Below are 141,134 nucleotides of genomic sequence, written 5' to 3' on the forward strand. Positions count from 1 at the left end.
ATCGCTTCACTTCATCACACAATATTATCTTCAACACTGCCACTATTAATATTCCACGCAATGGAGAGTGCTCTTTTGAGCTGGTTTTACATTTGACTTTCGTCAAAATAACCCACAATCACGTCCTTTGAACTTCACGGCTAAGCAGCAACTAAACGGTTCCTGCACGCCATGGATCACGGGGCCCGGCAAGGATACTCTTGGCAGTCGCGTAACCAATGGCAGATAACCCCTTTGGCCGTTCGTACTGCGCACACTCGTCAACGCCTACGTCATTGGCAAAACATTCGCAGGAGTATACCTCACGCCCGTTCTGGCAGGCAGCCGGCATCGTGACCTATCGGTATGGCGCATGCCAGAAGGCGCAACAAGTGATTGTGCAGCCAACGTTCGGCAACGGGTCTCTTTTTCTCTGCCGCAGATAAACTCGAAACGAATCCGCATCCCGGGCTCACAAGGATGTTCACCAAACATCAGTAGTCTCCCGCGCTGCCATCTTGGTCACGCCCAGCTTTCGGGGAAGATAACGGGACGGGAATGTTTATTTATTCATGTCATTTCTTCCCACTATCACGGGGGCTAGTGGTGCTGAAATTTGCCAGGAAAAGTAATTCCGATTCTATCCGATGGAAGCCCGGAGGAGGAGGGTTCACTGTACATAGCACAGAAGAATCCAACATGACGCCAACGGAGGCCAACGTACGTCTAGCGAAGGACTTTATGGTGGAAATCATTGCACTCTGTACTGGACTAATGCAATGCGCTTTCGTGCAACGTGGTGGCAACGTGGCCAGTGAAAGGTGAGGCAGTGCGGTTAGTCCGGATTAACCGCAGTACATACATACATACTCGAGGAGCTCGGCCAACGCAAAAAAAAAACCCGACGACGGCCACCCTTTTGCGAAAAAGCGGGCAGCTTTGGGTCCATGTGTGCCGCGAAAGAAACTCGATTCGTACGCTCGTACGCCACACAGTGGCATTGCTCCATTGGATCGTCTTCCTTGGTCTTCCGATCCGAACCCGATTCCATCGGATTGGAACCGTCGCCAGAATGGGAATGCTTTTAGAGATATTTCCCCGAACCCCCGGTACGAAAGGGACCGTCCGTTGGAACGCTGCCGGAGGTTCGAAGGTGGGTAGCGTAAATGGGGTGAGGTGAGTTTTTTTTTAAATATATTTTGTTGTTGTACCTTTCGGTGCTACTGTGGCATGCTAAAACCCTACCGGCGGCGAAGGGATACGTGCGGCGGTTGTAATACGTTTGCAGAATAAAGGGTCGAAAAATGTTCATGTCGGTGGCGTGACTGCGATGTGCGAAGTTTTGGATGATTTTGAAGAGATGCTATTTCTTGTGATGCGACTGTGTGTTGGACCATGCGTTGGGAAATGTTGATGTACTAAGTTTTGAAAGTTTTTTTTTGGTGCACATATTTAGTTTTACTTCCAGCGATTTACTTCTTGCATGGACGTGATGGTAGTGCAACTTTTCAGGAATGTTGCCATAAGATGATCGATGAAAATAATTACACAATTTATGGTGAAATGTGAGTTTTTGGACGTATTTCGAAGATCGTTAGGTTTTTTTAAGCAAATTGTTTGAACTTATACAAATTTCTTCATAAATGCCTTGAAGTAAAAAGCTTTATGAATAAATCTAACTTGAATTTTTAATTGAAGGTCGGAGAGAATCTTTTAATTTTCCAGTTGTTGTTTGTTTTTTTTTGTGATTAACACGATACTCATACAATGACTACAACATGTTGAGACGAATATCTAGAAACGGGATCTTGAGATTCAAGTCGTAATATCTGTTCCTTTAGACTAAAGTAGAAGTAGTCGATTCTAGTGCTGTAACATTTAGACGTGATGCTCAGTATTCATGAGATTTACTCTAAGCTCTGACACATATGATGATGAACAACATAACTTCTTCAATCAGCGTACAATGAAATTGATAGGGAATTCGACCTCCAAGGTCACCAAAACTATTAAGACACTTCTATACTATCGATAATTTCTGCACATGACAGGTAACTTTGTGCTTCTGCATCTGTATGAATAGCTCTTTTCGTTTTAGATCTCTTGTTCTAGTGATACTAGTATAACTAGACCTTCTTTATAGACTTGTTGGACTATAATTTACTAGAAGTAAAGGGAGACGGTATCTTGGTGGAAAATAAGTTATTTATGATAATGAAGTTTAATGTAAGGCTACAAATGGTTAATATTAGTGTAGTGAGTAATAAATCTTCTGTAAAAATTTATTTAATGAAGAAATATTCAAGAGCCCTCAAAGATTTTACCAGATTACATATATTATTTTGAAAGATGATTTATAATATTATAAAGTTCTAACAAGCTTTGCATGGAATGGATCATTTTTGACAAAGAGCCACAATAAAAGTACCATTGAGAAGCATACGGCTCGCGAACCGTAGTATGCCGACCACTGTCGTAGACCAATTGAGCAGTATTTGTTTTACTAAAATCTATTCTCGTTTATCATTCGTAGATGAGGATACAGAAAAAAGATTGAAGATCCATAAATCATTGAGGATTCAAAAATCTTTGAAGACTCATGAATCTTCACAATAAACATTCAGAGTCATTCATTCAGTTCAAAAATTCATTTGGATTGATGAATTTGAATCAAGTTAACCGAAACATAGTTAAAGTAGTTCCATCGTCATATGACTCCTGGCAACTGAACCATCTTCATAATCGAGTGAGTAGAAAACCCCTGAATCAAGATGTAGGGCAATACATTTGTTATTAATATTTGCTGTTATTGAGTTGAGTTTCTCAGGACGATTATCGGTAGCAGTTTAATTTTGGAATTGAAATTTATGAAATATTGACTATATTTCAAAACAATAAATCGCTTGTATGGATTGGGAGTGGATTAAACAAGTGTCATAAATATTTTTTATTTATGCAATGAAATGAAATCGTGAAAACCATTGCTAGATATTCGTATCTATCTCTATTCGTATGCAGCGATCAATCGTATCCGATTAAAAACGAACACCAGCTATCAAGCTTTCCGGTTTTAACGTAATCTGCAATCTGTCTTTTCGTTCCACAGCCGCAATATCCCAAAAAAAAAAAATCTTTCCAGCGACTATCAGCCACCAATAAAATTAGTCTGGCAGAGCGATCACGCGAAAGAGCTGGCGAGCACACAAAATAAAGCTTCAACAGCAAAAAAAAACCCCTGAATCAAAATCAGTCACATAGCAGCTGGAGTGCAAATCGTTGATTTATGATCGAAATATCATCAGACGACGTGACGCGATGTTGTAAATCCGGCGGCACATTCCGATTGCAGACCGGATAGTGTGTCGTGCATTTTTTTTTTTCGGGGACGAGATTGCTGAAATCAGCACATCCGTACTGGCAATCACACCTTCCCAGGTTGGCAAAGCGGATTAAAAGCTTGAAGTGCAGTGTGACAGGGCTTGGCCGTTCATCATGTTGCACCGGTGGTGAATCATGGAAATGAGATTTTATGTTTTTTTTATTTCGCTCTCGCCTGTACATCACGTATCGATTTATCACTAAAATCAACGGTCCACCTTAAGGTGGCAATATATCACGCGGATTTGTGGCTTCGCGCCTGACAGCAAACGGCTTGGCCGCGTAAATATGGCACAATCGGCTTGATTGTTGGCACTGGGCACGTGTGAGGTAAAAACGCATCAGGCAAAAAAAGGAAGAACGCTCCTTACCACAAAACTGCTGGTTGCGGTGATTAAGGATGGACGTTCCATCCGCCATTTGGCTGCAGTTACGATGCACAGAGTGCAGTGTTAAATCAAACAAGGGCAAAGAAAACCTACGGCAGGTTTTGGTCGGCATTGCCGATTGCTAGACGGATTTACAATTGCGGTCCTTTGTGGGGCAAAGATAGTGGAGCCGTTCGTTCTTGGCTTAAGCATTAGGCAACACTAAGCCCTGTCATAAGAATGCAGTTTGAGCGGTAAAGTAGGACAAAGAAACGTTTGAGCTGCATTCACACTGCGAACTGTGCCAATCCGTATTGATCAACGGAAGGAATCGTTGCGTAAAAGGTAGAACTATTTAATGAGTAGTAATCGGCCAGGTCTCTTAAAGAAAAAGAAAAATTATTACGGAGAACTACATCTACTGGACGAACTAATAATTAATTTTAAATCATTTTCAATCAGTAACCGTTCACCGTTCCTTTCCATCAGGCGAGCGAAATTGCCTTTATAATGTTTAATAGAGTGCGTAAATGTCGATACCACGTTTTCCCCCTTGAAGTTTGCAACGTTGCGGCCAAATTGCTATTCAGTGTGGGATTTTCCCATGTAAAGATTCGCAAAAATTCGCGCACTTCTTGTGTGTAAGGATGATGTTGATAAGGATGGGGATTTCTCCCTTTGCCAAAAAAAAACCTTTCCTTTCAATTTTCTTTCCCGACTTCATCCTCCCCCCCAATAGCCGATTGGCGATCCGGGAAAATCATCTATAGTGCTTGCGCGTGCGGGATTCCTCTCGTTCTGGGGAAAAAAGGAATCTTTCCTTCGATAACGCAATCAAAAATCCATCACGTTTGAAAATTGCTCAGAAAGGTGCTGAAGCAGCACCAAACTTACACAAAATAGCCAGTTGTGAGTTTTGCAAAAAAAAGGAATGTAGAACCTTGTATGTGTAATCCACCGTGGGATGAAACAAATATAGGAAGATTGTACCTATATTCTCCGCAAGTGAACGTAACATGATTTTGGCAACTGCAGAGAAAATGACAGAATTTTCCGGTTGAAGCATACGATGGTTGGCATCCAGTGCGGGGGATGCATCCGTTTCGATACACTTGGGATTACAATGAGATACACGCACTGATAGCCAAACAATTGCTACTGAGCGTTTACCTAACTTAGTTCATGGTGTTTAAGTGTAGATGATATTACACATATCCATCCAGGAGGCTGTGCGTTATTGCCTTGGTGTACGTGAAGAGTCTGCAGCATCCTTTGGAAAAATAGTTGTACCGGAATGCGCTTCTAGGAGAACTTCATCCATTCTGAACTATCTTTATTTTACTATATCAGCCTGTAAACAATAAACAATATTGCGAATAAGCAGCAAATTTACTACTATTACATGATAAAAAATGGTACGCTACGAAATTCTTAAGCGTGAGAAGCAAGTGGTGGGATTACTTAAAAATTGGTAATTATGAGCTGTTTCTTTAAAAATCTTGAATATAGATTAGAAGCTGCGTATTAAACTACTTTAACGACCCTGATGATTTAAAGACGTTTAAAAAACGAAATATCAAAAGAAGCAAAATTGAAGCATGTAGTGGGATCAAATTACAGTTGAATATTTTGAGTTGTTTTTAATAAAATTTATGAGAGAATTATTATTCATAGAGGATCTTTTGTGGTTTTTAGTGACTACGACGTTAGGTGTTCACATGAGAGTACTGGACCATTCTCCCGTGTGTAGGACTGACTTTCTTCTTCCTTCTTCCTTTTCTTCTTCTTCTTCTTCTTCTTCTTGGCGTAACGACCTATTAAGGACAGGACTGCAATTTTTGGCATACTAGACTTATTTTACCACGTAGACGGATAGTCAATCCCTGCTACGGAGGATTGGTCCGGATGGGATTTTGGTCCGGTCCGTTCGTGTGAAGATCGACGTCGCTACCGAGCTTACGCCTAGTTCTTATATTATAAGCCTACATTACGTCTTGCTCGAAACTTTTGCTTCAAGCTATCCAAGAGAGAGAAAAAAATCGATCAACTGCATTACGGTAGTGAACAGACGCTACGTTCCCAATGTGCGTCAATTCATACGCCACCCGACCAGAAAGGATATTATGTAAAACTCCTGTTCTGACACAACCCTCGCAACACGATTACCATCCGTTCGATCCTTCCAAATTCTATGCCTCGTTTGGTAGCAGCGGCGCAAAAGGGGGAGAATAACGCACCTATGTCTCTCCGACCTGGGTGTACTTTCCAATTCCGGTATGCTAAGAGGCAGTAACGCGGTGGCGTAAAATCGTGCTACAGCAATGGCATTATGCGATGTCGGTGTCCCGGGAACGCTATTATAAGCGCATTTTCCGCAAACTCTTGCTCCTGGCTTGCATATTTGCTTGCGAAAGATTGTTCTTTTGTTTGGTTTTTGCCGGGACATGGGAAGCATGGGCCGCCTTTTCCTTTCTACACTCTCCGGTGGTTAGGGATTCTTTACATCCTACCCTTCCGTGCTGCATGTTCGGCTTACGTCTGCCGTACCGATTTTCCCGCTTCCCTATTGCGCTTAAGAAGATTATCTTATTATTGTTATTATCATACGGGCGGCGGCGTTGTGCGGACTATTTTCTTCGCGTCCTTCTTCCCCGGTTGCACCCTGTGGCTTTCGCATCACGTTTGAACGCACTTTTGGCATGATTTATTAAACTTACATGAACTGGTGGCGCATAATGGATAATGGACGGTGGTACCATCTCGCTCGAGGTGGATTAGAGCGAAGGATTACGCAACGAAGGACAGACCACTATTGACAGGTCACCATCGTCCTAGAATGGCCTTGGTCACTTGTGAAGAATAAGCAACCTGGGTGTGGATAATTGAAAACAGCGGCACCGATCCGGAAAGAAATAATTTGTGTTTTCGTCCAGCTTAAAACCACACGATCAGCACGCAATCGAAGCACATCCGGCAAAGCAAGTGGCTCATCCGAGCGGCATTGAGCTCCGTCCATTTTCCCATGATTTTTGTTGTGCCGTAGGTGGGTGACGGTAAAAACATCAGGAACTCCGCACCATTCACCGCGCAACGATAATGAAGTGGGCGTAATTTAATCGCGCTGTTTGCATAGTAATTGAAATTTAAGCTAATTTTTATTTCCACCGAACTTTATTATCCGCCCTGGTGGGTGTGGAAAATGGGAGCGAAAATGAAGTTAAACAGCTTGGAACGCAAGAACCAAGATGGTATACAGGATGAAGAATTGGTTTAAAAATTTGCATAAATTTAGGCCAGGTTTTCCGTGTTGGCCAACAACCGGTGGTTAGATTAGGGAAATTGTGCGTGGAGAAATGGACAGATTTGCTGGTAAAATGGTTTATTATGGAACTTTAATTGATAACATGATTCTGAGCGATAAATGAGGTGTATAAATGGGGCACGAAGCTGGAAATTACTTACCTACTTATCAGACCCTACAACCATTTCGTGGTCTTAGCATGCTGCAGAAGTCTTTTAAACTGCCCACGGTCGAGCGCCATTGTCAGTCATTACATTATCTCGGCTTTTCCAGTGGTCCAGTGATAAACGTCACTATTTCATCTAAATTTTTTGACTACTACACCTACCACTGTCCAAGCGAACGACCTAAAAGAACTTTACGAGCTGGGTCGTCCGGTATCATTCTCATGACATGCTCAGCACATCGAATCCTGGAGATTCTATGTCACTGTACTCATATAGTCCTCCATTGCAGTGACTACTCGATCTACCTTTCGTATGCGGTTAAGAAAGTTACGTCAGAATTCCAAGTCCATGTATGGTAATTATCTTGGTAATATGTTTCTGTAGCAAGGTGACTCATATACTGTGCAGCATTATTTCATTAAATGTATAAAGATTCAGTTCTGTTTTCGATTTCCTTCCATAGCTAATTGACTCCATTTAATAAGTAGTCTCGAGTAGCAATGAGTTTAATTGTCTAAATGGACCAATTCCAAGGACTTCAAGGCTCTCAGCTCATCACCCTACCACCCTACCCTCGTCTCACTTGCAACTACTCATCCATAACGGTATGAAATAATTCCACAGCCACCACGTTCATTAGTGACTGTCTCAATTTCCAACAGCATTCCAATTATGAGCCAACAAGTGCCTAATAAAGCAACCTCCAGTACGCTAGCCTCCAAACGGCAACGTCAGCCGTCAGCCAAACGGGATGATGCCAAAGGTCACAAATTTAATAACAATTAATTCCACATTGTTTGCTACCATCAACCATTCAACCTACCTGATTTCCCAGCGTCCTTCCCAGTCTCCCACCAAAGCGGAGAATTTCCATGGCGCACGAACATTGTGCTGTTAATTACGGCAAAACACAAGCGTAAAGTGAAAATTAAATTGCGACAGTAATAACTTCATTTCCATCCATGGCCCAGCAAGCGTTCGGGCGTATTTCAACCCTTCAAAGTCGAGGGTGCGAGATGCTAGCGGCAACACCCGGCACGTGTAGGTAGACAACGACCGAAAAAAGGACATCAGTTTTGGTAAGCGAAACCGGCACACAGGCGTATGTTCGTATGTGGAGCGGAACGGAATGTCCATCAGGGCATATTTTTGGAACACCCGTTTCGTGCTGGTCCCCACCATTGGACACATGCCACGACGTAACGTCGGTGATGATCGATACAGCAGCACAACCACCACCCGGGTACGAGGGAACGCATCCCACCGTGGAATGTTTTTTAGTGAAGAAGTTCCAGCCAGCAATTACTTTCCAAATTCCTGTCACCTCTGCTATCAGTTGTCCAGCGTTCATGATGAAAGAGAATCGTTTGCTGCAAAGAAACATTTAGTAATTATGTTTCTTCACCGCACAACTATGGATGATGCACATGGACCGTTTTTTGTTACACTCGAAACACATCCTTGAATCAGCATGATTGCTGAAGTGTGCTCATTTTAACAATGTGGTCACGCAAACGACGCAAAACCCATACGACCGTGTTAATGGGGATGGTAGAAAAATCTCACAAACGAAACCTCCGCAACTTCATCACCTTTGTTGTTGACTTCTTAAAAAGGGGTTTGGTAAAGTAAACTGAAGCAGGTTAGCGAACAGCATTATTTACGGTATTCCGTTTTGTTTGTTCTGTTCTTGTTTTCATTTTCATATTCCTTAACCGTGTACACCCATTATAGCGTATGTAGAATAGTTTGTTCTGTCTTAATAGTGTCAGTTTCTGGGTAAGATGTCCTTTATTTTGTGCTGAACCTGAAGTCTTCCAGGAAGCATGTTGTACGAGCAAATTTTGACGACTATTTTCGTTTTTGTTTGAAGGACGATTTAATGGCAATTGATTTAATGATTTTTTGGTCTAAACCTTTTTTCCCTTAGATACAAGTTAGACAAGTTAGGCTAGAAGATACTTTGACTTATCATCATTGTTCTGCACTCCAATTCTGGGGGGTATCAGTCAGCCGTATTAATATTTCCGTAGATATACATACGTTGATGTCTATGTCATCTTTTCAGAGACACTGAACTTCTTTTTTGTTTTTTTTTTTTTCGGACAACTCGGTCCAATTTTAGAGATATTTGTTTTAAGATCTTCTGAATTTGATTATATTAACATTTATGGAGGGGTTTAGATAGCATTTAGGATCATCAGTCCATGATCATTCTCGATCTGATCTTGTCTGACAGCTGCATTTTCAAAGTTATGACGTCTTTCAGCCTACTATATTCTCTCGCTCGCGATCATCGCTTATCTGTCAATAAAAGTCAGTTGTTTATCCAATTGTTCAAAGTTTATCGTGTATTTTTAACACATTTTAACCATGTTGTTTAATGCTCAATGTTGCTATCAATGGTTGCTTTCCATTATAGAAAACTAAATCGAAATATCAATTCCTGAAACTGTTCAAATAGAAATTATATCGACATGAAGCATAACTTGGTGCTAGTCTCTCCTGTCGGCAGAATAAACCCATACGCGCCCTTTGTTCGATTTGTTATCACACTGAAATACGATGACATATTTTCAATCAGATTAAGAAATTCTCCTTTCGCCCACGTCTCGTATAAGCGCATGAAGCGCACCTGAAAAATGAAATTCTTCTCTTTGTTTGCTTTACGCCACTCCATATGGGTCCGGTACACGGTACACGACCAGTGGCAGCGTGTCCCCTTGGTGCTGCTGCTGCCTAGATAATCTGCCAACAATAACATCTCAATTAGTTACGACATTCTTGACACGCGTAACGTGCCAGTAAGGAATGTTGTCACACTGGTCGAACATTTTGGTCATCGTGTTGGCAAATCCTCACCAGACGTTGCTGCCGCATCGACTGGGTGTGAAGACGAGTGTATTAACTTTTCACAATTGATTTTCCGCGTTTAGGGTGGGATGGGAAGTGGGGGACGATAGGTGACAGATTTTTTTCTCTCTCTTGAGCTCCTGCTAGTCGTCTAAAATGTCCACTAAGCCACTGGAAGGCAATGTAGGGAGGACATCGGTGCAGACGTCTAAAGATCACCAGTCGCAGACGATGCTTGCGGGGAGTTTCTGTAAATGATTTTGGACTCGTTGTGTTGTTGTGTTGGGGTTCTTGCCCAGGGTATGGCCGGCAAAGATGAAAGGACAATTACATTCACATACCACATCCTGAGAATTTCGTATCATCAAAGTATCTTCGGTCTTACATCACCCCAAGACCCGGGACAGTAATCCCCTCTGTGAGTTCCCATGGCAAAACTTGTAGACACAATTTATTCTCGTCGTGGAACAGCAATCCCCCACTGCGTGTGTCGTTGCGAATGGACTTTTGGTGACATTTGTGGTAAATTCCTGTAAGTCGTCGCACCACAGGGAATTGTAAGCACTTCCATCGAAGGAGGATGGGTTCTTTTGGGCAGGAGGAAATGCGTTTTTTTTCTTTCTTCGCTTTGCTTCAAGCTGCTCGAGTGTGCATTTGATTAAAATCGTTCTAGAAACCCACAGATTAACGCTATTGGAAGCGAGTTGATTAAAAACCCCTCCAGAACGGAGGGAATGAATGGCACACGGAACGAAACGTAATGGAACATTCCACAGGTTCGTCGAACCGCGGTTGATTTGTGAATGGCGAATGAAAATTTATGCCAATCTGTGCGATAATTAGGTGCCGACTTAGCGGATCGTTCATAAGCCATCCACCTCAGGAGATCGTCCATACATTCATCGTTCAGCTCACGCTCCAGCTAGACGCTACAAGGAGGAAGTTTTTGCAGCGCTAGCGATATTCCATTTCTTGCCCACCAACCTTCTTTTTTTGCGAGACTGTGTACGCCCAAGGTGTGCCATAATTAATTACAGCGAAATTGAAACTTTCCACCGATACGGATCGCCGATATGCTCGGACCTTAGATATTACGATCAAACGCATCCGGGGAAAGAATGCGAACAGCGATAATGGTACAGGAAGAAGTTAGAAAACAAAAACAAAGCACACTGCCGGCAGTACCTGGCAGCTGCTGGTTTGCGGAAATAATAAGGAAAACGTTAAGTGGCGCATTAAATGGGGGCGCGCTTGGAGTGTACCGATGTCCTGCTGGGTTCGCTGCGAAAAGCGAGTTCGGCCACCGGTGAGCAACGCCGGTTTTGGGATGGTAAATAACAGGCGGGCAGGCGGGATTTATGGAATTTTTAATAACATTCTAATGGAAGCTGTCGTGTCGTGGTGGCGAGCAAGCAAGCCACGAGAAAAATGGCGCATTTCCGTCGCCAACGACCAACTTTGCAGATCATTAGCAAGGCACTTTAGTGTACTTAATAAGCTGGTAGCGTGGTATTATATTTCCGCCATCGTTTATTGGGTACTATACTGTGTGCGCCAAGGTTTTGTATGATTTTTTTTTCTATTTCAGGTTAGCGAAAATGTGTGTTTCTAGTTCACTCGAAAATCACGAATGCTTGCAAGCTATGCAGAATGTCAAATAAATGGCTTTATTTAGAGGAAATGTTTGCTTAAAGCGTGTTGCTCCCTTTAATCGGGAGAGATTAAAAAAGAACCGACCGTAATAACAAAATTGCTTTCACTGGAACAACTATGGCTTCTTGTGTTTCTAGCGAAGCGTTGGGGTAAGAAGAAGGGGAAAAAATGTCCATCCTGTCACAGCAAAGCCTTAATCCTAGCCGAGCGTTCGATTATCCTTTTGGCATTGTGTAGCTTCACCTACAGCGCGCAGGAAGGAAAGGAAAGCATCAAGACTCCAATCAACCATTGTTCTCGCCTTCAGGAACTACTTTCTACCAGGTTTTCCCTAGCCGTTCCCTGTCATCACCCAGACGGAAAATATTGAAAGAAAAGAGAAAAGTCTTGACTGTTAAGTGAAAATGTTTCGCTAAGGGAAGCACACAACCAGCCTGCGACAATCCGTGGAATGTTGTCTCGATTCTGTGTTTCGATTTGTTACAGGACCTGCTGTAATGTTATCTCCAGAGATGAACAGATTGCGTATCACAAGAGGTCGTCCCACCAAGCGTCGTAGGAATTGTTTTCTTTCAATTCCTCACTGGTAACGAACACGATTGCACTTGACAGCGCGACCGTGGGCTAAATTAGCTACATCTTTCGCCAATATTTAACGAGCTCATTAGCATAATCATTATCAGCGTCGCGATCAATTGACTTTTCCACGAGGCGTATCGATGCTGGACCCCAACCGGGCCAACCATCCGATGCAACAGATTGCAGTTGGATCTCGTGTCTACCAGCAGAAGATGGGATCGATTTACCCACCGATACGGTGTGTCCCTTTCCAATCTGCCGGGGTTTGTTGGGTAAAGCATGTCAAACTCAACGAGGAACGGACGAGTTCAATTTTAAAGTACAAAATAGTCGAGATTTGCTGGTGGAAATATCCTTATGCGCACCCTTATGCCGGTGTGTAATGCAGCCCGCTTCACCCTACGCAGTTTTTCCCGGGCAAAAATTGGAAATTCGTTTACAAAACCCGAGAGGGGAAACGGGATGGGTTTTTAGAAGGCTAATTGAGCGAAAGAATAGGGCACAGCAGCAACGGCTCGTGCGGAAACGTTTGCGTGTGTAAACAAGGGTTGGCGATACGCGGCAGGATGTTGATGTTGCGTTGATGTCGGGTGTTGTTGAAGTGGTGGCCGGGATTTGTTTACAGCTGTAAAGGGTGTTTTACGGTGCTTTAGGAGATGTTGTACAAATCATTCCATAATGGGGGGGTCACGGGTGTCAGCGCTGGTGCGCGTGAATGGGCCGAGGCGTGTGAAATTTACTGTAAAGCGGAACGGACGTGGATGAACTTGTCATACTGTTTTTAACAAGCAATTGTAAGTGTTTCATTTGACCACTTCGATAAAAAGTATTCGATGCGGATCGATTATACACAAAGGTGAATCGTTCTTTCGAAGAAAGGTAAAGAAATACTGGGATTGAGTTATTGAACTTTTGTTTATGAAGGACATTTCCAACATTTTTTTGACATTTGGAGCCAATTTTCAAACGATTCTCAGAAGCGCTACAAGCGACAGAAAGCGAGAAATATAATGGCATTTTGTTACAGATTTCCAAAATTATCTTATTTTACTGTTCTAAGGTGCTTATGAAGGATCCGCTTTGACAGCATGTAAGATAAACATAGAGAGAGTATTTTAGCTCGAGAAGCTGGTACTTCGTCCTGCTGGAATACGTCGTGCTCAGCTCCGAAGCTCCGAAGAATTTTCGGAGACTGGTTTGACCTGAATTTCAATCCTACATTATTACCGACACAGCATAAGTAAATGGGATATACCTATTACCGACACAGCATAAGTAAATGGCCTATAAGTAAATGATGACTATTTCTATACAAAATTTAAGCCCCTAAGGTCTGCGCGATTGTGACAAACTCGAGTATAGTGGAATTCTGAAAAAAAAATCTTCATTTGTAGAAATTTGCTTAACAATAAAATTTCTTAAATGCTGTTTTCAGTTAATTTATTACAAAAAAATGACTCATTAAACAATTTTACTTTATATTGATTCAATTAATATTCGCTTCAGTTCAGCTGTTATAATCAAATAAGGATAGCAAGAACAGAACTCAAATCATATGGGAAAGTAAATAATACACCAATCCCTTATAATTTAAACCAACCACCTGTCAATTAGTACAACAAAACTATAGCTTTCTGTCACATTTCTACACCGTTGCCCAGCAGGCCTACTGTGTCGTGTGGTAAATTGGTTCGCAAAACAGTGGTTAACCGTCGTTGCGCTGATGAATTTAATTAGCCAATACCAGTGGTTAACCTTGCGCTCGCCAAACACGCCAACGCGTATGCAAAAGTATCTCCCAATTTGGTTCCCTGCGAAAGGGACACTCATACCCATGGGTGTGAAAATATCGCTGCACAAAGCCAAACATGAACACTTCATTTAATTTCATTGCACAACACTTGCACCTTGCAAATTCGAGAAACCGGATGTAATTTCTATGATTGCATTCGCAACTGGCAAACGATGGGCGAGCGCGTTCCGGTTTGTAGGGAATGGCGTGCAGAGCAAGCATAAACTTTTCTTCTGGAAATTGGATTGAAGAAATGAAATTAAAGAGCAAAAAGAGCCGGTAAAAAATAAAAAACACACCTGGAGTATATGTGGTAGATTTCCAACGACGTGCACGTGTGAAAAGTAATGAATTTAATGAAACCTTCCACCGCTTTTCACATCCGGCATTGTATGGAAAGGACACTAGGCGGCAGTACTCGGAAGGGAAGAAGTGTGCGAAAGCGGTGAAAATTATTATTTGAAAAATTACATTAAAATCGAGACATTCTTCGCGTCCACATGGTGGTGGGTTTGGGTGCAGCTCTGCACCCACGGAGAAATCAATTTTACATCACGGGCTTAGTGACTGGCGGCGCACAGGAAAGTAAAAAAAAAACCCATACACACATCCGGATTTTCCGTTTGCCGGAATGGAGAAGGAATTGGAATCGAATTACGGGAAGATCTCTTTGATAGCTTAGTGCATCAAACGAAGAGCCCGGCATTGATTCCCGGGAGAAGCATTATGGAGGTTGACGGTAATGGTGCCGAAGATTAAATTTATCCGCAAAATCCACACATCCCACGTAGGCATGCAGGCAGGTGGATGACGCATTGGACCATGTTGCCTGTTGTGATGCCACACCGACGACAATTCTTCACTTGCTACCGCCTGAACGCGGCGCTCACATGCCACCGTGAGTTTCAAAAAAAAATTGGCCAAAGTTGATACCTATTTCGGAAATCGGCTGGAACTCAGTAAATTTAATACTTTCCAGCAAGATTGATGTCGTGTTTTCGCTTTGCTGCCTTCTACCATCCGGGCTAAACAGCCTAGCACGAGCTGGGTCTCGCGGTGCAGAGAAGTATTGCAGCCGTTTGCTAATCCGATCACAAAAGACGTGACATTTCTTCTGGGCGGCTCAGTGGCGTCCAACTTCGCGTGCGTTTCGGGTGACAGAATTCCGCTAACTGGAAACTGCTGCGCTGTGATGGGGGAAAAATAAGAGTAGACATCTCACTAATCCCTGTGCAGCATTCCGTTTCTTTATCGCATTATCAGTGGGTTCGCTTCTGCCTGTTGGATAGAAGTCTCCCGCAGAAGGAGAGAAGAAGGATAGGAAGGTAACGGAAAGGATACACCTTTAACCTTGAATTCCGTAAGCTTTGTCGATCGTGCAATTTCCAGAGCGTGGCGCAATTTCCCGTTGCGAGAGGTGTGCACCGACGGGGGCGTATTTCTTCCCTGAATTATTTCGCACAGAAGTTTTGTTGGTTGGCGCATGCTTTTGACTACCACAAAGTTAATGTGATTGTCATTGTTTCCGCGTTCGATACCGCTTCGGTGGTACATGAAGATTCGGACGTTTGTCTGTACCCGCAGCAGACGAAACGGTTCTGCCACTGGTACGTTCGTTCGTTTGATCGGCCACTGTGCCACGTAAAATTAGAACCGTATTTTCGATGCCTTGTCCTCCTACCTGGTCGTACTCTCCGAAGGGCGACCCTGTGTGGGACGAGTTCAAAGCGAAACGTCAAAGTCGTTTGCAAAGTAAACAAACACCGCCCTCCCTTTCGCGAACGCACCCTAACCCGGTTCGGCCCCCTTCACTTCACTCCGTCCGTTACAGCTGGGCTGCGAAGGGAGCGCATTGCTAGGGGACAGGTAGTGTGGTTAGGGCCACCGAAGATCACCCGTGGCACGCAGGCAGACGGGTTGTCGAAAGCGTAACGTTTTGGCAGGCACAACACTCACACACAGGTGGTTAAACGATCGCACAGGTAGCGGGAAGGTTTCGCCAAGGGTGTTGGGCGCAGGAAGAGGACAGGGAATCGAACGTGCCGGTGGCGGAAACGAGAGACCCATGGTATTTGCTATAAAACTGTCCGCACACTATCATTACCCCTTATTAACATTGCCAGCGTGTCGTCAGTCTGCCATCAAATTTGGCACCAACAAGATCACTCTGTGAACCACGTTCCTGACAGCCAAATTCCTGCGTATATGTTCTCAGTGTTGTCAAATGTTCCGGAGTGCTGCATACTAGCAAGATTAGTAGGCAAGCGTGGCAACACTAAACAAAATCGTGTTACAATACACAATACACCGTGAAACCGTCTGTGAAGGTGTAATCCTCGAGTGAGAAAGTGCGCGACACACCTGACTCGTTTGACAGCCCTGATACTCATTAGCTTACGCATCGTTGTGTGCGTACGATCGTGTTATGATAAGGTGACGCGTGATCAGCTATCCGCATCTGTTTGTAGTCCCGACACCTGGCACCGATCATGTTCCTGGGCGCACTGCTGCTGACGCTGATCCTGCTGCAGTGCGATGGCCGGGCACTGAAGCGCGACAGAACCGTGCCGAACGATGACGGCGGCTACAGCTTCCTGTCGAGGCAAGCGGCCGCGGAGAATGCCTGCGAGCAGCTACCACCACCGGTGCTGACCGAAATACTAGGACCGGCGTTTAATCCACGCTACATGAGCATCGAGGAGCCACCGGTAGCGGAGAGCGGCGGTGATCAATCGAACCCAGCCGGAAAGCGGGATGCGGAACCGTTTCCACCGTTCTACGTCGACGATAAGTACTCGCTCGAGCTGAGCCACAAACCGGCCTGGGAGGTGAAACACGTCGCGGACCCGATCCCGCAGGGGGAGCTTGTTGGCGGTCGGGTGCGGACACGGCGCGACCTCTTCAACGACATCCTGGCCACGCTGGAACAGGGTGCCACATCTGCGGAGCACGACGGCGCACAATCGGCCCGATCGGTCCGATCCTTCGGCGGTAAGGGCCGTACGCGATCATCCAGCACGGGGGGAACGCCGCGACCGTGGGAGTGTGAGGCGAAGATACGGTGGATCGATCTGGGTCCGGAGTACTTTCCCCGGTTTCTGCGGACGGTCGAGTGTACGCGGCAGAACTGCTGGTACGGCCACTACTCCTGCCAGCCGCGCTCGTTCACGGTGAAGATCCTGCGGCGGCGAACGGGCGAATGCGTCCAGAGCGATCGGTTACGGCGCATCGGTGTCGACGGATTGCCGGGCGAGCTGCGGGAGCTGTGGGTGTGGGAGGAGCGGGCGGTCAACTTTTGCTGTGACTGTGCGCCAGCCTTCTGAACCGGGTGCCGCCGTGTTGTTGTGTAGCGTTGTATATTTAAGCGTTTATTTAAATCTTTCGTACTCGTTGACGCACTGGTAAATCTTAATGTTGACATTTGGATAAGTGGCATAAAAAGAGGAGAAGCAGCAGTAGTTAGTAAGTCATGTATAGGCCCTAAATCGTGTACATATTTAGTCATATACATTCGGGAAAACCGTAGGTGTTTAAGGGACTGCAACAGGACAGGACGGTGGTTGGCAGAGCGAATGGTACCGAGGACGATCATTTGCCCCGTTCAGTGTGCGTTGTGCGTTTGTGCGTCGATGCAACTTGAACGTCAGTGTTGTTGGTGTGTGCACGTGCGCACAGTGGGTCTCGTGCGTGCGTGCGTGCGTGCGGCTGTATTTGTGTGTGGGCGTGAAGTAACAAATAAAACTAAAGCTTACCGCTGCCCAGCAGTGGACAGAAGATGAACCCAAGTTTTGAGTTGATTTCGGTTGTTTGAAAAGGATACGAACACCCCCGGAAAGGTGAGCCGTAAGTATGGCAAAATGAGGCGTGAAGGTTTTGCTACCCGCGCGAAGTTGTTGTCGCAATTACCTTACCTCGACGAATTTCTTATTTTTAGGCCAAAACCACCACAAACCATGTCCCGAAAGGGGGAGGGTAGCTATGCTAGCTTAAACCAACATACATACGGTTGGCCGACGGGGCGCTGCATGGCCATCGAATCGAGATCCAGCAGCTCAGTTTAGCCCAGCTTAACAGCATCTTCCGTCGTTAGGTGCGGTGGGAGGGTAATGTGACAAAGTGCTTACCCGGTTGAAGGACTAATTTCAGCGTCCTTATTATGTTTTTGCATAAATATTGAAAATTAGCTTCCAACAAAATTGTTGACGCCTGTCGGCAGCGACATATTGTCGAGGATTCGGATTTACGCCAGCAGCATCGCAGCTATGCTAAAAGGCAATGCATATTCATAAACCGTAACCGTGCGATGTTTAAAAGGGTTCGCTCCTTTCCCTAGGGGGTGGACATGTGGACTAGTTTTTTTTAGATCAACAGTTATTTGATGCATTTATAGAAAGCGTTGGGTGTGGGATTGGGTTTAATTGTGCAAAATCTGTGAGAATCTTAGAAACCTATTACAGAAGTGAAATTTAAGACAATTTTCTGTCCGTCAATTAGACTTTTTTAAATTTTTTTAATATTATCCGTTGAATGTAATATTTATAACGTATAGAAACTCTTTTAAAACTTTCTAAATTCTTTTTTCAATGAGTAAAAGTTACAGAACTGGGTTTGGTATAATAATGGAGAGTTTGTGCTTGTGCAACTGCAAGAGATTTGCACTGAAAAGTTATGAAACAAAACATACCTCTAGAGAACAGTGACTTACTGGGAAAATCCACCCTGTTAGCATATCGTTCCAGGCGCAGCAGGAAACTTTTTCTCGCAAAAAACTACGGGGCATAGGATTTTCCCGCGAGGCTATCACTGAATGCGCCTTACGCTCGAATATCTTTCGAATTCCCTGAGCCCAGTACCCATACCACCGTGTTCCAGCACACTCCCTAGGCCCGCAATCGCAGTGGCCGTTTAGTTGAGCAAATATTTGAACGTATCGATTACACGCTAAATCGGATGTGCAAACCATAACCGAGGGGTTTTGCTCTCCGGATGGATCCTACGTGCTGCTACGTGGGTCGTACGGTCGAACCTGTTCGGTAATTACCATTATCGTGTCCGATTACACAACAGTCGCCGCAATACCTGGCATCTGAAACCGTGGTTGGCCCAAAGGCGCCAAACGAATGCAGAGAATTCGTGTCGTTTGTTTTGCTTGTGGTTTTTTCTTCTGTTGTGAGGATAGACTGCACACTGTAGAAACATTCTGGCCTTCTGGAAGAACCTTCGATACACAGTATCAGTTACAGGAGGTTTCGTTTGCCACAGGTATGTTGGCGTATGGGACAAGGTTTTTTCGGAACGTAAGTTGTTTAAATCGTTTAGTTTATTTGAATCTGATTAGATAAATAAAAGGGCATGCCTAGCTACTAACATTTAAAATTATTACCTATAACCTCAGTGAAGAGAATTTTAATTTCTTGAAATTAAGATCAATTATTGTACAACAGATCAATTGCGTTTTGTTAACATTAAATATATATTTTTCCTCGTGGTTTATCATACGTTATCATACGTGACGTTTTAAACGTCACACAAAGTAGCTTAGATCATTATCGCAGTTTTTGTGGTTTTAGTACGTAGACAGACTCATTATAATATTTGTACACTCCTTTGCCTAGTACTAAGTATCAAGCTATGGATTATTTAATGCAGCTGAGATATTACCCCGAAATTCCGGCCATGCAGTTACAGATACGCATAAGAAGGGATCAATGTGCAGTTTTCCCGAGAGGGACTCTGACTCTGTGCAACAAATTCGCCTTTTATCATGCTTTGCTGGTTAAGGTAGCTGAAGAGGTACGATGCCTTGTTGGACCAGGTCACGAGCATCAGGCACGTCTACGGGGCGGGACAAATAGATTAGCTGGATTTCTAATCAATCTAACGATATCAGAGCAATGAAAGCGAAAAACCAAACCCCCCAAAAATGAAGAAAGGAAAACAACAAACAAAACAGAATGTAATCGGTGATTAGCTGGGCAGGTTATACAATTAATGTTCGAGATAATATTCCGCGGTTAGCTCTGTTATCGCAGTACACAAACGTGCAAGCCACACAGTAAAGACGATAAAACGTCCATGGGGAAGAATGCGATTATGGTAGATGTTCAATGACGCGTAACGCCGGATAATAGATTGTGAAAACATTAAGAAGCTGTATTGATAGTCTATCGAATCGTGCTGTTGCCGTGTGTTTTGTAACGATAAGATAAGTTCGCTATAACCTACAGCAACTGAACATTTGTTATACAGTCACAAAACGGTGGAGCACTGTGCACAACCTACAAGCAGCTGACGAACATCGTCTGTGTGTAGCTAAATACCAAGATTCCAACATCGCAATATCTCAAGAATGATTGGAGTAAGCAAAGTTTTGCTTATTGCTGCCTACCTTCCGGCGCTAATTTACGGCATTGCCGTGAGACCGTGTAAGTATCAGGGGTAGTTCCCTTTTTTGTTTTGGAGATATCCGCATGATCCGCATCCGCTGCTTCAGGTCCGAACAATGCACCCATACCGCAGGATGTCCGCGTCGTCGGATGTACGGCCGAACCGTGCATCGTTCAGATTGGCGGTGTAGTCGACATGGATCTGGACTTTGTGGCGGCCCGCGCTACTAACGGAATGCGTGCCACATTGGACATCTTTCTCGGAGACTTCCGCGTACCGTACGATTTGCCGGTAGCTCAGCAGAATGCGTGCAACTTCTTGGAAGCTGGCAACTGCCCGGTCACGCAGGGAGAGTTTATTAACTATCATCTCAGCACACCAGCGGTAGCACCGTTCGCTGGTATTACCGTCGATCTGCAGCTGCAACTTGCCGATGATAATGGGCAGCCGTTGATCTGCTATCGATCTTCAGCTACAATTGTTGCTGCGTAAAGCGTGTATTTCTTTTGTGACTTTCTACAATAAAGTTAATTGCAATGGAAGCTGTGCGAGTATTGAACTGTATTTAAAATTATTTATTTATTAAATAAATGACTCTGATGAGCGGTAGAATATACATCCCGGAGACTACTCTCCATTCAACACAAGCTAGAACATAGTCATAAAGTCTTAATTATCGAAGACACCACAGACGTAGCACGTGGACAGTGTTAGCACATTGAAATCTGTAGGTCAAGATGTTTGATATTTGGGCATTAAAGGGTCTAAGGTGTTATAGGAATGAAAGCTTAATATAAAAACATATTATTCCTTATAAACTAAAAGTTTATCCAAATAAGTTCATCGAATCTTACGACTATACTTCATCCATCCATTCTACCGCAACAAATAGCTCAGTCATGCGTTATGTATTAGATCAACAGAACATTGAATCATATGTGCTCAACTAGACGCAGCTCAAAGAGCGTCTAATCTTTTTGATCTAACACTTTAATCCCCGATGGCTGACTGGCGTCATCACAAGCCATCGTTTTCGGTTGGGGGTGAACTTGGTGATAAAATGTATCGTTGTAACCCGATAAGATACAAGAAGTATCAGCTGCCACTGTTAAATACACAGCACATAACAACAAACCGAACAGTACAGTACGCATTAAACGTTACCAGCGATCTCGCCCACTTGCCAGTATTCCACGATGAAGACAATTCTGATCGTAGTTGCTTGCCTTCCAGCGCTTGTTTTCGGTCTTGCGGTGCGACCATGTAAGTTCCATTAGATTTGGAATTGGAACAATTCCAGAAGCGTTACAATATCGTGATTCTTTTCCGCAGGTGCCAACAATGCGCCCATTCCCCAGGATGTGCGAGTGATAGGCTGCACGGCCGAACCGTGTGTCATTCCGATCGGCGGTATGGTCGATATGGACTGTGACTTCATCTCGCCACGGGCCACCCAAACCGTACAGGCAACACTGGACATCTTTTTGGGAGATTTCCGCGTACCGTACGATCTGCCGGCTGCGCAACAGAATGCTTGCAACTTCTTCGAAGAGGGCAGCTGTCCGGTGACCGAGGGTGAGTTCATCAACTACCATCTGAACACACCGGCAGCAGCACCGTTCGCGGGTATCACAGTTGACCTGCAGCTCCAGCTTACCGACGATAACGGGCAGCCGCTGTTCTGCTTCCGTTCATCTGCCCAAATCGTAGCTGTGTAAAGCCATGCCCGTGTAGTGGGATGGTCGGCAAAAATACAAATAAAATGGCCCGATGAAGGAGTTTGACGAAAATCCTTTAATCAATGTACTCAGATCAACCGGTGCGACACTTATCTTATCTGATGCTAAGCTCAAAGGTATGCTCTACACCGTGGGCATGGTTTATTACATTAACCTTCACCTAGTGCATGTTCAGTAGACTCCGAAAGGTAGTTGTTACAGCACGTTCGTTAAGGATTTCAAGATGTTCAGGCAACTCGTAGCAGTGGTTCTGTTGTTTTCGGCTGTTGTCCAGGGGTTGGAAATTATCCAATGTGAGTAGTAACGCAAGAACAATGACGTTTTGCAGTAAATGCACAGTGTAACGTGTACGTTTTTTTTCTGGGAAGGTTCCAACAATCGTCCGGCACCACAGGAGGTCATCATACCGGGATGCAGTAGCCTCCCGTGCTCGGTTCCAAACCAGTCGAACTTCAACTTTAGCGTGCGTTTCGCTCCGACCTTCCCCACCAACTCGCTTACCGTGGACGTGCGTGCCTCCCTTTTGGGTCTGTTCCTACCGTACGAGGTGCCCGAGCATCTGCGCAACGGTTGCAACAACATCAACACATCCTGCCCACTAACTGCCGGACAGACCGTAACACTCACGGGTACCGCACCGGTCGAGGCTCCACTCACCGGTGTTACGGTAACGATGGAGTTCGAAATTACCGGTGACGGTGGCCAGGTGGCCGTTTGTTTTGCCGCCACCGTGACACTTACGTGAGAAACTGCGAGTTTGAGCTGAGTTTTAATAAATGCTTTACGGTTTCGCATGAAACTTTATGCGGAGAATATTATGCTTGGAAATTACGTTTGTTTGTTTATGTATTATCATTATTGTTTATTTTATTACCAGCATTCCATTACAACTTGATGGTTTAACGATCTTCTAGGGCCGTATAATTTATTGAATTACTAAAAATACGCATCGACTTATCGCAAGTATAAACATCTGCTGCAATTGCAATATCATGTAACTCACTCATCAAAAAAGCTCTTGACGTCAATACCGTTGGCAGAGGCAAGCATCAAACGAAACAAACAAAAACAAAATTAATCAATTGCAAAAACACAGTAAATAAGAGTCAGTACCTAAAGGCTTCGAATTAAGAGATGGCAAAAGCATCGCCATGTTTCATGTTTGGATATGTGACCGGATTATGGACATTATATAAATACTTAATGTTTGAGTTATTCGTGCTCTAAACTGAAAAATTCCTTTTTTAAATGCGAAATATATCGTATGTTTAGACACATCGTATTCTACATAAGTTTATGCTGGAATGCATTGTTACCAAATCGCTTCAGTGTGTGTACGGTGTGTATGTGTGTGTACTAAGAAATCCCATTTCTTGAAATGTTTCATTGTTGAAATGTTTCATCGTGTACTAAGAATTCTCGCTCCTTTGAATACGGCAAAGGCCGTTATATTGGATTAAGAAATTACATAAAAAATAAAATCTCCCTTTTTGAAATGCTTCACTGTTCACCGGCTATTTTGTTACGCCTTTAATTATAGAGCACCCCTGAATGCATGTGCTAGCCCAAGTTGAATGTGAGCAGATTTATAATTGGGAGAAAACGAACTCAGAGTGGAGGAGGCAAACCGTTCTGTTTCTCAATGAATTACACCGCCAAAGAAAATCGTTTGTTATCGGTGTGTAGATAAGGTTACGTTTCTGCTACGCTCCACGTAACTCGCGAACTCGATACATTTTATGAACTTTAAACTGACTCACATACGGTAGAGGCACTACGAAAAACGTGATTACCGTCGTTGACGCTTATCGAGACGATTGATTAGTCTGCTGCTCAGGTGTTCGTATAATTAGAAAAGTATGGCACCGGGTGCCTTGCAGAAGCCCGGGAGATCTTCCCCATACGATAACTGGGCCAACAACATCTTGCAGGTGTCCCGAACACCTGCACTTCGAGTGGATAAGATTAGTCCTCACATCACAAGGTGATTTGCACCATCGACAGATGTACCGTGGTATAAAAACGTGCGTACCCGATCCTCGGACAGTCAAGTGCAGAGTGCCAGCGAGTAGACCATTCGAGTCTTGCAGAAGAAGCTTACGATCAGCTCACAAGGAAGGCTAAACTTAATCCAACAAATTCGGCAAAGATGTACCGATTCGCTGTTCTGCTAGTGGCCCTCGTTGCCAGCGGTAGCCTTACGGAAGCACTGACGACTCACCCATGCTCTAATGGACGACCCCATGCCCGCAATGTGCAGATCTCAGGATGCACAGCGATGCCCTGTAACCTGGTTCGTGGTAGCGATGTCAGCATGGTTGTAGATTGGACAGCACGTAAGTAAAAGCGAGATGGCTACGAATTGGTAGTGCGGATCAGTGGTTGGAAAGCGTGTTAAATGGTTACCCATCTTTCCTGCAGCACACCCTGCCCAAACGCTGTCGTATCGTGTGGTGGCCACGGCCCTCGGTATCACCGCTCCTTATGAGTTGCCCCCGGACCGTGCTGCCGCCTGCAACTGGTTGACCGGTTCTGCATGTCCCATCAGTCAGGGTGAAGATATCGTCAGCACTCTCAGCATGCCGGTTCTGCCGATCTACCCGTTGGTTTCTCTACGTATTGAAGTGAGCATATTGGACGAGGCGACCCGTACACACGCGTGCTTCGAAGTGGAGGCTCGTGTGGTTGTAGCTTAACGTAATCGTGATATGTAATGTAGCGAAGTAAATTTAAATGTAATAAAATATATGTTTAACGACCAAACCCTGGAGATGTTTCATGTTTCATTATTCGTTTCAATGCTTACTTTTAATGTTATGACCGGAGAATGGATTTGAAGGTTTTTTTTGTTTAATTTTTAACATATTTAATTGATTGATTATTGATTGATCTGTTGCGGAATTGATAATTTTACATCTAAAAACTAAAAAAAATTATAAATTACTGTTTGTTTCCTTTAGGCTACTATAGTAGGTCATATCTGGCATAAGGAGATATTCGTTTCATGACTTTCAGTGCATTAGACGTTGATGTTAGCCCAATAGGGCCATAAGTCCCTGAGATTGAGAAATTTTGAAACATGTAATGCTTTGTTTTGTGGTAAATAATCAAGATTGACCCTTTGATTGGCTCATTACTTTAAGATTACTTTCTATTTTAAATTCTAGAGATAAAACACACTGCAATTAACTAACCCAAAGAGAACAATTAGACTTTCAACGGCCAAAATTAAAGAGTGCTCTTTCTAACCGCTGTTGCTCTCCTGCTTGCTCTCTCGCCGAATCGAAAGCTCGCTCGATGACTGAACGATATTCTCATGCTGTTCGCTTCTTCGGCGTCATGCGCTCTCGCTCGTGCTCATTATTGGATATTGCGCACACACATGTGCAATTTCTTCGTCAAATTCGCCGTGTGAAAGAGTACATTTTTGCACCGGTTTTTGATATGAGGAACTGGATGATTTTGCAAGCGCGCTGATGTTTCGGATGAAAATCCAGCCATAAGTTATATGGCACGATATGTACAAGCATGGTTTAATGTATAATTTTTACTATTTCAAACATTTATGCGTGACACACTAAACGGTGCCCTTATTACAAAGAGGTCATTATGGCAACGAACGGTACCGCCATGTATATCACAAAAGGATCGGTTGCTTCAAATTGAAGGAACTGTATTTTGCATCATCCGAAAAAACAAGACACCACACAAGCAACAGGTGGCTAAATTCCTAAAGGCCCTGGCCGGAATGGCAAGTTCTGAAATGTTGTGTGTTAATGTGTCGTGTACGACGATTCCGCTTTTTCAGTTCCCATCGAAGCGGTTATGTAATTGCCTGAATTGGTAGATCGTCCATGTTCATGTTCAGTCCATGTTCATCGACGAAGGCATCCGTTACTGGGCGCTATCTAATAACGAAACGCACCACAAATTGATGCATGTGCACGATGTGCACGATGAAACCGAACTCCAACATAAATTTAGAGCAGGCGATCAATCGGATCTCGTAGTTTGAAAACTTCTGCATGCCAAAGCCACCTTAGCAGACCATAACTTATCATCGCAGAAAAAAATCATCTCTAAAGCGTTTACCTGTCCACGGTTCACTTTGCAGACGAACGTGGGGAACGAATGGTTTCCTGCACGGATGTTAATATAGATAAAGTCTACGTTAGAGGACGTAAACTGGGCTTGAAAATGCTAGCAATTTGCGGTTCTATGGACTCGAGCAATATGCCCCGTACATATCCGATGCCTCCCTACTCCATTCGTTGCAGTATGCTGGGAGTTGTAGATCTAAAATCACCCTTCTCACATACGCAAGCTTTTTTCATCGCTAAGATTCTCCTCAACAATATTTGTGCCCCATCCTTACTATCTATATTCATTCCGGCGGGCCTTACCTGTTACGGCCAAAATGATCCTTTTTTGCAATCTATGAAATCATTCAACTGCTTATTTTTATCATTTCGATTATAACATCTCGATATCTGCTTTTCGGGCCCGTCTAATTAATGACTCCTTTTAATCCTCTATGTCTAGATTGTTCAATCTCTGTTTATCTGTTTTATCTGTTTGTTTAAGATTAGACTATAAGATTCGTTTTGTTAAGCCTTATGGGCGAAAAAATTATTTTCCATATACGGAAAAAAATTATGTCCTCTACACAATCATTGTATATCGAGCAAAGGATAAACCCGTGACCTGTCGAACGGTGCTGATCTTCTGTGTTTGACCAGTTTACTTTTGTGTCACTGCTTCACACTGTTCAGGACGACTGAAGGGACGTCCTCAGTCTGGTAGTTGGCGGTCAACTGCAGTGGCGGAAATAACATTGGAATCTTACGTATTTTCTGGCCAAACATAACATGTTACTTTGCGCACAAATATGTACACATTTACATTAGCTGGAGACCACAGCAATAATTTTGTGAACGCACCATTCATCTGTTGCTACATTGTAATATCTAGAACATAATAAAACTATCTTTGAGATTGTCTGAAATATCTTAAACCACAACAACTACAAAATGCAATTTTTTTATTGTTCAAGTTCCCATAGCTGGGGTTTGTTAAATAAATGATAGAGTTCAGTTATGGGTTGTTTTCTGAAAAATGGTTTGCTTAACAACACATCGACCGCCTGATGCAGATCGGTAGAATATCGTGCCATAGATGTCGTTATGTAGCCTCGCGCTTCGTATTATACCTTCCAAGGATTATTAAGTCTGCGCGAAGAATTTACCGGCGCAAAAACTTCTCTACTTGTGGCTTGTACTCCGAATTTACATTTAGGCCTTGATCAAAATTCTCTAGCTGTTCCTCCGTTTCTAGCCGTGCTAATTCAAAATCCGAACGAGGGAGAAGCCCTTCATCTGGCCTGGTTGATGTTGCGAATTCTTCATTCGCCTGTCTTTGCGAGCAGCGCCTCTTTTAATACGGTTGTTCTAGAAACGATCCATCTTCCACAATAATCCACGGAACGCCGTTGACAAAAACAGTTTTTATTTCCATTTCGACAATTTCACAACAGAACACAACCAACTCGAAACTCAAGGAATACACTAAAAAAAGACAACAATTGAAAAAACCACAATAAAACAATATCATTTGACTAACTACAAAATCGCAACATATTATTGCGCACACACATTACGCAACATTTTGATGCATCCTCGAACCAAAACCATGACTTCAACGCAGCGGATTAAGATTAAAGTTTCACGCGCTGCGCGTAGAATAAAACGCAGTCATTAGTAACTCTCTGACACGCTATCGCCGTAGCATCATCTTCAGACGAGCACCGCAAACACTCATGGTAAGAATCCGTTCAATTCCGCTTTCTCTTCGATGGTTTCCTTACAGAAATACAGACCTGAGCAGGTTGGCCAATATCACAATAATGTCTTCCCTTCACTTTCCCCACACACAGCTGATATGTGGTAGCAGTAGCAGGACGACAGAACAGCACATTCCAAGCCAAGGAATAAATGCTAGGGCGAAGAGTAGAGTAAAAAGGACAAATAGTACTGATAAACACGTGTACCACCTCCACCACCTTATTTTATTTTTTTGCCTTTCGCTAAATTTCCGTTCGTTAAATTTTGCAAAAGCTAAAAAAAGCGCTTTAGCCAAGCCACACACCTCAAAACGCGGCCGAGTTGAGGTCAAACCTGCTTCCTTTGGCACATAATCAAGACCGAAACGCGACGTCTAAAAACGGTCACGATTAGTTCCAAGTTTTGGGTCGCGCGACCTTTTGGGTAAACGGTTGCTTAAATACTCACCAATTTTGGCAGGATTGGCGAATTAGCCATCAAACAAACACCCCATAAAAACATCAGTTGGAGCTAGCGCCATCTAGGTGTGAAAGGTTAAAGCACAACATTTGAGAGAGTGTTCTGTTGACACTAAAGCGACCAACATTGTTATTTGTTGGTGGTTATTTTATGAAAAAATCAAGAGAGTTGGATTACATTCGTGGAGCATTTTTTTGGTTAGAAAACTACAGAAAAGATATTAAAACTCATTAAACGACCATGGTAAAATAGTTGAGTGTTAAAAAAATATTGAATTTGTGAGACCAAAACAGTCAAATTGATTTCCAGTAGCTCTGTTTGTGAAGTTTTCTTACGGATAAACTAACGCCCTTAATTCGGCTCAGTTTTCAAATGTCACCTTATCTACTATGTCGTTTCAAAAGGCACAAATAGGATTTTATACTCGATAATATTTCAACTTATCCTTTATTTTTTTTAAATGTTATATTCGATATACATAGTTGGGTGTCTGGTTTTAGCTTCATCTCTATGTAGCCCTATCTTAGTGATAATGGCTAACTACTTAACATGGTACCTTAACTACTGTAGAACTACCCAAAATAAAGCGGCGGGTAAACTTTCGACAAAACGAGCCGACAAACTCCTAGCCAATCCACCCTACGATATCAAAATCGTTGTTATCATCAAATCGTCACAGAGCGATTGCCAGCCAGATTCGTCAGCAAACACTTGAGAACCCTAATCCACGGCCCAACCCAGAAGAAGAAGTCCGCACTCATCCGCTCATCCGCCACGAAAGCAAAGCGCCAAACAAAAAGAGCATGAAAAGAAAACGAACCTCATCGATTTGGCAAATCCAGCCACGATCATTGCAATTCGGTACCGCAAATGGACCACCTGTTCGCTTTTATCGCGCAGCTTATCGCGGGTCGGGTAGTTATCATGGGATTCACTTAAGTAAGGTAAGAAAAGGTAAAACAAAACAAGAAAAGAAAAACTTTGCTCCCGTACAGACCTATCAGACGTACGTACTTGCGCCACAGCTCATCGATGCATGGTACTTAGCGACCCGAACCATCTACATTCGAACCTCGATGCGATGGTGCGTTAAAGATCTGTCACACCAAACAAAAAAAAATTTACAACCCTTTGGCGGTTGCTGCGAGCTCGCGTATAAAAACGGGTGCCAAAATTTGGATAGCTTGTCAAACGTGGAACGCTTTGTGGCGATAGCAGGAAGTTTAGGAAGTCCCCCAAACAATCAACAACCCAAAAACGCAACCATGATCCGAGCACTTCTCCTGATTGCGCTTGTGCCGGCCGTAGTGTACGGTAACGTTGGCCGTGCCTGTGACGGCGATCGTCCGCAGGCAACCAATGTGAACATCGTAGGTTGCAGTGCTCCGCCTTGCGATCTGATCCGTGGCCAGGATGTGATCGCTTACATCGATTTCACCACCGGTAAGTTGTACGGAGAATTGCATCCCGCAGTTCTTATAACGCACATCCCTGTCGATCGTTGACCGTAGACCGTGCTGTTACCACCATGACGACTGTCCCGACGGCCACCGCTCTTGGTATTACCGCACCCTATCCACTGCCGGCTGAGTTTGCCAATACCTGCGCCTGGCTCGAAGGTTCCAGCTGCCCACTTAGTGCCAACGAGGACGTTACCTACCGACTAACGATCCCGGTGCTGCCAATCTATCCGCTAGTGAGTCTGAGCATCGAAATCGATATTGTGGACGAAACCAACGAATCTGTCGCCTGCTTCGTGGTTGATGCTCAAGTCGCTCCGGCTAATTAAGTAGCAATAAAAGCAAACTGGATTATACTAAAATGATTGATTTATTTTCCATTGTTACAACTCCATTACTATAACGGTACCATATAATTTAGTCCACATCCGCTTCAGGCCGGAATCAGGTGACAGGCGTATCGTCCTGTTCAACCAGCTTCATTTCTACCGCCACATTTATGGATCGAAAACTTGTCAGCCTGACTGGTATGTGCAGCTCGTACGTAACATCCTTCTCTTGGGACACTGGACACGAACTGCCAATGGGCCAGATATTTTTAAAACCATCTGGCAACTCATATGGGAGTTCGTAGTTCCGGGGATGCTTATTTGTATTTGCAGCACTAGTGCGACCAGTTTTCGACCATCAACCAAGTCCATCCTGTCCCTTTGCCAACTGGTGAGGTGATGCTCCACATTCGCTCATATTCTCCGTTGATGGTAGTGGTCCTTCAGTATTTGAAGCACATCTATCGTTAATGGAAATACAAGTGCACATAAATGCATAGAAGCACATCACTTGATTATCTTCAAACTGGTGGTTTCGTTGTAAAAGATAAAGCATAGCACTATGATCAATTAAATATCGAAACATTCGGGCCTTCTTTTGTAGATCTGGCAACTGCAAAGCTTTAAAACCAAACGGCTGACATCCGGTGTATCTAGCGGCATATGGCGTAATCTCACTCTTTTATTGGATACGGTGCTATTTGCCAATTCTAGTACATTTTACCTTCAACAGTAATGGTCGCAAAACTTTTTAAATTCTAATTATAATTCACACGATTTTTCAGTAAAGGATATTTCTAATGCTTCAGCTTCTTAAGTAAAAGCAATTGATCCATCCAGAAATAATACACATTGTTAGTTTTAGTTTAAGTTTCAGGTGATTTCCATAGACCCATTTATCCAAACTCAAAACATTTCGGTCGTCATATCCCCCCCTGATTCAGATCGTCGACAGTAGCGCCACCAAGCTGTCAGAGTTTGAACTAAACCGCTAAATTTGAATGGGCAGTTAAATAGGAAAAATAAATACCTGCTCGTAATATTCGGAGCATTTCAAACAACTTTCAAAACTGTCGGATCATTTGCTTTGAAAATTGGAATATCATAAACAGTAGGAAATATGTCATAAAACGATTTAACTTCTTGTATCAATTCTTTAAAATATTTCTTATTTGCCAACACATTGCTCCTTACTTGATCTCATCTTTGCCATGGAATGTAAGCTTTGTTTTAAATGGATTAATAATTATTCTATACTGATACTTTTATATAGAACTTAACGCATTGTTAGCTATTAGCGGCATGGTGATGTATTGGACAGGTCCGATTCAAACACGCATGCGGATCAATCCCTACTATAAAGAATATTCGGCTACGTGGTAAAATAAGTCTAGTAAACCAGGACAGGGCAGGCATTCAGTGGGTCGTTATGCCAAGAAGAACAATACTTAGTTAGCGCAATATGATTAACAATAGCCATTAAGTAATACAGGAAGTAAAAATAACTTTTATGTAATAATAACAAATAACAAGCATACTGATTGTTAAAATGTGTATAATCTCGGAAGTTTCTTTAATTTCACTGATACAGTTTGAGTATGCAATGTAACGGTTTACATTTGAATGAAGCCCTCCTGCAGGCGATGGCACATCATCTCACTGGATACATACTGGTAGCTGATAGCAGAGCAGCATATCACCCGATTTATTTTTTAACTCCCAGCGTAGCTTTCCATTAATCTGTCGGACAATTGGAACAGGGATAGTATGGAAAGTGTTTAGTGCATATGGTACAACTAAGCCTTTTTTGTGGGTTAAGCCAGCTTGGGAAGGTAAGCTATGCCCACTCGAAGAAACCTACCGGTGGGAGATCCGCATTGACGTAGATGTTCGCGGAGAACAGTAGTCCTTGCGTGCCCTGAAGCGGACAGACGCTACCCTCGCAGGTGGTGGGTGTGATAACGGCTTTCGTCTTAACGTTGTTCAGTATGAAGTACGCTTCGTGCTTAAGCACACTGTCCGTCGATGCGCCTAGGTGGTACAAAAGGGGCATGGGAAAAGATGGACGTAATGAGATCCGTAAAGAAAGACCTTTACAACTCTAAGCAAATATTTAGTTTCGTATAGTAAATCGGTTGTACGGTAATGTTGGCAACACAGCTGAAGCGCCACTTGAGACGTTTGGTAATACGGTCGTTACGATGTGGTTTCGCTGGATATTGGACCCATTCGGCGGTGTATAAGGCTGTGGCTTTGTTCTCCGATCGAGTACGTTCGTTCGTATGTTGATTGTTTGAGAAAGAAAGTCAAAGCAGGACATGGTGGCGCTTACCGTTGGAAGTGAATTCAGCCTTCACGGTTACGTTGGCGCCACGATGCATCGTACAGGGTGCGGTTGCACAACTCGACAGATTAATAGATATGACATCGTATTTGGTGCCTGTACAGGAAGAAAACAGGAGCCTTAGTATGAAAGGATTACGACGATATGGAGTTCGGTTTGCTAATGTTGTAGGAATGCCATGCAAATGTAACAGAACACGGCAATTTGTATTTTCTAACCCTATAAATGTTTAAACTACGTGTGAAGTTTATATATTGACAGTCACACGCGTACTTTGTACCTCGTTGACTGCGAACAACAGGCGGCTAGAAATCAGTTATCAGTTCTATTAATAAACCATCAATCACAGGTTTGGTGTCTAGTTGCAAAGTTGTCAAACAAACGAGCCTGTCATCTGGGACCTACTGTCCCATGAATTGTTTGAACAAAATTGTATAACGAACATTTAACAAAGCTCAATATATAGTTAACAACTTCATGTTGCATCATGTTCCTGTTCTCATATTGTAGGATATTGTGTAGGGCGACATGATTGTTATTGTTCGAATTTATGAAAAAAAACTGAAGGTTTTTAAAATAAATCTTTACACTTCTTCCTGTAGGCAATGGTAGTAATTACGTGCAATACCAATATAAACATTATTCACGGCAAATAAGGCTTACAGGGTCTTCACACCATTGCTTGGAATTTACAAGTGAGAAATTCCGCGCAAAAACACTCCAACCGCTAGCACTAACCATTTTTACCCCACTTGGCCACTTATCATAGCCAAAGTTGCGCTTAATAAAGCGGCAATCAATCAATCTTTCCATGTGACATTTTGTGTTACACGTCTTTCCGGTCAAACACACAGCAGTAGTGGGGAGGATTAGCAAATTGTACGCGTTTACTTACCACAGTCTTCAAAGATGAGGCTTGAGCTGATGAACGGGTAACGGTGGAATTTCCACCAACCATTCCACCATCGCATAATGCCACCGTCGACCGAGCCTGCAAAGAGCACACTGCAGCACACCGCCACGATACAAGCAGGCAATTTCATTTTTGGAACAATTCTGTTGCGTCTTCGGTTGTAGAAAAAAAAGGAACAAATCGTATTGCACGGGATTGGAGTACACTCGAGCAGAAACCACAGTGGTACAGTGCTACCGGTTTTGTTGTAACGCGTGCGATTGATGGGACGCGACTAACAGCTTGTACAAGTGCTCCAGTGTCCAATACGGTAGACCTCCGAACAGTGGGCTTTTGATCCACGCAGAATCACACTGATAACAATCGATTCTCCTCACCGACGATTGTATTCCGACGCGATTAGGAACCTCGATTCAGTGGACACCAAGTACATACTGTGCGTGGCTCGAACACACTGCGATTTGTTGTTTTCTGTCACGAAAACATGCCACTTCCGGTCACTCTACGCTCGTACGACACCTTTACGAAGGGTACATAAAGCGATGCACAATGAGCTGCTCGTTACACAAATCCGATCCACGGGCAAAACTGCTAACGGGGATGACGTTTTGGGGAGTTACTTTGCCACTGGCGTGTATAGTGTTGGGATATGGAGTCACCGCAAATATGGTAAGTACGCTGTGCATATAGCAAGATGTAAAGAAAATGCTGATGAATTATGTTCGTAGAATTATGACGTTCACATCGACAAGCTGGAGCGGGTTGGGGATACGGGCGAATACTTCAAGTACAACTACAGCTACGAGAAAATCTCCGACATGAAGTTTTCCATGGGTGCACAGATACAGCAGCTGAAGGAGCTCGACGACACGTACACGGTGAAGGCCCTGATGGCCCGGGCCGATCTTGCGGAAGGTAGCGAGTACGAGGTAATGATGGACCTGCAGAAGACACTGTGTGACTGGATGCGTACGGTTTACAAAACGTACTTCTACGACGAGCTAGCAAAGGTGAGCAATTTCCCCCATTACGACACGTGTCCGCTGCCGGTGGGCGAGTATGTCGTGGAGAACTATGTGCTCGACACCGAACCGTACAGTGAGATGATGTCCGAGGGCCGATGGAAGGCGGAAATGATGCTGATGAAGGACGATAAAATCTGTTCCGGTATCGTTATGATGACTACGGTGAAACCGAAAGAGGAGAGATAGATGTACAATAGCTAGTGGACACAGTTGATCATCATGCATGTTGTAGTACATATGAAACGGTTGGGTTTAGCATTAAAAGTGATTGTAGTACAAAGATGGATGTGAGAAGTGGTGCTTCTCCCAAGGCAGTGATGACAAGGTATCTTTGTGCTTACGTACTAGCTTATAAGGCACTAAGGTATTGGCCTGCTGCAGGAGCCCCCATTTGGGGTCTACCATGCCTCCTTTGTCCATGTGGACGACCTAAAAGAACTTTACGGGTTAGATTGTCCGGTGTCATTTCCATGACGTGACCAAACCACCGGAGTCTAGCGAAAGTAAGTTCGCCGTACAGCTCGTAGAGCTCGTCATTGTAGCGGCTTGGCTGATTTGCATACTCCTTGTAGATGAGTAAAGATACGCTTTAACATCTACACCAAACAAGAGTCATAGGAGGCCATTTGGACAATGGAGTTATCGAGATTCCCGGGAGTAAAGTAATCAGGTCATCCCAATACTATTGTAACTCGTCAATTGCACTCGACGTTTGTTCAATGCTGCTGAACTAAATGAAATTTTACGATCATTTATCAGATCCTCCACATGGGGTTGTATCAATCTCAAGGTTACTCACGCGTAGCCATACAACGAGAAAGATTCCCATGAAATATAGTTACCAGAATTGATGGTAGATAACACTAAAGTGGTGTTGTAAAAGCTAAATGTGATTTCAATCAGGTCGAATGTTCAATCTGACATGCGATATAGACAAGATGACAGATAGACAATCCTTCTGAATAAGATCTATGGAACTGGCTTTAAACAATAAATTTTACGACGAAATCTACATGAATAAATCCCTTACGATCATTTGCATAACGACTTTTAGCCGCGAATTTATGTTAATTTTAGAATTCCACAGTTTATTGACCTTCACTGCTAACCATTCTAACAACTTCTCAAACATATTCTTTCGTCAGCTTCACATACATCTCACCGCGGGCAACAATTTCACCCGTCTCGATAATCCGCAGCTCGGTCGTAGCACGCCAGAACCCTTCCGGCACGACGATCGGTATGACGGACGAGTCAATGTACGCATTCTTTACCCAATATTCACCTTTCGGAAATGGACATAACCCGCCGTCCGGCACAAACGGTAGATTGGTGAAGTTCAGAAATATATGCTGATAGTCACGGTAGTGCGTTTTCACAAACTCACAAAAGGGCCGCGAGGCAAGCTTCATCGGGTACGCATCGTACTGATTGTTGCCCTGTGCACTACGCGCGAAGCTGAGCCCGTACTGGAAATGTAGTGAAAAAGTTAGCTAACCCCCTTTTTGCAAGATTCGCCAGATTCGGAAGTTTCATTACCTCGTATCTGTCACTTAGATCGACCAGTAGCGCGCCGGTGCCGTTTAGTACCGAGAGCGTACGGTTGAACTTGCGTACGCGTAGCTTTTCCACGTTGAAGATCTCCGATCCGTTGATGTGTTCCCAGCGGTCGAAGTCCACGATCACCTTCATGAGTCCTGCGCTCGGGTCGAGGAAGAACAAGGCAACGGCCACAGTTGCCAGCAGTGCGATAGATGACCACATGGTATGATGTCGCGTAAAGGTTGTGGCAATAGTAGCAGCTGTTTTATAACGCTCATTGCACATAACACGTGTGCTTTAAGCGAACGTAGCGTGATGATCAATACGAGATTATTTGAGATTTGCGCATGTTCCTGTATCGTTGTGATCTTGCGAGATGACCTGTGATATAAAAAGAAATATTTGTAGCAAAACAGAACAACAACTATAGCGAAGGTTACACTAAAATTCAAGAACAAAATATGGAATAAAGGTTCACTAGTGTTCATACTCATACATTACAGTACATACCATACTGTTTATGCTATTTAAGTACACCCGGATTATGCTTTTTTAGTATACGCTGTACTATTTTAAAAGGTAGGAATATACTAATTTCGTACGCGGTGTACTGGGGATTAGTATACGGTGTATACTACTTAGGTGCAGTGGGTATATTATTTTAGTATATCGATATACTATTTTAGTATGCAATCAGTTGTAGTTGTCCAATTGTAAATGTATATATATATGCAATACATATGTTGCAATACTTGCAACAGAATACTTTGCTTTTTACGAGAACTGAGGTTACATCCAAGCAAGGGCGATGTGAAATTTGACAAATTATTAAACTAAAAGAAATAAAATTAACAACGTCCACTAATTGGGAAGAAAACCTCTTTTTAAACATCTTTGAGTTTACGTACACAACGGAATTCTGTTGCATAGCCCTGTAACCGGGCCGATTAGCTAGTCATTACAAAATTAAACATCAACAATGCCTTGGGGTAGCGTAAGTTAATCATTTTTCCATAGTTTGTGTTATAGTTCAATGATGTTGTTTAAGATGTAGATTACTTTCTTATTAATATTTTCTTTCCAAATATGGTTCGCTGATAATAATATCTGTATAAAACTTTAAGTATAAGTAATTACGTTAGCAACAAATGCAACGAGTGAGAAAATAAATGGGATAACAAGTTGTATTCTAACACTTTTACATGAATTTTTCATTGAATTGTTATTAAAAGTCTATTGAAGCTTAGGATGAATGGAAAAATATCATAAATCTGTCATGATTATTACAATGGTTTTGGTTTATTTTTTTCTGTAAGATCACAGTACAGTAATCGTGATCGGCCTTTTTGACTCAAACATACTCCTTTGTTAACTTTACCAAGAACGATCCAGTTGCTACCAGTTCTCCCGTTTCTCTAATACGCAACTCCGGCGAGGCCTTCCAAAATCCTTCCGGTACGACAACCGGTATAATGGACGAATCGACGTACGCATCCTTTACCCAATACTTTCCCTTCGGAAACGGGCACAGTCCTTCTTCCGGTACAAACGGCAGATTGGTGAACTTGAGAAACATATGCTGATACTCCCGGTAGTACGTTCTTAGAAACTCGCACATGGGTCGGGACGCTAATTTCATCGGGTACGCATTATACTGTTTGTTCCCTTGGGCACTACGCGCGAAGCTAAATCCGTACTGAACGAGGAAGGATTTCCGTTAGAAGTAAAGAATATATACAGAATATACATACGGCACAGTTCACACCTCATACTTATCGTCCAGATCGACCAGTAGCGCAGCCGTACCGTTCAGCACAGACATCGTTCGGTTGTATTTGCGCACACGAACCTCCTCCATGCTGAATATATCCGTCCCATTTGTAAAATCCCAGCGATCAAAATCGAGTATTACCTTCAGCAACCCATCGCAATGCTCCAAGGCGAAGGGCATCAGGACGAACACCAGCGCATTTAGATAGAGTGAGATTCTCATGGTAGGGACGCTCTTCCAAACACTACTATTAATGATTAAATAAGAACAATGTCGTTTTATGGCTTGCAAAAAAGTGCGGAAGTTGTTAACCGCGCAATCACCAACTGTATCAAGAATAACGACTGTCAATCGCACACATTACATTGTTTTATGATGCGCAGATAAAATTACAAAGAGAAATGCGATTGGACATCATGAGACTTTGGTATCATTATGGTAATTATATACAAGAATGTTTCCCAAAAATGATCGCTCGTGTACATTGTTCACATGACTGTAATGATTACTTTGGTTAGCCCTCGAAACTAATACTTGTAAAATTAGATCACTTTTTAAAAAGATAAAGTCAAACAATTCGTCTTGGTCTAAAAGGTGTCTCTAAAAGTCATGATTACAGTAGAATGTCGATTATCCGAGCAACGGTGGACTGACAGAATGCCGGTTAACCGATTTCCACGGATAATAGGAAGAATTCGTATGTTTTCAGTATTAGAAGTTTATTAACAATAAGGAATATATTAACTTGATAAACTCTTCATGAAAAATTCTCAAGTACTTCTTGTGAAAAACGGGTAAACGGTTAAAAATTCAAAACTATTCTACTAGCTGTCATTTCCCAACTCCCGGATAATCCGCCCGCCGGTTAATCGGGCCCCGGATAATCGACGTTCTACCTTATTTGCTAACTGCATGTTGATTTCCAACACTTTGCTTCAATTTATTGAATTAAACTGTTACAATTTCTCCTCGCATTACCATCCAGTGTTCCATGTAGCTCTACATCAACTCTTTACTTAACCGCACGTACATCGAACCACGGGCGACAAGTTCTCCGGTAAATGTGTCGATAAGATCGGTAGTACAGCGCCATAGTCCTTCCGGTACGACCACTGGAATAACAGACGAGTCAATGTGTGCATCCTTCGCCCAGTACGTCCCTTTCGGGAATGGGCACAATCCTTTCTCCGTCACAAACGGTAGGTTGGTATATTTAAGAAACAGATGCTGATATTCACGATAGTACGTATTGATAAAGTCACAGAACGGTTTTGCTGCCAGCTTCATTGGGTACGCATTGAACTGATTGTTACCCTGGGCACTGCGTGCAAAATGTACACCGTACTGGGAAAAGAGGAGATAGATTAATGCCCGTACACTTTGGAAATAAATGTATTGGTCCATTACCGTGTAACGATTGCTTAGATCTACCAGCAAGATCCCGGTACCATTCATTACCGAAACCGTTCGGTTAAACTTTCGCACACGGAACTTTTCCATGTTGAAGAATGCTGAACCGTTGTTAACTTCCCATCGATCAAAGTCTAGTATCACGTGTATTAAACCGTCGCCAGGAACGATGAGGAACAGCGTCACGGTGATGGGAACTGTTAGCAGAATCCAATGCATAATGTTTGCTGAATGTGCTTTGAAAGAACTGCACCTAAAGAGCAATCGAACGGCATAAAATAGTGTTGGTGGCGTGTTGCAGTGCAATACGTCTAACGTGTCCTTGCCAATGATCTAATTGGCTCTTCCTGCATGAATATTTAATCATTACAGATGATCCGTTTGAGATGTCATTGGAACGAATTAAACTTTTCTGCATGTAATGCACGTCGATTAGTGCACACATAGTATTTACTGCTGTCATGTCGGTTGAAGTAGCATATTAAGGATTTTGAAAACTGAACATTGAGGATTCTTCAACAATTTTTTTTTGCACAGTTTTGAGTTTAATTCTTAAATAGCTTACATGTACATTTGTACAATGTTTGGATCTATATTCCCGCACAAATCCCGTAGAAACTGTTATTATCAGAGCAGTAGTTCAGTTCCGATCATCTCCTGAATTTTGTTAAAGCAATAAAGCACTAAAGAGAACCTACGGGACTAGACTATACAATCCAGGCTCCGTTGGATACGACTCACACTGGAAGGTACCTTTGAGTCTTTCGCAAGGACAGAGAAGTAGTCGAGGAACTTCAATGAAGCTGTCATGCGAAGTGTCGGAAGTGTCGGAGTAGTCTTTGTGGATTGAAGGAGAGTTTTATTAAATTTATACTAACAACTAGGAGGGTCGTAAGTATACATTTAGTAACAAAAAATCTTCAATCCACAAAGACTACTAAGCGGCTAACCAACCTGTTGAATGAGCAACTAAGTGAGTAGATGTCAAAAATATAAAGAAAGTACATTTAAAGTACTTGTCGAATGTTTAATCTTTTAATTTAATATTTATCAACTTGATTGAAGCCTTAGCGATGGTTTGTCAGTAGATTGGTTTTCATTAAAACTCTTAGTATATCTCTCATTTATTGTTTATACTATTATTCCTTAAAGAAACGAGATATTTCGAAATACTTCAAATGTAGAAATTCACACCTTTGGACGAGCGTATTAAAAGATATCATCTCGTGAAACTTTGAACAGTAATTCGGCGCTAAATAAAACTTCCTCATCAATCACCTTCATTAGTAAAATATCCAACTTCCATAAGCCTGGCTGGAAGTAGTTGTTGATAAGCTTAGAATCCAACACCTTGTTCTTGATGTAATACTGCTGCATCGGCATCGGACATGTTCCAACGTCCGGGAAGTTTGTCATGTTGCGATAAAACTCCCGATAGTCGCGATAGGTTGTGTTTAAGAACGTGCACGCCTTCTGCATTGGCACGCGGAACGGCGAGCGTATGAATTGATTGTTACCGAGTGTACTGTACGAAAGGTACAAGCTGTACTGGAAATAGTTAATCCACAAAACACAGCATGAGATTTTGGTGTTTGGTTTTAGCAACAAACTGTTCTACTTACGGCGTATTCATCATCCAAATCTTGGTGCAAATCGAACGTTCCATCAAACACAGTCAGTGTTCGGTTGAATTTGCGTATGCGCAGGTTAGTTGCATCTATTATGTCGGTTCCATTATTCTGCTGGAATCGTTCGTACATTACATAGACCGGCGAGGTGTACAGTTCTAAAACGGCCAGTGTCAACATCCACAGCGTATAGCAACTGATTGTTGATAAAGTATTCGTCGATGTATGAAACATGGTTCCTACACAAGCGAACTCGTTAAACTGCCGAGTGCCGTTGCCCGGATCACAATCTAAACTACTGTTTAGAGTCCAAAAAATCCTTTTATAGCCTTATGACACGATAATCAAATAATTGCTGGAAATTGTATAATACTAATTGTGTCACTGGAGACTTGCGTGAGAATGTCGTTTCTCTCTCTATCATTGATCTCGAAATGCACGGAGCACCACTCCTACAGACAGCTGGAACGAAGTCATCATATCATAGCACACAGTAACCCAGGTGTTGTATGTAAAAAAACATGTACTTCACACTTTACTGCCCGCCATTGTAGCCCAACAGTTCTAGTAAACCTAAAACGTATCACTCGAAAAGCTAACCCGATCGCGCAGCTCTGCTATTCACTGATGTAAGGCTCCGTTTGTGCCCCCCTGTGAGGCACGGTGATCGACCCCCGCCCTTACACAATTTTGGCCGGCACCTCGAAGCATGTGATCGATCGGCCACTCTTCGTCTGCAGCTCCCAGTGGATGGTCATGCTGGGGATTTTCGGGTAGATTTCGAGCACGTCGAAGCTGCGCTTGTACACGACCGGCACGCCAGCCTTCAGCGGACAGTCGAGCTTAGTTGTGCCGTCCTCCTCGAACAGATACGGACAGGCGCTGGTACCATCGACACCGATGAACGGCAACGGTAGACCCACAATCTTTGCGAACACGGTCGTACTAAGGCTCTTAACGTCTTCCGCTGTGGTAATGGGCAGGGGAGAAACAAGAAAAAAAAACACGCACGCATTAGTAGACGATCAATAGGTCACGCAGGTTGAATCGAGCGACATACTTGGTGTGAACTGTTGGTTAATGCTAACGGTCGTGCGTCGCTTCAGCTTGCACGGTCCCTTGTCACAGTTGCTAATATCTACGATGTTCTTCTCGATCGGCACTACGCTGCGAGTGTCTGTGCAGCAAAACAGAGAGAAAAAAAGAGTGTAATTAACAGTCAATTTGCATTTGCGCGTACGCAGCAACGATAGACTGCAACAGCAGCACAAGCGACGAAACGCTTACCACCGCATGATTCGACGACGGTCGCTTGGACGGAACCGTTTAAGCTGCACGCCACGGCAACGATGGCAACGGCGAACAGGGCAGGGAAGGTTTTCATGGTTACACTGCGCTTTAAAGCTGTCTGGAACGCGTTCGCGGAATAAACTACCCTGGTAGCCGTCGTCCGATCGTGGGATAAGATCTACCCGGGAGCAAAGGGAAGAGATTAAAGATGAGCAATAATTAGTTGCTGGTATGGAGGGAAGTTTATTGGAGCAAAATGGTTGAAAAACTCGCTTGAAAATGCTTCCATCGGCTCGTGATTTAATTTCCCACCGTAATGCTCGCTGTACGTTCCATTCACTATGCACCGCAACAGGGCATCCTAGTGATCGATAATTAGACTTTGTTCAATGCTTCAACAAGCGTTCCGATCTTGTTGGGTGAGTAAAACATGCTAATCAATACGGGTACTTTTCCGTACGTACAAACCACCGCACAAACCATGTCAAACAGGTCTGTGCAAAGGTCGGCTAATCATATCGCAAAAGGTACAGGGAAGGGAAGGAACTTACTGCGGCCGCGTTGTACATCAGCAGCGGCTGATGATGCGCCACAAGATTGAACGGATTGCACTGCATGAAGCAATTAAAACGCTGATGAAGCGGTATTCGAAGTACTGATTTATGAATTATTTATCACCTTTCACGCTGGGTGGTAAAGGTGCCGGTTAAAAAATGTTGGTTTTGCAATCCGTACGGCAGGAAATGATTACGAAAGTTATTTGAAAATTGCCGGCGTTAAAGTTCAGCGTTAAAGTGGCAATAGAATCATGAATTTGTTTGAAAGACAAAAAGATTGTTGCATTCCGCTGTGAATAAACAGCGAATAAACTTATGTTGACCTTTATCACAAATGCGCAACGTTTAATTTTTCGTATGCCGTTCTTCACGTCAATGGTTAAGCTCGAAAAACGGTAAGCTCTGCTGAACCTCTCTTTGTCCTTGGCACCGACATGAAGCGTGACATAACAAGCGACGGCAGCAGCACGCTAAACACTGGACCAAACACTTTTACATCCCCAATCAACATCAACCGTGAAAGGGAACACAATTGCTGCATCATCATGACATCTGCTGTCTGCGGCACGCACATTGAGCACTTACGCTTGTTTTTTGTATGCAGTTCCTTCTATTTCTGCTGTGTTGCCGAATTTTTTGGGCTCTCAAAACGTTTCACTTTCACAGTCACACACGAGACGAAGGTCGGAAAACGGGACTCTAAGGGTTTTGGTATGGTTCAGCACCGAGTGGCGTGGATCCACTTTGCTAGGGCGAGAAGCTCTCCGAAGATTGGACGCGAAATTCAGGACTCTCCTCACCGGCAGGATGCTCGTAGGCGAATGAACGTTCTGGCGATCTTAGACGCGCGTTTTAAATTTATAATAATCACCTAACGGTGGACTAAGCAGGCGGTGGAAGAGAGGTAGAGAGGGAGACGAAGGGAGGAGAGAAGAGAGCAAAGGAGACCCCCCGCCTGGAAGTGATCGCAAAAGGGTGTGTTTAGCGTGCGACGAAGCTCGGTTGCCCTGTTGCGTGCCTTTGCCGTTTGGCTTCCTTTTCTTCCGTTCCGCCGGGCGGTACGTGAGCGGAATGCGTGAATGCTGGATTATTCTTCCTGCTCGGGCAGACACCTCGGTTGACTTCCGTACCGTGTGCCGTCGTTACCGGTGGTTCGTAAACAATCACCCCGCAAACGTTTGCTAGACCCCCGGTGGGTTTAAAGCTTGCCAACAAACACAAGGCGCAATCAAGCACCAAAAAGGTGCAACGTACGGTGCATAATTCAACCTGCAGGAGAAACATAATTGGTGCGATGATCGATCGTTCGATCCGGGATACTCCGAGTGGTTTACAATGTGAGGTTTTTCTAATTCTTCTTCCAATCATTGGCACGGTCGAAGAACTTATTTTTAGCCTCAGAAATCCTTGAGAATATAAAGCTGGTTCCGGTTGTTGGCCCGTTGGCGTTGGTGTTACAAACATAGACCAAAGAACATAGTCGCAGATGTGCATAATTAGGCAAACACACATACGAATGGATGTGGCTAGATGATTCCGTCCGAAGCTCAACGTAAACAACGACAAGACGCAATTTGGAGCTCAGCCATCTTGAGGTGCTTTTTGGTGTAAACACTAATAAATCAATATATGGAAAAACTTTTTATTCCCCTGGCACGCCCTGTCCAAGCGTGGAATCAGCCAACCGAACCATACTTTTTCGTTGTTGCTATATGCTTTGCTTCGCTGATTGTCATGCTCTTGGCAACGTAAATACAGAAAAAAAAAATCCGAAGGCAAACAAAAGCTCAGATCAACACTTCCTGTCAGCTTGTTGTGTGATTTATGAACATGCTCACATCTGCTTCACGTAATATGGGGATGGTAAAAATACACAGTACTGTGAAGTTCTTTGAGTGATCGCTAGTACTACATGATCATTAAACGAGTGTCACTAGAGATCGCTCGATGGTCATTGAAATAGAAAAAAAGGACAAAGAATTGATCCCCAAACAAATTCGGATAAGGAACAACATCTGGATGCACTTGGACAACTATGGAAGAACGAGGCACTACGTGAACAGAATATCGATGTTAGCCGTCGTCTCATCTGGTGTTACCGTTTTTACCGTATTACTTCATTTGTATGTATCGTGCATCACTACGACGGACGTCCGGTGAACTTGAAACGTATTAGCACTTCCCATCGTCACATTGCATCGTGAAACAAACGTGAAACTGAAGAAATACATGCTCGACTAGCACACCTTCACCTGCATTCACGTGTAACGCTCGTAGCACTTTCGTCGTGGAGATTCGTTGAGAAAGCTAATTCTAGACGGTGGCTGTTAATGTTACACTTACACGAGTGTCGTAACACGGCTGAAGTCGCACGAAAACCTTGCACTCGACGGCGTTGTCCGATGGCTACTGAAGGCTGTACGGTTCGGGCTGGAAAGCTCTAGACTCTTAGTAGCTGTCTCCCACCATTGCGCCCGCGCGCACGAAAGCCTTGCGTCAAATGTTTGAGCCCCCGTTACACCCTCCACCAGAAGAGCAACAATACGGCAGAGGCAAACCGGACCCCGGAGTTCCTTGTTCGGTATATTGTTCGGGGCCACACTCTCATCCGGCAGCTGTGCGCATGCGCTCCCCATGTCATGGGTGCCCTACCATGTGTTGGGCCAGTCCAAGGTAAGCTAGGCTGTACGGAGAAAAGACTCAGTAGAGCAACAAACTAGCGCGACCCATAGGCCACAGCCGACAGTGTGCGCATCTTCGCTTTGTGCGGTAAAGGAACTTTTGAAATATGCGTTATCGTGGTACGATCTCCATTTCCTGCTATTGGATTCCGTTTGCGAATCGAATTCGGTGACCGTGACACCTTCGCTCCCGGTAATGACCGACATTTTTGCACAGATTGACTGAAACAAGTGAGGAAGAGTGTGAATTGTCTGACATGACGTTAGAATCGATGCATCTCCCACCCAAACAGTGTTAATGGTATCTTTGCAGAGTTGGAACGAATCTTCTTACCTTCAACATACTTTGTTGGCCGTATTGCAAGTCAGCTATTAGTTTGCAAAGTCACGTAATGCCGAGAGGCGTTACCACAAAGGTGTAGTAAGAGTAATAATGTGTATTCTTTTAACGAGTTCTAAGCTCATTAAACTAGCTGAATGTTGAGAGTATGAAGAGGTGATTCAAATAAATACATTGCTATTTTATGAGGACTTTTATTATAGATAAGTTCTAACACTTTTATACAAACTGGGTATTATTCAACGATTCATTCCATTATTCCAACGAACTCTAAATATGGAAATGACTATATAGGAAGTATGCAGTTAAATAACACAACTTAATAGTAATTCAAATTTTAGCTAATCGAAAACAAAATACAAGAATGATAGAACTCCACAACATTAAATAGTTCATAAACTGCTCAATTTAACTATTGAACTCTTTTGAATGGTGTAGAAATATCTAGTTTGAAACATTTTAATTCAGTTTGGTTTACAATATTTAAACTGATGAAATATTTAAATATTGATTGAAAACCATATGTAAGTTCGAAAACCGTTGGCGATAGAATTTCGAGTTCGAATTCCACACATAGCCTTCGGCCCGATTCGGACAGCTTCGGGAAAGATCGTGCTGACTGTTTACAAGCAGTGAAGTTGAGTTCTTCGAATATTGTCATTTTTCATAAATCGGTCACCCAAGGTACATAGACGATATATGTAATTTTTGTGCTTGTTTTAAAAATAATTTCTCTTGGAGCGAATTGCTATGTTACATAAGGGTTGTTTTTTTTCATTCTGCAAATAGTTTTCTGCAGGAATTAGTGTAAATCAGGATAGAAACGATTGCAGTAAAATGTACAATAATGTCCACCCAATTTTCAAATCATCACACCTTCACACGCTCTAGTAACCTTGGTCACTGCGTACGGCATGACAGCACCTTTCTTTCGTAAAGTTTGGTCGTTCGTGTTGTTAGATTTTTAAGTCTTCTTGCGGTGGTGTGGAAAACAGGTGAAAATCTAAACGGCGATCGGAAAGCGAAAGCAAATTGGCCGGTGCGTAACGTAAAGGGGAAAAGGAAAACATTCAACGGGGAACACCCTGACCGGAAAGCAACTCAACAATCCATCCCGCAATTGTGTGTTGTGCCCCATCTTCACGTACGCTTTGGGTCGGTGCCATCGCTGGCGGGGCACGGTCCCCCCGAGTGTGTGTGTGTTATTTTGTAACGTACGTGTGTGTGTTGGTGGGTGTTTTCTGAGTGCGTGAACGCGTGAAGGACATCGTCCGTCGTCGGGGAAGAAAACAGGGCCACTTATCCTTTTTCCATCAGGGCCACAGGGCAAGGGTTAAGCCCCAGCAGAAAAGGTGAGAACGAACGAGGTGTGGATCAAGGTGTCCGTTCGATAGCATAGTTTGCCAGAGCACATAGAAACTCACTAAAGCAATCGGCGTCAAGCAGAATGGCGCGGGCGTTGGATGAAGAGGTAAGTGGTTGCTTTAATTATCCTTTTAGAAATCGTCCCAGTATGAACATTGCCGTGATGTACAATCGGAGAGCCTTAACGTTACGAGCATTGCAACGGAGGAATAAATGCGTGCGGATGGTAATTTTTCAACAAAGTTACGAATGGACCAACACAGGGTCATGCTGGGCTGGGCGGGATAGTACGGAAGATTTGAGACATGAAGAAAACGGTGAAGTCAAGGCTTGTTGACCTTCCTATGGCCTTACTGCGGACGGGGAGATGTGAACAACAGAGCGGGATGGTCGTCACCACTGGTTGCCACGGTTCCCCACGATCGGTGTGGTGTTTTCGCTCTGCGCAGCATCGCTGGGTTATATCGAGCAAACCGTCGCAGCATGCCATGGTATGATTATTTCCGACCCGCCCCACCGCCCCCCCATCCCTCGTTGTCTAATGTCGTCGTCGAAGAGCATGCAAAATCCACCCGGCCAAATGTGATGAAGGTGGAGAAGAAATAGCTTACCGCTGCAATACACTTGCGACCGCTTAGAGGCGATCCGATCGCACTGGGGCCACCCGAGACTACGCCCATGTTCGCGCGACACACGCTACGCACGGTTTGTGTTTGTGTCGGTGTGCGGCCGTGTGTATGTGGCGCTGTTACAGCACGAATACATAATTTGTCTAACGTCGCTTGGTGTGCTGTGTGACCCACCGTGGAAGTCTGCGATAGTGGCGTACCGGGACGAGGCAACCGTCCGATCCGGGATCAAACTTAATGACGTTCGCACATATTGAGAGACGTATTAGGTGACACGCCCGAAGGAACTCGGGTTCGGCTTGGTGCAGTGCAGAAGTTGGTCTGCGGTCTGATGACCCGCTAATGAATGGCGTCGGGCGGTGATGGTAGCTGTGCGGGGTACGGTACCAATTAGCGGCCTTTTACCCGCCCTGTGATGACATTCTTCGTTATGAATGATTTCTCTTATGCCGCCCCGAAAACAACCCTGTAACGAATACATATACAGGGTGGTTCGTTGGTTGCAGTGGTGCAATTAATGCATGCATACCTGGTGTGGCTAATCGAACTAAACATTGGATGGAACGCGGTTTGAAAGAAGAAGCACCACAGGGCTGTGCGTGTTTGTAGGTTTGTTTTGTTTCGCCATCTCGCCTGCCCACCGTTGCGGCAGGTGGTATGGTAGGGCTCATTTGTCTGTTGCTTCTGGTGCCGGTGTTCTAGTCGTGGCTGTCCCTTATCGTACACCTCCGGCTTGTACGGCATATCATTGAGGTAGTCCCGGGTTTTTGAGGTTTGACCGAATGAAAGACCACAGACGGACGGACGTATGGGAAGGGCAACAAGTATGAAAACCGTGTCACACCGAACACCTGATACGTGTTATCTGATAATTTACCAAACCACATGGTAGCTCTCCACGCGGCTTTCAACGCAGGATGACACATTCGTTACGAATTATTATTTTATAAGGCTAAAAAAATCCTCATTCACAAGCTGCTGAATTGTTATTTCTGCTACAGAAATCTTCTCCCTTATGCGCACAATAGTGTGATTTAACAGAACAAACTTAATTGACGCTTGAGTCATATGTTTGGAGAATGTGTTACCTCATATATGCTACTGCTGTTCGCCACTTTTTCTAACGCGCGTGCTATCAGCATGAATATGAATCATTCTTCCAGAATAAACTAGATCGCTTGTATACAGCGATGCCCAGTTAAACTCGTACTAATAATATCGCTTTCGTCTTTTTCTTTTAGAAATACGATCTGCCCGAACTTAGATGATCTGTTTGACTTTTAAAAGGCTGGGTACTCCAAAGAGCTAAAACCAGCATGTCGTGCGATTTTCACAAATTGTTGTACCGTTCTTCACGTGTCCGACATCAAACGAGCTACGCTGTATGTGCGTGAAGGTTCGGATTGCAGTGAGCACGATGCCCAATGCACGCACACGCCTCTCGTGATGGTGTCCGACACATCGTGAAACCCGCGAAAGTGTGTAATACTGCTGGTGCTGCTGCTGCTGCTTCTGTTGGGGTGCAGCGTCTGCGCATTCTTACGAAAACATACAACCCTTTCGCATTCTACCCCAAACAAAACTCCCCTCCCGTATGAGATGGAAGCCATTGCAATAACGTTTGACCCCCCCTCTCTCCCACTCTCGATTGCATTGCACGATCTGGTTCGATCGATACTTGCTCGCCTCGGGCCTGCCGAGATCCAGATCGAACTGCTTCCGGCTCGTAACGATCGACGTAACGATGCGCTTGATGCAGTGTGAGATAATCAATGTTTTGTGATTTTATTGTTACAGCGAACACGACGCACCAAACATTCCGACAAATCAATGGGGTAGTTTGTGTGAAGTTTACTGGACGGAACAAGACCGCGGTATTACGTCATTTCGTGTTGATAAGAACGCGCAGGTTTATTAAGTATTGTAAAACACGTTTTTATCGTTTGGTAGACATTTAAGATTTTGTTACGAAAATAAGGTCAAAATGAATTGATTCATTTTGCATACTTTGTTATGCACTTTATTTGCAATGCGCAATATTAAAATTCGTATTTTTGTATTTTGTTCCGCATTGTTTCCCTCATTACTGTTGATTGCGTAGCTTCCTTTTGTGGAAGTACGGCGGCGTATCCCTTCACTTCTTGCCACGAGGCAACCACGCATGCATCAGTCACCTACCGGCTGACATTGACCATGGTTGAGTCGAAATGCAATTCCGCGAGTTGTGACATTGAACCAACTGAGAAACCGAGACTGTTCGTGGCTCACTTTTTGCTGTTTTGTATCTTCCCCAAGGTTTGCTGAGGGTCATTTGGGGACAGTGGAGTAGAGGCAAGCTTTTTGTTTTGCAGATCGCCTTAAATTTTTAAAACCTTTCGTAGAATACTGTGTATCGATATTTCAGCAAGCGGCTTCTCCACGTGAATCGGTGTCGCACGTGACCGATTAGTGATGAAATACGTTAGGACTGTTCAACTGTTGTCTGTTTCATTCCCAGTTGGAAGTCATAAATATTTATCTCGTGCTTTTTAACATGAGGGAGTTACCAGTAGAAAAGGTGATCGAAAAGAAATCCCCTCCCCCCCCGCTCCACCCCACCAGCCCCTAATAGTTATAATGATGGACAGTACAAAAACCTGATCTTTTTCATCTTCTCTTACTCCTATTCCCACCTGGACAACACTGTTGGGGAGTTCCCAAAAAATCCCAAAAGGAATTAGGAGGCAATAACACGACGTGTTGGACGTCGGAGACGCAAATAAAACGGTTGGCGTTGGGAGAGCAGGGCAGTGGTCAGCAAACTGTAAAGGGGAAACATAGCCAAACATCATAAAAATACTCGTTTGAATGGGAATGATGCAATATAATAAATTTTAGCATTGTGGGGCAAAACTTCCGAAAATATTGTACATTACATGTGAAGATGTCCGCCCGCGAGGTTCCCAAAGATTCAGATTGAATTAATGATTTAAATCTTTATAGAGAGTGAGTCAATTCAAATCGTCAAGAAGAGTGTTTTTAATTCTTTTGCGATTTAACTCATTCGCAGAGCATTAAATCATTCAATACAAGTGTTTGATTAACATGGCGACCTTTAACTCATGATTGAAATCATGAGTTAACGCACTTGTGAGTCGAAGGTCACCGTGAAGAGTTCAATCCTGAGTTAACTCAAGATTTAACTCAAGATTTAAATCATCGCTGCGAGGAGTTAGTGAGGTAAATTTCTGTTGCAATTACTGTTAATTCGTCGTGAATGATTTCTGCTAGCATTAGAAATGTGAAATGAAAATGTTTTTAGAACATGGGAACACATAGTACTGAATCATGTTCCACATAGAGCCACGGTGAAAGCGCCATAGAGCGCCGTACTTTGCCGACCACTGTCTTTTAGGGTGATGGCGACAGAGTTCGCAAACGTAAATCGCGTTGTGCCGGTTTTTGTTGAAACACAAATATAAATGAGTGGTGCAAAATTGAAATAATCCACGTCGTGAGAGACAGTGCGGACAAAGAGGAGGGGTCCGGGGGAATAAATACGGCGTGGAAAGAGTTTTGATGTGTATGTAAACGAACAGAAAACCAGTTCCAACCGGCAGGCAGGCAGTCGAGCAAACGGGAGGGTCGGTAATCGGTGACATACGCGGAGGATAGGGAAGATCGGTAACTGGCCGGGGTTGGCCAAACCCGGCGGTTACCTGTTGAGTGTGGTTTTTGTCGAAGCAGCAGGAACCGCACGTACGACGGCGTGTGTGTAGAACCGGTCTTTTACCTAGCAACTGCCGGTCCCGTGTCCCGTGTCCTCTGCTGCGCAGGCGAGGGACCCTCCAGCAGCACGCCCGTCGCCCTCCCGCTTTTGCCGGCCAGGGTTTCCATTTTTACCAAGACAAATATCACCGCAGCACCCGTGTTGTGATGCAAAATTATCATCCACGGCGAAATGAACGGATAGGAGACTGTGACGGGGCGAGTAATGTGTATGTTTTGCTGTATGGTTTTTATCTCCGTTTTTTTTTTGTTTGTTGGTTGTCGCACTGCAATGGTCATTCATCTGAATTTGCATTTCGTGATAAAAGTGATTGAGCAGAGGATCGGGGGAGAGAAGAGTCAGGATCAATTGTTCTCTTTTGACACAAAGACACGCGGGGATGACAACGCATGGCGACTCTCGTTGACGTATATGACAAGCAGAACGATTCCGGCGCCATGCCCTAATGAGCATCCGATGTCCTCAGCTCGAAGCTTTCATAAGCGCGTTTTAATGCGATCGATCATAATGGGCGAGCTCACGTTAATCGCACACGTATCATCATCGTGCAGTCTCAGCCGCGCGACATCCATATCGAAACACCTTCTCAATACGTGTTTTATTTGCTCTAAGTTTCTGCCCCAAGGCACACACTGTTGCTCTCTTCGCACATGACACGAATTACTTACGTCTTACTGCCACCGGCTGGCGGAATATTCCCCACCGCTGATCGCCCCGGTAAGCAAGTGCGCGAACGGTGGGAATGTTGGCTGGTCGAGCAGTTTCTCAAGTACTTTGTGGCGCTATATTTATTTGCGATAGAACAACACCACCCGATCGTTGTGTGCGGTGTGTGTATTCGTGTGCCCAGGTCGGCGGCTTAGTGCGCGCGAACGTTTTTTGATAGATTTTATTTAGGTCACTTTTACTCGAAGATATTGTGCACGGTGGTGTGCGAGAACGGGGTGCCGGTTGGTTGGTTGGATTGGGGATGGGACTAGGTGATAGGGGTAAGAACGCTCAAGGTCCAGCACTCGCGCTTGTCCATCTCCATCGACCCCACTATCAGCACAACTCCCCAGGCCCCATCCTCCCCCCCATTCACCCCCTAAAAGCCACCCTCATTTTCATTAACACACATACACTCGTGCAGAATCGATTAGATTGGCTCCGTACGTGCGTTTCTTGTGTTTTGAGCTGTCAGGTGGTGCGCTACGTGTGCGTACGAGTAGTGTGCGCTTGGAGCACCGACCAACAGATGGCGCCAGTAGCGATTGCATGGACTACGGCTGCACGAAGAAAGCAGCACTAATTTTACATGTGTTTAAATTGCAGGCATTACTTTAGTAAAATAATAAATGTTAAGAGACCATCATAGGATATTCGTTAACTCATTATATACCAAAGATATATTGATAACGATATCAGATGATAATTTATCAGGGTGCCTTTAGTGCTAGGAACTGCTTATGCTGCATATGGGTTAATATTCGAACTTTAGGGTGTGTTTAATAGTTTTTTTTAAATTGCATCAAATTACATTTTAAATTACTCACTATTAATTTAATTTGTCATACAATTTATGAACTTTGTATGAAATTTTGAAACAATGAAAAATTTAGTGTGGAGCAAATGAATTTTTATGCTTCTGACATCTGCTGTTCTGACAATGGTCTAATGAAAATAATGTTCTGGAATTAAAATTTCATGCCCCCCGGGATATAATGGGTTAATCTCGCTTAATAGCGGGTATCCACTCCTATTACTGTTAATTCTTTTTATTCCTGTACTAAAACAGTTGAGTGCATTATGGAACGTTACCTGCATCTGAGCTGTTTGACATGGAAAATCCATTTGTTTGGGGGTTTTCATGAACTGTCAGTTACAGGAGTGTCTGATTGTTTTTTTTCCCCCTCATGCACCGATGATAGTTGTTTGCAATTTTCTATTGCGGACAGTACTTTGCAATTTAGCGCAACAAATATTAGCTCTCTTAGCAGCAGGGTACTTGAAACAGAGCGAAATCATGTCTGGTGGAGCAACAAGAAGTTGTTGCGCGAGGAAGCAAATATCAGCGACACATTTCGACGTAGAATGAGTGATGCCACACGAGTGGTTTCTGTAATAATATTTAATAACATAACAAAAAAAGATTCAATCCCGGGGTGAGGGGTAGATACGTTTTCACAACGGGGAATATTGACGTGTCGCCTCTTCTAAAGTCACAAGCTCTTCGAACACATTCACGGGATATTATTTACCTGAATGCTGGTGTTTACATTTATCACATGTTTGTAGCTGTAAAGGCTGTAAAATATAAGCCTCCATCTTCGGGCCATATTGGGGATGTTACCAAGCGTGCTGAAAGTCACAAAATGCCAAATGGACCGATAGTATGAATGTACGAAGATTTACCAATGATGGTACGGCAAACATTAACGAAAGGAAGTAGAAACTCCCGGCAACCATCAACACAACCAAGTGCCAAGTAGTGAAGCGTGTGTTGCGTGATACAGAACGATGGCATGGCGGGGTGGCGAATGGGAAAGTAATAAGTCAAAGTTCCACTCGTGAAGGACGTTTTGGTAATCGCAGAGAAGCAAAAAAAAAAAATGGCGGCCCGGTATGTCGACGAGCAAATAAATATTATAACCAATTCGCCCCGTCTGTTCAATGATGTATCAAATGATTGACAATCAAGACGAGCCGTGTGATCGCGACAAAACCCGCGATCGCGCTCGTGACGTTGCTCCATTGCTGGCGACGACGTCGATTGTTTAGTGTTTCACTTTTCGCTTTCAGAACGGCTCCTTTTTTGCCTATTTCGTTTACATTTGGCCAAGGTAACATTGTAAACAACATGACGAGTTGGTTGTTGATGACGTCCGAGGCAGATAGTGGGTCCGCAGTGTTACGGTTTTGATTCATGACCTAAAAGCGAAAGAGACAGAGAGTGAGACAGATCGTCGTCATCAACACATGTGTCATAATAACTTGCAATGCTGCAAAATGCATCCCTTGCAAGTGGGTAGCGTGGATTTCATTTTTACTTTACTCACGCCACAGTTTTGTGTTTCTATGGGCCAGCTGCAAATCCGTGGATTACTGCTAAATGAAAGATCCTGCCACAGTCTCCCACGGTCTCGAAGATCGTTTTTGAACTATAAATAACGTACCGGTTTGCCATTTGACACACATGAGGGACGGCTGAAAATAAAAGAGTAAAAAATGTCCACCGAATGGGCAGAATTGTTTCGTGCACTCCGTTCTGGTGAATCTGTTTCTTTTTAATGATTAATATAAAATGTCAATCATAGAATTAATATTTACTAATTCTAATCCCGCAACTTCTTCCTGTCCCATTCCTTTTCATGGGTCGTACACACACGTTGGATGTTTCCTTTTTTTTTGTGCTACAAAGCGCAAGAAATTGAACGTTGTTTTCTCCCTAGCCCTTCGGCACGCCCGTAACGTATCGTACGCGACACGGTTGGATAGAGTTTTTCAACAACCGGTGCCAAAACACCGACCACGATGTGTGACGCGCTTCAGTCGCGTGATGATCGTGATGTTGATGTTCGGTGTGTGCCGGTGATTGGGTCATTGGGAAGTTGCCGCCTGTTCCAAGAATGAGTGCCCTCGCTCCCGTGTGCTACACCCCGGATCCGAGCGCAGGAATCTTCCGCTCGATGGAGATGGCATTTTCGTGCAGAGAAATATGATATTTCGTTGAGCCAACCCGCGTCGCGTTTGCATGTACTCTTCGTGTGACTTTTCTTGCGGACGCTTTTCGATACGTTTTTGAAGGTTATGCTGGTTAATTGTGCAAAAAAGAAAGAGACATTCCAATTTGACGGTGTGACGGCAAATGACGAAATGCCGGCCATAGCATATTTTTAATCTAATCACCCTTTCTGCGGAGATAGGGAGCGCTCGCTGGTCGAATGTGGTTCAATGCGGGTTGGTTCCGGTGAGATATTGGGTTTACCAGTAAGTCGTTAGCCTTTTTCAAAAGTAAAGGAATGTCAGATCCCAACTGTCATATTTATTTGTGGGGGTGTAGATTGCATCATTGCATTTAGACATTTCAGTGACGTTATTTAGTTTATGGAGCGAATAAAAAGTCGTCCAAGATCTGTTGTCTCCAGCAAAGATGGCATATTTTTAAGGATAACTCCAAACATATGCCAAGCCTAGTGAGCAACCTTAATCGAGATCAAGTTTATATATTCACTTCCGGAAAATCATAGCCAGCATAAGGTGGAATTCCAAATCTATCATTTATTTAGAACTATTTCCGTGTTTAAAGAAAAACCGGCCAGAACATGAGTCTAGACACGAGTCAGTATTCCCAACTCCATATTGCTGCTACTGAGAATTTGGAGAATAGAAGTAGTGCTTAATGAAGAGTGTCGTTTGCGAAGAGTCATTCATATGAATCTTTGACGAGAAGTCATTCCAATCCGGAGTTGCCCTCTCAAAAGTTTAATGAATTCTCAAAGATTTCTTTCTTCGAAGTATTTTTGAGATTCAGCTTGATCGGTTGACGCAATCGAATGCTAACGGTGCTTATACTTAATTCTGTATAATTAATCATATTTCTGTAGCAAAAAGATAAAAAAAAAACAATCTGAAAATCATTTTTTTCGGCTTCTCAATCTATGAATCGTTGTGGATTCATAAAACTTCGAGGATTCGTGATTCTATAGAGATACAGATTCATTCATTCAATTCATAGATACATTCAGATTCATGAATCTGGCTCTGATTTACCCAACACTAAATAGAAGTCCTCACACGGCTTTGTTCGTTCTTGAACTCATGAAGAATTTCCTTTGGTTCATAACTCATAAATTGTCAGAGAGTTGAGAAAAACTTATAATCTCTTCAATATGCAAATTCAATGCAAATTTTCACAATAATATCAGCAATTTTGAAGTAAAAGACGCTAGAAACTTACTTGCACACCCAGTATATGGTACGATCAATTTCATCACGCTGATAGCAAAAGAAAAAAAAAGCTATAAAATTCTTAGGAACTCCGGGGAAATCATTCGTTCGGCAATGTGGACATAACTGCGGCGTGTGATCTATCTGCGAGATAACGTTAGTTTATAATCTTTTGTGGCTCTTTGCCTAAAAAAAATTTGCCCATATAAGCAACATCAACTGTTTGGGCGATTAGTCATCGTCCGTGATAGATGTAGCTAAACAGATTTTACGATAAACATAGCATCTTATCTCTAGCAAAGGAAAAGCTACAAGACGTTGTTGTTGCTAGTGTGCCTTAAATAAGCGCCAAAGTGGGGGGGGAGAGAGTAGGTTCCGCCAGGTAGACGTTCAAATCTCCAAGCCTGTCCCATGATTGATTGGTTTGTGGAACTGTTGGTTAGCAATAAGCGTTCCTTTTTTCTACCTTTACTGGGGAGATCTCGTCTTTAAAGGGCAGATGTGGGAACGTGGAAGCCCTAATGATTAGAAAAGCGGTTTGAAACAAGCATTTACGGGCTCCACTCCAGAAGCACCGCAACTGTAAAGAGCTTCCCCCTCCTCGGTATGTGGGGTGTACAGATAATGTGTAAATGATAATATCGATAAGAATAATTTTCGGTGCTGTTTGACATCTGTTAGTTTGGATGGTCATGTCATTTTGTTGGTAGACAGCAAGTTGCTGGAAGCAAACCCGGAGCTATTTTTTACTGCTAACAAGGCAAGGAAACAACACCAAGCACAAGAACAACCATCGCTTATCAACGTTGTCTTTTCGAGGTACCTTTTTCTGTTTAGTGTTCGGGGGGATTTTTTGATCACCTCCAGGCCAGGTTTAATTTTTTCCAGCAGACACTGGTCGGCGTCGTGATAGGATCGTTCACTCCGCACAGTGCAATTGGTCGTATTTCCGCTCTGCTGTGGAACTTAGATAGGGCGCGAAAGGGTTGCCACTGTTGGGTAGTAGTTGTCTTATGTAACCAACGAACTCCCCCGGTATTGATCTGCAGCGTGTCTTTCCTCTGGGCGAGGAATTCCTCGTTGCAACATTGAATGGGAGGCAAAAAAGAAATGGAAATTGGCAAGGATTTCTGGACTTTTTTTTGCTGTCCTTTCGGAACTGCTTCTTCCTCCCGTCCATCATCTTTCTTTGGATTAATTTTAGTTTTGCACTTTCCTTCTACTTCCCGCTTCCAAAGGCGCACACGATGACACAGTTATTCACTTGTCGGTGTCTTGCTGGAATGGCGTTTGCACGATGCATTCCACTTCCGGGCGCGCGCAAGGGGGTTTGCATTGTGTGGACAAGATGGGCAGATAAAGCAAACGAAGAAAAAAAAATCGGAACAAAAACGATGACGTCACTGTCGAGGGGGGGAGGACGTTCGAGCGAATGGAAGGCGATTGCATCGAATATTTGCAACATATAGAACGGGGCACCGTGCTGGGCTTTTTTTCTGTGAGCTTCGAGAGGGAGCCACACTTCGTTTGCGCGCTGCCTTTACTATTCTGCATTCTAATGAACTGCAAAACCTGCCCCGCTGCTACTGATGATAATGGAGACGGCGAAAGCCCGATTGACACGAACGTGAGCCTCCATTGCACTAGTTGATTATTTTCTGTGCCAGCGCTGGTAGCGATAGGAACGGGCACGTGCATTAAACAGGTCGGCCGTCGGTGATCATTTGCTTGTTTCATAATTCTTTTCTATTCTTTCTGGCAAATTGTTTGAGAAATTTTATTTCCTACACGTTTTGTGCAATAATTTTGTGCGTTTAGTAATGCGATATTGCACTCAGGCATTCAAGCAAGAAGAGCACAGGCATTATTATTTGTAGAGCACACACGCCACGAGGAAAATCGCATTCTTATTCTATTAGCTATCGATTTTTTACTCCAAATAAAGGAAACGTGAAATCTGGCGGGCGGCCGGGAAGGAAGTGATCGGAACGGGTGGGCAGGATGGCTATACGTACCGGTGCTCAGGTTACGTAAAGGGGCGATTTGTGAACCGTTACATCATAAGCACTCATTTATTATGCTTACGATGTACCCGAGGAGAAAAAATAGCCAAACAGTTAGCATAATGTTTGGCGAGCGAAATAGTTCATTTCTTGGTGGGAAAGTTTTGCTATCACTCGGAAAATCCACCAGCATTTGCCAGTGTAGTGATGAACCGGGGCTTTTAAAATGGAGGGGTTGCATTTGAAATGTACTCTGCCTACCGATCGATTTACTTTTGCCACTGTTACTAGAACTTTGTTTGGCGGCGAGATTTCCCCCAGGCGAGAGATACACGTGGCGGAGACGTGCATGTGTCGTTTGGAGCTGGAGGTGGCAAGCGGAGGTGTAACATATGGGTGGGACACCAGGTCTGCCAGACAACCCGTCTCCGTGAGGGCGCCGCCGTCGTTCGTTATGGATGGTTCTGGTGGTGTTGTATGAATTTTGTTCACTGCAGAACCTGACGACCGGTTGGCAGTTTTGTTTGCATGCCGGGCACAACGATTAGCCTGTGTGGATCCATTACTCATAAAAGCCAGATGGTTGAATAAACCATTTCCTTCCTGTGGTATCGATCTGGGGGATTGAAGGGGTTGAGAAATTTCCAATTTAAAAAAAAGAGGCTTCCAATAAGATCCAAGTTCAAATCGGCTGTTCACTGCACTGATACGTGTGTTGCATAGTTCGTAAATGCTGTCTTATATAAGTCGCCACTCAGAGTGCATATAAAACAATTCCGTTGGACGACCGGTTTGTTTTGAATCTATCAATTATGTTTGCACGGTGCCGCAGTAAATGTCACCCTCGGTTATTTGGTGACTTTTTTGACGACTTACCTTTGGGAGGTGCAATAAAACAAAAAAAACATCAACAACACCGAAACAGCATAACAAACAAAAGTAAATAAATCCCTCCCCAAAACGGCCATGTGTGTGTGTGTGTGTGTGGAATCGATTTGTCCGCATTGGGTGGCGCAGAGCATTACGCTGCAGGCAAACGCGCAACCAGTTAACCGGTTCCGTGCGATTGAATACGGATCGGTGCGAAGGATTAAACCATTCGCCTTGAACGAGACACACACACACACACACACCGAAGACCTTCAGTGTGGACACGGAGGAGCGGGAATGGTGTAGGGTAGGTGGTGGCTGGTCCCAAACCAGCGCCAAACCGAAGTAACCGATAAGAGTGTTTGATATTGATTTTTCATCACAACCTCCGGACCTCCTCATCTGGTGGTGTACCGACTGGGGGTAGTGACGTCGTGTTCTCGATGTCTTTACCATTTCTTTCCTATTCCTCTTTAGCTGTTGTTGGTACCCCTTAATAACGCAACTCACGTCTTTTTGCGGATTGGTATGAACATCATACCCCTCGGAGGAGACTCGAATACGCGGGAGTTAGGGGTGGTGAAAGGGGGTGGGGACGGCCTTATCGAATCGTCCCTTTGCCAATGCAGACACCGGCTATCCGTCCAAGGGATAGCCCCCATCCGTTATCAGGTGCCCCATAGACAACCGCGGTCGGCCAAATCGGCAAGGTCGAGGCGCGATAAATAAACCACCGAAGAATATCGTTCGGGGTTGAAGGAGGAGGAAAAAAAATAGAAAGAAAAAGTCCATTAAGTACGCATGGTGCTGACCACCGGCCGTATGCAGAGGTTTTAAAGTGAGTTAATATCTGGTTACGTAACCCGTAACCTGATGCGCTCTGGATCCTTTGGTTAATTTGGTGCGGTGCGAGTCGGACACATTTCGGGCACTTATTCTTGCAGTGGAACGTACGAGTGGGCGTAATTGCATTATTTTTTTTGTTTGAAACCCACCGGAAGGAGAACAGATCGTTCGTAACATGACTGCGTGTGACGAAGTAGAAAGGTTTCCAGTTCTGTTTGGTGTGTGGGGTCGATCGTTATGCGATTAAGGGTTTCGCACTTTTAACAGGAGAGGGAGGTCAGTTTGAAGTTTGTAGCTGCCATCGCCGTTGGTGTATGGATGTGTATTGATTTGTGGCCTGCTTTTCTTTTGTCGCTTTGGTTCAGCAGCTTTACCTTTCGCCCTCCGACGATAAGCATTGGACGTAGTTTTGCTTTTCGTGGTTGAATTTTGAGTGCCTCGGGAGAACCGGGAGAATCATGCGCCTCCATCTTTCTCGACCACACACACTTCAAGGAGGTGGGCTGTTTTTTTTTTGTTGCCTTCCCTGACTCACGTTCACTAAGAAACCCAAGAGAGCAAGAGAAATTGTGCGTGACCAGCGCGCGTGGTGTCCTTCAGCATAATCGCCAACCAACCAATACCAGCGAACCGGGGGCAGGCAGCTTTCATTTGTGAGATCCTGCAGGAACTCGTGAGTTGCAACTACTAAACAAAAAGGAAAAAAAGGAAAAGAAGCAACAAAAAAAATGGATGCGCGCATCCTTACTGCACAGATGAAAAGTGCGCAATGGCGCGCGCGTGTGTGTGTATGTGTGTGGCTGTGTATTAGTAAACGAGCCTCCCTTCGTGTGTAGTCTGGCAGTGTCCATCTCACATGTACGTAATCACGCACGCACGCCCTCACGCACGGCCCGATGTCACGTTTGTTGTGTTGCCGTGCCGTGCCGGAATTAGTCGTCCTCGGGCTCTTCTTGCTGCCTTATTCCTCTTGCTTTTTTCTTCTTCAACACACTGGGCACGCTGGACATCCAGTCGCTCAAGGACCGCGGGTGTAGGTGGGCATCAGGGGACATATTCGTCCATGCTCGACGCGGGGTCTTCGTTTCGGGGCCTGGAGTCACACAACAGCAAGGGCAGAATTCGTATCCCCATTCTATATGCCACCTACACGGCATCTTTGCACCGCGCCTTGCTGGGAGGCGGAAAAACAAACAAAAGCTTCACTGCTCACGTGTTTGATGGTCCCCCCCACCATGTGTAGGGCGTTTGGCGCTGGTTATATAACCCGTTGCAGTCTTGCGAGTGTGTTGATGCAGTTTCATCATATTGCAACGATTGCAGAACAGGGAGAACGTTTTATTTCTTTATCGCAGAGACCGTTCCTTTTTTCCTGTATTGTTAACTAAAGATCCCTTTTGAGAGAATTTGATGGTAATTTAATAATTCTGAAGATTTTCGAAGGCATCTTCTAGAACGCTAGACCTTTCTGGAGATGGAGAGAGAAGCGAATCTTTTCGTCGAATAGACTCACGGCATTATACGATGGTGGTGCTAGTTAGAATGTTTGAAGATTTACGATCGCACTTAGAATGATTGCTCAGCGGCCGCGGAGCGTCCCCTCTGCTGCTGCCAGCTGTGAGGAATCGAGCGAACTTTGAATGCCCCATGTTCCAAGCGCGTGCCGCTTCGCGTGGACTCGCGCGAAGATGGTGTCAGGTCAGTGAAGGAGGAAAACCCACGGAGATAAAAGTGCGGATGCACTCAATTTAGACGACGAGACCGCTCTGTACCGCAGCGGGCCTGTCACGCGCGAAGTTGTTCGCTATCACAACAACATAGTAGTGGATGGAGGTTGACTTACTTCTGTTGGGGATGATACCTTTTCGAACGCACTATTCTGACGAGATAATTTGGCCTAATCAGGGAAGCTGATGTGTATCTGTTTTTTCCCTCCTGGTGTGGATTAGAGTCGTCTATGATGAGCGAAGGTTCATGTTCATGGGGAAGATGTCCATGGAAGCATTGCTCAGAACGGTGTGACTTGACGTAAAGAACTCTCTCGGTTATTGCTTAAAGATTGAAGTTGTTCGACATTGCCATTTTACCTTTTGCAACAATGACCGGGCGACTAGCGGCCATATTGTGTACTATATTGGTAGAAGTGCTACCATTATCTATAACCCACAGGTAATCAACTGCTCTCAACAGGCTTTGCAGGCTCTTGGGACGGATTGAAGTGGACTAGATTGATTTTTGTTTATCAGCTGTAGACGAATGCGCTAGGGTATGTATGGGGAATGATGGAAGGTGGTTTAATCCTTCCGTTTCGTGTGAAGATAATGGTAGGGTGTAAAGTGGGGCGTAAATGTTGACAATGAGAACAGCGAAACTTAAACGACCAATTACGCCACTATTGGCGTACACTCCACTTGTAGGGAAGGCATTGAAGGTAGGTTGAGCCTTTACAAACAATTATCATTAGCCCACCGGTGTACTGCGGGTAGGCGATTGGTACGGACATTATCCGACTCCTCCGTACGACTGCTACTGGCTGTGACCGTCGGAAGTGGCGGGGTCGAACTTGATGTGTGTAAAATATTGTCAGTACGTGTAAAGTAAGCAATTGAGCAATGTGCTACGGTTTCAGCCGGGGCGGGATACCGATTTCGAGAACTCTGCCCCCAAGAGAGAGAGAGAGAGAGAGCAAAGGGTTGGGGGTTGATGGCACAAACAATGGGACACGTGAAAAGGCCATAAAAAGTTGTTCTCGCTTGGATGTGAATGATTGCGTTTGCACACTCGGCGATGGGGGTCAGGATTACGGTGGCGATTTCGTTTGCGCTGGACTTAAAATGATGTTTGAAGGGCGTTTGGAGCGGTTAGCAGCGAGTTCTGCTTTCTACACCTTTCCAGGGCTTTTCAGGGTTTCGTGTGGAAGAGATGTGATGCGGTCTGGAACACTGCAGCAAGGCGACGGTGGAAAAATGGTCTGGATGTACACACGTTTCCAGCCTTTGTTTCTAATGCTGGCTGGAGACCGACCTGGCCTGGTGAGGAATGCTGATGATGATAATAAGAACCACACGAACAATACGACGACGCGCTGATCGCGGATGTCTTCAATTGAAAGCAATATTTGTATGCATAAATGATAGCTGGCCGTGTAGTAGGCTACCGCTTCCTTCGCATCGTGTCCTCCTTTCTCGTCATTTGGATTGTTTCCTTTTTTCTCTCTCTCTTTGCGATTGCTCGCTACGGCACACGTTCGTGGGTTGATCTTCATTCTGCGTACGTCAGCGGGTATATTAGTGACGAGCTCTCTGTGGGCTAAGGGTAAACGATGGCACCGGATCCGCTGGCGTTGGTTGTGTAACACCGTGTTTGCCAGACTAATCAACGCGATGATGTCAAAAATTTGATACTCCCGCCCGCCTCTTGGCGGATGTGGACGACCATTTTGCTTGGCGTCGGTTTTTGCAATTGATCTGTGGCCTTCCTGTGCTTCCTGCCCGCCATTAAAATTGTCCTAATCTGGCTGGCTAAGGATAATGTTGGGCCGCAACTGGCGGCGCGTTTCTTTTCTTCGCATAATGAAGATCAGCAATTAGAACCCTTCGTCAAAAAAGTTACGGATTTTTAGACAATTAACACGGCGTGAAATGATGATCGACTCTGGTTAAATTAAGGGATACTACGGCGAAGGTTTCCTCCATTGTCGTGTCAGAAAATTAACACTTTTGCTTGTGTGAAGCTCGGTCTAACTTTTAAGCGCCTGTGAGCGTTACGCAAAGCTCTTTCATTTCCGGGTCGACTCCACCACCAGTAGAGCGATGTTGTGTAACTGGATAGTCATGCTACCGCACGCACTATAATTGTTTGTGATTGCTGGTGCAACTTTCCAACTTTTTACTCTCTTCCAGAAAGACTCTTTCCCTCGCAGAATCGATCGTAAAATGGGGAAGAGACCCGGTGAATAGTTTCCCAACCCCTGCACATTACATACATCCTTGAAATTTTCTTGGCAGCTGTGACATAACCGACCGGATGCCAAATGTTCCACATTTTTATTGGTAGGCAGTGTATCGGGGGTTCGGCACCCCGAAGCGGAAAACTTCGTGGAAGCTTCGGCAGCAGGGAGTTGAGCGGGTGTGAATAATGTTCTCTTTGAAGAAGAGTAAAAATTAACAAGTTTGGCCCAAAGCCCTAGGGTCGAATGTCGTCGTACAGGCTATATGGCAGCGAAGTTTAATGGCAGCGGTGACATTGAGTCGTACGAAACACATTATGGTGTTGGGTAACGAAACCCTCGAACCTATTGCTGTTTTGGAAGTTGACAAAAGCGCCCGAATTCTACTGCGGGACTGCATTTGAGCTAGAATTCTTCAGCCCCGTTGTTCGTTTTCCTGTTGGAAGGCTTTTTTTCCGGGGAGGGATGAATTTTAGTTCAAAGTTCAGATTGTGCCACTTGGGGCAGCATGGCATGTACGGCGAGTAGTGCCTTTTCATCAAATTATGTAACCGTTTGGGTCGAAAATTCCGTGATCCCTTTTCGGCCAAAGGAGCGCAGAGAGCGCTCGGTGCTCTCGCGCAATCGGAGAGCCCGCGATAGCCCATCCGGCTCTCGGGGGGTAGCTCACCTGAGCACGAGACGGGTGAGTTCCGGCCGGAAAATGGGTACCGTTTTCACGGAGCAGCACGCTGGAAGCTTTCCTTGTAACTCGTGTGTGCAATGTAATTTTTCATGTTTCGCGCGTGTGGAAAGTCCCACGCAGCCCTTAACTCTCTCTCTCTCTGGCGGGATTTTGGTGGCACCGTTCTCTCGAAAGTTTGCTAAACTCTGCGCTCTGCGTGCTTTCTCCCGGCATTTTCCGACCTTTGGTGCAGTGTGTTTGTGTGTGTGTGCGTTCGTGGGACTAACAGGAAACTTGCAGAACCCACGGTAAGCCACCGTATCCACCGAATCGTCCACAAACACCCAATGCAGGCTTTGGTGTGTGTGTGTGTGTCCCTCATTTTGCACTGCGGGACCAATGCTCAGAGCGTCAACCGTTACCGTTCGGGGTTATGTAATATTTTCCATGTGCCCCGCTCTCACACAAACATACGGGTGGCCTACTTACAAACACACCGAAAGCACGTGCACACAAGCAGGCTCGCCTTTCGCCTAAGTGTGCTTTTTAGGGATGATTTCTCCGGCACTTGGTTGTGCTTCACAATTTAGCTTTCTCCTGCATTCTCCGCTCTGCTCTCGGGGGTGAAGGGTTCTCGGTGAGCTTGAGCTGCAGAAAAAAAAAGCTGTACGGGAAACAGGAGAGAGAGAGCGCTAGATGATTGGTATCAAAAAGCAAAAAAGAAAAAAAAACGTACACCATAAAGTCCTGTGGGAAGCTTTTCTAATTGACGTCATCGAATAAGCTTTCGAGTGATTGGGAGCCGTTTTCCGAAAGGTAATTTTTACTGTCATTTACCCACCAACCTCCTCCCAATTCCCCCCCCATTATGGAACGGTAAAACAAGCCCCCATTTGTTGGTTCTCCAACAAGGCAGGTGCGTTTTTTTTATTCTTTTTCATGCAATTTTTTAAGCTGCCAAACTTATTGCTACATCTGTCAGGCAGCGTGTGTAGCATTGGTGGGTGAATTGTTCTACCATTATGAGTAATGGGAAAATAGCCATCCCGGTTGGTTAGTTTCGCCGTTGATGGTGGATCGTTTTGCTGGAAACTTTTGTGCTGCGCCCGAAAGCAGCAGCCGATGATGTAACTGGTAGCGTAATCGACCGACAGGAGGGTTCGGTGCCGGCACAAAGGAAGAGCGCAGATACCAACTATGGGCCGTTTGAAGGCATCGTCCGCAAGGAGTTCCGGACCGAGTGGCCGGGTGAGGGAAAAGAATAAGTTTTTCCAAACATCCAGCCGAGCCTCCGCGTGTTTGTCTCTTGCCCTGTTGGCAGAGCACGTCATTGTGTCCTTGAGGGTGAGTGAGGACCTGGATATCACCTGGACAAGGAGAGGGGGTGGCTATGGGGGGAAATTATTTTTTTTCTTCACTGCCAACGGAAAAGCAAACCATCATTATTATTCAATCCTGTATCCGCTTCACTGTGCACGACACACAAGGCAGGTACAAGGCTCCTTGAGGAGTTTTGAACTGCAAGCAGCGAACACTGTGTCTATATTCCGAACCTTAGCTCAGAACCTGCCTGTGGTGTGACGTAGGTGCCTTGCTAACTCATAAATAGTGTAGCCACCACAAGCCACCGGAAGGCTCCTCGCTGACGCCATTTGCAATCATGCAACATTGTGCATTGTGCTGGATCCTGTGCGGCAGTTTGCATCGCCAGTGTGTACCGCTCACGGGGGGTAGGAGTGCGAGACCGCGGGCTTTTTTTGCTCCTTTTGTCTCCTTTTGCTTGTGAACATCGACCCAGATCGTTCCGATGTTATGTTGCATTTTTTTCCTGCTTCCTCTGTGTGGGCAATGTGTTGACGCTCCTGTACGCCGTGTTTCACATGTTCGCCAACTTTTGGGTAGAGCGATGGGAAGCGAGCTGTGCAATTGGAATTTCTACTTTCTACCGCTGGTTTTACCATACGCGATGCCAAAATCGTATTTCAGCTTCTTGTTGTGAAGCTTGTTATGCTTCCCCGTTACCCACCCGAGCCACACATTCACTTAGAGTGGTACTCGATCGGGGCGGCAGGTCATCATCGGGGACAGTGAAGGAGGAGGGGAAGTGGAGAGAAGAGAGTGGAAGTATTAACGATTGAATTCCACTTGAACAATAAGAAAAAATGGATACAAGGATACTTGTGGCGTCAAGCTCTGGGAGCTTTTACGCCACTTGGCATGCTGTTTGTTCTGTCATCTATTGTACATATAACGCTTGATCTGATTTTGCTAGCTAAATCAATAGGGAGGGTGTGTTTGTGTGCATGAGGAGGGTACATCTTAGAAGAAAGCCTTTTTATTGCTGCCATCTTGAGCTAATGTTCCACTGTTGTGTATCCGTCTGGCTGTCTCAGCATGCAAAATGGTTTTCCGAGGGTCTTCTTACTGTATACTCTGTTGTGCTTTAGAAAGTCCGGACAATTCCGGACAGCTCGTCCAATACCAGATCCAAGTCCTGCCCCACAATTGGACCAGATGGTTAACCGACTGGGTGTAATGGTCTCGTCTCGATGATCGCTCCACCGTAGCATTAAGCCGTCCGGAACCTGGCTTTTGGTTTGGTGCACATTGTTTCACTCGATTTGTTTGCGAATGTGTGCGCACCAGGGAGTGGGTGCGAGGTGCTGGTGGTGCTGGGAACTCACAAATGGCACACACAGGGCAAACGTGTGTCGCCAGCTGCCACCATTGCGAAACATGTTTGTTTCAGCTGGTTGTAGTTCTGCTTCCGGATGTGCATTGCTGCTCGACAAATGGTTTTGCACAATGAAACAGCCGCTTCGATTCTGCCCGCCCGCTTCTACTAGTCCGCCCGTTTGCGCTCGCATTCGCACACTGATCGATATTTGGCTTGGGCGTTGCACGGCAGGGATGTAATGGCGAATGCAGTTTGCTGGTTTACCACCGGGCAATGGGAGCAGCATTCACATCGGAGCGCACGTTTCGCTGTGCACGGCTCATAAAATCGATAAATTGAAGGTAATGCTACGAACACACCGCCATACCATCAAGCATTACCCCACTGCTGTACGCTGTGTGTGACCGTGAGGCGTGTAATGTGTGTTTGTGAGGGTGTGTGTGTGTGTTCGCAGCGTTTGTGTTTTTGTATCCGACAGCGGCCAATGAATGTGTGTGTGTAAGAGTTGGTTGGTAGTCATATGATGTTTGAAATAAGCTTACTCCAGTTGGTACTAACAAGGTAATGAAATAGTTAGTTGAAATATGTTCACATTGAGTGTGAGCTCTTTCGAATGGTTAAGTAAATATCAAGGAATAGAGTTAGTCATTTTAGTCAAATTAGAATCTATGAGAATTCATAAATCCTTGAGGATTCCTCAAATTCTTGAGGATTTTTAAATCCTTGAGGATTCCTCAAATTCTCGAGGATTCTTAAATTTTTTGAGGATTCATAAATCCTTGAGGATTCCTCAAATTCTTGAGAATTCATAAATCCTTGAGGATTCCTCAAATTCTTGAGGATTCTTCAAATTCTTGAGGATTTTTGCATTATTGAGGATCTTTTAAGATTCGTCTCATGATCTAAGTGACTCCTCAGCCAAGATATTCACTTAGCACTTAATCCAGACCGTGTCAGAAGTTTGTGATGCAAAACGAAACAACACCGCCCGGTTTCGTTTTTAGCAACACTGATTCATCGTTCCGTAACTTGCCGGTAGCTGGGGGTTTACGGTGTGCTATCTGCCGTAGTGGCACCTGCACCCTTGTGTGGGGTCCGAAAACCAGCATGCGATGCGCATGCGGTAAGAAATGGCGCTTAACTGGCCGTGGACTGACCGATAGGGACAGAGAGCAGCTTTTATCGGCTTATCTGCTGCTAGTCTACGCGCACAGGATTTGGCAGGGTGTGCACGCGGCAAACCCTGGAGCGTGGAGGGCCCGGGGAGAGTTTGTGAAAAATACAACAATAAGCGGCCCACAGTACAGCGCCGAGATACACACACAAACACGGCAGCAAACGATCCATTTGTTCGGACACATTGATAAATGTTTCCTCATTTGCTAGTGGCAACAGTATCGTCCAAAAGTTCACCCGAAACCAGAAGGGAGGGGTGGGTTTTTGCTATTTTGCTGCAATTTGAAAGATCGATTACGCATCCCCCCATTACCCGGAGGTGTTACGCACGCAGAGCGATAAAAATACGGCATGATAAAACGGCTCACGCGAGCATTAGCCGACTGGCCATGCCCGGTGCCGATGGGCGCAGATAGTAATGAGCTGTTCTGGTAGATTGAAGAATGACTCGTCAGCCCCAAAGGCAGAGCTGGTATCCTTGGTTTATATAGTGCCCCCGTCGGACAACCGTGGTGGGGGAGGAAGGGGACAGGGCGCTAAACGCATCTGTGATGAATTAACTCCCTGTTTGTGCACTCATTAAAGCTGTTTGTGGAGTAAGGATAAGAAGGCATACAGTGTGCCAATTGCCGCTTCCTGCGCGCCGTCGTGCTGTTTGGACGAACCCGGAATGCCATAAAGCGCGGACGGGGAAACGGGTAGCAAGAGGAGAGGAGGAGAGACCGAATCGGTACAAACAAACCCCCGGCATCTTCTGCTGTTTTTTCGGGGGGGCAGGGGGATGCCCATCCGGCAGACGGAACCTATTTATAGGTGTACCATTTTAGACCAAAAATAAAACACCTCCATGGTGGTGTTTTGAAGTGTGAGCGCGCGCGAACACGTCGGGGATGTGAGGATCACGATGCTTCGGCACCGGTTAGCGCCCGCCTGTGGAGAATAGTGGGTGATTCTTTCCCGGCGGTGCTTAGTGGTTTGCTGATGCTACCGAAGGGTATAACCTATCCCATGTAGCTGTTGTAGAGCTTCATCACTCTGGCACAGCTGTGTACGCTGTGTCGCTGTAGAGCATCAACACATCCAAGGTTAATCCACATGCCCGTTTGGGAGTCTGCGGTTCTGGTTTTAGCGAACGCGCTGGCCCGGTGTGGTTTGGTGACGTACCATAGCAAGCGGCATGGCCACGGCAGCTGGTCGACCAGCGTCTCCGATTGACGTAGGTCCGATGGACGCTTTTGCGCTCTAGATTTGGCAGGGTCGAGCGTTGTTAAATCGATGACGATACTGGGTTCACACTGTTGCCTTCACAGACCGCGGGACAAGACACAAACCTGCCTGGAAAGGACACTCTATATGTGTGTGTTGGTGCGTGTAAAATGTAAAAAAATCGAGAGACTAAGAGAGAGAGAGAGAGGGTTTGAATTTTTAAACGAGGGGAAGAGATAGAAGGTGACTATTTTTACCATGGTCCATCATCAGAGCGGCGTAAGTGTCACAGAGGGCCGACCGCTTGCGATCAACTAGCTGAATGTGTGAAGGAATAATTGGAAGCGAAATTTGCTTTTTGGGGGGTTTGAATTTTTAAAAACACAGAGATGCACACAGAGACCTGGGGCTGTGCGGCAAAGTAAATGTGGCCGGCTTGATGACGTTATTGGCCCGCGCCAGGTTTATACAATTTTAGCAGACGGTTACACACTCCCCGAGTGTCGGTGATTAGTGCTGCCGCCCGCCATTAGAGTGTATCGACCCTGTGAAAAACCGTCATTGACGTCACCAATCGGCGTTGGTAACAGAGGGACCGATGGTCCCATTAATGTCTACCGTTCGTCGATGAGATTGTCACAATTGGGCAGGTTTTGTGCGCCGTATCTCGGCAGAGATTTGGATGCAACTGGATGCGCAATATCAGGTGCAGCCCAGTTACAGCTGTGCAGAACTGGCCGTAATCTTCAAAGCCGCGGGCGCACCATCCGGATTCGTCCAGTTTTTTGAAGGATCGGCTGCGGCTAGTTATGGTTATAGCAAACCATACCCGAACCGAAGATAACCTGGTAAAACAGAGAGAAACGGGTCAAGCGCGTGTCGACGAGCGCTTCTTTTATCCGGATGAAACCGCCGCATTCGAGCGTGCAGCAGATAGGAGAGTGATATCCGGGGTGGCGGGGGGTGGTGGTGGTGGTACATTGACAAGACCGCGCGCTGTACTTTACCAATCCCCCCAATCGACGTTGTGGCTGTCAACGGTTGTGTTTTGGGTAAGCGAGTGTTGACCATGGAAGCCAGACGCAGCGCCTGGGGTCGAAGCAGAGAAAAAAAGGATATCTGGTTCGAACTGGTTCGCCGCGGCCCTGCCTTGATTCCTCCGGAGGTCCGGCGGGTGGGTGGGTGCCTCGCGGGAAGAAGGGTGCACCAAGCAGATGTTTTGAAAGGATGTTTTGTTTGGGTTTGCAATGCTCCTCGCTCTCGTTTGCCAGACGGAATGGCGTTGATCGTGCCGATGCACTCGCCGCCGCACGCGGATAACGCTTGAAAGGGGTAGTGGTGTGTGGTTTTGGGTGTTTGGATCAGACCTGCGTGGGGAAAAGCAAGCTCAGCTTATGGCGCAACTCGGTTTTTGAAAGGAATTATGCGGTGCGATGTTGTAAAATGGTTTTAAAAGTATTAATTGTGGGGACAGTTCTAGAAAACTCCTGTGATATCATCTCTAGTTAATCTCTCATTACCTAAAAAATGGAAACTAATCCAAAATAAACGATTTACATTTAATACAGCAGACGTGAAATATGGCTCCTTTTTATGAAAAATATTTAAAGTGTTGTAATTCGGTTGTACAGCAAAATACTTCACTCGCCATTTACGAGCAGCGAATCAGAAAGCATTTCTCAGCTGCATTCGGAATTCCCCACCACAGGCACAGGCGCACGAGGTTTATATGGCGACGCGTTAGCGGTTACGATGATTAAGCCGCGACCGATCTTGCTGCTGCCGCCGCAGTGGTTTTAATGAACCGGTTGGGTTTTAATTTTGTAAATCTGCCCATCACCAGATCAAACCTGTATCTGGCGCTGTTTGTTTTGGGATTACTTGTTTAGAAAACATATACCCACTCGTCGGGCGGTGGGTGGGTGGTCCGTTGACTGATAGTGCGCGGTGTGTGCTCGAGCCATTTCGTGCCGCACGAGTTTCGGATCGTCTATTTATCGCGTGGTCGATAATCACGGGTTTTTGAGTGGATGAATGGATGATTGAGAAGACATAAATCGGAAGATATTAAACATTTAATGTGTATGTGTTTGTTTTTGTTTTGGCATCTTCGTAAAATATCATTTGCGAGATAAACATAGCATCTTTGGTTTTGATTTGTTTGGAATTGTAAAAAATGGTGAATAAACATGAGTTATTAATTGTGCTTGAAATATGATCCACCGTGTAGCGCAAAGTTATTAGAGTTTAACAAGTAGCTGGGCGCCTCCATCGTTCCGTACGAATTTTTTTCAACGGAAGTGAGATGATACCCGTACCATTTTATTGAATATGCAAACCTTCTTTGAAGCTCGTTTAAACAACCTTGCAATTTGCAGCGGTATTATTATCGGCTGGTGTAATTCACTCACTGACGGTCTAATTAGCACAGTTTATTGTTATTATTATTTTTTTTTTGTAGAACAGTTCACATGCTGGTGCGACAATGACAATTTCCACCGTAAACAAAGCAAACATCAAGCGGCCGGTATCATGCGAATGAATAGCTCTTCTATGGCAATGCGCGAAACGATAGCCTTGCGAATCATCTGATATGTACAACTTCGCCGCGTGTACCACATGAGGGAATGGTTTTGATATTGATGCGTACACCGACGAGTACCGAGCGGAGCGAATCGGCCGTTGCGAATCGTTGTTCCAAAATCCAGTCTTATCAAAATGGTGACGAGCGTCTTTAACCGTAGCAGGTCCGAATTGATAAAATCTCGCACTATAAATTGTCTTAAATGATTGTCCTGCCCAACGAAAGCGGGCATGGTTGAGAGGGTAAGATGGTAGGAACGAGACATGGAACTATGCTACCAGCCACTGGGGGGACATTGTGATTGAGATTCAGTGGGAGAAACGGTAGGGTGAGGCGGTGTAAAAGACGTTCGAGCCAACGGAAATGACCAATTGCAGTTCGTCTTGATCTTGGGCCTTGATATCTAAACGTTTCCGACCTGCAAGAGTGAAAGGATGAGCAAAGAAGCGGTTTTTTTTTCTGTTAATATTATTAACATAATTCCTTGTGATATTCTTCCTAAACTCGGTTGTACAATATTTACCGAAACAATTTATTAACCCCGTTGCGTTGTCGTACTTTGTGCCGCATTCTCCCGTCCTGCTGGACGCCTGCTGACCTCGGTACCAGTGTTGGACGGAAGCACGGTTTCAAACGAATGCTAATTGACGGTAGATCCGTCGGCTCATTGCACATAATCGCCGAACTACGCCCTCGACGGATGGTTGATCGTGTCAAGCGCTCGAGATCTAGCACCTCTGCTTGAGGTTGGTCCGAAGTCGGGGGGTTTGTTTTTTTTTTTTCTACAACATGTATGCCAACACACTTCCACGTCGAATCATGTGCTCTGCTGTGCTAAACATCACGAATGAGATATTAAGTCTGTGTATAGCGATAGACATCGGAACCCCACAGCAAGACTACTGTTATGCAAAAAAACAGCAGTAGTCACAGATAATGAAAGCTAATTAGTGATTAGCAGTGCGAGCATCGAGGGCCACAGATATACAAACACGGGGATAAGACACCGAGCCGACCGGTAAAGCGTTATTAGCATTTTGCATTTGCCGAGGGAATGGGGTTATTTTTTCCCGCAAGATGGAGCTAGTGATGCGGAATGAAGGACAGTGGATCTAAGTGAGATCGTTTATCACACTTCCGAGAGAGTCGTGAAATGTAGCCGGGACACACTGTGTGTGTGTGGGCCACACACTATTTTATGCATGCCGGTGTGTGTGTGTGTGCACGCGGCTAGTGTGTGCCCCACATATATAGAGCAGAGACGCTCTGCTAACGGTTGGTGACCGTGAAGGTTCGTTAGAACTAATTGGAAATAGACACACCAAGTATGCACACGATGGGATCTTGGGTGGTGGGGTGGGGTTGGTGGGGTGGGGTGGCCTCCCATACGGCGACAACGTGACAGTGACGACAGCATCATCCCGTCGCAAACCGATCCCGTCCCATATGAGGGTGGAACGTATTAGTAATCTGCATATGGACGATTTGGAAAATCACCACCCAAGATAGCGGGGGTAGTGGATATAGTTTGCTGATGGAAGGCAAGCCATCTAGCCACAATGTCGTCGATGAGGGAAGCTAACATGGTGTAAAAAATCAGCTTCAGCTGCAAATTTCAATGAAATATTGCTTCCATCATGCTTCACAAGCGGCGGATCCGTCCGACCACCCATCAATCCGTTGTTTGCCATTTGCCAGGCTACTGCCGACGTCGATGATGTGTGCTTTACAGGGCCAACGGTGGTCTCGGTTGCCACAGGTTGAGAGCATGTTTCATTAGTAGCAGCCGCTCAGTCATCGGCCGAAGTGGTCTCTTCCGTTCCAGGACGCTGCTCGGTACCGTTTTCGTGCCGTATCTCGAACGATATGATGGCGTAAGGCAGATTCGGTCGTCGTACTGCTAGGAAGAATTGTGGCCACCCATGCTTGCAAGCCCATGCTGGCCCGTGAAGATGCTTGTTTGTGCATACGGCTTTTGTAGGGCCCCGTGCAATAATCAACCGAAGCGAACCGAAATGAGAGCATTCATTTCCTACGTCATTTCCTTCAGCCGGGCACGGCACACGGTCCCCGGGCGGGCGATGCCTGTATGACGGCCTGAAAGATAATTGGCAAACGGAAGAGAACGGAAGAGACGCTAGACGGGGGGGGGGGGTTCGGAGGTGTACATGTACGTGTATCCCGTGTATCGGCTGCACTGGTATGTGCCCGTCCTCGGGTGCATGTATTTGTGTCCGCATTTTTCCAGCTAATGCAGCATTGCACTGGTACACGGGGCTGATAAGATAGCAAAGATAACCGAGCGAAGGTGTACTTTTACTCCATTATCTTCAGTGGGGTACATTGGGGACACTGGGAGACAAGCGCCCCCTGAGTCCCGTGCTCATCGATACTCTTCCGGTGGTTATTGCGTCAGTCGTTGCAGGCGGGGAATCTGCCTGTTTTACCGACCGGTCCTTGTGATGATTGTGCACAACGCTAATGCTCCACTGCAGTGGAACAATCCTTGCTGCATTCTATCAAACTTCTGCTATTGCAGATATATTATAAACCCTGAGGGCATTTCTGATTAACTTCAAAGCATTGTTGAAGTTGGATAACAAGGCAGTGGAGGAGATAGTGGATTATTGATGAACATCCTGAAGTCATGCTCGTTCTACGGGCAGTTAAGACCAACCTTGGAGGAATATTTCCCGCGTACCGCTGCGGGGTTCGTACTATTGTGCGGGATAATGATACGAACCGGTTGCGGTTACGGTTTAGCAGCCTTGTATCCGCGCACATTACTGCCCGGCTAACTGGTCGCATCGTTTTCGTGAGGAATTGAATAATGGCCGGTGCTGATTCCGCTCAATATATGCGTATGTATATTGCATGACATGTGTGCCCTCGCTTTCCCGGTGTGTGCTCGGGGCCCGGAATTATGTCAGGCATAAACGTGGTGGTGTGTAGCAAATCCCCACTGTACGTCTGAACCATTCTCGGGGTTCGTCCTGGATACTGAACCACCCCGGGGGGGGTGGCACGGACGGGGCGGATGGATGGGACGTGTTAGCCGAAAATTGAACGTCTTGTCCCGGGGCGGTCATCCGTAAGGCAGAATAAAGTTCTCGAGCATGGTCAATCAGTGCGATCATCATAATTGAGTGCGCGAATGGACCGGAGGACACGCGCTTGATAGTGGCCACCGCCAGCCACTGCCACCCTCTGCGCTCACTATATTGTTTTGTCGCTGGAGTTGCGCCGACCGCGGGTGTTGGTCCGGTGTCGGGCGAGTTTAGTCTGTTTGCGAATAATTGTGACGCGGTAAATATGGGGCCGACAGCTTGGCACTCTAGCGCTCGCGGCATAATGCGATGCAAAAGACATGACAGCAGGCAGGAGACGGCTTGTGAAATTCAATATTTATGTCTTCCTTGTTAGAGAGACGCACCGTACATTTTCTGACCGTGTGGATGCTATAGACCCGATGGAGACGGGCTTTGAATGGCCCGGTCTGGGCAATCAAAATAGTAGCGTAACGAATCGAATACATTTGAGGGCATTGTGTTTCGGTCCGGTTTTGCTAAATTTTGCAACAGCTTTTGATGAACCCCACGCCCAGCCGCCCATAAGAGGCAATGTAATGTGTTGTCCTTCCTTGGCGTTATGCTTTAATTTGAGCTCGCCTCATGTTCGTGCTAAGTGGTCACACATGCACTCCACTGGGTGTGTGACAACGCGAGGGTGGCGGCCCCAAGGCAACGTGAAGCCGATCGTGTGCGACTTAATCTCAAGGGCCACTCAAAAGGGATGGTGAAACAATGGGCGAGTGTCGAACGAAAGTGGTATTAAATTTTTTAGCGTCTGTTTACTGCAGATGGATGATAAAATAAACATGCAAGCTGGGTGCTTGATTAAGTATTGCCTCACGCAAGTTTATCGATAGCGTCAGGTTGGGCGTCATCGAGCGCGGTCCCGGCGGCCGAGCCACGAGCTGTCACTATCTTCATCTTCGTCAACGTGTTTCCGTTTCACCTTTTGCAGGCGTCCGATTGGACAGGACGCGTTAATCGATTTTGGCTCGCACAAATAATGATGACACGAGGCACGCTAATCGGAAGGTACAAACCACATCAGGAGCCTCCCCAGCAGACAGGAGCAAGAGCTTTAATAAAGGCAAGCGTTCGAATTCTTGCCATTGAACTCCGGCGAACGGAGCGGAGAGATATTGATGTTTGATTATCGCTCGCTAAACTTATGCCAATTTTGACAGGGCGCTCTTGGTACCGTACCCCGTACCAGGGAAGGTGCCAGGTTCGGTTGGTGGAATTGGGAAGCCGAGTGTGTGCTCTGCCACAGAGGTGATGTTTGCCAACGATCGTGATACTGGCGATAATATGTGGTTGCTTACAGTGCCGGTGCTAATAGTTTGTTTGCTCTCTGTTCGCCAATCTGTGCATCGGATGGGCCAAAGTTGTGAAAATTAATATCCACATGAAAATTAAGTACAATCGCCACCGTTTCTTCCTTCCTCACATCCGAGACCTCGGCACGGCACAACGGAAGGGGGGGGGCTGTGCAAGCATTTGCATGCTTCGGTTTGATATCCGAAATCTGAATCTGGAATTGACGATATATTCTCATATTTTGATATGTGATATTGTACGAATTTAGATGTTCGAGGATTAGAATTAGAATTTTACATTTAGGATAAAGGATATGATTAGGAATTCTTGTTGTTAAAACATCATCAAGTTAACGTCATCCCCTTGGACGTTAGAAATAAGACGTAAGACGTTAGAATTTAATAAAATTGTTCGAGCTGTCCCACATCTTGGTTTCGTAAGATCTCTCTGGTTGTTTGTCGCTAAAGGTGCCAATCGGAGGTTGATATTGGGTGCTGTGCCAAGCCTTTTCTCCATGGCCCTGGTTTCCCTGGTACCAGGAAGTTTGCAACCTAGCGGAAATCTAATAAAACTTTTCTTCCAATTTCACCGTCGTCAGGCGGCGGTTAGTGAAAATGCCCGGACGAAGTAAGTTCTGTTGCGGCACTGGCGACGTCGATGGATCGTGAGATGATCCAATGGTACACAAATACATCGGCATCAACCCCCCCCCCCCCCTCCCCCACCATGCCACTCACATCTCCGCCATTCGTCCACTCGTCAAAAAGGGACAGGCGAAAATGACATTCCGGAGCAGGTATTAGAACCGAATCAGGCCGGATATCCTTATGGAGATGGGCGGACGGTGACAGCAGAAAATGCGGTAGTGGAAATCCAATTTTTAATCCCTACCTCATGACATTTGATATGGTGTTCTATAAAAAGGCACCACTCGCGAGAAAGACAAATAATGCGGTAAATGGAACATGGCAGCGGCAAAGGCACTACTACTCCCCGCGTGTGTGTGCCCTTTGGATGTTGTTTCGGGTGTGGAAAAAAGCAAGGACATGCGGAGGGCGACAGTTTCCGATTGCCTGCCTCCCTTTTTTTTTGGTGTTGTTGCTATCGGATTTGTTGGCCCCCGTTCCCTGCTGCTGTTGCTGTGCAAACGTGGCAATTTGTTGTGTTGTGTAAGCCTCATGTTCTTGGCGACCTCCGTCGTCCGTCGTACACTTACCGGTGACCGGGAGCCTTCGCCGATTCGTCGACTCTAGACATAATGGCCTAAGCGTTGGTGCTTAGGGCGGAAGGTCAGAAAAAGGGATAGGACTAGCAAAAGGCTGTTGGTTTTGCGTTTGTTTTGTTTCTTTATGCGCCGATTTACGATGCTACCAAACGCCGCGCTGCTGCCATTTTGTGGAACCGATCAAAATTTCGAATCCGACAGAGACGGTACGTGTACTATTAGTCTACCAGTTCCTTACACTCCGCGGGCCATCCTTCATCCTGGATCCTGGTGGATAGTGTCTGTATTTTTTTTTTGCTTTACCTTCCGGGCTGTTCCGGCGCTGAGCGTGTCAGCGTGGACAATGCTGTTGGTAAGAGGCGCACTGTGCTATTGTGCAATCAAATGGTGGGATTACGTATGGGTCGAGCTGTTCGCGATCTAGCGATAAGCTGGTGCCATACCGTACCTTATCCGGTTAGGGTAAGCAGTCACTTGTACGCGCTTGGTGGTTACCGTGGTAGTTGGGTACGTATATGTCTCTCCACCTTTTTTTGTGTTCCCCCTCAAAAGCCTTCTTGTACGTGTGCTGATAGATACACAAGCGGTCCACCTGCATTCCGCGGCTTTTTTTCCTTTTATCTGGTGAGTGTGTGTTCGATTTTCTCCAACATCCTGCAAAGCGCAGCTGGGGCACGGCGAGATGGAGGCGCTTGGTGCTGCGAATGGAAAATGGGATTATGCAATTCCTTAACCAGCTCCATCGGTTCGGAGCCTCGAATGCTCGTTTGATACTTCCTGCCGGGGGATGGCGGCTGGTGGTTTCTCCAACCCTGTGCGTTCCATTTTGGTCTACCGAGAGCTTTTTTTCGTCGCTCCTTGAAGCTTTATTTGGCTAGGATGGTTGCTCCGTGAGTGGTAGCAGCGGTATGCGAGAGCGCATCAGAATCTCTCGCGAGGATTTGACAGTGGAGCTGTGAAGATAGTTACCACCAGGATGAATATATAATCTATGTTCGGTATGATTTAATGTGGACGATAGGCCACGATAAATTTGGTTCCGGAGACACAGAAAATGACTGCTGACACAAAAGTATGATGGAGCCGTGTATAGCTAAAGGAAAATCTGCCTATAGCAAAGACACATTTTTGTGACGCAGTATGACGTCATACAGCTGGCGCACTCGTCGTTCACGCGGTACAATTCCGCGCTCCAGAAAGCTTTCGATTACGAGCGATAAAATGAAAAAGAGAGAGAGCGAGAGAGAAAGAGAGAATGTGGGGTGGAAGATGGCGCGGGTTTTGGGACGAGGATTACTAAGAAGAAAACAGAACGAGAGAGAGAGAGAGACATATTGTATATACGGGAAGGGGAGAGCACACGAACGAGAGAGTGAGAGCATCCAAAATGGATTCTCTATGAAGTTGTGTAGTGTCCAACAGCGAAAAAGGATGTTGGTACAGGGCAATCCTCCCCACTACGAGGGTTGGTTGGTCGAATGGTAGTAGACGGCCGAGATGCTCTCGCGCTCTCAAATCCGTTCCATAGTTCTCCCAACAATTCTCGTGTCCCGTGCCGCCACCACCATCGGGCAGAGGGTGATTCTTTCACGGCAACCAACCAACCCCCTCTCCCGTACCCGTTACAAACCAACCCTGAAACGTGCCGAGCGCGGTTCGAAAGCGCTTAAACGAAAGCCACCGCACTGATGCTGCTCAGTTGAGCGCCGTGCCTGATCGAAGAAGGTCGCGTTTTACTGGTGTTCTCTCGATCCGACCACAAACCCCCCCCGGAGCAGGACTGGTCCGCCCTACAGCGCACAGTGTGCTGGCCGTGAGCGTGTGTTCCGTTGTGGCGTGTGGCTTTCGTGTGCGCGGTACGTGTGCGCGCTAGCGTGAGTGTGCGTGCGGTCGTGTGCGTGCCGCTGGTTGTGTCCACCGGATAGCGAGCGTGTGGGTGTGTGTGTGTACGTGTGTACGTGTGTGTCCGTGTGTATCACACACATCTACCCCTACTTGTGTACTTGCGCGAGTGTGTGCGCGCGTTTGTGTGTGTGTGGCTGTTGGTGTCGCTCCCTCCCACCACCACCACCGTCAGCAACCAGCCTGTCGTTGTAACGTCCGGTCCGCGGAGAAGTAATTAAAGTTCAACGTGAAGAAGAGTCTTTCAGCTAAATATCAATAGGTGCGTAAAGATGCAAACACCACCATCTCTCGTGGCTGGTCGTGACACGGTTTTGGCGTCTGTGCGCCTTTGCTGATCCATTTCCGAGGGATCAGCGACACTGGACGACTTTGCTGTGTGTTGTGTGTGTCCTTTTCGGTTTGGTAACGAAAAAAGTAAAGAAACATCAAACCCCAGAGTAGGTGCGTTGTGAAGAAAGGACTATAAGCTGTGGCTGGAGCCGCCGCCGCGTGTAAGAAGGTGTCATGATGGGCTAGGGCGGTTGAGCACTGCGAAACACAAGTGGAACCTATTTTCCCGAAGAGTACTTCGAGCATTCGGTGATGTGATGATATTTGATGGACGAATGGTGCGCGTACACAAGTGCAAGCGTTGGTGTTTCACTTCCTTTATTCAAGGCTAACAGGCCCCCGGACAGCAAGGACACACATGATCCTTCCCATTTTCCGGGTCCTCACAGTAACCCCAAAGTACCCACAATGTCTAGGATCTCTCTGGTCGATAATTTGCTGTTTTTTTTTTGCTTCACTCAGTGATACGATAACCATTCCAACTTCTGTAAAGCTACACCTTATGACCTCCAAAAATGACCTACACACAGAAGGAGAATGTGTGTGCAAAAACGCGCGCGTGTGTAGTTGGGTTTCTTGCAAGTAATAGTGTGATTTAATAATGGTCGGAGGAGGCATGGTAGTTTTCATTCCGACCACGGAACCATCCACTTACGGCCACAAGGACATGGGAACAGTTAAGCAAAAAAAAAAAAAACAAGAAGACCAGAGCACAAGTGGTGAAAATATGGTTCAATAAAAAAAGCACTGTTATCCTTTCGATCGAAACGGAGAGAAACCTTCAGCGCGTGAGAGTACTGCTCTGTGAGAGTCACTCACGGAAAATGAGCAGAAAATGGGTGTAGAAAAATGAGTGGCTCGAAAAGAGATGGAACTCAGCATTTTTACGTTTTACGCGAGAGATCTCTCACGCTCTTCTAGTTTGCTCCATCCATCAGGAACACTAGATGGGTGCTCTCGTCCTGAAGGACGGTTGATCCTTCGCGTTTCGGTCGACTTAACCTCGTCTCGACAAGGGAAACGAACGGCGCGTCTCGCGATTGGGACGAATAGGCTGCCAACGAATTGGGTGGAAGCGATTCATTCCAGTCGACATTCTTTCCCTATACGCTTCACTGTCCGAATAGTGAAGCAAACACAGCCACTGATCGTGCGGTATAGTAGGTACGGGGTGTGTTAATAGGGAAAAACGTGAAGATAGTACCACCTTCCGGTAGGGTTTTTTTTCCTTCGTGCGTGTTCGGTTGTGAGAATTATTTCGCATGCTTTACATAATCACACTTTTACTACGGTGTCGATCAAGTTTTCCATTATTGTATCGCGAAGTGTTTCGTTGAAGAAATAATGCATCACACCAGACAGTGTCTCACATTCGAAAGCGTGTAAAGCGTGTGATGGTCCACGTACCCACGCCGCCGCCGTACCCCGTTGCGCGTGGCAATTCATATGTTGGGTTGAGGAGGACCTTGGACAGACCACTGGCGGCAACAAGCAAGCAGCAAGCAAGACAGAAAAAATATGGCAGTAGGGCAGAAAATAGATTCACCAATTTTGAGAGGCCGCTGGTTGTGTGTCTCCCGGTGGCGTGAGCAGCACAGTAAACCTCAGAAATACTTTTCGTGTAAAGAGCAAATCACACGAAAAAAAAGGATTTAAAAGTGTTTGAAAAAGAAAAGAAAAACATGCGACAACACCTAAAGAAAATAGTTAATTACGGTGAGAAGAAGAGGTGTGATAAATATAATGTTCCCTGATGTTTTTTTCTCTAATTCTTCTCTTCTGTACGGTGAGAGGCGGTGCTTTGCGTGATTCGGCTAAGGGTAGTGTATTTTTCCGTTCCGTTCATTGCCGTGTGCCAGAAAAATGAAACATTCCTATGTGCTATATAGATTTGTTTTCTACATTTTAAAACATTTCGTTGTACTGTTGAGGTAAAAAGCGAACGATCGTCGATGGGGCGATGTGTGAGAATAGTGGATTGGTGTGCACTAAAAGTGAATGCGAAAAAGGACGTGTGAATTGATGCGGGCTGGGTTAAACATTGACACCGTGTGCGTGGAATGGTTGAAGCAGGAAAGAGCTAAAGAGCTGAAAGGATTGAAAAGGATTATGTGCTTGTTTGCTTGACCAGGTGCCGATGAAAAGGAAGTTAAACACCATTCGTGAGCCTTGATTGCTGCCACCGGATGGATGCGATATCACTCACTAAATAGCATCTTGTACCACGAATTACTACTACTACTACTACTACTACTATCGCTCTTAGTGTTAGTTTCCACCAGTAGGACATAATATTACTTTTACGTTTTGTATATTAATTAAATCTTACAAGAGGTCCATCCATTGTTGAAAATTCATAGCTGACGATCATGCGATCGTACGGGTACGGAATTAATCTTTGGAGAAAATATTCGCCAACCAACTGTGGATGCTCTCGCTTCTCTCGGTTAAATGCTGTCTCTCTGTCTCGTTTTATTTCGGTGTACTCGAGAGGAAGCTGGATGGGTCCGCAGAGCTCAGTGTCTGTAAAAAAGCAAAATTCCCTTAAATAAAAATGTATTTTTGGGATTTTAATATGAAAATAAGTAGCTTGTTTTTGCCAAAAAAAAAAAAACGGAAGAACCGAATCGTTCTCTCGGGCACTCCACGTTTGGTTGTGTCTTTCCTGGTCCGCTAACCGAGGTGGACAAGCTGTCGCCGTTTTTCTCCGGTTGTTCGGCAACTTTCTCGTCCGGTTCAACAAAACATGGTAGAAGAATATTTTTGGCACTCTTCTTAGTGAGGCGGGGAAGAAAGGCACGGCGTCGGGTTATCCCATCTGTTACGTATTTGTTTTCCTTTTTTTTTTTGGGGGGGTGCCCACTCCGTCGGCAGGTGCCATTTTTTTGTTGTTGTTAACGATGGGATGTTCCCACCGTACGCTCTCATGCTCTCGTTTGCCATCAAACGTCATGGGAAGGTGTGTAGACATTGCCGATTGCTCTGAGATTTGAGACGGTGGAGAATGAAGTACATGAAGCAGGATCGAGAGAATTGTGGCTGAGTGACCGCAGAGCGGAATACGGAGATCCACCCGAGAGGCGAACGGGTTTTCCACGGAGCTTTTCAGAAGGCTGAACGCCATTCTCCCGCACGGTTTTTCCATCTCAATTTTTCACCTTCACTCGAAGCTCATGTGTCCCGTCCGCGCGGGCCGCGTAGGGAAAGGGACACGCAGGGCTTACGGGGGGGGGTGGCGTTGGAAAAGAAAACGTCGCGTTGCGCAACTGTTTCGATCGACGGCGTGTTCTCGTTCCGTACTCGAACGCTGGGAGGATATGGGGACCGCGTGTTACGCGTCTCACGCGTATATGTGCCTCGGGATGGCCGACGTTAGCATTGCTTTGCTTGGCATGAATTTTCATTTACATGGTTGTTAATTGGGGTGTGTTTATTATTTTATTTAATTTTCACTTACGTTATGATTTTCCTACATTAAAATCCTCTTTCTCGTACAGTGTGAGGGTTTTCCATCCGCAATTGTAAAATTTGCACCGGGGTGGTGTGTGAGCACTAGATATATACACTTACCGCTGGTTGTGCCGCTATCCGCATTTGTCCTTCGCTTCCAGCTAGGCATTAGAGGACACAATGCCTCAGGTAGGTTTCCGTCCCCGTTGGAAGGCAAGCCGTGAGCGTGAGAGTTGAGGAAAATGGAGAAAAAACTCTGAAGAACTGTCAAAAGATATGATATTAGTTTAGTTTGAATATCAACGAATGTTACGAACGAACTTAGTAATTAATCGATCGAGGCTCGAACAGGTATTGCACCCTGCTAAAGAATAATTCCAGGAAGACGCGTTACATAATACTGCGCAAGGACACATTAGCTACCAATGGAGGTGTTGCAATTTCTATCAAAACATTACAAATAATTGTGTGAATAATATTATTATAATAATATTTCTGAGGCTATTTAATAACAAAATATGTGGCTGTATCGTATGTTAAGATTGAAAAAAAACTCTCAATGCAGTAGGTCGCTCTTGAGCATATTACATAACGATGCGGCAATTTCTTTGGAGGGGAACAACTTCAAGGACCAGCTTGAACGAAGATATTGCGAGGAACAAAGAAACAGAACTGTGAGATTGTGACGAAGGGTTTTATTGGAATTTAAAAGTAAGGAATTAAATCTCTTATAATAACATATTTAAAAGCGAATATTAAGCGACTACAATTGTGGGAATCCCAAGTTGTTATTTGTTCAACTTTTATGTAAACAATTGCTGGCAAATCCAATATTAAATCCACCGGGAAATACTGTCTGTGTTCAGTGATGGCAAGACTTGCAACGAGCAAATATTAATTGCTGCCCCCGGTGGTTCACACACACGCATCGCTTGTGACCGGCTGTTGCTGTGGTGTGCGTGAAAACAAAACTACCGATTCATTCGGTGTCAAGTGTGCTAACGCAAATCACTAACCGACGCGCAAACGGCAAACATACATTCCAGCAGCAATAAATCAATCACCTTCGCCCACCGGGGAACGGAATCGGATGCTACGATTCGATGGACACAGATTGGGCCGCGTAACACGCACAATCTCCCCCCACCCCGCATCATGCAGATGTTCATGCGTTTCCCACCACTACTTCATGCAGCGTGTGCTGCAGCGCGTTTTGTTTGATTGTGGGTCAATGATGGTGGCAGAATGAAACGGCCATGCGATCGCAAAGCGCTTCGTTTGGTTGATTTGGACGGGGTGAAGGAAGCAGACGCGCGGGTCTGTGGAGAGCTACGATGGCAAAGGTTGTTGCTCGTGCGGGCAAACGAACACAGGCGCAAGAATCCAAAAATTTCCCTCCTCAAGCCATTCGGTGTACGGTTTTTTGGAGGACATTTACCAGCATAACAAAAAAAACCCGTGAACATCGAAGAAGCAAAGTTGCGATTCTACCTTTTTAACCCTCTGCACAACGTACTCCTCTATCCGCGAGTAGAAGGTGTTGATTTTGAATGTTTTTTGCTGGCACGGAAAAAAAATCCTTTCCTTTGACTTTTGCAGAAGCAGATTTATGATTTCATAAATTTTCACGCATGGAATACTTTGAAGATGACAGCGATCCCGCTGGCGATTTTGTTGCAGCGCTGTTGTGTGGGAAGGTGTGGGAGATGTAACACACGTCCCATTGATGTAAACCATGCGTTCTGTGCGACTGTGCTGCAACCATTAACCTGGGCACAAGTAGATGACGCCTTGACGGGGGTAGCTCTAGAACTGCACAAAATGGGTGTTGTTGCGGTGGAATGTGGTTTTGCTCTTTCCTTCTTTTTTTGTTTGTTCGCCTCCAACGTAATCGAACCAAGGCGACATGAACCGCCCCACACGGTTACACCACCGCACCGTTGTGCCGTGCCCGATCAAATCAGCTTTGCACATCCGCTCGGCTGAAGGATGCATACGTTGAGATTTAATTTAGAGCTTTTTATGGCTCTAGCTAGCTTCCAACCGCGCGCCCCTCCGCCGAGCTGTAGATAAATAGATCGGTTTTGCTTGCGGGGTTTGGTCGGTTCGGTGATCATGATCTAAACTTGATCTTGTTTATCACATTGCAAGGAGTGTGGAGGGCGCACCGCCGCTAACTAGATGCTGTATCGAGCTTGTGTGTAGCTCGATTCCCTTGCGCTGGTTGTTTTTTTCTTCTTGCTTCTCTTCTTTGTCCAGGGGAAGGACAGAGAACTAAGCCAGCAAAAGTAGTTTCAGAGATTAAGTCTCGCTCATGTTTATTCAAATACACTGTGCCCCTGGTATATGGTGGCAACGTGCAACAATATGGTACTGAGTGCTAATATGCAGTAAACAATTGAAGGAAATAATGAACATGCTCTAACAAATTCAATCGACCAAAGCAGTTTTTTGTTTAAATTAAAGATAAACAAAAGCAAGCCTATTGAGCACAATTCGTTACTTTACGCTCAAATAATTCATCAATAATGTTGTCAAAGTTTTTGACACAACCTGCTAGTCTGGAGGATCGAAGCTTGAAACAAATGACGGGAGAGGGCGCCACCAGCAAGGCAATAAAAAGGACTGTATTCCGAGGATCGCGCCCTATTCCTGTTGCAATCCAGAAAAGAAGAGTAATAAACTTTGAACGTCTCTAATTATAACGAGGCTGTTAAAAATCTACTTATAAAATCCGAATTTGCAACAAATGTGCTTATTGAACTTAAAATTCAATTCCTCTTCACATAGAATTGTAACCACAAGTGTAGTGTGACTGGTGGACGGGTAAATTATTGTTAGTCGTTTCAAAGTGGTGTTATTTCCGAACAAACACCTCGTCCAGCAGCCTACAGACGCCGATCCCTAGAAGCATTTATCGCACTTTGCTTGTCACGTTTAGCTTTGTCTACTTTGGCCCTTACTCTCCTCCCCTGGCTAGCCAGAACGAATGGAGCTGTTTGTATTTGTACTTTGGGTGTGGAGCGGTGATGTGATGTGACAGATGCAAATAGTACAAAACGGTGACACTAAGATTTTTTATTGGGCAATAAAAATAACTTTTATAAGTGAGTGCCCCGTTTGCTGAAAGAACTTTGAACATGTCTTGCTAGAACTATATTCCAGATCCGGATACCACAGACCGATTGCGTGTTTGATGGGATCGGTTGAAGGTAACGCTTGCGTTGTGTGCTTCTCCCCGAAAAATTGCTACCGCCAATGTCTATAAAGGGCGAATTGTTCAAATATTGACACACTTGCCCTGCCCTCTCCCCCAAAACTACTAATGGAGCCGCCTCTCGTCGGTAACCGGAAGGAACCGGACCGAAACGGAAATAGATTCCTTCGGTTCTCCGGATACACGGCGGGGGTTTGGTGTGTGGTGGTGTTTGCGTTGCACAGGTTTATTCAAATTTCAGCTTCTTATCGCAATCGTCGAAGCGCACACGGTGGCGACGAATGGCCGTGTATTAGAAGATCGCGCAGGGTGAGATATAGTCGCGAGCTGGGTGGATAAATGATGAAGCGAAAGAAGCAGATTAATTCGGTTGATTGTGTTGAACCTTTTCGAGGGCTTCTTCCGGTCGAGAATTGTTTTTTTTGTTTTGCAAAGCAGTGTTGGAAAGTTGCTGCCGCGGCAGCGCTCGACAAAGTATTTTATTGTTTGATCTTCCAGCGTTCCCGTTTTGGGGGTCGTGGCGCGAACCCCCGGCTATCCTCGGGGTTTAGTTTGGGGCCGTGGGGGTATAGAATCGTTCTCTGTCGTTGCTGAAGTGCTCCATTTTTTTAGTGCTTCCGGTTGGAAGAATGCGTCTTCATAAAAAAGATGCCCCTTTAGACGATAGTGGCGCGTTTGGACATCCGTCAGAAGTCGTCTAAAGGAAGGACCATATTACGTTGTGAAATTGTTGCGAGTAGAAGCGGATAAGAATGTTTGGCAAAAGTGCTGATTTGACATTTGAGTTCTCGAACAGCACTTTGGATTCAAATCAAATCTCCCAGCTCACATTGCTCACAACTTGGTGATGTTGAGGTTTTTTACATTGTTCCATAATATTTCTTTGACGGAAATGGTTGATTGATGTATTCTCCCCCTCGTAGAAAGCAGTTTCCTTTAGTATTCCTCTAACTACCTATTGCTTGGGAAAAACAGATCTAAAGCAAGCAAAACTCTGGGATTTCAAACGGCGGAGTGATCGAACGCTGAAAGCTAAATACAGACGGCTACATAATATCTGCTAGTGTCGAATGGTGTGTTCAGCGTTTTATTAGTGAAATGAAAAATAAACAAACCATCGAGGGCGTGAGTAGAACAGGTTCAGTTAATCTTGGACCTTCAGCCGGATGATGACGATGCGTTGAGAGGTTATTCCCGCGCGTATGCTACTCGGTGGTGTGTCATTGTAAACGCTAGATGTGGCAGGCAACATTCCGAACATTACGATCATCTTCGGCGTTTTTACTACTTGCCGTGACAGAAAAGTCGATCTACATTGGCTGTGTGTACTCAACAATGTACACCGACCGACTTTCGTGCGGATCGATGTATAAAAACAATCTACCGAATGTAAATAATCTGGCCAAAACCGACCACCGACACACACGTGGCCATTGATTGATGTGCAAAAAGGCTTCAACGTGATGTTAATGGTTCTTCCTCGTTTCGCTCCCGGCGGCGTTTGGTTGATACGACGATTAGCAGCGCTGACCGTACAGCAGCATCCCGCGCCGCCCCGGAAATGTAAACAAAACAAGTACTCGTGCGCGAGAAATCATCGTCATCGGTCCAGTTCTGTTAAAAGGATCGCCACCACCGCAGATCGTGGCCGCGTGATAGCACAATATTCTCTCGCTTCTTGGCGGTAGATGGCGGTCACTTTATGCGATGGTTCGCCTGAGAAAAGAGAGTTTATTTCACAGAACCACGGTGCACCGTAAGGTTTGTGCCGCCGCTGGGTATAAATTTGCTGAGAAAGCGTCGCCTTATCAGACTCCAGCTCAGCGCGGTGCTGTGGTCAAGATTTAGGGCGGTAAAGCGCGAAATCCCATCGTAAATTCATCGCGCACTGCTGCACGCTCACTCTCCGGAGGTGCGCGCCAGCTAACATTAACTGGGTCGAGTTGGTGTAGGTTTTTTTTTGTGGTGTCCGAGTTCGGCACTTGACAACGGGATGGTGTATTTCGATGGACTGGCTTCAGTGGGGAAGGAAACACCACACCGTACCTTATTTCACCATTGGGCATAATGTCTCTGCCGCATGTGTTTGCGGTTTGCATTAGCACACTCACTCTGGACGTTTGCAACAGTTGACTGAATTGTTGATGTTGACAGTGGATCATCCGGGACGTTTATCAGCGCACATGTTAATGAGTGGAGCGGTTGTTTGCGCATGGATTAAAGTAAGAAAGGGAGGATTAGTACGGAAAACTGCACACATGTGCTAAAACATTGCGACGGTACAGTACAGAGACTAATGTCAGGTAGTTTTCCAGTAAGACATTTCTCGTAAAGCATTCAGATGAAGCTGATTTTAAATTTGCTTAATTATATCCATGCCAAAAATTGCCCACAAAATCATTAATGATACTAAAATTGATCGAATTAAAAGAAACTGGGCGTCTCCATCCAAAAAAAAACAGTATGACATTAATGAAGACTTACGAAACATGTGACATTGAAAACAGAAATGAGTAAAATATAAAATAAATCATAACTCAACGCCATTGGATGTAGCGCGCGGAAATGTCTCCTTCCTGCGTGAATGTTTGAGCCATCGCGCGTTGATGGCGTTTATTATTAGAAGAAAAATGACAACAATTTTCTGAGCTCGGTATTAGGTCCATGCTTTTCTTTTTTTCAAAAGTATACTAAACCGTGCGTCTGGCACCTGGCCAATCGGTCAGCAGAGCTCGTGGAAATACTCTTCCACTGCTTGAAACATGTTCTGCTAGTCCGCGAAAGGCCATTCTGATGAGCGAAGATTTGACGATCGCTTCTGTGGTGGCGGGGTACCAGAATACCTTGAGGGATTTTGAGAAATAAAATTCGAAACTTAGTTCAAAGTGTCGGTAAGACAAATTCAGTAACAGTTTTGCCCTCATTCACTTTGCAGCCACGTCGTGTTGATGCTGATGGTAACGCTTTATTATTATTTTTCTTTTGTGCTGCGCATCTGTCTGTCCGCAGTTTACGACACTGACCTTAAGCTGATCTTTGGGCGTATTTGTGAAGCGGGCAATACTAGTGGTTGTAAAGCGGTTCGTATAGAACTTACGAAATATTTCATCCTTTGCATATGTAATCGGTTTTGTAGCTTAGGTTGTTTGTTTATTTTCATTCGCATCCCGTGAAAAATTGTGGAAGAATCAATTGCTCGTTTGGATTTTCCCTTTGCATAATTATGTAATTGCAAATATTTTTACTACTGGCATTGGCATTGACACACGGGGCAAGTCCGTGCTGCCATTTCACACGACTGTTATCAACAAAGTAATGGGTTTTTATTTTGACGAGAAGTTACTACACTCGTGATGGGGTTTATTGAGAAATATTGTTCCCAACAGTGGGATTTTTCGTCCCAACGGATCTTCTAGGAAGTAATTCGTGTTTTCCTGTATTGTCACTGTGTCGTATAAGGTCATCGCTTAAAAGCATCCATTGCTGGCGGTGGGTTGTATCCTTTGGGAATGGCCGACAGTTGGCCGATTGGCGCAGTGTTTCCAGCAAGTGAAGATGTTCCATCTTGATCGAGGCGGGAACTGCACATACATACGGTGTTATACATAATTGTAGGCACGGGAAAATTCGGTGGAAAATGAGACGATCGAAGGAATTCTCCCGATTATATAACACGAAAATCGTGACTGCGCATGTCCTCTCTTACAGGCGCAGAGCACGTAGGCTGCTGTGTATTAGAGGGATTTTTTTTCCTTCACTTTACCGATGTGTGTAATGAGTTCTCTCGACAAATCAACCTTCCCTGGCGTTTCCCGAGACATCCTCCCGCCCCGACGTATGGCTTCAAACGAAAAAGTGGAGCAGCTGGTACCGCATCAACACTCGCGAAACGTTTGAAGCGCTCACCGGCGTGAGTTCCTTTGGGGTAGATCGATGTCAGCATGAACTATTACTATGCAGCCATTGTCAGGCAGCAAAAAAAAAGTAGATTCTTTGCGAGGTGCATTTATACATCCAACAATACCCGTGTTACGTGCGCACCGGAACAATAATGTACGGTCGAATAATACCGCATAGCTAGCTGTATGTTGTCCCCACAACGTTACATTACGTGACTGCGGTACTCAGCTATAAATGGAGCAGAGGAAGAGAGTAATGGCATCGGAAGAATTTCTACCTTTAACCTTTTTTTGCAACATATATTCTGTCGCCTGGGCTCTAAACCTTTGTGTTGCTGTGCAAGAATACATGTCATTTTAGTGATACTACTTTGCAACTCCTCCACAGGAATAAGCTTTTAAAATTACATTTAGCAATTAACTATTAAGTTCGTTCGCGAATTCGTTGATCAGCATCAGTAATATCTCAGGTTCTTGAGACTTTTTTTTTAAACAAAACCTCCGCTCTCCAAACTTAAGGCTCTCCGATTGTACAAAGTGTGTGCATGCTTGTTGTGCCGTCTTCATATATCAACCTATGCTAATCATATTTTATTTTCATTTTGTTTTGTTTATATGTTTTTTTTTTATTATACACCTACATTAAACCTGCCTGATACGTGTGTCGTCCTACAAACGAAATGCATGCGATCGCGGATGATCCCGTGTATGATTCCCGTATGATCTCTGCGTATGCTGCTGCTCTGCTGTGTCCGTGTGTCCCTTGCATTCCGTGCGCTTGAATGATATTGTGTAATTTTGTTTTTGTTTATTGTTTTTTCGGGTTTTATCCCATCTGTAATATCCCAATATTGTCAATTACCATTGCTTATCGCTGCATACGAATGTCGTTTTTTTTTTGTGCAACGTTCAATACGCGCGCACGCAACATTCCAATCAAAATGCTGTTGTGTTGGTCATTGTGCGGCGCATAAATGAAACTCATAAAAATACACACATTCATTACTGAACACACAAACGAACCACCATCATCATTCATCAACCCCCCCAACCATCTGCAGACCGGTAGGACGGACTCGTACCGTGTGGCCACGGTGGCCCCACTTAAGGATGACAATCGCACCGCCGATGGCCAGTTCAAGGTAGTACTGACATTATGATTTTGTTTTTTACAGAAAATAAAATAATTTTTACACAAACACAAACACTACAAACCAAATACATTATTTAAATACACTAATCTTTAACAAGTCGTTAATATTATGTTACAAAATGTTTTTATTAACACCAGTTTTTAAATTAACGCTGTTAACACTCTTACACACACTGACGCTATACTTAGATTTACACGAATTTTAATCGGATGTACTTAGAAAAGACTAAAAAAAGTAGTGATTCGCTTACGTCACTATGTATACTTCACGCTGAACTTAACAATGCTGCAGACAAATGTCCATACACCTGTGTGTTTCCTTTGAAGCACTAATCTGCTTACCCCAAACTCGTGTAGTATAATGATGCATTGATGTACAATCGTATCCATCACAGTCGCCGGGAGTCATTTTTCATGTAGGACTTTTTGGTACGATTTTCCGCAAAATGTGTCCCCCCATCCCCGGGCGCTTGGGCGTCACGGTTAGCAACGCATGGCTACATTCCGGCAGAGAATTTCAACTGTCCAGGCCAAAAAAAGGCGAACACGATACATACCGTAACATATGCCACGATTGGCAGTTTGCCTAATCTCGAACATGCGCCCGTGTCCCATGCGTCGTCCGATGTCGAAAGGGCTTAGGGCTTAGGAGTCAAAAAAGTCATACACATTACAAATCATAGTGCAGCGAGAATTGGAACAAATGACACCGGTCGGTCGGCGTTTTTGTTTTTTTTTGCTTGTATCATGCCGATACATCGCGGGCGGCGGCCCCATAATGGGCACACATAATCCGAATGTATTGGGCATCCATAAATGTGGCGCGGTACGTTACTTATGTAACGGACATTACACTGCCAATTTTATGGAGTTCGGTCGGTCGGCGTACAACCAAATTGGTGTCTATTTATTTGCGATAATAGATTTTCGGGCAGGGGGGGGGGTTTGTAGAACACTTCCTTCCTGCAATGACGTTGGTTCATTATCCGCCTTGACGTTTCATTTATCGGGCACATAGTAATGATAGTAATAAAACATGCGCTTCGAAGCTGACCCGAACAATTGTGCTATGCCGAAATACGTCACGCTTGACAGACGACTATTTCATTCATGCGAGTCATCTCGCCAAATTTGACCACTCGGTTGTGGAGCATACCGTGTGTTTGTTCAAGCTAACAATTGAATGTTCCTGGTTTTCGAGTAACTTCTATACATTTTTTTGAAGTGTGAAGTGTTTTTATATACACTAAATTAAGCTGCTGAAATTGCAGCTATATTAACCTTGGGCAGTTGATTTCTGAGCTGTTGAGGATTAGAGATAATTCTTTTTTTAAATATTCCGTAATGTGTGATGGAACGGCGGTACATCAGTGTAGTTATTTTACATCAGTTTTTCTGCTTTAACATTCATCTAATTTGTTTCAATATCATTTACTGTCATTACTTTGTTTTATTGGTTGGAGGTCATCATCATTTATAAAAGTAAATGTGCATGTAGATTTGCTAACAATATGTCGTACTTGTGTTATCAATGTCCTTTCTGTTGCATGATTGAAGTAAACAGGTAAGAGTAGTAGCTTTTTGTATCGTTTAAGTTGTATATCTAGTACGAAGGATCTTACAATTTTATTGAAGAAATAAGGTTATTGAGTTATTGAGGTTTAAGCACTTCACTTTCGATGTAGCAGTGCAACTGAAGCATTGCACCAATGAGCCGCCACACTCTTGAAAGATAAAGGCGAATAATGTGACCAGAATGTCTACGAAAGAACGTACTGTTTGTATTGTTTTATTGTCGTTGCCTTGTGGAACACGATGTCTGAGTTGCAACGCCTGAGTTGTCTGAGTTGCAACGCAACTATTGCTTGCGTTTATCGGTGCCTTTATCTGACGCTGCGGCCAATGTGTCAACAGTACAATTCACGTTAGAGATAGCTTTTTCTAATCCCTAGATGCTGCTTGTAGACACCCAATTCGGCCGTCTTTATACGTTATGTTCTAGTTGGTGGACATATCGTCGCCGAGAGCTTCTACTAAGAAGAGGGCGCCAATATCACTTCAAAGTCCTTGAAAAAATCGAACGATGACAGTCACGCGTTCCACCGCACGCAGTAGAGGGACCGTGGAGAAGAGTGACAAATAAAAAAAAACGAAACGGAAAATAACTCTTTTCCATCGAGCCGTGCCGCGTGCGGTGGCGGCTAAATCGAAACTAGAGCGCCCTGTAAACTGGCCTGCACCTAGAACAACTATCCATTAACGAGCGTGTTTGCATTTGTGATGAGACCACCAGACGACGATGTGTGGTGCTGTGGTACCGTACGCGCCAGTTGAAGCGAGCGAGTATTAAGGCCAGTAGGGATTTTGTTGGAGGGACCAATCCTAGAAATGCAAACACTTCGCAAACCCCGTGTATCGAGTGACGCAATTCTCGAACATCACATCCACATTGGGCTGGTGATTCCTCTTTTTTTTTGTGTCGTAACCCGACGCCCAGGAGACCATTAGTGGGGCTTGGTTTTCAGTACAGCAGCAGAATGGAAAGCACATCATTAGGGTGATTATTTTAACAATATTTCGCTCGAAAAGGGCAGTTTGTAATTATTGGTAAAATGAGCATCTTCGCTCAGGATATTCCACCATCTTTCATTAGTCACGCGAGTGGGAGAGGATCCCGGAGATAAGATGTCAAAATGATGAAGGACAGCTGGGATATAATATATTTACAGTATGCAATTAAAAACGAAGGAAGATTTTAACAGTATAGTTTATTTATATAGTTATATTTTTAAATATTATCATTTAGTGATCTTACAGTGGAATACGGTAAAACTAATAGCGATAGTAATGGTAGTGGTAGTAGCTATATATTCGACAGTAGCATTAGCTGGTGCTGGCAAATGAATCCATCAGCATACCCTCGGCCAACTCACGGATCTGCTTGATGTTAACAACTTTTACCAAAGCGATTTGATTGACACACCGGTATCTTATCGATCTTACGAGCAACCATCATGAGCGGTTATCGCCACACTAATGATGCTTCTCGGTCGGTAACGATGAGATGCAACGACACGGCACCGTCAGTCGAAATCCAGTGTTCGATTGAGCAAGAATTTCTGTGCGTGTACATTGGTGCCTAGCTCAGTCGAATAGATCGATTTACAAAAGTGTGTAGTGAACAAACGAATGTATGATTAATTGTATTTTGTTTCTGTTTTTCTCTTCCTGCTGTGTGAATTATCGCTGATTCCGGTTGGACCGACAGTCAAGACGCAAAATGCCGCCAAAAAAGAAAACTGATTTAGATGATCTGAAGCAGGAGCTCGACATTGACTATCACAAGATCACACCGGAGGAACTGTACCAGCGACTACAGACACATCCGGAGAATGTAAGTATAATAGCCAATAGGAACGTTGAAACGTGCCAATAGGAACGTAGTTATGAAACTTCTCTACCATGAATTGAAGAAATGTTATTTCAATTTATTGTTAAATTGTGTTCTTGATAAACTGCAATGGTTTTTTTTGGTGTAAAATTGTAGGCTAACAATCCACTTTTTTTTGGCATATCAAAAGAAAAACTAACATGTGCAAAATGTTTTAAAGATTTAACTTGGTACAGAAATAGGCAGAAACATCTTTGTTGTCAATAGCATTCACCTTACAGATGGCATCACACGATGAGTTATAGAAAACCCGTCCTATCGCAACGTGGTGCTATAAAGTGTATTTCATCAATCTTAGCCGTCAAACCTATCTTAAATCGTACCAGTTTACGATACGCGGCAGGTTTGGCCTGGTTGATAGCGGTAAGAAACCTACCGAACCAGACATAAGCGGTAATAAAGTTTATTGTTTCGTGATATGGTATTTATTTACCAATATGTTTTATCATTGTACGATGCGCATTGGACGACTAAATTAGTACCAAAGAAGCTTCGGCTATTTTGATAATATATTATTGCATTAAGCGCCATCATAACCGTGGCCGGTAAATGTATTATCACGTAACAGATGGAGAGTGTCTCCCGTTTATTCCGATCGATATTGCTTGCCAGTGGTTTTTTTTAATCAGTTCAATATAATCTAGATAGGAACTTCCGAGTCTTCCAGGAAACCTATTGAAAAGGGAATAATAAAGAATAAATAATAATTAAGAATAATAAAGAATAAAGAATAATAAAGAATAAAGAATAATAAATAATAAAGAATAATAAAGAATAAAGAATAAAGAATAATAAAGAATAATAAAGTATAAAGAATAAAGAATAAAGAATAATAAAGAACAAAGAAGCGTTAGAGACAAAAGAATGATTGAGCATTTGTGCACCATTTATTATGCAATGCAATTAAAATTCTTCCTTACCGCGACTTCATTTCAGGGTCTGAGTCATGCAAAAGCCAAGGAGAATTTGGAACGTGATGGACCAAACGCCCTGACCCCACCCAAACAAACGCCCGAATGGGTTAAGTTCTGTAAGAATCTCTTCGGCGGTTTCGCTATGCTCCTGTGGATCGGTGCCATCCTCTGTTTCATCGCTTATTCGATTCAGGCCAGTACCGTTGAGGAACCGGCTGATGATAACCTGTATCTCGGTATCGTGCTGTCCGCTGTTGTGATAGTTACCGGCATCTTCTCATACTACCAGGTAAGTGGCTTCCATAATGTAAAACAATTGCTCGCATTTCAATGTGTACTAAATGCTTTGTATTCGTTACTATTTCGTGTTATAATTGTAGGAATCGAAAAGTTCGAAAATTATGGAATCGTTCAAGAACATGGTGCCCCAATTCGCTACCGTGCTGCGTGAGGGTGAGAAGCTGACGCTGCGCGCCGAAGACCTGGTCATCGGTGATGTCGTAGAGGTCAAGTTCGGCGATAGGATACCGGCCGATGTTCGCATCATCGAAGCGCGTAACTTCAAGGTAATATGGCAACACGGCAACCATGCCAGTAATCAAAGCAAAGGTCATAAATCGGTTGAAATGTGCGACCGTGAGCCCGTCATGAGAGGTTTGATGTTATGAAGTGGGCGAGTAAACTTATCTATCCTATACATCCGTCGTTCATTAATAATGAAATTTAATTCCTTTGAATTGAGGCCATTTTTCGTAAGGATGGGATGTTTGGAAAAACAAGTGCAGATATGTATGTTTGCACGTACGAACGCGGGAGGGGTGCAGATCTCAGAAGCAAGAGCGAGAGGTTAGTTGTTCAATTGCGGCATTCGCGAAACGTTCCAATCATGCTAGGAAACTATGTGGAGCACAAAATAATTGAAGCGACAACGGTCTCGCAAACAACACTCGCGGAGGAAGGAAGAAACTTCTGTTCGGTTGGCTGCGTGCGCGTTTACACCGGTGGGGAGTCATTGTGTTGCAGTGGTCCGAACCCCGATTGTCGGGTTTTATGATGATTCGTTTTGATTGGTTTTACCGCGCTTTCATCACACACCCGACGATCCCCGTCCAATCGTTCTGTTTGATGTATCGCATATACGAGCGCGTCCAATCCGAATGAATGCTGAATGAATGAAGAGAACCGAACAGAAATAAGTTGATTGTGCAACGGGCGGACACACTCAATGCGACCCGTCCGTAGGATGTGGTAGCTTTCATTGAAGCAGGATCCAGCTGTTTAATACGTAAGAGTGAAGAGGGATGTTGTATATTGCGAAAAAAGTAAGTGCTGAATGTTTATTTGCACCCCTATCAATTCTGATGCCATGCAGCACACGAGAATTATTACTTTTTTATCTGAAAGAGACAGTACACTTCGACTGGAATTTGTTACATCATGGAATTCATGTAAAACATTGATATAATGTTTGTAAGTTCAATTGAATCGAACGCAAACGAATCTACACACAAAAGCACCATAATTGAAACCAGTTTGTGACTTTGCCTGATAGTTACGCTTCAAAAATCTCACTCGTTCACAAATCTAACCTGTGATATCTTTAATTTCAATCAGGTTGACAACTCGTCGCTGACTGGTGAATCCGAGCCTCAGTCCCGTGGACCCGATTTCACTCATGATAACCCGCTGGAAACGAAAAATTTGGCCTTCTTCTCGACCAACGCTGTTGAAGGAACTGCTAAGGGTGTTGTCATCAGCTGTGGTGATCATACCGTGATGGGACGTATTGCTGGTTTGGCTTCGGGTCTGGATACTGGTGAAACTCCAATCGCTAAGGAAATTCACCATTTCATTCATCTGATCACGGGTGTCGCTGTGTTCCTCGGTGTGACTTTCTTCGTCATCGCATTCATCCTCGGATATCACTGGCTGGACGCTGTCATCTTCCTGATCGGTATCATTGTCGCTAACGTACCGGAGGGTCTGCTGGCCACCGTCACCGTGTGCCTGACGCTCACTGCCAAACGTATGGCTTCGAAGAACTGTCTGGTAAAGAATCTGGAAGCCGTAGAGACGCTCGGCTCGACCTCGACCATCTGCTCGGATAAGACTGGTACGCTGACCCAGAACCGGATGACCGTTGCGCATATGTGGTTTGACAATCAAATCATTGAAGCCGATACCACTGAGGATCAGAGTGGTGTGCAGTACGACCGCACCAGCCCCGGATTCAAGGCCTTGTCTCGCATCGCCACACTGTGCAACCGTGCCGAATTCAAGGGAGGCCAGGACGGTGTTCCAATTCTGAAGAAGGAGGTGAGCGGTGACGCTTCTGAAGCTGCTCTGCTGAAGTGTATGGAGCTGGCCCTTGGAGACGTAATGAACATCCGCAAGCGCAACAAGAAGGTGTGCGAAATCCCATTCAATTCCACCAACAAGTACCAGGTGTCGATCCATGAGACAGAGGACCCCAGCGATCCGCGCTATCTGTTGGTCATGAAGGGTGCCCCCGAGCGTATTTTGGAACGCTGCTCAACTATTTTCATCAACGGCAAGGAGAAGCTTATGGACGAAGAAATGAAGGAAGCGTTCAACAATGCCTACCTGGAGCTGGGCGGTCTCGGTGAGCGTGTGCTCGGATTCTGTGATTTCCTGCTGCCATCGGACAAATACCCGGTCGGTTTCAAGTTCAATTCGGACGATGTGAACTTCCAGGTTGAAAATCTGCGCTTTGTCGGACTAATGTCCATGATTGATCCGCCGCGTGCTGCCGTCCCGGACGCCGTAGCCAAGTGTCGTTCTGCTGGTATTAAGGTTATCATGGTTACTGGTGATCACCCGATCACTGCCAAGGCTATCGCTAAATCGGTCGGTATCATCTCGGAGGGCAACGAAACTGTTGAGGACATTGCCCAGCGATTGAACATCCCGGTGTCGGAGGTTAACCCGCGTGAGGCAAAGGCCGCCGTCGTGCACGGTTCGGAACTCCGTGACCTGTCGTCGGAACAGCTGGACGAAATTCTGCGCTACCACACGGAAATTGTATTCGCACGTACCTCGCCGCAACAGAAGCTGATCATCGTGGAGGGTTGCCAGCGCATGGGTGCTATTGTCGCTGTAACTGGTGACGGTGTGAACGATTCGCCCGCCTTGAAGAAGGCTGACATTGGTGTTGCTATGGGTATTGCCGGTTCGGATGTGTCGAAGCAGGTACTGTTAACACAAACACACTAAAGCGATCATCTCTACCAATGGCTTCTTGGAGCACTTCTGTTCTGATATTGATATTTTTGTATTTTAACATTAATTTTAGGCTGCTGACATGATTCTGCTCGATGATAACTTTGCTTCGATTGTTACTGGTGTCGAGGAGGGACGTCTGATTTTCGATAACTTGAAGAAATCGATCGCCTACACGCTGACATCTAACATTCCGGAAATTTCGCCCTTCCTGGCATTCATCCTGTGCGACATTCCGCTACCGCTCGGCACTGTCACTATTCTGTGTATCGATTTGGGCACGGACATGGTAAGTTTGCTCGATTCCATGGTCCTCGTGACTGTTGGTTCTTTTTCTTCCCGTGACATTGAACGAAATGTTCCACCTTAGCGACTGTGCGTGTGTGTAATAATTAAAAGATAGCCGCAAAATGTTGCGAGTCTATTCATACACTCGCTGGACGATAGTGATGTACGAATGGCATCGCGATAAGTTTTGCTGCGGCATTGCAAAACTGCGACGATGGCAGATTACACAGCTAATAGAATCGATTTGTTACTCCAGCTTTCCCATTCCCAAATATGAGTGAAATTGTATCGTCCATTCTACACGGTTTGTTTCTACACGCTCTTGGGTCTTGATAGCGTTACTGTTTGTACTGTATTGTAAGCGAAGATCAAGCGATAAGTTTAACAATTCTTTCTTTTCTGTACATTTTTATCCCTCCGCATAATCATTGGCCCCCCGGGGGTAAAATCGGCAATGGGTTTTCCCAAATCAAATCACCGTGTCCCCCTTTCTCGATATCGACGTGCATACTATTTTGCTAGGTGCCGGCCATATCACTGGCCTACGAAGAGTCCGAATCCGATATTATGAAACGACGGCCTCGTAATCCGTACCAAGACAAGCTGGTGAACGAGAGGTAACCATGATTGGTTGCGTAAATACTTTCGATCATTCTTTATACAGTCTTTTCATTCTGCTATTTTGTTTCTATAATCTTTTTGACCTGTATGGTTTTTTATTTACGTAGTTAATTATTTAGACAAAGAGCTGTCTAGCGTCACAGAGCTAGTGGAGCAATTTTCTCTATTTCTCTTACACTTTCTATCCTACACCCCTGGTCTTTAACGAAAAGGTGTACTATTCTTTATCTCACTTTTCCTATTTTCTGAATCACATGCCTATCTTTCTCTTTTTCTTTCTCTATTTCTACTCTCTTCTTCTATAAGTCTTTATATACAATATTTGATTCGTTCGCTATAAGTATAATCATTATTGCTCTGTTTATTGTTTCGATTTTCACTCTTATCTTATTATCTATCTTAACTATTGTAAAGTTATATCGCATTCTACAACTAGACAGTCACTTACCAACGTAGTAAACTGCGATGCAATCCAGGCGCTAGAAGATGCTCTTGATATGCTTTCCAAAACTCTTATATATTGAAACTAGCTACAATTATAGGCTAGTTCATTGTTATCCGATAAAACAAAAAAGCAGGTATGTGCGCTACGAAGCATAAGTAGAAACAATACTTTATTTTTGCAAAAAGCACGTCGATGTTTAGCGGGATTTTTTAAAGGGGCGAAACTGATTTAGCTGAGAGTATCGCTATGCTAGATTTCTTTTGCGTGATAGAACGTCGATTCTTTGTGCGGAATTATCGCGAACGATGCGACAAGCAAACAGAAACCGATTTTGCAATCATAGATAATATTTTTACCTTCATCTTTTTTCCTCCATAATACGCACCATGAATCGTAAACGCGCCCCTCTCTATCTAGGTACCTGCCATTTCGCTAGCCTACGAACATGCAGAGTCCGATATCATGAAACGACCACCGCGTGACCCCTTCAACGATAAACTTGTCAATGAGAGGTTCTTATTTACTTTTGTTTGATTTTATTTTGGGTTTAAATGATAAACTTTCCATACTAAACTTTAACGATTTTACCTGCGAATGAACCGCTGCCAAATAACATTAAACCAACCAACCAACGATGCTTCTAACGCAAAGAGAATGCACTTTAAAAACTTCAACTAACGAAGCTACGCACCCAACAATATGATTAAGATTAGTTAAGATTTGGGTAATATTTACAAACCATTTGGGAACTAAATCCTTTACCTTGGCAACAGCTAGTGTGATGGTGAATGCTGCTAAACATTAAGAAGCATTTCATTAACGTCTAGTCCGTAAGATGGTTTAAGATAAGATTGATGCTTTGGCCCCAAACTTATGCAAAGCTAAGAAGATGTACCATACAACCGTTTAATCCAACACGAATGCCAACCAAAGAACATGCATTCTCGGTGTACACAACAAACTCAACACCCCTCTCTCACCACTACTACTACTACACGTACAACATCATGACAGACTAGCACTCTCTATTCTATCCTGCAAATGTCCTTCGAAATGTCCTGCTAAACCTATTCATTTCAAACAGTCAGCTATCATTCGCGAATTCGCCCCACTCTCTCTCATTGCACAACCGTGCCCCATTATTTACCATCTATCTTCTCCTAGCACATCTTCGTACAAAGATTTATGTTTGCGTATAAGGCCTTCTCATGATCATGTATTAAATCGACTGCCATCTCGTTGTTGACATCTTTCGTAGCTTCTTCAACATGGGAAGAAGTAGTTAAAGCCCCGTTACCTCCTAGTGTCCAAGCGACGAAACCTGCCAGTGTGTCCAATCTTTTGATTTACGTCACGTGTATCGCTTTTGTGATCGTCCCGTTGTGCATTTTTTACTCGCCGATAAAAGAACCACACACGGATTTGTTGTTCGAAAGCAATTTTGCTTCTTCCCCGTCGTCCATTTCTCTCTGCCGCCAAATTTTATAAACATGTTAACCATTTTTTCTATTCTGTAACCCGCTTAGTAATCAAACAATCTTTTTCTTCTTCTTTTCTTATCGAACATTACTAATCATGCAAATGTATTAACTACCCTGCAATATCGTGTCAATCCGTCGGCAAACACGGTTTTCACAACCAACTTCATTAATTGACCCCTCGATATGTGCCTGGACCCCGATATGGTCTAAATCCAATGCCTGCCATCGTACCATCGTTATCCTGCTAACATTTGGGGGCGCTCCATACTCGCGCCCGTTCCTGTGTGTATCGTGCTAAAACACAACAACTACAAAAAAAACACTCTCCATTCACAAAACACAATGTTTTGCTTCCTGTGGACATTTTGTGTGCGTGTGTTCTCGTACGAAAATACCACCGGTCGGTGCAACTTCATTGGTTGGAATCCGATCATGATCAATACCCCCCCGATCTGCACGCATCATATCGAATGGTTCTCGCCCGTCCATCAAAACATGCACTAATCCGCCCCAAACCACACACACACTCACTACAACGTCCATTGCGCTATGTTTGTGTGTGTTTGTGTGCATTGTGTGCGTGTAAATCCATGTTCGTATGTCCCACCACACTGTGTGATGTACGCAGGTTCCCGCTATCTCACTTGCCTACGAAGAAGCCGAATCCGATATCATGAAACGCCAGCCCCGTAACCCGTTCACTGATAAATTGGTCAACGAAAGGTAAACCATTATCCCTGAAAACACAAAATCAAGCCAAGCAAAACAAGCAGCCAAAAATCCACACCAAATACATACTGGCCAAGCGTGTTGAACGTTTATCTGGGCCTTCCACTGATCCTGACGCTCCGCGAGGGTGTAAGAGGACGGCACAGCCCATGCGCATACGCTTGTCAGATGTATCTTTTTTTCCTTTTTCAAACATATCCTTCCGTGTGTGTGTGTGTTTGTCTGTCTCTCTGTTATACTATCGTGATCTCTTAATTTTTGTATTGTTGTATACTGATTGTAATAACCTGCGGCCACTAAGCCGCCATTTGCTGACGTCTATAGAAGCCGTCATCTACTAGATTTGAAACTTGCTCTATCTCTCACACTCTCTCTCTCTCTCTCTCTCTTTGTCTAATACTATGTGTGCGTGTCTGTTGTTTTCGTGTGCGCGTGTTGTTTTGTAATAATCCTATCTTGCTATTATCCTTCTCGTACGTTTTGATTTCGTGTAATATTCCGGTGTTGGGAGTATGGTTTTTGTTATAATATCGTTTGACATTAGAAATTGGCTAGCCCCGTTTGGTTTTTGACAATACCACGATAGTGTTTTTTTCCTCTACTCCGTTCAATCATGCTGTGCTACCGGCAATAATCTATGAAAAATCCCACACGCGTATGTGGCTATGGTTTTTCATTCACTGTTGTCCGGTACATTATTCTTCTTTCTCGTATACCTTTTGCTAGCGTTCTCTGTTTTCTCTCTCCTTCTCTTTCTTCTCTCTATATCCTATTGTTCTGTTTTAAAACATTATCGCAACTCACTCTATTTTACGATACGTTCTCTCCTTGGACACTCAGCTACAACTTCTTTATTCGCTTTAAATTGTCGAGAAAAGTAATTCCATAAAAACAAATCGCTGAGCGATTTAATTAGAATAGTAAAAGCATTAAAACCAAAGCGAAGGTAAGTTCGATTCCTTATCCCCTTATCCTTCCTACACACACCCATAAACCTACGCAAAAATGTGTCACGCCGGTCGGGTTCGGGAATCCGAATATCATCTTTAGTTGTTATACGTTTAGCCTATACACGATGCGTTATACGATGGCCACAAAACTCTCATTTGCTCCTAATCATTTACCATTCCATCTCCTTCCTTCTCGTGATGTGTAATGTCCACACATCGCTTGGAGTTGTTGTGTTTTTTTGTCTATCAAATCGAATCCATTGTCATTGTTCGTTCATGCGGTCGTCCTATATTTTCCCGCTCCTCGTATCCTGTTTCGCTTTCCGCTCTGAGGAACATTCATACTTACTCAACAACACTAAACAATGTCCGTCAAGCAATGTTCGAGCAGAAAGGCTCACACTCGTTCACAATACACTATAATTTACCAGAAAAGAAAAAAAAAACATAGCAATACCCTACACTTGCCTGACGTTCAAGCGACTTTTCAATGGTCCTTTTTGTGACAGCAACCGTGCACCCCGTGCAATCGTGCGTTATTACTTACAATCCTCGTTTGTCAGAAAAACTTCCGTTTGGATCTTCTTAGCACACTACCTCGTCTTGATACACTTAAACCCTTACCATAGTTGGAACGAAATGTTAGCGATATGGATTTTTGTTTATGTTTCGAATCGATTTAGTTTGCTCTGTACTTTCTAGTTAAAATGCATCCCCGGAGTGCGCTAGAATAGAATACGCAGATCTTCACATCTTCACAAACAATACTCTCTATATATAGCTCTCTGTTTTTCCGACCGTTACTACTCTACTTTTCGCTATCTTTCTCGCAACTTCCAATCGATTTGTGCGTTAGTTGGATAATTTCTAAATACAATTGTAACATCTATGCCAAAGAAAGGTAGAATAGGTGAGACACTACACCATCATCTATCTCGATCTGCACTTGATCGACTGCTACTATCTTCCACGCAACAAGAACACAGTTTCTCTGTATTACAATAGTGTTTTTGGTTTTTACCTCGATTATGCAGTAAACATGTCATGTGTGTTTTGCTTCATATCTCTATGGTTCAAACGATCTATTAGCTAGCTGCTTAACCGATGCTATACAATAACCGAAACGTTACGCTTCACCCGAACGGTAGCGTGGAGCGATGTGGAATACGAACTGATACGGTGTACAGTAAAAGTGTCCAAAGTGTGTTTCATCGCTTGCCACTGGCTAACCGCACGTCGAAATCACTCTGCTCGATGCCTTCTACATGACTACATCGTCTCTCTTTAAAGCCACGTACGCGGTACAGCCATTACATTGATAGTCTCGCCAGCCAGACAGCCAGAGCTCGCTGGCCCTAGCTCTGCTGCACTTCTGTGCGAGTGGCGCTTCGTAGCTCTCTATACCTTCTACTACATCGTTTACGTTTAGTTTACTCATACTAATATATTTACATGTGAAATTTTCAACCACTTCATTTTTCCTCCTTCTTGTGTGTGTGCGTGTGCGTGTGTGTACGCGTGTGTGTGTGTGCGTGCGTGTGGATGTGTGTGCATGCGTGTACGCAAACCCGTGCGGTGCATTCGATTGCTACCCACACCGTGCGTGCCACTCCGTTCCGCAGGTACCGGCCATTTCGCTCGCCTACGAAGCACCGGAGAGTGACATTATGAAGCGCCGACCGAGAGATCCTTATCGTGACAACTTGGTCAACCGCAGGTCAGGATACGTTGCCACGTTCTCTTGTATAAACGTTTCCACCGAATTGAACTCATCATCCGTTATGCGTTACGTTGATATTCACCCATATAAATATGATTATGTACACGTTACATTTTCTGTTTCCTTTTCTGTTACATGTTCGCTCACTCTCGTTACGTTTTTGTGTGTCTTGTGTTGTTTACTGTTTTTGTTTTATGTGTTCGAACAATTCGTTCATTCGGATGTCATTTCCATATTCGAATGAAGCGATGAAACGATGGTGTTCACTGTAGGTGGTAGCTTGCTACTGCTTCGACTGACCAACGTGTTAAATATGTTTTCACTTGTTTCTTTTCTGTACTATGTATGTTTTGTTCTTGTCTTATTTGTTCGAGTAACTTACCATTTATTGTTCTTTTTTTTTCGTCGATCAATGTTTGTCTTTTATGTTTTCAGCAGCGAGTCTGCATTGTTTAATTTTTGTACTTGCTAAAAACCAATTAATCCCCTAGGGACACTCGCGTAACCGAGCAGTGTTGTAACAACGCTGTTCTCTACCTTACCAACTTATGTTGTACTGGTACTGAAGATCCGTAACGCATTCGTAAACGCGTTATGTTGACATGTTTCGGTATTGTTCTCTTCAAATGCATTCTTTTTCCTGTGGATCGTGCTAGAACCAGCTCGACAGGCAACCTAACTTGTGATATTCTACCCGATATTTGTGCCTTATTAGACTCGTTGAAAACGATCTACCGTTGGAATAGTATCGCGATTGGAAATTGCTACCAATCGCTCGCTTCAGTTTCCATCTGTGCGTTGTTGCACGGTGGAACCCCTTTTCCGGATACTTTCACATCCTTCACACCAACAACGATTTCTTTCTATCTTTCTCCTATTCTGTCTATCCATCACTAGCGTTGGCCTTGCGTCCTAGAATGTCATAGTGTGAACGATTAGAAACGTGCCTTACCTAGTAACTACTTTCCTGTACTACTCTCGATATTCGGTTTTTCCACTTTCTACAACACTGTCGGCATTGCCGGAATGTGTCCATGTTTCCTTTCCGTTTTTGAGATAGCTGTATCTATACAACCTTAATTTTCTTTACCTTCTCTAATGTTACAATTTCTTCCTCATGTTTTACGTTATACTTTCTCATTCCGTTCCATGCGCAACGGTCTTTGTTTGTGAAGTTTTGATTTTTGATTTAGTCGATCAGTTCGTTCACATTACACACTCTAGATGTTGTTGTGTTTAGCTGCGTACGGTAGAACCGCGACCTTGCGTTTAAACGTTCTGTATTACTTTTCTTTTAGACAGAGTTTGGAATGGTTATAAATAGCATATAGTTTCCACACCTACACAACGATCCCGGTCCGTTGTCACCGTTAGATCACACACTTAGTGGATCACCTGCAAATCCTAGTGAAATGAAAATCAAATCAAATCTTTCAACAAAAACAAAACTTCCATCAATCTCTCAAACACGATTGATGGGGGGGTCCTGTGTTCGCCAAAGTGCACACGGCACACAGATACCGGCAGTTTGATTTTCTTTTAACAAGCACACCCCGATCAGTATGCGAGATCCCGAAGAAGTTAAAACCATATGACACTCCCCCCCCCCACAATGTTAATACCATACAGTGTAACACATCCCGTGCAAAAAGTTCCGTGCAGTTTATGTTGTTTCCATTCGCTTTAGATGTTGCCGTTGTTCGTTTGATTGAAACGATGTGTAGTAGTCTGCCCCGCAGGACCGCAAACCTCCTTGTTTAATCTATTTGCTGTGTATTTGTATGTGTGTGTGTGTATGCGTGTATGTGAGTTTATGTTTGTTTTTCTTCTGTTAGATAATGCAGATGTTTCCTTACCGTGAAATGATTCAACCCGAATGCTTCCCATGGCAACGAAGTGTTTCTATGGCTATTAGCAATAGTGTAGCTATGTTAGATGTTTACTCCACGAACCTCCTGAAATTATTGCAAAACGTGTCGGTATTCACTCAAATTCCACCGCCCCTTTGTATTAGTTTGCACATCCTTTATTTTTGCCTTGTGTTCTGTTTCTCAACTCTCATTAATAATAGCAACAACGTAAAATGAAACTGATAATCTTTGTAATTGGTTGCCACTTGCTTTTATTTATTCGATTTGACATGAAGATTAATTTGTGGTTTGAAACTAGCACAAACTAGCATTAGCAATGTAATACCCCCTTGTAGTTGTGTTACTCAAACACACACAACCAACCACCAAATGAGCTCTCAGAAAACGTCCCACAATGAACAGTTTTAAACATGTAGTTCTTCTCACACAACGTCATTCGATTGTGTACTTTACCATCGACCGGAAAAATCCACCGTTCCATTTATATATCACCCACTGGTCCCACACTCCAAGCCCTCGTTTTCCCATTTTCGCCAAAAATTTCCATACTCTAAATGTATCCAGAGCAAAAAGTGAGTATTTCGTATGAGAAAAGTGTGGTTTTGTTTCCTTTACTCATTACCTTTTTTACAACTACTCTTTATCTCTATCTCTATCTCTCTGTCCTATCTATTTACTTGGCCTTTCCTGCTTTATCTTTCTTCCTTTCTTCTCGTAAGCTTCTTTGGAAGAGCTTTTCTGATCTCTTATGCTCTTTTACTACTTCTTTAAATTTTTCTCTGTGTGAGGCAAACGAGTGCTGTTGCCTGACTTGCATTTAATTTTTCCATCTACCTTGTAAACTATTTCCTATGCAAAACGTATGGCATGAACTTTTAAGCTTTTCTTCTCTAACATTATGCTTAACTGTGTACTTTTGCTTCGCTATGAAATTATCGTCTGGAACATTTCCGCCATCTTGCACAGTTGTGCAAAAGGTGTTCCGAAGCCGCTACTGAATAACCTGGCTGTAGGTGTAGACTGTTGTAGTGTAAAATAATTCGCTTTTGTTATACTGCCCTGCACGCTTGATGCTTATTTAGTGTATAAGTGGTATGATTTGTAGCGTTAAGTAGTGTAAATTATCTGTTAAGCTTATATAAAGCGCCTAACCCGCATTGCTCTAATGTAACGCTTTCCACTAATTGGGGTTTTGGGACAAATGCTTCATGTTTACACTCGGCGTTGGTTGATGGGAAGAGTAAAGCTAACTACCGTTAGCTGATACTTTAACAACTTTCCAACGCAATGAATGTACCGAGTGTAAACGAATGTCCTAACATTCTGATCACTAATATTAGTTTCGTACAAAACAAAACAACTCATCCGTAACAATAATTACTAACTGCTGATCCGTGCTCGGTTCAAACACAATCTTAATGATGTTTCTTTTATCTTCCTCCCCCCACTCTTCCCCTCTCTTTCCCATCGGTTCCCAACGAACAATTGTTACCTTTCCTTGCAATGCACACAAACTATCCTCACATCGCGGAATGCAGACTCATCTCGATGGCTTACGGTCAGATCGGTATGATTCAGGCTGCTGCCGGTTTCTTCGTGTACTTCGTCATCATGGCTGAGAACGGCTTCCTGCCGCTGAAGCTGTTCGGTCTCCGCAAGAGCTGGGACTCGAAAGCCATTAACGATCTCACCGATTCGTACGGTCAGGAATGGGTAAGCACACAAGCCTGCGGGCGAAACATCAAAAACGTAACAGCGTAACTCTAACTTCGTTCCCGCTTTCCTTGTTTGCCGTTAGACCTACCGCGATCGCAAGACCCTCGAGTTTACCTGCCACACCGCGTTCTTCGTGTCGATTGTCGTTGTCCAGTGGGCCGATTTGATCATCTGTAAGACTCGCCGTAACTCGATTTTCCACCAGGGCATGAGAAACTGGGCCCTCAACTTTGGTCTCGTGTTCGAAACGATACTTGCTGCCATCCTGTCCTACACGCCGGGCATGGACAAGGGTCTGCGCATGTACCCACTGAAGTAAGTATTGCACGGGGTGGATAGATCTCGTCACTTAAACATTATTCCCGCGATTGTACTAATTCGTGATTCATTTCCCATTTTCCTCACGACAGATTCGTTTGGTGGCTACCAGCTTTACCGTTCAGCTTGTCCATCTTCGTGTATGACGAAATTCGTCGCTTCTACTTGAGACGCAAACCAGGCGGCTGGCTAGAGCAAGAAACGTACTATTAGGTCAACAAATTTATATTTAAAAAGATTAATTAAACAAAAACAAAAAAACAAAACCAACTCCCCCCCCCACACACACACACTCACACACACAGAAACACAGACACAACATGCACACATGCATACTCTATACATGAAGCAGCCATACATAAGGAAATGCTCACAGCGGGCATTCAAACATTGTAAGCACTCACATACACTCTCTCCCCCCACCACAAACACACACACACACACATACACAAACAAACACTTCGAACCACGGAGCCTGGTCGGAAGCGGGAGTTAAGGATTGTGCAACAATGCTACATAGTATGAAGCGATAGAACGGTGCAGAAAAAAAAAACACACACATTATAATAAACCAATATAAGAAAAATCGTGTGGATAGTTTGCGAGCAAAATGAGGGAGCAGAAAAAAAAGAATAAAATAAGCATTAATACGAACGAATATAGTAGTACGACGGTTAAGCAGTTTTAGCGCAGCACACGTGGGGACAGGCGGTGTAGCAGTGGCAGAAAAAAAAAAAACGCTAGCTAGCTAGGGTAAGACGTAAGGAGAGGAGGAAAGCAGAAGGAACACAGCATCGATCGTAACGCGATTCCGCATTCAACAGAAAAAAAAAACAAAAGGCCCAACCTGATCCCGTGCCGCCGGCACACGTGCGCGCACGCCTCCACCCGAGGAAGATGTGGGTGGCGTAGGAGTAGACATACACACACTCTCCTGCACAGCAGCGAATCACGCACGAGGATCGGGTTAACCTGGAAACCTGGTGTGTTTAGGGATAAGGGCACAAAGCAGCGCGCAGGTTCAATGTGTGTGTGTGTGTGTGTGTGCACGCGCGCGCCATATTTGTTCATAATAATAGTATCCGGTTGAAAGCAGTCCGGCGCCTGGGCGCGCCGTCCCCCACCGCAAGGGTTACATCGGTAATATTGGCGCCTGAATAAAACACTACCTGTGGGAGAAAACACCACCTCACGAGAATGCGCATACGAATCGATGATGGCATTATCAAATGAGAGCCACACAAACCTAGAGTTGTGTGTGTGTGTGTGAATGATTATGATGACGTTCGTCTGGTAGGGTGATATGTTTTTTTTTGGTTGTTATTGCAAGGACCACCGTCGCAGTACTGATGCGAAAGTCTTTTGCCCACGCACATACATGCGCGTTTCTATGGGAAATGTGTGTCCGGCGATTGTGGGTTCCCTGTGTGGCCACGTGTTGCCCTACCCCTAGGGGTAAAGTTTGCAAAACGAATGGACAAACCGTTCTTTTTTCGGCACCGAATTGATGTTCGCATCGCATTGTATTGTATCGCCCGAGCATGGTTCGAATCGATTGGATATCATCTCGTCTTTACTCCCGACAACCGTTTCGGTATGTGTCGTCTTGAAACCAGGGCATACATTGTTCACGGCCACTGTGTGTGTGTGTGTGTTCGCATGTGGTTGTGTGTGCACATTCTGTAATTTTAGATGCATCTCGTTCGAATGCATCGCCTGTTTGTTGCCGAACCAGCCGAAATGTATGTGTGTCTGGGCGTGTTTTTTTTTGTTGTTGTTGTAAGGATACTTGTAGCAAAAAAGATATTCAGCCATAAAATCCAATTGCGGCTTTGCGGGCAGACCCAGACAGACAGACAGAGGAGTCACCAGGCTTTCGGCAGGGTCGATGACGAAAAATCCGTTGTAAACAAATCGATAGCCGTAACATGATAGCGCCAAGTGTAGCGGAAAATATGAATAAAAGTAATTTAAAGCGAAAAAACAAAACACACACACCCACACATTCAAACCGAGTCGTAGATGTAGTTCAGCAGACGAAAAATCAAACATCCAAGCGCGTCTCCTGCACCGGAAGAACTATCGAAAAGACACACTCTCAGCACAGGGACGTGGAAAACCCCTCTAGCGTGTGCCGTTTTGGGGGAGGAGAAGGTGGGGGAGATTGTTTTTGAAAGTTGTTTTACAAATTGTGTTTTATTATTTTTTTTTTCTATTACTACCACTATTATTAATTCTCAACGCTTATCCGCTGACGTTGTAGCGCGAGAGAGAAACCCTATAGAGCAAAAGCTGTTAGACTATGATATAATGAGAAACTGTGTGTGCGTTCTGCGCGAGCGCGCGCGTCCGTGCGCGTGTGTGTGTGTGCGTGCGTGTGCGCGCGCGGTTTTAGGACAGGTGGTTTTTATACGATTGTTTTTAGTGTTATTTTACGTTTCGTTTTTCATGTATTTTGCTATCTGATTAGAGTCCGTGTGTACACGTTGGAACTATTTGCTGCCAACACGCGCATCGCCGTATACATCATCATACACAAACAAACAAACAAACAAAAAACGCGCCATTTGAAATGCCATCATTTTATATCTCCTCTCGCTTAGCCCGAGAGCCTGTTGTGTGTGTGTGTGTGTGTGCGCGTATCTGTGAGTGTGTGTGTGGAGTATTACGTTAGTTTTTTTAAAACTCTATGTTTTAACGCGTAATGCAGAAAAGGGAAAAAAATCAGAGAAGCAAAGGGTAGTAGGACAACCGTGTTGTTTTTCGTATTGGTCTTGGACACATACACGCTGTGAGCGTTCCGATATGATATGATGTAATGCGTATCTCACAAATGTTAAAGGCGTTATGCCTTCGTTACAAGCATACCGCGCCGTACCCTCTTTGTACCAATATCCCGACCGCGCTAGCTTACAATTGCGTCTTGCAGCAATATCCTTTGCTGCCACCGTGCCGGTCCTTTCACTCTGCATGGTCATGAAGGAAGCGAATTGCGGCAAGCAGCAGCAGGCCACGGTTCAACCCCACTATTTGTGGGTCACGTTGGTTCCGATGTTTTCTCGTGCTTTGTTGTTTTGTTAAGCGATAAATTGACAGCAGTAAAAACATACATAAATAAACAACACATTTCAATGTTAAGAACAGGACGGCAGCATAAATCTACAGACACGCATAGACACACACGTGCGTGCGCGCGCGAGCGTGAAAGTACACGACAAGGAACACACGATGCAAATGATTGAAATCAATTCGTTGTTAGTTACTGAAGTGAAAATGAAGAAGTAATAAAGTAAATAAATACGCTCGGAACATAATTTAAAAGTGAGTAAACAAGAGGAAAACAGAAACATAGCACTAGAATAAAGAAGAAAATAAAACAGAAAACGAATGAAGACGTGTTGTGTGTGCGTGTGTGGAAGGAAATGTTTAGCTGAAACAAAGGGATATTGGGGGCGGCGGACTTGAGGCGCATTTTGAACTGCGTTCGTCGTTGTTACCGTTTGTGGAATTGCGCGTTCTGGGGACAGTAATGGCCTCTAAACCGGACGACTCTAGACAGACACGTCTTGGTCGCTGGTGCACGTACATTTCCAACATGCGCATACACGCATGAGAGAGCAAGGTAAAAAAAAATATAGCACAGAGAGAAAATACCCACCCGCGGATCAAAAGAGTAAATCGACGACGAATATATGAATGAAAGGTTGCGTAACACGACGCCACCTAAAAGTCACCTAAGATCGATGCAAATATAAAATCTTTAACGAAACAAAAAAGAAACATGAATCACAAAAATGCAAAACATAAAACACGCAAACACACACACACACACAAACAAGTAGAAACGAAATAGAATTTGATGATTATGGGATATAAAAAAAAAACAGAAAATAGTAAGGATAGAAAGATAACGCAACAAGACAAAACGTAGATAAAAAGCTACAAATAGAAATAAAACAGAAGAGATGAAAAAACAGAAAAAATAAAACAAACAAAATTTGTTATGTTCATAAGAGATAGAGACACAGAGAGAAAACACACATACACAGACACACACACACACAACGCAGTGCGGAGTGCTGAGAGATAACGTTAAAAGTAGAGAATTAAATAAACAACAAAACGCGGATCTGATTTTGTTTTTTGTTCTCTCTTGTTTTTTTTTCAATTTATTTTTCAGTGTTCAGTGTTCGCGACGTGGCCGTTTTGTCCCGTTTTTTGTTTTTGTTTTGAGTGAGGTCTGTGCAAAAGAGTTTGCTTTTTTATCACGCGATTGAAAGTTGATGGTGTTGTTGTTGTTGCTGTTATTGTTGTGGTTGTTTAAAATATGTAATCGTTTGTTTCTGCCCAAAAAAAGAAAGTTTAAACAACCCGTCGTTCTCTCCCACGCTTTCCTCTCCTTTTATCATGCTCACACGCACGCACGCACCTTAAACACTTTAAACTGTTAACTGCCTGTAATTTGTTACCGGCAATCGGATGCTGAAGAAAAAACAATGCCCAGCAGCAAATGGGCACAGCATTGCGATTCAGTGTGTAGCGAGATATGGGCCGTATTTGTTGTAGTATAACGTTCGTTTTAGTAATAGTAAACACCATATAAAACCTGTTTCTGTTTCTTTTGTGTGAACTTTTTCTTTCCAAAATTTTGGTCGCTTATAAATGCGGAAGCGTAAGTATGATATTTGTAGGAAGAGTGTAGGCAGCAGCTAAGAACAAAACAAAACAAAAATGAATAAATAAAGTAAATCAGCCTAAGTCTTGTTAGTGTTTGAATTGTGCAGTACAGCAGTAAAGAGAAGCAGACAAACAAACAAAAGGAAACAAATCGAACGAAAACATGAAATCAAATAATGCGAACCGATTAATGAATGGCGGTGTAGTAGTGTGATGAGCGGGATAAGCTAAACGTTTAAATATCGCAGGACTATGATAGAGATCCGGACATACAGACACACATCCACACACATATTCAGTGTTGTGTAGGAGTAAACAGATTTATTAAACACATACACACGCACATTCACACGTACACACACCAAAAGCAACGCGTCACATAAAAAAAACTGCCCGATTGTTGTAAATGAAAAATAAATAATTATATAATAAAGATTAATAATGCGAATACAACAACAAAGAAAAACAAAAAGCGAAACGAGAGTTTCGAGTTTGGGGTGGGACGGAAGCGGATGTGTGTAAGGGATGGAAAAGGAGTTTAACAATGCACCTAGCGTAAAGGAAAGAGAAGAAAACGGCAAAATAAAACAAAAGACCTACAACCTAATACTAAAACAATACAGAAAGGAGTACTAATCGCCCACACGATCTTCTCTCCGCGGCAGAGCGAAGCATGTAGAACGAAACACGAGCGTTTAAATGGTAAATGGAACAAGAAAACAAATAAACAAACGAAACAAAACAAAATATAAGAACAAAACCGGGTACCAAACAGAGAAAGAAGCCCGCACGCCCCACGATAAATAAAGCAAGTAATTAAGTAAATAAATAATAAAGTGAAGATACACAACAAACATTCACCTACACGCGCGTGGAATCGCTCGCTGCTTAATCTCTCTTAATCAGGTGTCCTTAATCAAGGAACCCGGGTCGGGTAGTTGAAGAAATACGGAAGCGGCTATGTCGTAAGCAATTATTATGTAAACAAAAAGAGAGAGGGCAAACCCCCTTCCGATGATGATGATGACGGATGATAATGAGTCTATTTCGTTCTATTGCAACACTAGCAAAACGCCTCTTTACGCCGACTAGTTTTGCAAGAAGAACAACACAACACATTAAATAACATGCAAACAGATACGATTGATTGAAAAACATACATACCGGCACAGAGAACCACTACACATGCAAAAAGAAAAAAAACAAAATGGAAACAAATACACTAACTTACCCCTGTACTGTCCATCACAAAAGTAAGCAACCCTTCAAGCCAGACGAGCCCCTCCAATACGGCTAAATGGTGTGGGTTTATTCGTACGTTGCAACACAGACAAACCGTAGGCTTAATAATGGAAGGGAGATTTGCCGCCGTCGCCGCCATCGCTGCCACCGCCTCCGCTGCCGTAATCCCTGTTGCTCTCTTATCCAACTCACATAGAAGAAGAAGAAAAAACGCACACAGACGTACAGACGAACGCATACAAGATTTCAGCATTGCCGATCGACAAACGAAACACAACAAAAAAAAAACATAAAAGTAAAATGCCAGAAGCAACCAAGTAAAGAGAACACAACTACGTGTAACGAAAACGAACAAAAAAAAAGAAGAGAGAAACCAAACAAAACACGATAAAAACAAAACTATGATTAGCTAAATTTGCAGCAAGCTCTTGTACGAAAGTAAGTAACACAAGTTAAAACCTAAGCTCGTTTAAACAAAAGAAAAACCACACAAACACTACAAACAAACCAAGAAGTAAGGAACAACCACGCAAAGAAAGTGACGGATTGAGAGAGATGGTTAAGAGGAGTGGAAAATTAAGGGAAAAAATTGCACAAAAAGCATAAGCGAAACACATGAAGAAATAAGAAATGCAGAAATGTGACAAAACCATGTTAGAGAAAGATAGAAAAAGAAAAAGAGACAGAGACAGTGAGAGAGGGAAAGAGAGAGAGAGAAACACACGTGGAATGAAACTATTTGGAACAAATGCAGTCGATCAAGAAGTAATGCCGATTAAGTAGAATGCAGAGTTTAAATTACTAAACAAATAAATTGTAAGAAAACAAAAAAAAATCCAGTTGAACGGTAAAGCCGCAGCCGCTGATGGTCGGGGTTGGGGTTGCAACGGGGGAGGTGAAGCAAATGCAGGAAGCCTTCCGGTTCCTTTCGCTTCGAATGCCATGACCGAATACCGAACCACGAACTAGTGTGTGGGCTGTGTAGGTGGATACTTATGTGCATATTCTACTCGAAACTTTCCTCCCAGGAGGAAAGAGTAGGCCAGGAGTTGAACCAAATCGGCACCACCAAACACACAGCATCTCAGCAGGCTTAGCGCAATCGGGCGGTTGGCGTGATAGAGAGTAAGAGAGAGGGGAATGTGGTGGTGGGCACAGAAGTGGTCAGAAGGGCGGAAGTGTGCAACCCAGTTAGTTATGAGCCGGTACCAACTGCGACAAAGAACCATCATATACCGAATGGACTATAGTTTCTGAATGAATAAACGAAAATTAAGAACCTGAAAGATTTGTCAAATAAAACAGAGAAATAGTATTGAAAAAAAAAAAATACAAAAGTAAACCGGTTGTCGTGTGTGTTGCAATATACGTAATCACGTATACGTTACCGAACTGAAAGATTGCCAACTTGTTGGACGTTCTAAACAGCAACACTCTGGGAAGATCGTTTTTGGTAAGTTGTTGGTAAGTATAGCAAAAATGTAGTTCAGACATTGCGTTTAATAAATCATCTCGATCGACACGGAAAAGCATCCTCCTGCGTTGGATGCTCTCCTGGTATCAGAGCTTGACAAACCGGTCATTTTTGGCGAGTTCTCTGTCTCGATCAACACGGAAAAAGCATCCTCCTGCGTTGGATACTCTCCTGGTATCAGAGCTTGACAAACTGGTCATTTTTGGTGAGTTCTCTGCCTCGGTCAACACGGAATAGCATCCTCCTGCGTTGGATGCACTCCTGGTATCAGAGCTTGACAAACTGGTCATTTTTGGTGAGTTCTCTGTCTCGATCAACACGGAAAAAGCATCCTCCTGCGTTGGATGCTCTCTTGATATCAGAGCTTGACAAACTGGTCATTTTTGGTGAGTTCTCTGTCTCGATCAACACGGAAAAAGCATCCTCCTGCGTTGGATGCTCTCCTGCTATCAGAGCTTGACAAACTGGTCATTTTTGGTGAGTTCTCTGCCTTGATCAACACGAAAAAGCATCCTCCTACGTTGGATGCTCTCCTGCTATCAGAGCTTGACAAACTGGTCATTTTTGGCGAGTTCTCTGTCTCGATCAACACGGAATAGCATCCTCCTGCGTTCGATGCTCGCCTGGTATCAGAGCTTGACAAACTGGTCATTTTTGGTGAGTTCTCTGTCTCGATCAACACGAAAAAAACATCCTCCTGCGTTGGATGCTCTCCTGGTATCAGAGCTTGACAAACTGGTCATTTTTGGCAAGTTCTCTGTCTCGCTCGTCGCGGAAAAAGCATCCTCCTGCGTTACATGCTCTCCTGGCATTAGAGCTTGACAAACTGGTCATTTTTGGTGAGTTCTCTGTCTCAATCAACACGAAAAAAGCATCCACCTGCGTTGGATGCTCTCCTGGTATCAGAGCTTGACAAACTGGTCATTTTTGGTGAGTTCTCTGTCTCGATCAACACGAAATAGCATCCTCCTATGTTGGATGCTCTCCTGGTATCAGAGCTTGACAAACTGGTCATTTTTGGTGAGTTCTCTGTCTCGCTCGTCGCGGAAAAAGCATCCTCCTGCGTTGGATGCTCTCCTGGTATCAGAGCTTGACAAACTGGTCATTTTTGGTGAGTTCTCTGTCTCGATCAACACGGAAAAAGCATCCTCCTGCGTTGGATGCTCTCCTGGTATCAGAGCTTGACAAACTGGTCATTTTTGGCAAGTTCTCTGTCTCGCTCGTCGCGGAAAAAGCATCCTCCTGCGTTGGATGCTCTCCTGGTATCAGAGCTTGACAAACTGGTCATTTTTGGTGAGTTCTCTGTCTCGATCAACACGGAAAAAGCATCCTCCTGCGTTGGATGCTCTCCTGGTATCAGAGCTTGACAAACTGGTCATTTTTGGTGAGTTCTCTTTTTCGATCAACACGGAAAAAACATCCTCCTGCATTGGATGCTCTCCTGGTATCAGAGCTTGACAAACTGGTCATTTTTGGCAAGTTCTCTGTCTCGATCAACACGGAAAAAGCATCCTCCTGCGTTGGATGCTCTCCTGGTATCAGAGCTTGACAAACTGGTCGTTTTTGGCAAGTTCTCTGTCTCGATCAACACGGAAAAAGCATCCTCCTGCGTTGGATGCTCTCCTGGTATCAGAGCTTGACAAATTGGTCATTTTTGGTGAGTTCTCTGTCTCGATCAACACGGAAAAAGCATCCTCCTGCGTTGGATGCTCTCCTGGTATCAGAGCTTGACAAACTGGTCATTTTTGGTGAGTTCTCTGTCTCGATCAACACGGAAAAAGCATCCTCCTGCGTTGGATGCTCTCCTGGTATCAGAGCTTGACAAACTGGTCATTTTTGGTGAGTTCTCTTTTTCGATCAACACGGAAAAAACATCCTCCTGCATTGGATGCTCTCCTGGTATCAGAGCTTGACAAACTGGTCATTTTTGGTGAGTTCTCTGCCTTGATCAACACGAAAAAGCATCCTCCTACGTTGGATGCTCTCCTGCTATCAGAGCTTGACAAACTGGTCATTTTTGGTGAGTTCTCTGTCTCGATCAACACGGAAAAAGCATCCTCCTGCGTTGGATGCTCTCCTGGTATCAGAGCTTGACAAACTGGTCGTTTTTGGTGAGTTCTCTGTCTCGATCAACACGGAAAAAGCATCCTCCTGCGTTGGATGCTCTCCTGGTATCAGAGCTTGACAAATTGGTCATTTTTGGTGAGTTCTCTGTCTCGATCAACACGGAAAAAGCATCCTCCTGCGTTGGATGCTCTCCTGGTATCAGAGCTTGACAAACTGGTCATTTTTGGCAAGTTCTCTGTCTCGATCAACACGGAAAAAGCATCCTCCTGCGTTGGATGCTCTCCTGGTATCAGAGCTTGACAAACTGGTCATTTTTGGTGAGTTCTCTGTCTCGATCAACACGGAAAAAGCATCCTCCTGCGTTGGATGCTCTCCTGGTATCAGAGCTTGACAAACTGGTCATTTTTGGTGAGTTCTCTGTCTCGATCAACACGGAAAAAGCATCCTCCTGCGTTGGATGCTCTCCTGGTATCAGAGCTTGACAAACTGGTCATTTTTGGCAAGTTCTCTGTCTCGATCAACACGGAAAAAGCATCCTCCTGCGTTGGATGCTCTCCTGGTATCAGAGCTTGACAAACTGGTCATTTTTGGCAAGTTCTCTGTCTCGCTCGTCGCGGAAAAAGCATCCTCCTGCGTTGGATGCTCTCCTGGTATCAGAGCTTGACAAACTGGTCATTTTTGGCAAGTTCTCTGTCTCGATCAACACGGAAAAAGCATCCTCCTGCGTTGGATGCTCTCCTGGTATCAGAGCTTGACAAACTGGTCATTTTTGGCAAGTTCTCTGTCTCGCTCGTCGCGGAAAAAGCATCCTCCTGCGTTGGATGCTCTCCTGGTATCAGAGCTTGACAAACTGGTCATTTTTGGTGAGTTCTCTGTCTCGATCAACACGGAAAAAGCATCCTCCTGCGTTGGATGCTCTCCTGGTATCAGAGCTTGACAAACTGGTCATTTTTGGTGAGTTCTCTGTCTCGATCAACACGGAAAAAGCATCCTCCTGCGTTGGATGCTCTCCTGGTATCAGAGCTTGACAAACTGGTCATTTTTGGTGAGTTCTCTTTTTCGATCAACACGGAAAAAGCATCCTCCTGCGTTGGATGCTCTCCTGGTATCAGAGCTTGACAAACTGGTCATTTTTGGCAAGTTCTCTGTCTCGATCAACACGGAAAAAGCATCCTCCTGCGTTGGATGCTCTCCTGGTATCAGAGCTTGACAAACTGGTCATTTTTGGTGAGTTCTCTGTCTCGATCAACACGGAAAAAGCATCCTCCTGCGTTGGATGCTCTCCTGGTATCAGAGCTTGACAAACTGGTCATTTTTGGCAAGTTCTTTGTCTCGATCAACACGGAAAAAGCATCCTCCTGCGTTGGATGCTCTCCTGGTATCAGAGCTTGACAAACTGGTCATTTTTGGTGAGTTCTCTGTCTCGATCAACACGGAAAAAGCATCCTCCTGCGTTGGATGCTCTCCTGGTATCAGAGCTTGACAAACTGGTCATTTTTGGTGAGTTCTCTGTCTCGATCAACACGGAAAAAGCATCCTCCTGCGTTGGATGCTCTCCTGGTATCAGAGCTTGACAAACTGGTCATTTTTGGTGAGTTCTCTTTTTCGATCAACACGGAAAAACATCCTCCTGCATTGGATGCTCTCCTGGTATCAGAGCTTGACAAATTGGTCATTTTTGGTGAGTTCTCTGTCTCGATCAACACGGAAAAAGCATCCTCCTGCGTTGGATGCTCTCCTGGTATCAGAGCTTGACAAACTGGTCATTTTTGGTGAGTTCTCTGTCTCAATCAACACGGAAAAAGCATCCTCCTGCGTTGGATGCTCTCCTGGTATCAGAGCTTGACAAATTGGTCATTTTTGGTGAGTTCTCTGTCTCGATCAACACGGAAAAAGCATCCTCCTGCGTTGGATGCTCTCCTGGTATCAGAGCTTGACAAACTGGTCATTTTTGGCAAGTTCTCTGTCTCGATCAACACGGAAAAAGCATCCTCCTGCGTTGGATGCTCTCCTGGTATCAGAGCTTGACAAACTGGTCATTTTTGGTGAGTTCTCTGTCTCGATCAACACGGAAAAAGCATCCTCCTGCGTTGGATGCTCTCCTGGTATCAGAGCTTGACAAACTGGTCATTTTTGGTGAGTTCTCTGTCTCGATCAACACGGAAAAAGCATCCTCCTGCGTTGGATGCTCTCCTGGTATCAGAGCTTGACAAACTGGTCATTTTTGGCAAGTTCTCTGTCTCGATCAACACGGAAAAAGCATCCTCCTGCGTTGGATGCTCTCCTGGTATCAGAGCTTGACAAACTGGTCATTTTTGGTGAGTTCTCTTTTTCGATCAACACGGAAAAAGCATCCTCCTGCGTTGGATGCTCTCCTGGTATCAGAGCTTGACAAACTGGTCATTTTTGGCAAGTTCTCTGTCTCGCTCGTCGCGGAAAAAGCATCCTCCTGCGTTGGATGCTCTCCTGGTATCAGAGCTTGACAAACTGGTCATTTTTGGCAAGTTCTCTGTCTCGATCAACACGGAAAAAGCATCCTCCTGCGTTGGATGCTCTCCTGGTATCAGAGCTTGACAAACTGGTCATTTTTGGCAAGTTCTCTGTCTCGCTCGTCGCGGAAAAAGCATCCTCCTGCGTTGGATGCTCTCCTGGTATCAGAGCTTGACAAACTGGTCATTTTTGGTGAGTTCTCTGTCTCGATCAACACGGAAAAAGCATCCTCCTGCGTTGGATGCTCTCCTGGTATCAGAGCTTGACAAACTGGTCATTTTTGGTGAGTTCTCTGTCTCGATCAACACGGAAAAAGCATCCTCCTGCGTTGGATGCTCTCCTGGTATCAGAGCTTGACAAACTGGTCATTTTTGATGAGTTCTCTTTTTCGATCAACACGGAAAAAGCATCCTCCTGCGTTGGATGCTCTCCTGGTATCAGAGCTTGACAAACTGGTCATTTTTGGCAAGTTCTCTGTCTCGATCAACACGGAAAAAGCATCCTCCTGCGTTGGATGCTCTCCTGGTATCAGAGCTTGACAAACTGGTCATTTTTGGTGAGTTCTCTGTCTCGATCAACACGGAAAAAGCATCCTCCTGCGTTGGATGCTCTCCTGGTATCAGAGCTTGACAAACTGGTCATTTTTGGCAAGTTCTCTGTCTCGATCAACACGGAAAAAGCATCCTCCTGCGTTGGATGCTCTCCTGGTATCAGAGCTTGACAAACTGGTCATTTTTGGTGAGTTCTCTGTCTCGATCAACACGGAAAAAGCATCCTCCTGCGTTGGATGCTCTCCTGGTATCAGAGCTTGACAAACTGGTCATTTTTGGTGAGTTCTCTGTCTCGATCAACACGGAAAAAGCATCCTCCTGCGTTGGATGCTCTCCTGGTATCAGAGCTTGACAAACTGGTCATTTTTGGTGAGTTCTCTTTTTCGATCAACACGGAAAAAACATCCTCCTGCGTTGGATGCTCTCCTGGTATCAGAGCTTGACAAACTGGTCATTTTTGGTGAGTTCTCTGTCTCGATCAACACGGAAAAAGCATCCTCCTGCGTTGGATGCTCTCCTGGTATCAGAGCTTGACCAATTGGTCATTTTTGGTGAGTTCTCTGTCTCGATCAACACGGAAAAAGCATCCTCCTGCGTTGGATGCTCTCCTGGTATCAGAGCTTGACAAACTGGTCATTTTTGGTGAGTTCTCTGTCTCGATCAACACGGAAAAAGCATCCTCCTGCGTTGGATGCTCTCCTGGTATCAGAGCTTGACAAATTGGTCATTTTTGGTGAGTTCTCTGTCTCGATCAACACGGAAAAAGCATCCTCCTGCGTTGGATGCTCTCCTGGTATCAGAGCTTGACAAACTGGTCATTTTTGGTGAGTTCTCTGTCTCGATCAACACGGAAAAAGCATCCTCCTGCGTTGGATGCTCTCCTGGTATCAGAGCTTGACAAATTGGTCATTTTTGGTGAGTTCTCTGTCTCGATCAACACGGAAAAAGCATCCTCCTGCGTTGGATGCTCTCCTGGTATCAGAGCTTGACAAACTGGTCATTTTTGGCAAGTTCTCTGTCTCGATCAACACGGAAAAAGCATCCTCCTGCGTTGGATGCTCTCCTGGTATCAGAGCTTGACAAACTGGTCATTTTTGGTGAGTTCTCTGTCTCGATCAACACGGAAAAAGCATCCTCCTGCGTTGGATGCTCTCCTGGTATCAGAGCTTGACAAACTGGTCATTTTTGGTGAGTTCTCTGTCTCGATCAACACGGAAAAAGCATCCTCCTGCGTTGGATGCTCTCCTGGTATCAGAGCTTGACAAACTGGTCATTTTTGGCAAGTTCTCTGTCTCGATCAACACGGAAAAAGCATCCTCCTGCGTTGGATGCTCTCCTGGTATCAGAGCTTGACAAACTGGTCATTTTTGGCAAGTTCTCTGTCTCGCTCGTCGCGGAAAAAGCATCCTCCTGCGTTGGATGCTCTCCTGGTATCAGAGCTTGACAAACTGGTCATTTTTGGCAAGTTCTCTGTCTCGATCAACACGGAAAAAGCATCCTCCTGCGTTGGATGCTCTCCTGGTATCAGAGCTTGACAAACTGGTCATTTTTGGCAAGTTCTCTGTCTCGCTCGTCGCGGAAAAAGCATCCTCCTGCGTTGGATGCTCTCCTGGTATCAGAGCTTGACAAACTGGTCATTTTTGGTGAGTTCTCTGTCTTGATCAACACGGAAAAAGCATCCTCCTGCGTTGGATGCTCTCCTGGTATCAGAGCTTGACAAACTTGTCATTTTTGGTGAGTTCTCTGTCTCGATCAACACGGAAAAAGCATCCTCATGCGTTGGATGCTCTCCTGGTATCAGAGCTTGACAAACTGGTCATTTTTGGTGAGTTCTCTTTTTCGATCAACACGGAAAAAGCATCCTCCTGCGTTGGATGCTCTCCTGGTATCAGAGCTTGACAAACTGGTCATTTTTGGCAAGTTCTCTGTCTCGATCAACACGGAAAAAGCATCCTCCTGCGTTGGATGCTCTCCTGGTATCAGAGCTTGACAAACTGGTCATTTTTGGTGAGTTCTCTGTCTCGATCAACACGGAAAAAGCATCCTCCTGCGTTGGATGCTCTCCTGGTATCAGAGCTTGACAAACTGGTCATTTTTGGCAAGTTCTCTGTCTCGATCAACACGGAAAAAGCATCCTCCTGCGTTGGATGCTCTCCTGGTATCAGAGCTTGACAAACTGGTCATTTTTGGTGAGTTCTCTTTTTCGATCAACACGGAAAAAGCATCCTCCTGCGTTGGATGCTCTCCTGGTATCAGAGCTTGACAAACTGGTCATTTTTGGCAAGTTCTCTGTCTCGATCAACACGGAAAAAGCATCCTCCTGCGTTGGATGCTCTCCTGGTATCAGAGCTTGACAAATTGGTCATTTTTGGTGAGTTCTCTGTCTCGATCAACACGGAAAAAGCATCCTCCTGCGTTGGATGCTCTCCTGGTATCAGAGCTTGACAAACTGGTCATTTTTGGTGAGTTCTCTTTTTCGATCAACACGGAAAAAGCATCCTCCTGCGTTGGATGCTCTCCTGGTATCAGAGCTTGACAAACTGGTCATTTTTGGCAAGTTCTCTGTCTCGCTCGTCGCGGAAAAAGCATCCTCCTGCGTTGGATGCTCTCCTGGTATCAGAGCTTGACAAACTGGTCATTTTTGGCAAGTTCTCTGTCTCGATCAACACGGAAAAAGCATCCTCCTGCGTTGGATGCTCTCCTGGTATCAGAGCTTGACAAACTGGTCATTTTTGGCAAGTTCTCTGTCTCGCTCGTCGCGGAAAAAGCATCCTCCTGCGTTGGATGCTCTCCTGGTATCAGAGCTTGACAAACTGGTCATTTTTGGTGAGTTCTCTGTCTCGATCAACACGGAAAAAGCATCCTCCTGCGTTGGATGCTCTCCTGGTATCAGAGCTTGACAAACTGGTCATTTTTGGTGAGTTCTCTGTCTCGATCAACACGGAAAAAGCATCCTCCTGCGTTGGATGCTCTCCTGGTATCAGAGCTTGACAAACTGGTCATTTTTGGTGAGTTCTCTTTTTCGATCAACACGGAAAAAGCATCCTCCTGCGTTGGATGCTCTCCTGGTATCAGAGCTTGACAAACTGGTCATTTTTGGCAAGTTCTCTGTCTCGATCAACACGGAAAAAGCATCCTCCTGCGTTGGATGCTCTCCTGGTATCAGAGCTTGACAAACTGGTCATTTTTGGTGAGTTCTCTGTCTCGATCAACACGGAAAAAGCATCCTCCTGCGTTGGATGCTCTCCTGGTATCAGAGCTTGACAAACTGGTCATTTTTGGCAAGTTCTTTGTCTCGATCAACACGGAAAAAGCATCCTCCTGCGTTGGATGCTCTCCTGGTATCAGAGCTTGACAAACTGGTCATTTTTGGTGAGTTCTCTGTCTCGATCAACACGGAAAAAGCATCCTCCTGCGTTGGATGCTCTCCTGGTATCAGAGCTTGACAAACTGGTCATTTTTGGTGAGTTCTCTGTCTCGATCAACACGGAAAAAGCATCCTCCTGCGTTGGATGCTCTCCTGGTATCAGAGCTTGACAAACTGGTCATTTTTGGTGAGTTCTCTTTTTCGATCAACACGGAAAAAACATCCTCCTGCATTGGATGCTCTCCTGGTATCAGAGCTTGACAAATTGGTCATTTTTGGTGAGTTCTCTGTCTCGATCAACACGGAAAAAGCATCCTCCTGCGTTGGATGCTCTCCTGGTATCAGAGCTTGACAAACTGGTCATTTTTGGTGAGTTCTCTGTCTCGATCAACACGGAAAAAGCATCCTCCTGCGTTGGATGCTCTCCTGGTATCAGAGCTTGACAAATTGGTCATTTTTGGTGAGTTCTCTGTCTCGATCAACACGGAAAAAGCATCCTCCTGCGTTGGATGCTCTCCTGGTATCAGAGCTTGACAAACTGGTCATTTTTGGCAAGTTCTCTGTCTCGATCAACACGGAAAAAGCATCCTCCTGCGTTGGATGCTCTCCTGGTATCAGAGCTTGACAAATTGGTCATTTTTGGTGAGTTCTCTGTCTCGATCAACACGGAAAAAGCATCCTCCTGCGTTGGATGCTCTCCTGGTATCAGAGCTTGACAAACTGGTCATTTTTGGTGAGTTCTCTTTTTCGATCAACACGGAAAAAACATCCTCCTGCATTGGATGCTCTCCTGGTATCAGAGCTTGACAAATTGGTCATTTTTGGTGAGTTCTCTGTCTCGATCAACACGGAAAAAGCATCCTCCTGCGTTGGATGCTCTCCTGGTATCAGAGCTTGACAAACTGGTCATTTTTGGTGAGTTCTCTTTTTCGATCAACACGGAAAAAACATCCTCCTGCATTGGATGCTCTCCTGGTATCAGAGCTTGACAAATTGGTCATTTTTGGTGAGTTCTCTGTCTCGATCAACACGGAAAAAGCATCCTCCTGCGTTGGATGCTCTCCTGGTATCAGAGCTTGACAAACTGGTCATTTTTGGTGAGTTCTCTGTCTCGATCAACACGGAAAAAGCATCCTCCTGCGTTGGATGCTCTCCTGGTATCAGAGCTTGACAAATTGGTCATTTTTGGTGAGTTCTCTGTCTCGATCAACACGGAAAAAGCATCCTCCTGCGTTGGATGCTCTCCTGGTATCAGAGCTTGACAAACTGGTCATTTTTGGCAAGTTCTCTGTCTCGATCAACACGGAAAAAGCATCCTCCTGCGTTGGATGCTCTCCTGGTATCAGAGCTTGACAAACTGGTCATTTTTGGTGAGTTCTCTGTCTCGATCAACACGGAAAAAGCATCCTCCTGCGTTGGATGCTCTCCTGGTATCAGAGCTTGACAAACTGGTCATTTTTGGTGAGTTCTCTGTCTCGATCAACACGGAAAAAGCATCCTCCTGCGTTGGATGCTCTCCTGGTATCAGAGCTTGACAAACTGGTCATTTTTGGCAAGTTCTCTGTCTCGATCAACACGGAAAAAGCATCCTCCTGCGTTGGATGCTCTCCTGGTATCAGAGCTTGACAAACTGGTCATTTTTGGCAAGTTCTCTGTCTCGCTCGTCGCGGAAAAAGCATCCTCCTGCGTTGGATGCTCTCCTGGTATCAGGGCTTGACAAACTGGTCATTTTTGGCAAGTTCTCTGTCTCGATCAACACGGAAAAAGCATCCTCCTGCGTTGGATGCTCTCCTGGTATCAGAGCTTGACAAACTGGTCATTTTTGGCAAGTTCTCTGTCTCGCTCGTCGCGGAAAAAGCATCCTCCTGCGTTGGATGCTCTCCTGGTATCAGAGCTTGACAAACTGGTCATTTTTGGTGAGTTCTCTGTCTCGATCAACACGGAAAAAGCATCCTCCTGCGTTGGATGCTCTCCTGGTATCAGAGCTTGACAAACTGGTCATTTTTGGTGAGTTCTCTGTCTCGATCAACACGGAAAAAGCATCCTCCTGCGTTGGATGCTCTCCTGGTATCAGAGCTTGACAAACTGGTCATTTTTGGTGAGTTCTCTGTCTCGATCAACACGGAAAAAGCATCCTCCTGCGTTGGATGCTCTCCTGGTATCAGAGCTTGACAAACTGGTCATTTTTGGCAAGTTCTCTGTCTCGATCAACACGGAAAAAGCATCCTCCTGCGTTGGATGCTCTCCTGGTATCAGAGCTTGACAAACTGGTCATTTTTGGTGAGTTCTCTTTTTCGATCAACACGGAAAAAGCATCCTCCTGCGTTGGATGCTCTCCTGGTATCAGAGCTTGACAAACTGGTCATTTTTGGTGAGTTCTCTGTCTCGATCAACACGGAAAAAGCATCCTCCTGCGTTGGATGCTCTCCTGGTATCAGAGCTTGACAAACTGGTCATTTTTGGTGAGTTCTCTGTCTCGATCAACACGGAAAAAGCATCCTCCTGCGTTGGATGCTCTCCTGGTATCAGAGCTTGACAAACTGGTCATTTTTGGCAAGTTCTCTGTCTCGATCAACACGGAAAAAGCATCCTCCTGCGTTGGATGCTCTCCTGGTATCAGAGCTTGACAAACTGGTCATTTTTGGTGAGTTCTCTGTCTCGATCAACACGGAAAAAGCATCCTCCTGCGTTGGATGCTCTCCTGGTATCAGAGCTTGACAAACTGGTCATTTTTGGTGAGTTCTCTGTCTCGATCAACACGGAAAAAGCATCCTCCTGCGTTGGATGCTCTCCTGGTATCAGAGCTTGACAAACTGGTCATTTTTGGCAAGTTCTCTGTCTCGATCAACACGGAAAAAGCATCCTCCTGCGTTGGATGCTCTCCTGGTATCAGAGCTTGACAAACTGGTCATTTTTGGCAAGTTCTCTGTCTCGATCAACACGGAAAAAGCATCCTCCTGCGTTGGATGCTCTCCTGGTATCAGAGCTTGACAAACTGGTCATTTTTGGTGAGTTCTCTTTTTCGATCAACACGGAAAAAACATCCTCCTGCATTGGATGCTCTCCTGGTATCAGAGCTTGACAAATTGGTCATTTTTGGTGAGTTCTCTGTCTCGATCAACACGGAAAAAGCATCCTCCTGCGTTGGATGCTCTCCTGGTATCAGAGCTTGACAAACTGGTCATTTTTGGTGAGTTCTCTGTCTCGATCAACACGGAAAAAGCATCCTCCTGCGTTGGATGCTCTCCTGGTATCAGAGCTTGACAAATTGGTCATTTTTGGTGAGTTCTCTGTCTCGATCAACACGGAAAAAGCATCCTCCTGCGTTGGATGCTCTCCTGGTATCAGAGCTTGACAAACTGGTCATTTTTGGTGAGTTCTCTGTCTCGATCAACACGGAAAAAGCATCCTCCTGCGTTGGATGCTCTCCTGGTATCAGAGCTTGACAAATTGGTCATTTTTGGTGAGTTCTCTGTCTCGATCAACACGGAAAAAGCATCCTCCTGCGTTGGATGCTCTCCTGGTATCAGAGCTTGACAAACTGGTCATTTTTGGTGAGTTCTCTTTTTCGATCAACACGGAAAAAACATCCTCCTGCATTGGATGCTCTCCTGGTATCAGAGCTTGACAAATTGGTCATTTTTGGTGAGTTCTCTGTCTCGATCAACACGGAAAAAGCATCCTCCTGCGTTGGATGCTCTCCTGGTATCAGAGCTTGACAAACTGGTCATTTTTGGTGAGTTCTCTTTTTCGATCAACACGGAAAAAACATCCTCCTGCATTGGATGCTCTCCTGGTATCAGAGCTTGACAAATTGGTCATTTTTGGTGAGTTCTCTGTCTCGATCAACACGGAAAAAGCATCCTCCTGCGTTGGATGCTCTCCTGGTATCAGAGCTTGACAAACTGGTCATTTTTGGTGAGTTCTCTGTCTCGATCAACACGGAAAAAGCATCCTCCTGCGTTGGATGCTCTCCTGGTATCAGAGCTTGACAAATTGGTCATTTTTGGTGAGTTCTCTGTCTCGATCAACACGGAAAAAGCATCCTCCTGCGTTGGATGCTCTCCTGGTATCAGAGCTTGACAAACTGGTCATTTTTGGCAAGTTCTCTGTCTCGATCAACACGGAAAAAGCATCCTCCTGCGTTGGATGCTCTCCTGGTATCAGAGCTTGACAAACTGGTCATTTTTGGTGAGTTCTCTGTCTCGATCAACACGGAAAAAGCATCCTCCTGCGTTGGATGCTCTCCTGGTATCAGAGCTTGACAAACTGGTCATTTTTGGTGAGTTCTCTGTCTCGATCAACACGGAAAAAGCATCCTCCTGCGTTGGATGCTCTCCTGGTATCAGAGCTTGACAAACTGGTCATTTTTGGCAAGTTCTCTGTCTCGATCAACACGGAAAAAGCATCCTCCTGCGTTGGATGCTCTCCTGGTATCAGAGCTTGACAAACTGGTCATTTTTGGCAAGTTCTCTGTCTCGCTCGTCGCGGAAAAAGCATCCTCCTGCGTTGGATGCTCTCCTGGTATCAGAGCTTGACAAACTGGTCATTTTTGGCAAGTTCTCTGTCTCGATCAACACGGAAAAAGCATCCTCCTGCGTTGGATGCTCTCCTGGTATCAGAGCTTGACAAACTGGTCATTTTTGGCAAGTTCTCTGTCTCGCTCGTCGCGGAAAAAGCATCCTCCTGCGTTGGATGCTCTCCTGGTATCAGAGCTTGACAAACTGGTCATTTTTGGTGAGTTCTCTGTCTCGATCAACACGGAAAAAGCATCCTCCTGCGTTGGATGCTCTCCTGGTATCAGAGCTTGACAAACTGGTCATTTTTGGTGAGTTCTCTGTCTCGATCAACACGGAAAAAGCATCCTCCTGCGTTGGATGCTCTCCTGGTATCAGAGCTTGACAAACTGGTCATTTTTGGTGAGTTCTCTGTCTCGATCAACACGGAAAAAGCATCCTCCTGCGTTGGATGCTCTCCTGGTATCAGAGCTTGACAAACTGGTCATTTTTGGCAAGTTCTCTGTCTCGATCAACACGGAAAAAGCATCCTCCTGCGTTGGATGCTCTCCTGGTATCAGAGCTTGACAAACTGGTCATTTTTGGTGAGTTCTCTTTTTCGATCAACACGGAAAAAGCATCCTCCTGCGTTGGATGCTCTCCTGGTATCAGAGCTTGACAAACTGGTCATTTTTGGTGAGTTCTCTGTCTCGATCAACACGGAAAAAGCATCCTCCTGCGTTGGATGCTCTCCTGGTATCAGAGCTTGACAAATTGGTCATTTTTGGTGAGTTCTCTGTCTCGATCAACACGGAAAAAGCATCCTCCTGCGTTGGATGCTCTCCTGGTATCAGAGCTTGACAAACTGGTCATTTTTGGTGAGTTCTCTGTCTCGATCAACACGGAAAAAGCATCCTCCTGCGTTGGATGCTCTCCTGGTATCAGAGCTTGACAAACTGGTCATTTTTGGTGAGTTCTCTGTCTCGATCAACACGGAAAAAGCATCCTCCTGCGTTGGATGCTCTCCTGGTATCAGAGCTTGACAAACTGGTCGTTTTTGGTGAGTTCTCTCTCTCGATCAACACGGAAAAAGCATCCTCCTGCGTTGGATGCTCTCCTGGTATCAGAGCTTGACAAACTGGTCATTTTTGGCAAGTTCTCTGTCTCGATCAACACGGAAAAAGCATCCTCCTGCGTTGGATGCTCTCCTGCTATCAGAGCTTGACAAACTGGTCATTTTTGGTGAGTGCTCTGTCTCAATCAACACGGAAAAGCATCCTCCTGCGTTGGATGCTCTCCTGGTATCAGAGCTTGACAAACTGGTCATTTTTGGCAAGTTCTCTGTCTCGATCAACACGGAAAAAGCATCCTCCTGCGTTGGATGCTCTCCTGCTATCAGAGCTTGACAAACTGGTCATTTTTGGTGAGTTCTCTGTCTCAATCAACACGGAAAAGCATCTTTCTGCGTTGGATGCTCTCCTGGTATCAGAGCTTGGCAAACTCGTCATTTTTGGCGAGTTTTCTTTCTTAATCGAATCACAGAGTCAATATTTTTCTCTGCATTTAATTGATAGAACCGTGCAAATAGATATGCAGCGATTTGTCTTTGAGCAAATTTTCGCCAAGGAGTTCAATCTTGCAAAAAAAAACCCACATCTAAGTTCGAGAGATTTTAGGGCCTACTGAGGCTTTCAAATTGTTTATTGTTTTTCAAGCCGGCTCGTTATCCAGCTCCTCATGCAAAATCGAAAGCATCAGTCGGGTCTGTCTTGCCCAAATGCGTGTCCTCATACTTCTCATTGTTGAATAAATTCGTTTAAACCTACAACTTACAAAAAATATACTTTAAACACAACCTACACCGATTTTTTATTTGTGTTTGTAATGAATGACAGCCAAAATTGAACTATTTCATACACGCGATAAAAACGACAAGCCGTTTTTTATATATGAATTTATCATCGCATTTCATCGAATAGCATTGCGAAATGCTCACTGAGCAAATTCGCTGCATGTCTATTTGCACGGTAATATGGTAGCTCGACATGAACTATGATTGCTAGATCATCTTTAAAATTCCGCAATGAATTTACCCTTCACAACACCTTCCCACTCCCTTTCTCGCTCCCACAATGGAACATTTCTCTTAAGTGAGCATGTGTGTGCGATTTTTCTTTTGGGTCCATTAAATGAAGGAGGGTTAATGACGATGCACGGACCTTACGCGTTATGGTGTTTCTTACGAAAATTTGTATATAGAGATGATAATATTGAACGTGATTCAAGATCTTCGAATATTCGCTTTCAATACTAATATTAATATAAACATTAGAAACACAACAGCCTTTTCTGTAGATTGTGGCCTATAACAACGATGACTTGAACGATCGGTAAGAGACGAATGATGCTTTTAGCTTCATATGATAGATTTATACATTCTATTACTATACCGTGTTACTCCTACTGTATTGAGCGTTCTCATCTTCTTTCTTCTTCCATAATAAATATAAAAAGCTCACTACCTAATCATAATATAACCTTAGTGGAGGATCAATCCCCTTGGAGGCCCAGGGCGGAATTATAGTTGGGGCCACTAATTTTAAAAACGATGCAGGAGGGAAGGGGGACATTCAGGGGACTTGAAATGAGACAAGCAGCGGCGGATCAAACGGTAGGCGGTTGCCTAGGACCTCGCCGTGTTGGGGGCCCCAAACAATTTGTGCCGATTGATTTGTGCAGTATTCGCCAGCTATTGCCATTGCGATACTGGTGGTGTGGTATTGTTTTCTCTCACCGATTGAACCGTGAAAATGTCCTGCCTGCGTGTTTCTGAACAGTATTGTGGTGGAGTATTGTGTTTAGTATTTCGATTGTCACAATTTCTGCAAGTTTGCAAGCCGGTAATGATGTTATAACCGACACAATCTGTCAGTGTACTACGACATAGCTAGCATTGTCATAGAATATGAATAAAATCATATTGCAATCATTAGAACTCTCTTTTCTGTTTGATATTTGATACCTCATGGTTCTTGGAATACCATTTCTGTCTTTCTTGATTATTACTTATTCGAAGCTGGATTGTAGGTTCAGCTTATGTCCACCCATCCCAAACTGTCCAAACACTTTATCATATCCCCGTGTAGAATACTGTTCAAACTACATTGTTGTAATCTCGGTAACATTTGCATCGTTGTTAGACTGGAATTGTTCTAAAATTTCCAATTCTGAATCCATACAGTTGAAGATCATCACCGCGAAATCGTTAATCTAAATTAAAAAAGAACACGAAAAAAGATACTTGAAATCAAGTATGCATTGATATAAAAACGATGTATTCAACGAAGCACCTATCATATTAGTCTTGCTAAAACATTGTTGGCGATATCGTGCGTGCTGAAAGCGGTCTGGTTTCTTGCATTGAAAACTCAGATTGTTTGAGAAAAATTAGTGAGTGCTTTGTGGTGTTGTAAACCTATAGTTTGCTACTGACTATCAAATTGTGCATGAGGAGCACGTAGTGTGTTTCATACTGATGTAAATGTGACGAAATGATCGCAAGTGTCTTCACAATGACCGACGAGATCCGTCCAGAAATTCTTGGATTTCTTGACGCACGGACAACCGATCTTCACTAGGAGCATCAAACTTAATACGCGAAAATCAAGCGAACGATCGAAATTCACATTAATATGTGCAGGGCCACGAGAGTTGCCCTCACCAAAATGGCCAGTTTGTCAAGCTCTGATACCAGGAGAACATCCAACGCAGAAGGATGCTTTTCCGTGTTGATCAAGGCAGAGAACTCACCAAAAATGACCAGTTTGTCAAGCTCTGATATCAAGAGAGCATCCAACGCAGGAGGATGCTGTTTTCCGTATCGATCGAGACAGAGAACTCACCAAAAATGACCAGTTTGCAAGCTCTGATACCAGAAGAGCATCCAACAAAGGAGGATGCTATTTCGTGTTGAACGAGACTGAGAACTCACCAAAAATGACCAGTTTGTCAAGCTCTTATATCAAGAGAGCATCCAACGCAGGAGGATGCTTTTTTCCGTATCGATCGAGACAGAGAACTCATCAAAAATGACCAGTTTGTCAAGCTCTGATACCAGGAGAACATCCAACGCAGGAGGATGCTTTTTCCGTGTTGATCGAGACAGAGAACTCACCAAAAATGACCAGTTTGTCAAGCTCTGATACCAGGAGAGCATCCAACGCAGGAGGATGCTTTTTCCGTGTTGATCGAGACAGAGAACTCACCAAAAATGACCAGTTTGTCAAGCTCTGATACCAGGAGAGCATCCAACGCAGGAGGATGCTTTTTCCGTGTTGATCGAGACAGAGAACTTGCCAAAAATGACCAGTTTGTCAAGCTCTGATACCAGGAGAGCATCCAACGCAGGAGGATGCTTTTTCCGTGTTGATCGAGACAGAGAACTCACCAAAAATGACCAATTTGTCAAGCTCTGATACCAGGAGAGCATCCAACGCAGGAGGATGCTTTTTCCGTGTTGATCGAGACAGAGAACTCACCAAAAACGACCAGTTTGTCAAGCTCTGATACCAGGAGAGCATCCAACGCAGGAGGATGCTTTTTCCGTGTTGATCGAGACAGAGAACTCACCAAAAATGACCAGTTTGTCAAGCTCTGATACCAGGAAAGCTTCCAACATAGGAGGATGCTTTTCCGTGTTGATTAAGACAGAGAACTCACCAAAAATGACCAGTTTGCAAGCTCTGATATCAAGAGAGCATCCAACGCAGGAGGATGCTGTTTTCCGTATCGATCGAGACAGAGAACTCATAAAAAATGACCAGTTTGTCAAGCTCTAATACCAGGAGAGCATCCAACGCAGGAGGATGCTTTTTCAGTGTTGTTCGAGGCAGAGAACTCATCAAAAATGACCAGATTGTCAAGCTCTGATATCAAGAGAGCATCCAACGCAGGAGGATGCTTTTCCCGTATCGATCGAGACAGAGAACTCACCAGAAATGACCAGTTTGTCAAGCTCTTATACAATGAGAGCATCCAACGCAGGAGGATGCTTTTTTCCGTGTTGATCGAGACAGAGAACTCACCAAAAATGACCAGTTTGCAAGCTCTGATATCAAAAAAGCATCCAACGCAGGAGGATGCTGTTTTCCGTATCGATCGAGACAGAGAACTCATAAAAAATGACCAGTTTGTCAAGCTCTGATACCAGGAGAGCATCCAACGCAGGAGGATGCTTTTTCCGTGTTGTTCGAGGCAGAGAACTCATCAAAAATGACCAGTTTGTCAAGCTCTGATATCAAGAGAGCATCCAACGCAGGAGGATGCTTTTCCCGTATCGATCGAGACAGAGAACTCACCAGAAATGACCAGTTTGTCAAGCTCTTATATCAAGAGAGCATCCAACGCAGGAGGATGCTTTTTTCCGTGTTGATCGAGACAGAGAACTCATCAAAAATGACCAGTTTGTCAAGCTCTGATACCAGGAGAACATCCAACGCAGGAGGATGCTTTTTCCGTGTTGTTCGAGGCAGAGAACTCATCAAAAATGACCAGTTTGTCAAGCTCTGATACCAGGAGAGCATCCAACGCAGGAGGATGCTTTTCCGTGTTGATCGAGACAGAGAACTCACCAAAAATGACCAGTTTGTCAAGCTCTGATACCAGGAGAGCATCCAACATAGGAGGATGCTTTTTACGTGTTGATAAAGACAGAGAACTCACCAAAAATGACCAGTTTGGCAAGCTCTGATATCAAGAGAGCATCCAACGCAGGAGGATGCTTTTTTCGCGATGACCGAGACAGAGAACTCGCCAAAAATGACCAGTTTGTCAAGCTCTGATACCAGGAGAGCATCCAACGCAGGAGGATGCTTTTTCCGTGTTGATCGAGACAGAGAACTCACCAAAAATGACCAGTTTGTCAAGCTCTGATACCAGGAGAACATCCAACGCAGGAGGATGCTTTTTCCGTGTTGTTCTAGGCAGAAAACTCATCAAAAATGACCAGTTTGTCAAGCTCTGATACCAGGAAAGCTTCCAACATAGGAGGATGCTTTTTACGTGTTGATCGAGACAGAGAACTCGCCAAATATGACCAGTTTGCAAGCTCTGATATCAAGAGAGCATCCAACGCAGGAGGATGCTTTTTTCCGTATCGATCGAGACAGAGAACTCATAAAAAATGACCAGTTTGTCAAGCTCTAATACCAGGAGAGCATCCAACGCAGGAGGATGCTTTTTCAGTGTTGTTCGAGGCAGAGAACTCATCAAAAATGACCAGATTGTCAAGCTCTGATATCAAGAGAGCATCCAACGCAGGAGGATGCTTTTCCCGTATCGATCGAGACAGAGAACTCACCAGAAATGACCAGTTTGTCAAGCTCTTATACAATGAGAGCATCCAACGCAGGAGGATGCTTTTTTCCGTGTTGATCGAGACAGAGAACTCATCAAAAATGACCAGTTTGTCAAGCTCTGATACCAGGAGAACATCCAACGCAGGAGGATGCTTTTCCGCGATGACCGAGGCAGAGAACTCACCAAAAATGACCAGTTTGTCAAGCTCTGATACCAGGAGAACATCCAACGCAGGAGGATGCTTTTCAGTGTTGATCGAGACAGAGAGCTCACCAAAAATGACCAGTTTGTCAAGCTCTGATACCAGGCGAGCATCTAATGCAGGAGGATGCTTTTTCCGTGTTGATCGAGACAGAGAACTCACCAAAAATGACCAGTTTGTCAAGCTCTGATACCAGGAGAGCATCCAACGCAGGAGGATGGTTTTTTCGCGATGACCGAGACAGAGAACTTGCCAAAAATGACCAGTTTGTCAAGCTCTGATACCAGGAGAACATCCAACGCAGGAGGATGCTTTTCAGTGTTGATCGAGACAGAGAACTCACCAGAAATGACCAATTTTTCAAGCTCTGATACCAGGAGAGCATCCAACGCAGGAGGATGCTTTTCCGTGTTGATCGAGACAGAGAACTCGCCAAAAATGACCAGTTTGTCAAGCTCTGATACCAGGAGAGCATCCAACGCAGGAGGATGCTTTTTCCGCGATGACCGAGACAGAGAACTCGCCAAAAATGACCAGTTTGTCAAGCTCTGATACCAGGAGAGCATCCAACGCAGGAGGATGCTTTTTCCGTGTTGATCGAGACAGAGAACTCACCAAAAATGACCAGTTTGTCAAGCTCTGATACCAGGCGAGCATCTAACGCAGGAGGATGCTTTTTTCCGTAACGATAGAGACAGAGAACTCACCAAAAATGACCAATTTGTCAAGCTCTGATACCAGGAGAGCATGTAACGCAGGAGGATGCTTTTTTCGTGTTGAACGAGACAGAGAACTCACCAAAACTGACCAGTTTGTCAAGCTCTGATATCAGGAGAGCATCCAACGCAGGAGGATGCTTTTTTCCGTGTTGATCGAGACAGAGAACTCACCAAAACTGACCAGTTTGTCAAGCTCTGATACCAGGAGAGCATCCAATGCAGGAGGTTGCTATTCCGTGTCGATCGAGACAGAGAACTCACCAAAAATGACCAATTTGTCAAGCTCTGATATCAGGAGAGCATCCAACGCAGGAGGATGCTATTCCGTGTTGATCGAGACAGAGAACTCACCAAAACTGACCAGTTTGTCAAGCTCTGATACCAGGAGAGCATCCAACGCAGGAGGATGCTTTTTCCGCGATGACCGAGACAGAGAACTCACCAAAAATGACCAGTTTGTCAAGCTCTGATACCAGGCGAGCATCCAATGCAGGAGGATGCTTTTTCCGCGATGACCGAGACAGAGAACTCGCCAAAAATGACCAGTTTGTCAAGCTCTGATACCAGGAGAGCATCCAACGCAGGAGGATGCTTTTTCCGTGTTGATCGAGACAGAGAACTCACCAAAAATGACCAGTTTGTCAAGCTCTGATACCAGGCGAGCATCTAACGCAGGAGGATGCTTTTTTCCGTAACGATAGAGACAGAGAACTCACCAAAAATGACCAATTTGTCAAGCTCTGATACCAGGAGAGCATCCAACGTATGACGAAGCTGTTTCCGCGATGACCGAGACAGAGAACTCACCAGAAATGACCAGTTTGTCAAGCTCTGATACCAGGAGAGCATGCATCGCAGGAGGATGCTTTTTTCGCGATGACCGAGACAGAGAACTCACCAGAAATGACCAGTTTGTCAAGCTCTGATACCAGAAAAGCATCCAACGCAGGAGGATGCTTTTCCGTGTCGATCGAGAATGAGAACTCACCAAAAATGACCAGTTTGTCAAGCTCTGATACAATGAGAGCATCCAACGCAGGAGGATGCTTTTTCCGTGTTGTTCGAGGCAGAGAACTCACCAAAAATGACCAGTTTGTCAAGCTCTGATACCAGGCGAGCATCTAACGCAGGAGGATGCTTTTTTCCGTAACGATAGAGACAGAGAACTCACCAAAAATGACCAATTTGTCAAGCTCTGATACCAGGAGAGCATCCAACGTATGACGAAGCTGTTTCCGCGATGACCGAGACAGAGAACTCACCAAAAATGACCAGTTTGTCAAACTCTGATACCAGCAGAGTATCCACCGCAGGAGGATGCTTTTTCCGTGTTGATTGAGACAGAGAACTCACCAAAAATGACCAATTTGTCAAGCTCTGATACCAGGAGAGCATCCAACGCAGGAGGATGCTTTTTCCGTGTTGATCGAGACAGAGAACTCACCAAAAATGACCAGTTTGTCAAGCTCTGATACCAGGAGAGCATGTAACGCAGGAGGATGCTTTTTTCCGTAACGATAGAGACAGAGAACTCACCAAAAATGACCAATTTGTCAAGCTCTGATACCAGGAGAGCATCCAACGTATGACGAAGCTGTTTCCGCGATGACCGAGACAGAGAACTCACCAGAAATGACCAGTTTGTCAAGCTCTGATACCAGGAGAGCATCCAACGCAGGAGGATGCTTTTTCCGTGTTGAACGAGGCAGAGAACTCACCAAAAATTACCAGTTTGTCAAGCTCTGATACCAGGAGAGCATGCATCGCAGGAGGATGCTTTTTTCGCGATGACCGAGACAGAGAACTCACCAGAAATGACCAGTTTGTCAAGCTCTGATACCAGAAAAGCATCCAACGCAGGAGGATGCTTTACCGTGTCGATCGAGACAGAGAACTCACCAAAAATGACCAGTTTGTCAAGCTCTGATACAATGAGAGCATCCAACGCAGGAGGATGCTTTTTCCGTGTTGTTCGAGGCAGAGAACTCACCAAAAATGACCAGTTTGTCAAACTCTGATACCAGCAGAGTATCCACCGCAGGAGGATGCTTTTTCCGTGTTGATTGAGACAGAGAACTCACCAAAAATGACCAGTTTGTCAAGCTCTGATACCAGGAGAGCATCCAACGCAGGAGGATGCTTTTCCGCGTTGATCGAGACAGAGAACTCACCAAAAGTGACCAGTTTGTCAAGCTCTGATACCAGGAGAGCATCCAACGCAGGAGGATGCTTTTTCCGTGTTGATCGAGACAGAGAACTCACCAGAAATGACCAGTTTGTCAAGCTCTGATACCAGGCGAGCATCCAATGCAGGAGGATGCTTTTTCCGCGATGACCGAGACAGAGAACTCACCAAAAATGACCAGTTTGTCAAGCTCTGATACCAGGAGAGCATCCAACGCAGGAGGATGCTTTACCGTGTCGATCGAGAAAGAGAACTCACCAAAAATGACCAGTTTGTCAAGCTCTGATAGCAGGAGAGCATCCAATGCAGAAGGATGCTTTTTCCGTGTTAATTGAGACAGAGAACTCACCAAAAATGACCAGTTTGTCAAGCTCTGATACCAGGAGAGCATCCAACGCAGGAGGATGCTTTTTCCGTGTTGATCGAGACAGAGAACTCACCAAAACTGACCAGTTTGTCAAGCTCTGATAGCAGGAGAGCATCCAACGCAGGAGGATGCTTTTTCCGCGATGACCGAGACAGAGAACTCACCAAAAATGACCAGTTTGTCAAGCTCTGATACCAGGCGAGCATCGAACGCAGGAGGATGCTTTTTCCGTGTTGATCGAGACAGAGAACTCGCCAAAAATGACCAGTTTGTCAAGCTCTGATAGCAGGAGAGCATCCAACGCAGGAGGATGCTTTTTCCGTGTTGATCGAGACAGAGAACTCACCAAAAATGACCAGTTTGTCAAGCTCTGATACCAGGAGAGCATCCAACGCAGGAGGATGCTTTTTCCGTGTTGATCGAGACAGAGAACTCACCAAAAATGACCAGTTTGTCAAGCTCTGATACCAGGCGAGCATCTAATGCAGGAGGATGCTTTTTCCGCGATGACCGAGACAGAGAACTCGCCAAAAATGACCAGTTTGTCAAGCTCTGATACCAGGAGAGCATCCAACGCAGGAGGATGCTTTTTCCGTGTTGATCGAGACAGAGAACTCACCAAAAATGACCAGTTTGTCAAGCTCTGATACCAGGCGAGCATCGAACGCAGGAGGATGCTTTTTCCGTGTTGATCGAGACAGAGAACTCGCCAAAAATGACCAGTTTGTCAAGCTCTGATAGCAGGAGAGCATCCAACGCAGGAGGATGCTTTTTCCGCGATGACCGAGACAGAGAACTCGCCAAAAATGACCAGTTTGTCAAGCTCTGATACCAGGAGAACATCCAACGCAGGAGGATGCTTTTTCCGTGTTGATCGAGACAGAGAACTCACCAAAAATGACCAGTTTGTCAAGCTCTGATACCAGGAGAGCATCCAACGCAGGAGGATGCTTTTTCCGTGTTGATCGAGACAGAGAACTCGCCAGAAATGACCAGTTTGTCAAGCTCTGATACCAAGCGAGCATGCATCGCAGGAGGATGCTTTTTTCGTGTTGACCGAGACAGAGAACTCACCAAAAATGACCAGTTTTTCGAGCTCTGATACCAGCAGAGTATCCACCGCAGGAGGATGCTTTTTCCGTGTTGATCGAGACAGAGAACTCACCAAAAATGACCA

The 141,134-nt window shown here is 44.6% G+C and overlaps 14 protein-coding genes across 18 annotated transcripts; 8 read left to right on the forward strand and 6 right to left on the reverse strand.

Annotated features, from left to right (window-relative positions):
* The first annotated feature begins 16,177 nt into the window (after positions 1 to 16,177).
* LOC128297348 (protein trunk) lies at positions 16,178 to 17,823 on the forward strand. Its single transcript, XM_053032975.1, has one exon. It carries the CDS (start codon positions 16,560 to 16,562, stop codon positions 17,391 to 17,393), a length of 834 nt encoding a protein of 277 aa, XP_052888935.1. The 5' UTR covers positions 16,178 to 16,559; the 3' UTR covers positions 17,394 to 17,823.
* A 2,596-nt stretch (positions 17,824 to 20,419) lies between these two features.
* On the forward strand, positions 20,420 to 20,949 carry LOC128299076 (NPC intracellular cholesterol transporter 2-like). Its single transcript, XM_053034929.1, has 2 exons — positions 20,420 to 20,495; positions 20,564 to 20,949. The coding sequence occupies exons 1-2, from the start codon at positions 20,420 to 20,422 to the stop codon at positions 20,947 to 20,949; spliced, it is 462 nt and encodes a 153-aa protein (XP_052890889.1).
* Positions 20,950 to 21,653: 704 nt separating this feature from the next.
* On the forward strand, positions 21,654 to 22,175 carry LOC128298586 (NPC intracellular cholesterol transporter 2-like). Its single transcript, XM_053034355.1, has 2 exons — positions 21,654 to 21,720; positions 21,790 to 22,175. The coding sequence occupies exons 1-2, from the start codon at positions 21,654 to 21,656 to the stop codon at positions 22,173 to 22,175; spliced, it is 453 nt and encodes a 150-aa protein (XP_052890315.1).
* A 244-nt stretch (positions 22,176 to 22,419) lies between these two features.
* Positions 22,420 to 22,941, forward strand: LOC128298477 (uncharacterized). Its single transcript, XM_053034227.1, has 2 exons — positions 22,420 to 22,489; positions 22,565 to 22,941. The coding sequence occupies exons 1-2, from the start codon at positions 22,420 to 22,422 to the stop codon at positions 22,939 to 22,941; spliced, it is 447 nt and encodes a 148-aa protein (XP_052890187.1).
* Positions 22,942 to 24,345: 1,404 nt separating this feature from the next.
* Positions 24,346 to 24,892, forward strand: LOC128299083 (uncharacterized). The gene is made up of 2 exons (XM_053034936.1): positions 24,346 to 24,532; positions 24,618 to 24,892. The coding sequence occupies exons 1-2, from the start codon at positions 24,346 to 24,348 to the stop codon at positions 24,890 to 24,892; spliced, it is 462 nt and encodes a 153-aa protein (XP_052890896.1).
* Positions 24,893 to 29,760: 4,868 nt separating this feature from the next.
* On the forward strand, positions 29,761 to 30,284 carry LOC128298450 (NPC intracellular cholesterol transporter 2-like). The gene is made up of 2 exons (XM_053034201.1): positions 29,761 to 29,938; positions 30,007 to 30,284. The coding sequence occupies exons 1-2, from the start codon at positions 29,761 to 29,763 to the stop codon at positions 30,282 to 30,284; spliced, it is 456 nt and encodes a 151-aa protein (XP_052890161.1).
* A 1,656-nt stretch (positions 30,285 to 31,940) lies between these two features.
* On the reverse strand, positions 31,941 to 33,671 carry LOC128298634 (NPC intracellular cholesterol transporter 2). The gene is made up of 4 exons (XM_053034404.1): positions 33,524 to 33,671; positions 32,617 to 32,724; positions 32,146 to 32,315; positions 31,941 to 32,024 (listed from the first exon to the last, which is right to left on the reverse strand). The coding sequence occupies exons 1-4, from the start codon at positions 33,669 to 33,671 to the stop codon at positions 31,941 to 31,943; spliced, it is 510 nt and encodes a 169-aa protein (XP_052890364.1).
* A 419-nt stretch (positions 33,672 to 34,090) lies between these two features.
* On the forward strand, positions 34,091 to 34,820 carry LOC128299087 (uncharacterized). The gene is made up of 2 exons (XM_053034942.1): positions 34,091 to 34,210; positions 34,270 to 34,820. Exons 1-2 carry the CDS (start codon positions 34,091 to 34,093, stop codon positions 34,750 to 34,752), a joined length of 603 nt encoding a protein of 200 aa, XP_052890902.1. The 3' UTR covers positions 34,753 to 34,820.
* An 870-nt stretch (positions 34,821 to 35,690) lies between these two features.
* Positions 35,691 to 36,339, reverse strand: LOC128298530 (uncharacterized). The gene is made up of 2 exons (XM_053034284.1): positions 36,106 to 36,339; positions 35,691 to 36,035 (listed from the first exon to the last, which is right to left on the reverse strand). Exons 1-2 carry the CDS (start codon positions 36,328 to 36,330, stop codon positions 35,691 to 35,693), a joined length of 570 nt encoding a protein of 189 aa, XP_052890244.1. The 5' UTR covers positions 36,331 to 36,339.
* Positions 36,340 to 37,459: 1,120 nt separating this feature from the next.
* On the reverse strand, positions 37,460 to 38,101 carry LOC128298595 (uncharacterized). Its single transcript, XM_053034363.1, has 2 exons — positions 37,874 to 38,101; positions 37,460 to 37,804 (listed from the first exon to the last, which is right to left on the reverse strand). Exons 1-2 carry the CDS (start codon positions 38,099 to 38,101, stop codon positions 37,460 to 37,462), a joined length of 573 nt encoding a protein of 190 aa, XP_052890323.1.
* A 777-nt stretch (positions 38,102 to 38,878) lies between these two features.
* On the reverse strand, positions 38,879 to 39,508 carry LOC128299092 (uncharacterized). The gene is made up of 2 exons (XM_053034953.1): positions 39,287 to 39,508; positions 38,879 to 39,223 (listed from the first exon to the last, which is right to left on the reverse strand). The coding sequence occupies exons 1-2, from the start codon at positions 39,506 to 39,508 to the stop codon at positions 38,879 to 38,881; spliced, it is 567 nt and encodes a 188-aa protein (XP_052890913.1).
* Positions 39,509 to 40,498: 990 nt separating this feature from the next.
* LOC128299095 (uncharacterized) lies at positions 40,499 to 41,151 on the reverse strand. Its single transcript, XM_053034957.1, has 2 exons — positions 40,912 to 41,151; positions 40,499 to 40,837 (listed from the first exon to the last, which is right to left on the reverse strand). The coding sequence occupies exons 1-2, from the start codon at positions 41,149 to 41,151 to the stop codon at positions 40,499 to 40,501; spliced, it is 579 nt and encodes a 192-aa protein (XP_052890917.1).
* Positions 41,152 to 41,444: 293 nt separating this feature from the next.
* On the reverse strand, positions 41,445 to 45,161 carry LOC128297031 (ecdysteroid-regulated 16 kDa protein). Its single transcript, XM_053032582.1, has 4 exons — positions 45,108 to 45,161; positions 42,205 to 42,385; positions 41,978 to 42,094; positions 41,445 to 41,884 (listed from the first exon to the last, which is right to left on the reverse strand). The coding sequence occupies exons 2-4, from the start codon at positions 42,299 to 42,301 to the stop codon at positions 41,598 to 41,600; spliced, it is 501 nt and encodes a 166-aa protein (XP_052888542.1). The 5' UTR covers positions 42,302 to 42,385; positions 45,108 to 45,161; the 3' UTR covers positions 41,445 to 41,597.
* A 1,585-nt stretch (positions 45,162 to 46,746) lies between these two features.
* Positions 46,747 to 110,527, forward strand: LOC128299906 (sodium/potassium-transporting ATPase subunit alpha). Of its 5 annotated transcripts, none has more exons than XM_053036054.1 (11): positions 46,747 to 47,256; positions 91,928 to 92,008; positions 95,288 to 95,413; positions 96,407 to 96,673; positions 96,765 to 96,950; positions 97,999 to 99,594; positions 99,698 to 99,913; positions 103,088 to 103,182; positions 109,268 to 109,442; positions 109,528 to 109,760; positions 109,856 to 110,527. In XM_053036054.1, exons 1-11 carry the CDS (start codon positions 47,233 to 47,235, stop codon positions 109,974 to 109,976), a joined length of 3,120 nt encoding a protein of 1,039 aa, XP_052892014.1. In that variant the 5' UTR covers positions 46,747 to 47,232; the 3' UTR covers positions 109,977 to 110,527. The 5 variants fall into 5 exon arrangements, with proteins under 5 accessions (XP_052892014.1, XP_052892015.1, XP_052892013.1 ...); XM_053036055.1 differs by lacking the exon at positions 103,088 to 103,182 and adding an exon at positions 105,761 to 105,855; XM_053036053.1 differs by lacking the exon at positions 103,088 to 103,182 and adding an exon at positions 101,396 to 101,490 and having other exon boundaries at positions 46,748 to 47,256.
* The last annotated feature ends 30,607 nt before the right edge of the window (positions 110,528 to 141,134 follow it).

This window comes from Anopheles moucheti, chromosome 2 (genome assembly GCF_943734755.1).
Source record: "Anopheles moucheti chromosome 2, idAnoMoucSN_F20_07, whole genome shotgun sequence".
Taxonomy (NCBI): Eukaryota; Metazoa; Arthropoda; class Insecta; order Diptera; family Culicidae; genus Anopheles; species Anopheles moucheti.

Excerpts from the sequence above, each read along its gene's own strand:
- LOC128299092 (XM_053034953.1), bottom strand. The coding sequence starts at position 39,508 with ATGCATTGGATTCTGCTAACAGTTCCCATCACCGTGACGCTGTTCCTC. Across the intron at positions 39,224-39,286 it reads ATCTAAGCAATCGTTACACG|TACGGTGTACATTTTGCACG; the intron begins GTAATGGACCAA and ends CTCTTTTCCCAG.
- LOC128298586 (XM_053034355.1), top strand. The coding sequence starts at position 21,654 with ATGAAGACAATTCTGATCGTAGTTGCTTGCCTTCCAGCGCTTGTTTTC. Across the intron at positions 21,721-21,789 it reads CGGTCTTGCGGTGCGACCAT|GTGCCAACAATGCGCCCATT; the intron begins GTAAGTTCCATT and ends TCTTTTCCGCAG.
- LOC128297348 (XM_053032975.1), top strand. The coding sequence starts at position 16,560 with ATGTTCCTGGGCGCACTGCTGCTGACGCTGATCCTGCTGCAGTGCGAT.
- LOC128299087 (XM_053034942.1), top strand. The coding sequence starts at position 34,091 with ATGAGCTGCTCGTTACACAAATCCGATCCACGGGCAAAACTGCTAACG. Across the intron at positions 34,211-34,269 it reads ATGGAGTCACCGCAAATATG|AATTATGACGTTCACATCGA; the intron begins GTAAGTACGCTG and ends TTATGTTCGTAG.
- LOC128299095 (XM_053034957.1), bottom strand. The coding sequence starts at position 41,151 with ATGTTTCATACATCGACGAATACTTTATCAACAATCAGTTGCTATACG. Across the intron at positions 40,838-40,911 it reads ATTTGGATGATGAATACGCC|TACAGCTTGTACCTTTCGTA; the intron begins GTAAGTAGAACA and ends AACTATTTCCAG.
- LOC128298634 (XM_053034404.1), bottom strand. The coding sequence starts at position 33,671 with ATGAAATTGCCTGCTTGTATCGTGGCGGTGTGCTGCAGTGTGCTCTTT. Across the intron at positions 32,725-33,523 it reads CCTCATCTTTGAAGACTGTG|GCACCAAATACGATGTCATA; the intron begins GTAAGTAAACGC and ends CTTCCTGTACAG. Across the intron at positions 32,316-32,616 it reads GGCTGAATTCACTTCCAACG|GCGCATCGACGGACAGTGTG; the intron begins GTAAGCGCCACC and ends TGTACCACCTAG.
- LOC128299906 (XM_053036054.1), top strand. The coding sequence starts at position 47,233 with ATGGCGCGGGCGTTGGATGAAGAG. Across the intron at positions 47,257-91,927 it reads CGCGGGCGTTGGATGAAGAG|ACCGGTAGGACGGACTCGTA; the intron begins GTAAGTGGTTGC and ends AACCATCTGCAG. Across the intron at positions 109,443-109,527 it reads ATTCGTACGGTCAGGAATGG|ACCTACCGCGATCGCAAGAC; the intron begins GTAAGCACACAA and ends GTTTGCCGTTAG.
- LOC128298595 (XM_053034363.1), bottom strand. The coding sequence starts at position 38,101 with ATGAGAATCTCACTCTATCTAAATGCGCTGGTGTTCGTCCTGATGCCC. Across the intron at positions 37,805-37,873 it reads ATCTGGACGATAAGTATGAG|TACGGATTTAGCTTCGCGCG; the intron begins GTGTGAACTGTG and ends TTCCTCGTTCAG.
- LOC128299076 (XM_053034929.1), top strand. The coding sequence starts at position 20,420 with ATGATTGGAGTAAGCAAAGTTTTGCTTATTGCTGCCTACCTTCCGGCG. Across the intron at positions 20,496-20,563 it reads CGGCATTGCCGTGAGACCGT|GTCCGAACAATGCACCCATA; the intron begins GTAAGTATCAGG and ends CCGCTGCTTCAG.
- LOC128298477 (XM_053034227.1), top strand. The coding sequence starts at position 22,420 with ATGTTCAGGCAACTCGTAGCAGTGGTTCTGTTGTTTTCGGCTGTTGTC. Across the intron at positions 22,490-22,564 it reads GGGGTTGGAAATTATCCAAT|GTTCCAACAATCGTCCGGCA; the intron begins GTGAGTAGTAAC and ends TTTTCTGGGAAG.
- LOC128297031 (XM_053032582.1), bottom strand. The coding sequence starts at position 42,301 with ATGAAAACCTTCCCTGCCCTGTTCGCCGTTGCCATCGTTGCCGTGGCG. Across the intron at positions 42,095-42,204 it reads CGTCGTCGAATCATGCGGTG|ACACTCGCAGCGTAGTGCCG; the intron begins GTAAGCGTTTCG and ends TTTGCTGCACAG. Across the intron at positions 41,885-41,977 it reads TAACCAACAGTTCACACCAA|CGGAAGACGTTAAGAGCCTT; the intron begins GTATGTCGCTCG and ends CCATTACCACAG.
- LOC128298530 (XM_053034284.1), bottom strand. The coding sequence starts at position 36,330 with ATGTGGTCATCTATCGCACTGCTGGCAACTGTGGCCGTTGCCTTGTTC. Across the intron at positions 36,036-36,105 it reads ATCTAAGTGACAGATACGAG|TACGGGCTCAGCTTCGCGCG; the intron begins GTAATGAAACTT and ends CTACATTTCCAG.
- LOC128298450 (XM_053034201.1), top strand. The coding sequence starts at position 29,761 with ATGATCCGAGCACTTCTCCTGATTGCGCTTGTGCCGGCCGTAGTGTAC. Across the intron at positions 29,939-30,006 it reads TTACATCGATTTCACCACCG|ACCGTGCTGTTACCACCATG; the intron begins GTAAGTTGTACG and ends CGTTGACCGTAG.
- LOC128299083 (XM_053034936.1), top strand. The coding sequence starts at position 24,346 with ATGTACCGATTCGCTGTTCTGCTAGTGGCCCTCGTTGCCAGCGGTAGC. Across the intron at positions 24,533-24,617 it reads GGTTGTAGATTGGACAGCAC|CACACCCTGCCCAAACGCTG; the intron begins GTAAGTAAAAGC and ends TCTTTCCTGCAG.